The sequence below is a fragment of the Oenanthe melanoleuca genome, chromosome 2, assembly GCF_029582105.1.
Source record: "Oenanthe melanoleuca isolate GR-GAL-2019-014 chromosome 2, OMel1.0, whole genome shotgun sequence".
NCBI classification, from domain to species: domain Eukaryota; kingdom Metazoa; phylum Chordata; class Aves; order Passeriformes; family Muscicapidae; genus Oenanthe; species Oenanthe melanoleuca.
Genome location: NC_079335.1, coordinates 70,419,116 through 70,540,590, shown reverse-complemented (window position 1 = coordinate 70,540,590; position 121,475 = coordinate 70,419,116). Strand labels below are relative to the sequence as shown.

The window sequence follows — 121,475 nt, the reverse complement described above, 5'->3', positions numbered from 1 at the left end:
CCAACACCCGCAGGTCCTTTTCCGGGGACAGCTTTCCAGACACCCTTCTCCCAGCTGCCCGCGGTTGTTGTGACCCATGTCCAGCACCCGAGTAGCCGCACTTACACTTTTTTTTTTTCTTTTTTTTTTTTTTTTTTTTTTCTCAGTAAAGCACAAAATTCTCTCTTGGCTTAATCATTTATGTTTCCATGTCTTGCTGCCCTACATAGCCAGGCATTAAACTTTGTACTCTGCCACGTGCACTGAGAGCCATCGGTTGGGCTCTGCTGAGTTGGCAGGAATATTGTTAAGGAAGAAAACAATTTAATTTTATTCAGGGTAAAGCAGAATTCCATCCTGATGAAATGTATGCGTGCGTTGCTTTAGTGTTCCATTGTGGCAGCTGGTTCAACCCCTCTAGTTGATCAATGACTCGTAGCAACCCTGGGCTCTCTTTACCCCATGAGCCTTTGTGTCCAGCCAGTCATTAAATCCTTTGCATTCAGCCTTCGGGCTTCGTGTCAGCAGCACAGTGGTTGGTAGTTCAAGTCTGAATTTACAGTGCAGAGGCGACACATGCCCAATTTTCAATTTTAGAACTCTGTTTTCCTAAACTGAAACCACATTGGTTCCTTCGAAATTACATTTTTCAAGCTGGTGGAGTGTATGATACTGGCCTGTGCAAGCAAAAAAAAAAATTAAAAAAAAAGCGAAGGCCTCATATGGCTCTCCAATAACTGGATAAGTACAGTAAAGTTCTACAATAAAATACACTTGACCAAGACTACTCACCTCTTCTGTGTCCTTCTGCTCTGAAAGGCAAGGTAGAAAAACTCCCACTCATAACTTTTTAAAAATAAATCTGTTTCTTTTTAAAAAAAGTAATTTTTGAGCTTCACTTTGCTCAGTGTCAGCAAATTACCTTGGCTTATTAAAAATCTGCCAGCATAGTAGCGAGGATGTGGGAAATGCTGTAATACTAATTTTGTCAGAGCAAGGAAAAATTAATGAAAAAAAATAGGAGAAAAAGCCAAGAAATGGAGAATTTCAATTTCCAAGTATATTCCTAATTCCCACTCTTTATTTCCCAAACATGTAACCATTATTTGTTATATCATTGTTACTCTGCTGTGATAAATGTAAATTAAATGTCAATAAAGTCTCTAAATTATAATTCACATTCAAAGACCACGGCAAGATTAATGTATATAATTCTCCAATTTCAGTCTCTCTTGGTAGGTTTATTTAAATTCAATTAAAGCTTTAGAAAGGAGTCGCTGTATATTGCCAGTGAGCAATTTCATTTCTGTCTGTATCTTTTTAGCCATTTAAATAACCTAACAAGCATTACGTGTGCACCATCTTCTCATCATTTAGAGAGAATTTATCCTGAAATTTTGTTCATACCTAGTTTTTCAGTATGGGCTATGTAGTAGCTTACCAGTAAACATGAGTTGAAGCAGACCATTATAATTTAAACAGTTTAAAAAAACCCAAAAAACCCACCCTATAGTATGTTATTGTAAATTACATTAAATTAAGCATCTCTCAGCCTTCTTAGTGTTTTTGACAAACATGTTATTAATCCCTGTCTATTTAGTAATGTGTTTGGTGGTTTGTTTTTTTTTTTGCCTAAGAAATACCCAAGCCTTAAGTAGTTTTTAATTTTTGGTAAAGAAGGACCTTAAAAGGTTATTGTCAGCTTTTGACTCTCAAAAAGGTCAAAAATACTGCCAATAGGCAATGAACAAATATGTTGGGAAAAAAAAAGTCTCTGTTCCATATAAGTTATTATCTAGATAATGGAGGAAATATGGTAACTGTACAGGTGTAAACTGAAGACAGTAATAGATATAATGTCAAACGACAGAGGGATGTGGCAAAAGGAAAGGCATATTTGTAAGTGTGGAGAGAAAGAGTAGAAAAAAAGACAAGGTTCTTCTCAATATGGTTTTGCTTTGGTTTTACGTTACTTAAGTGCTTAGATAATGCATTTTTATTCAAGAGTTCTATTAAAAGAATACAAAATAATAATTGCAAAATGAAAACTACCCAGTACTGTGACATTTCCATCTTCCCTGACATTTTAAAATGGCTTCATAAAAATGATTTCCTTACATTTTTAGTTCTTGTGAAAGTTCAGAGCATTGAAAAAACCTAATGGCAAAAGCTACTAGTTTTTTTGTAGATGAACATTTCAAAATGCAATTTATGTTCTTAACCAGTTGTTTTGGAGGTTTTTTCAGTTCTGTCCTAGTTTTTTCCCTCAGCTACTCACCTGACTCTCACTGCAAAATTGGTTCAGTTAGTTATGAACAGCAAGTTGCAGAAATGTGGGAAACCTAGTGGATTATCTTAAGTAAAACCAAGTGGATGTCAGCTTATCTTAACAAACCAAGCAGTATTTGGAGTGAACATGTATCTGGTTCCTAAATGATGCACCACCACAAGGGAGGTCCAGAGCTTCCAGGCAGGAGAAAAAACCATCAGAACAGGCCCTTCGGTGTGTAGCATAAAGCATGGCCCACAGAAAATTGGCCTGACACAATCAGAAAGCACAGAGGTCTGCAGACTACAAAAACACGTGGTGACAAATGCTGCCAGCCTGGATCTTCCCTGTGCACTGCAGGGACTTTAGGGCAGTGCTTCCTGGCCAGTGGCTGTTCTGCAGTGACATCTCCTGAAGCATCCCTAACCAGCAGGGAGCTGCTGTGGCCATGGGTTCCTGGAGTGAAGATGGAGAGAAGTTCTCTCAGATGTACTGCAAATGCAGTGACATTTGCTACTGCACCAGGGGTTGGTCCAGGCTGCTGCCCTGGTGCTAAACCCTGACTTTGACACCTCAGTATATGAAGTACTGAACAATGTGTTTCCCTTCAACTGCTGCTTGCTTCTTGCTAAACCTGGGCTATGATTAGTAGCTAACAGAGGAGTCAAACTTCCTGAATGAATATGTGACTTGTGGTTCATGCTTTGTTCTATGAAATGTGTAGCAGCACTGCACCAAACAAATTAATGGATGGGCATCATCAGACACAGTCATGACAGGCTCCAGACCTGTTTGTTTTAGAAACTTGAGGAGATGCTTGGCTATGCACTGGGGTTTGTTCTATGCATTATTGACATTTCAACCAAGTAAAAAACTATTTCCAATAGCATTTTAAGTGAGAGGATACTACTATTTAATAAGTCTGACTGAAAATACAATCAAGGCTATTTATATATCTAGATTTCACGAACCCAGGTAATACTTGCATAATTAACATAAACCATTTCCATGGAGTAAAGAAGTATTTTCAGAACTTCATGGCTCTTTTCAAGATCTGCAGAATGTGCTTCACCAAATTATATTTCTTAAGCACAGCAGGGATCTTTCCACATGTGTTGCAGTGGATTTTCTATTTAAACCATAGGCCCTATCAGCTTGGTTGGGATCCTGCATCATGCTGAGAATGGAGACAGTGGCTGTGGTTACTTAGTGGAGGCCTATATAGGTCTTTCAGAATATCCCATTCTAATAACTGTCATATAATTTGAAGTATATAGTTCTTTCATCGTGTCAAATGATAGTTAGATATTTGCGTCATTAGATCAGAAAGATTTTTTTTCCCCTCCTTCTAGAACTTTGATCTCCTTGGTAATTGAGGATGTAGTGTGAAACAATGCCATCACCAAGTGACTGTGTATAATTGCTTCTGAGGACATCTTGGTTCTTGTGTCTTTAAAATTCTGTGAAAATAGACCTGCAGTTGACAGCAGTTAGGGATTATCCTCAGTACTTAGCAGAAACAATCTTATTTTGGCAGAAACCTTTATCTTGACCTTCCAGACATTCTTAAAGGTTATGACAGCCAACCAAATTAAATTGAACTCCTCAGGGCAAGGTTCAGTTCTACTTCATTTAAAACCATGAGTGTTGCCAAAAAGAAAATGTATCTGTTAGGGAGAATGATCCTCATAGTCACTATAGTTATGTTCTGTAACAACACCTATGTTACAGCCTGTGCTTCTGCAACACTGACTAGGAAAGAAGTACAGACGGGCTTTGATTTGTAATAACTTTGTCATTACTTTTACTCAAATGTTTGCAGCAACAGGAAAAAGTGTGTCCAGGGGAAAGTGAGCTATGATCCAAAGGTCAGAGTTATTACAGGCTAATCAGAGTCAATGACCTCTGTTTTGTCAGGTTGTCTGATTTCTGTGGTAACTTTCACTTTGCAGTAGCTCACACACTGAGAATGTGCATCATGGGGCACAACCCCCAGCTTTTGCTCTTTTCCCTATGGCAAGAATGTATTTGCTTTGTGTACTGCCTTCAATGCAGGGTCAAAGAATACAGTGAAGAAACCTCTTGATACTTTTGATGTCTAAGAAAAATGCTTGGCTCAGTGAAGTAGATTTTCACTTGGGTGACTTGGAATGTCAAACATGCTTACTACTCAAAAGGAACATTCTCTTCACTCTCCTTTGTGTATCAAATACACATTTTTTAGGCTCATTTTTTAATGTAGCCATGTAAGATGGGCCTCTGCCACGGCCTTAGCCTGGTTAGAGGTACCAAAGAAAGAGTAATCTCACAAAGACAACAACACACAAAGAAATGGCAGTGCATGGTATTTCATTCTGATGGCCTGGTCCTCAGAGGATCTGAAGACTATTTAAGCAGCTGCATCCAGCATTACCATTCAGCTTCTGAGAACAACCTTGTTTGGAATCTGTACTTTTCAATTGAGAACATCTGGGAAAATTCCTACTTCAAAAGTCAGTATTGAGTTTATCACTGTTTAAGATGGAAAAGTCTTCTGAGATCCTATATTTTCTGATTCATTATCACATGAACCCTGAGAGCAGAAACTGCTGTCAATAACTTGTACCAAAACTTCCAGTCAGGTCTTACATATTCAGGGTGACAAATTGGGTTCTCCTCTTCCATTTTTGTTTGGATCTCCAAGTTTGCTTGTACTCCTTTTTCCTCTTTTATTTATTTTTTTTTTTATTTTTTATTTTTTTACTGATCTTCTACAGGAAAGAAATCAGGGATCTTCAAATTATTTATGGATTCCTGAGGGGATTGATTTATCTCTGCTTTCCTTACACTCCTGGTCCTGTTGAGCCAAGTTCTTGATCCTGATTCTATGGAAAGGCAGGGGAGAATTTTATACAGTAAAGGACAGGGAGTTTTTAGGAAGGCCTCAACCTCTCAGTAGCTTCAATGAAAACAAAGGCTCATGGACAACTCCTTTTCTCCCTCAAACTCACTCCCAATGAGGGTAAATTGAAGCTGGGCAAACACAATTTCTTTGGTGGACAGAGATAATACCTTGCAAGAGTGCAGGAGGAGCAGCCAGGAGCTAGAGAGATGCATGGTGGAAAGGATCATGGTGAATAGCATGGCCAAGATGAGCAGGGCAAGATGGAATGAGTGGGGCTAAGAATTTGCCCAGAGTTGTGAATGCTCCATCCCTGGAAGAGTTGTTCAAGGCTAGGCAGGATGGGGGTCTGAGCAACCTGGTCTAGTGAAAGCTGTTCCTGCCCATTGGGTTGGAACTAGATGATCCTTGAAGTCCCTTCCAACCCAAAGCAATAAAATGGTAATAGGGAGAGATCCTTGGAAACAGTGAACAAGGAAGTGTCACAACGATCTTCAAGGGCAAATGAGAGAATTCAGGGAGCTACAGGTCAGTCAGCCTCATCTCAACCTACAGCAGGATTATGCAATGTGCATTGAGAGAATCTCATGGCAACCTGGGCACCAGGAGCAGGAGCGTGGGACTGACCCAGAGAGGTGACAGAGCTCCAAGGGTGCCACCAGAGGGCACCTCTACTCCAGGCCCAGGAGGAATTTGGGAACCCCGAGGAGAAGGTGCAGAGGAGATGGAGCATCTCTGGGGCCTGCAGTGGCCAGTCAGGGATCATGGAGGCTCGCTCCCAAGCTGGGGTCACCTGCCAGTTTGATGGGCCATGAAACAAGCAGCTGCTGATTTTGGGAAACTTATTGCCTTGAATGTGGCCACCTGATTAAGGAAGACTTCTATTTGTGGGGCCCTAGGACATTTCCAGGTATCTAAAGCCATCAACATCTGCACCAGCATCCTGCACATCTGCCCTGCACCTTGCTACTGGCACTGGTGGCAGCTGAATGACTGAGTCACTGGGGGCTGCCAATCTGGTGTCTTGTCTCAGGCTGCCACATAGTCCTGTATCATCACTAGAACAGTCCCCAGATCACATCCCATGAATGCCAGAGTCCCTTGAGCCGGCTCTGTCACTGCCTGTGCTCAGCTGGGGCTGGAGGTGGTTCAGGAGAAAGGTGTGGGGACTTAGGGTTTTCCCTGGGAGCACAGGGGTGATGTGACAGTGGCTGATGAACTTTGCCTCCACTCTCCTGCAGAAAGTGCTGCACTCCTCAAACCCCAGTGGTGACCAGTCCCATCTCCTACACCAAGGACTGGCCCTTATCCCTCTGTTCAGGGGGATGTGGGGAAGAACACATCAGAAATTTCTAACCTGGCCTTATTGATGAGGACACAGGTAGGGGTAACTGTCACCCCAATGACATTCAGTGAATTTTTAGTCTAAATCTGGGAAATTCTATGCAAAATGCTAACTGCTGAAATGTCCTGTCTGCAGAATCAAGCAGTCTGAAGCCAAGAGGAAGGAGATACACTTTAGCTCTCCAGCAGGAAGGGGGCAGGGGGCAGGAAGGGGTACAGGAGTGCTTCAGCACTGACACACCAAATGGTCTCATGCAGGGAGCCTGTTGGGTGAGCCTGGACATAAAGGATGGGAGCTGGTCCAGCAGCATGTCAGCCCAGCCCTACGGGGCAGCCTGCCTGTGTGAATCAATGTGTTCTCACCTTCAATAACAGGAGAAAGTCCAAGAGGCCAAGAGAGGTGACCCAGAACTCTCCCATTAATCTGAGCAACAAGAATCTGTGAATGTAGGTGAGTTGGAAATCTGTACATCAAGAAGTGCTTGTGCTTGATTTTCTACTACAGATTTTCTCACTGCAGTCCAAAACTTGATGTTGAAAGTGTGTACTTATGTTAAATACTTTGATTTAGCTATGTTAACACACCTTTAATGATTATATTTGAAATATTCTTAGTCCTGCAGCATGCTTCAGATTGGCTGGTAGATTTTGGATGTGGAATCAATTCCAGAGTAGCTATCACAACAAAAACAAGGTGTGAATTCAGATTGTCTCTTGAAGACACATGAGAAGGAAGACATTAACAATCTCTTTTTTTTTTTGAAAACCCGTTTTTATAACATGCAGAGCAATAATGTCGTATGCTTTAGTATTATATATAATCACAGATATTTAATAAGATTATTTGCTGACTCATTTTCAGTTATTTAATATGACCATATATTAATGAAAGTTGAAAGCTGAAAGTTATCAATTCTCACTCACAATGGATCCATTGTACTAAGAAATTTGCCACATATATTTAGTGCTGTGCTCATGAACAAATCAAAGCTCCCCCTGGAACCCAGGGAATAAAATCACTGGGACTTTGGGCAAGTGCTCTGTGTTGTAGGACTGAGACCTGTACTGACTTGGCTCTTCTGAGCTTGGCTTGAACATGGCTTCTTCTTCAGCATCTCAGTCATGTTTGTGTTTTTTTAAAATCTGGAGATAACAAGCTGGAAAACCCCATCTATTTCTTGTTTTCATAATAAAAATCAGAAACATGTATTTTCTTCTTCATAAAATTTGCATTTAAGATAAACAGAGAACCATTTAATGGAGAGTCAGTATAAGAGTAAAGAAAGTTACAAGTGTGATGAGGAGGTTATAGTTGTTGATTTTCAGCTGCTGTTGGGAAGGCACTGAAAGAAGAATTCCTTGCAAAGGTACCATACCTAAAGAATAAGAAGAATTCCTAACAACCTTTTAAAGAAGTTTGCAAATTCTCTGGGAGGTTTCCAGGGGTAATCAACACAACTGCCAGTAGTTCAGCTGCCTGAAAGATGAACACAAACACAGCAAAAATTACTTTGAAGTGTACCCAGGTGAAACATGCAAGATAGAGATTGCATTTAGGGAAACCAGCTGTTCCCCAGACTTCACAAAATCTTTTTATCCCATCAAAGCAGGAAACAATAATAGGCCTTTTAACAAACCTTCATTATAACAGCATATTGCATGGTAACCAAGGGCCTTAATTACCATGCCAAGAAAGAGCCTGTTGTTTAATTTCTGATTTTCTGTTTACATAATTCACTAGTTCATTGAGGACTGAGTAGTTTCATTGCTGCTCTTCTGAGTCAGGCCATGCTTACTGCTTGCTCTCAATTCACATATGTAATTGTCCTTGGAAATTAATTTAGTTCTCAGAGGTTTAAGTTTGAAAATATTGGTATATATGTCTTTTCTCACAGGAAAGAACTTATCATGGTTGTTGAATAACATTTAGCAATGGTTATGCTCAGCTAAATCATGGGATTTAAGTCTTAAGGAATTGAAATGACCTTGATGTGATTATATTAGGATAAATATGCATCATCAGAAAAATCAACATATTCAAAATTCAGTTTTGGTGATCCTTTCAAAGAAATTTCTGGGGAAGAGATCTTCAACAGGCAGCAATTTCTTCTTAAAACCAAAGAGATAATGTTGGAATAGGTGACAGTATACACTGGTATCTGATTGGAATGAGAGGGATCAGGTTTCTGGTTCTGGCTCACATAAAACCAGAAGTGGCTGTACCAAGGCAGAGTCTTCCAGAGAAGACAGAAGTGAAGAAACTGCCATATGGATATAGCAGTTTCTGCACAGATGGGCATGGTGGAGCAGTAGCTTGAGCACAGACCTTTGATCTGTGTTTGATGTTAAATCTTCAGGTCTTCACTGAGGGCATATGTCCTAGGTACTGAGTCCTGAGTCCTTCTTTCAGAACCAGCCTCCCCAAGACTTCCTCTCATAACATTATTCCCACCAGCTTTATGTCTGAGTTTTATCTTTTGTATGGACATCCAGACAACTGCTTCCCATGAATGTCAGTCTATCACTCATAAGAAAGAGCATGTGATGGTAGAGACACGCTGTGAATTCCTTCTGCAGAGAAAATGACTAATTTCCCTTTTTTCCTTCCCTCTCTATCCAGATAACAAGCCAGAAGGTGATCCACACCCTGGAAAACTTGTTCATTGTATATGGACTTGTGAAAAGGTTTACACACAAGGAAAAGAAACTCGCTGGGGTCTAGCTTGGTAGAAGCAAGTGTTGATTTCACTCAAAAAATTGATCTCACCTCCCCAGGCAAACCTACAAACAAGCCAGGAGTTCTGGGGAAGTTAATAAGTTTTATGCAGCCTGTTGGTCTCTTTGAAGAGGCAGGTGACTGGGGATTTGATTTCAGCTTGAGGCTTAGGGTTTGGATTGGTTTTTCCCCCTGAACCAGGAGAACAGGCTGTAGTGAACACCTGAGCTTGTCCTGAGGTCTGAGCTGCAGCTCAAGGCAGGTCTTTGGAAGGAATGTGCCTTATGGTACCTGCCATGTCAAGTAAAGCCAGGCTATCATCTCTGCAGCTTCCAGGGAACAAAGGAAAAATCAAAGCACCTTAGAGATGAACCTTGTAAAGAATTGAATAAGGTGTGCCTAAACTTTTTGTCTCATGGCCTACAACACCTCAGCTCTCTGTGATCTCGTTGTGGGTCTACCATGAAACTGAGATCCAATTTCAGACCAGAAAGTAGCATGCTGGAAATTGTGAAGTCTGGAAGTGCTAATATCAGCCCTTCAGAGCTAATCAGATCAGGCCTTGAATTTCCTGCTTAAGCTCATGTTTTCTACTTGCTCCAGCATCCAATTTGGAACTCTCTGGTTCACAACCAAGCTGTGGAGCAGCAAGCCTGAGAGTTCACTCTTGGCACACCTGCTTTGGCACACACAGCACTAGCAAATGTTTGAACTGTTCAGGTGAGAGAACCTCTTCCACACCATGATGTTTGATGCCACAAACATCAAACCAGGGAGGGTGGGCAGTACCTGCAGTCTGGTTGGCCCAAGTGCTCCCTTCCGCATGAGAAGCACATTGCCTGTGTGCCTTCCTGTACCTGCACTGGGCAGTGCAGGTCAGGATTCACTCAGGGGGGCTGGCCCCCTTCCTGCCTGGACCCCTTTTGTCTTCTGAGATGCTCCATCACGTGTTTACAGCAGCTCAGGGAGTCTTAGAAACTCATTTTGTTCACTTGGCACAGACTTAGAATAGTTCCAGCACAGTCTCAACCATTTGCAGGACTACACCAAAATGTAATTTTTTTTTCCTGCTAGGGCAAAGTTCATTATCTCATTTTAGAAAAAGGGTGAGACAGGTGCTTTCTGCAAACATATTTAATAAAGCCTCTTGATTGCTCTGAATTATGTATGGTAATTATCTTGTTATATAATTAGAAGCTCTTATATATACTTTCCTTAATCTTGTTGCTTTGATGTTACACTTGGGCGTCTGTATTACTTTGTGGGATGCAGTCCAAAGGTGTCTGGATACATTCCAAGATTACTAATGCAAAGACAAATTTGCAAAACAGGACTTTTAAAGTCAAGCAAACATGGGTAGAAGTCTTTTTCCTGGCACTATGTTTAAAGTTTTGGAGTTTAAAACTCTTATTAGTGCAGTTACTTTTGCCAGATTTGCTCAATATTTAGTGAGAGTGGCTATCACTGCTTGTTGAAATATCAGTGTTCCTGATTGTTTCCCTTTCTCCAGTTAGGAAAAAAAAAATGCCTAAAGTTTCATCTGAAAGATGTATAACCTATGGGGGATCATATGCAGGTGGAAATTTTGGGGTCCTTTTGGCTTTAGAAAGGATGTTTTGAAAAATCTTAGCCAAATGAAACTGTTCAAGTACACACTAGGAGTTTACAGATGAGAAACCAGATTTCTACACGTGAAAGTTTTCTCTTCTGAGAATTAAGGTAAATTCCTGGGCACAAGGTGCAGCATTTTATCCAGGACAGCTCATTTATACTGAAGACTGAAATAGTATTCACATCTCCATGCAAATATGGCCTCGATTGCAAGCAAAAAAGTCACTCCCTTCCATCTGATTAATCCCAGACAGTTCCTGAAACAAAATGAGCATTAGATGAGTTTCGTATGAGACAAAATATACAAAAAAAGGAACAGGAAAAAAAAAAGGTAAAAGGACACATGCTCTGGAATAAAACTGACCAAATATATACAATTTAAAAATCAACATTCCATGGGAAAAATTCTGCATACAAAATTCAGTTCCAATGACTAAACAAAAGGAATTAATTCATCATTGAAAGTAATACTCTGAGTGGTGGATAACAGAAAAAAAAGAAGTGATTTTTAGTAATTATTGGATTTAAAATTTTTGTCATTTTAGAGGAGACAAAACATTTGGTAAGAAAAAGACATTACATATTCTTAAATCATGTACATAATATATGTTTAGTTTTTTAGAGAAGGAAATCAGCCCCTGCAATTACCCATGTACTCTTAACTGTATTGCCTTGCTCATATATGCACTTGTAGTGTTCAGTGAAAAACAGATATCACCTTTGATATGGGGTACCTGATTTTGAGCCATTGCTCCAGAGCGTAGTATTTCCCCTATATACTGCTATTAATATTCATTATTATTTGGAATAATTTGCCTTGTACTGAAATTCCACTGAAAGTGTTTCTTAATAAAGTTAAAGAACTTAACTCCTTAATTAAATTTAATAAAGAAGAGCTACTGAATAACCTAGAAACACCTGGACAGTGGTAAGTAATTTTAATACCCCTCTTTGCATGTCACCCACAACATTAGAATAGATTTCCTGTTATTGCTTGGCATAATTAAAGTACTCCACCCAATTTCTATAAAGTTCACAAAGCACACCCTCTGAAATCCCATAAACTCTTTCAGGAAAAGTAGAAATTTTGAGAATAAACATTCATAATTTATCTTTAAGTAAAAATTAATCCAAGACAAGCATAAGAAACCCAGAAGCTGTTGGGTCAACCAGTTCTGCATTGCGAACTAGCAACATAGCTATGGAAAACAATAATTTGTAGATCATCCTTCTGCCCCTGTGGTGAAAGTTGCAATATTGATTTTAGGTAGATAAATAGATAAGGGATAACCAGAAACCAACTGAAACCAGTGTCTTCAAATAACTTACATAAAAGGAACAGAGTGGAACAGGAGGAAGAAGGGGTGGATGCAGTGGGGAGGTGGCCGAAGGGAGAGATGATGACAGATTGAGCCTATTATGTTTTAGCAACAAATAAAATCACAAGGGAGTGGAGAGATGGTGAGAGATGTGAAGATCTATGGTGAAGAAGCAGCAATCACCCTGGTCCTGGTGCCCTGTGAGGAGCAGCGGGTGCTCTGATCAGTGCAGGGAACATGGTCATGCTGCCAACCATGCCCCAGATGGAGCAGATAAGGTCACACACTCCCACAGAGGACAGACTTCGGAGCCTTTCTTCTTAGACACATGGGAAAGCATGGGAAAGAGTGGGGATATGGTTCACTACTAACCAAATCAAAGGATTCCTTGGAGAATTTTTGTAATGCTCCAGGCAAAAGCAGCTGCCAACTCCAGTTACCATGCTAGGTAAATGGTAAAGAACAAAATTGTAAGTGTAAGAGTAGTTCTCACTGATGATAAAGAAAATATCTGTATATGTAAATCTCCTGCCAAGCCTTGATTTGCAATAAGAAGAGCTGCCCTGATTTCCTTTATTCAAACACTGACTGGACATGGAAGACAGAAACCTGTAGTATTAAATCAGAATTGTTGAAATATATTTCTTTCCTCCCAAGTGATGACTCAGTAGATAACTTTAGATATGAACCATTTTACTGGATGGAGGGAAAGGATTCGGGTTAACACAGAAAAAAAAAAAAAACATCAAACCAAGCTCCAAATTTCAAGTTCCCTGGTAAGGCTGTCTTTTCAGTGAAGCTTTTTAAGAAGGAATAGCTATGTTCCCCTCTCGAAGAGACCCAAACCCCAAAGGATTCCTCTTGCTATGAAGGGAGATGTTGGGTACAGAGTCCCCTGTGGCATTACAGCTGGCTCAGCAGAGCTGCATTTTGACTCCATCCCACTGTGCCTCTGCCGTGGTCCTTCCCAGGAGCCTCCCCACCAGTTCCTCACAGGATACCTCAGCAATGGAAACCCCTGAACAAGGCTGCTCTTGCTGGCTGGCACTGTAACAGGAGAGGGGAGCCCTGCTGTCCCTCTTGCCTCGTCTGCAGCTTCTAGGCTGCAATCCTGTCACTCAACAGAGATGCTTTGAACAGGTTTGTTCACAACATAAATACAACATTTATGATTTCAACTTTCTGGCGAGTCTGTTGTTGCCAGCAGCACTCCACATACTGTATGGGCTGACTGTAGATTGGGCATGTTTAAGCCTGCTCATTGGTTTCTCCATCTGAGTGTTTCATTTCTACACTAGATGCCACCAGAGTACCTGCCTTTCTGGGTTTTGAGATATCAGTAGTCATCTGGGAGAGAATACCTTTCTATTTTGCCTCAGGGCAGCATGCTTGCATGCCCTAGGATCTTGTTTCTTTTATTGACATACAACTAAAATTGCAGCCAACAGCTGTGATGATTATCTTTTGGGCTTTACTCTATGCCCATTTCTATAAAACCAGGAGGAGCAGTTGGAGAAGTATTGGCACAAGCCTTAAGGAGCAAAAGAAGTCAAACCAGCTGAAAACCAGGTGTGTGTCTCAGGTGAATGAGAAATTCCACCACTGGGTGTTTGAACAAGTAAATCTATCATGCTCATTCCAACTCTTATCTGTCTTCTTCCTTTTTTTTTTTAACCCTAAAAATACAAATGTTCATAGCAGGCCTAAAAAATTAAATGTGTAATTTCCTTGAGACTGTAGCAAGTTCATGGATGCAATGATCTCCATAATCCTGAGTCCATTACAGAGGTGATTGTATCTTACAGGGAACAAGGCAGTCTCATCAAGTATGGGAGATCTGAATGATAGAGGGTTTGCAGGTCAAACATAAATACCATGTGTGAGCAAAGGCTTGCATTAGAGCAGAGTGACTCCTTTGCTCTCCTTTTACCCTTACCACCCCAAGTCTGGGCACCAAGATAGGGTTTACAGTAATGAGATGAATGTGGGATCAGATATATGCTTCTGCTGGCCCAGTCTGTTCCAGGAGACTGCAGCTTGGATGAATCCACATTCCATGGGGGCAAAGCAGGAGGACAATACTTCAGTCTTGTGGATCTGAGTACAGGAGACCCACCTGGGTGGGGTTACACAAGGTCAAGCAAGATGCCATTAATATCAAAGTACAAACCGGATCTTTTCAGTCAAGTCTCCACACCCCCTCCCTTGCAACACAAGCAATCTTTTTAATGGTTTCTTGTACAATCCTGATGTGCAAATCTACCGACAGGTGTAACAGGACAAACATCCTCTTTCTGGTCATGACAAACCTTAATTTTGAGTAGTGTGCAGCTCCCACAGCACAGAGGAATCATTTTGCCTGGGTTATTATGCACTCAGCACAGCAATCTTATTGCACTAGTTGGGTCATCTAGGGGACTACCTATTTTCATTCAAAAAAAGACTTCCTTGGAGTGCGAATCATGCTCCAAATATTGATGACACTGTGGGGGTGTGGACACCTTGCTGACATGAAGACATCATCATTGTAAATATCTGAAATTTGGTGAACTGAGTCCATCTATCACCTGTTTAACATAGAGATTATGGTCCCTACCTCACAGAGTACTCCTGAGCATCTGATGGGTGACTGGGGAACTTGTTTGTCATATACATCAAGAATAAAAATTTCTTTACTGATCTTTGTCTTGAAATTACATGATAATTTTCTTGAGCTCTTTTGTCTCTCTCATTTGCATACCCCCCCACCCTCCAACATGCACACACACCCAGACCATGTGTACATGCAGAGAAAATGAGTGTATGTCTGACTGAGGGCTAAGTTAATGTTCCTTGCATACAGTGCCATTGTGGAAATAGGAATGGAAAATTTCAATGAGCTACCACAGACTCAAGTCTTTCTTGCTTGTCAAATGCAAGTCTAATCACAAATAACCTGGAACACTTTTCAACTTGTTGAGAATAATTATGGGTGTGGTTGCAATGTGTTTAATGTATGTGCTAGGGGAGACTTGCTAAGTTTTTTAAGCTTCGAGTTTGCCAGGACAAATTCATCTCAATTTGCCTCAAATTTCATTAATGACATTTATTATAGCCAAGAAAGGATATGAATATTCTTCAAGAAAATGCATCAGCAAAGACACTACTGATGCTAAATCTCTGTTATATATACTGAAGTCTTAAGCCTCTGCAGGGTCTTAAATGTCTGCATCACACACACCATAGTGTAGTAGAGTGTTTGGGTGCATCTTTCCTTCTAAACTCCTTAGATGATAAGTAAATGAAAGGTGGAGTAAAGCAACAGATGTGGAGCCTGCTGCAGACTGCCTCTCTGCATGATCTGTCCCCACCCCTTCCGTTCGGGATGACTCTTGAGTGAAGCCTCTCCTCCTCATTTCCCAAAATCTGCAGAAGAGCTGAAGAGCACCTGAAAACTGGATGGGCAGCACCAGGAGTGAAACTGTCAGCGAGAACTCCTTTTCTTCTTTTTCAGTTTAGAGAAATCTAGCTGGTGCCTCACTGACAGAAGAAGTGAGCTGGGCTGAAACAGGATCCTGCACTCCAGGTATGTGAGGGCAAACTGGTCCATGCAGACTGAATTGACAGCAGAAAAGGATAACTACTTTTACCTGTGCTGGAAGGGAAAATCTGAAATTGCTAAGCAAGTAGATATAGCTCTTTGAAAAGGCATGAAAAAATCAGCAAAACCAAATCCTTTAAAGAGAGACTATAATTTGGTTTCAGTAAAAAATTGCACAAAGACAATTATCAAGGGGCAGATAAGGTGAAGATAAAGACTGTCAACTTTGGGAAAGGTTAAATTTCATTTTGAGTCTTTTCTACAAGCTGTGATAGAGCAATAGTTCTGAGGACACTGATAATTTATGTTCATCAAGTAACAAGTTCACATTAAAGGACCATAATAATTTTTTTTTACCCTTATGGCAGTGAATTTCCATTCTTTTTCTTGTTTGGTCCACTGAGCCCTTAGCATTGAAATTAAATGCTGCTGTAGCTTAAAGTGTTATCGCTCGACCCGGGAAAAGGGCAGAGATGTCACATCTTGGCATCAGCATTCCAAGGTCCTGCCAAACAGCACACAACTTTGAGATCACGTGCTCATACTCACTTTCTGAGAAGTGGAGATTGTCCTTACCAGGATCTTTGCCTCTGTTTAACCTGATTGTTTTTAAAGACATTTTTAACCTCACTTTCCAAGTAGAGATCTGTTTTTTCCTGATGAAAACTAAGACTCAGCAGAATATAACTATGTGATTTGTTGCTCCTAGAAATGCAGTAGTTTAGGTCTCTCCTACCACCTTTGGTGGAGCCCATCTTTGAATTGTGTAAATAACTTTCCTCAGTTTTTATGTTACTTGCATGAAAGCTGAATGATATCAAGACACTCCAGGGAGAGCAGGACCACTGGAGAGAAGGAGAAGCTCTAAGAAGGCTTTCTCTCAAGGAGCAGTAGGATGACACAAGATTTATCAATATCTGTGGTTTCCCCCATTAGCAGAAGTAACTTTTCCCCCGATCCCACCAAGCCCTGCATCTCCTCTGTGCTTCAGCACAGTGATGAGAAACAGGACATAAGGGCAAGATGCTGCCTGCTTGGAAATGTGCCATGGGGAAAGCAGGAAAAGGAAAAGTGTAAAGGCTGAAATTGGTGGGAAGGGGGAATGAGGTGAGACTGGAAAAGTAGGAAATATCCTGGCGTGCTGCTTTGCCACACCACATTGCGTAGGACAAAGCAGGCAGGAGCAAATGAAGCTTCTGACTGAACAGGCTCCCATCAAACTTCTAAGCAGCTCAGGTGTGGCTGACTATTTACTAACGTTCTCCACTGCCTGGTGCCTGGAAAGGAGCCAGCTGGCCGGGCCTCAGTCAGCACAGGCCAAAGAAATGGTTTCTGGGGAGCAACCAATAGATAGGGAGTAGGCTGGTTCACAAATATTGCACAGCTTAGTGCCTCCTAAACAACACTTCCTTGAAGGGGACACCAGAGGTTGTGCCCTTCTGAGCAAAATACCACAGAGGATAAGTGGCTGCCATCTCCAAAGCCATCTTTGGGAGTGCCTGTGGTTTCTCCAGGCAGCCTCCTGTACTTCAACAAGCTCATTCATCTTAGGTTATAAAAAAGAGAGGTAAGAAGCACTTTTGTAGGAACAGACCTCTCTCAAGCATTTTCAGGCATTTCAAGCATGTTTGGCTTAAATTAGAAGATAATCTCCTGTGTGGGTCACACCTTCCAAAAAAATGCCAAAAAAATGGGGGTCTTCATCCTGAAGATCAGGCTACTTCATGCTTCCTAGAACCAAGCCTGACAGATGTTGAGAAAGATGGGATGAAAACATGATTAACACATGTAATCAATTCTCAGTTATCAGCACAGGGGATTACTGATGATGAGAGATCATCCGTCTCGTGGATTTATCTGAATGAGCTTGATTAGAGCAGTAAAGACATGTCTGCCCAGTTCCTGTATGTCTGCACCAGCATCAGCCAGGGTTATGGTTGTATTCAAATGTATTTGCTCAAACTCAGTGCTGACCCTGCCAGATCTGGTGACAGCAACCCCAGGGTTGGGGGAGGATGAGGAAGAACAGTGTCTCTGCTCTGTGCACTGGGGAGGTTTACTTGTCTTGGGTATAAAATTTAAATGCACATAAAATATGGATTCTTTTATTGAGCCAGAGTGAATCATGCAAATTGGGAAGTGTTGTGTAGGGCATAAGCAAGCGGTGAGTCTCTGTGGCATCGACTCTCTGTTCTTCAGTCTGCTCGTACTGTGGTTCCAAATGTATCCGTATTGCCTGGGCAAAATTTCCCATTACTCTGTGAAATGCAGCCCTCTGCTGCTCTAGTTAATGGAATGCATGTATTTTTGTGGGAATTTGCTGCTCTTCCACAAAGATTAGATAGTTTTATGAAGTGCATGTTACAACGCAAACTAAAATAATAGGTTGGTGTAGAAATGATGGAGACAGTCATAGTGTGTGTGTGCCTGTGTACTGCACACCCAAGGACAGTTTCAAAGTCAGTACATGACTAGGAAATGCTACTAGTATCACTGCCCCTGCAGATTTAATTGGATGCCTTGTATAGATGCATTGTAACACCACTTTTAATTACAGGATCACAATCTACTTTTTGCACAGAGTCCATTCCAAGCTCCTGACACAGAGAGTCAGAACAACTTTTGACTTTAATCTGTCTAGCACATCTACTGGCTCATTGTCTCTAATTGCTACTTTTGGAGAAGGGATAAAACCATATACTCTCAAATATTCTGAGTGAGGCTTGCACATCAGCTTGTTTTCTTGCAATCCCTTTTGAGGGCATAGGGGCACATGGCATTGGAATCTAGTTTACAAATCCATACTGCAATTCTTCACTAAATGTGCCCAGTGCTTCTGCTCTCAGAAGAGCTGTGATGCTGCTGCAGAAAGCACAGATGACCACCAGGCACCAGCACCAAGAGAAGCACTGTACACTACACTTCAGTGCAGCAGCTGAGTGCAAAGAGTCCTTGCAAAGAGTTCAGAGAAAGCAGCCCAGGATTCTCCAGGAAGACACACATGATGGCCATGCCTCAGGAGAGAGTGACATCAGTGCTTCACACCACTGCTGACAGAGCCACATGGCCGCAAAACAAATGTGGCATGAGTTGTCTGTAATTTGAAAACTTTGAATTTGGTATTTCTCTTTATTCTCAGCTTAATAGCATAATAGGAGGAGAGGCATTCTGCACTGGAACATTGCTTTTGCTTTTTGCTACTTTCCCTTTTCATGCAAGGATGTCACTGTTATTCACAGAAGTGATTGAACTACTCTCATATTTGCCTTTTTGCTCTAAATAATTTCTGTTAACAAATTACTACAAATTCTTTTTTCATTCTTTCTATCTTATTTTTTTTTTTTTTTTTTTTTTAGGTTTTCAAATGGCCGATCCTTTCCTATATGATACTGGAGAAAGGTCTCACTATGGGTGCCTTGGACATGAAGTACAAATTGAGTACCTTAAGGCATATGTTTGTAGACCATCTTTTTCCACGGACAAAGCTGTGATTGTGGTTCATGATGTATTTGGCTGGAGGTTCCCAGATATTAGATACATAGTCGATTTGATAGCAAGTCATGGATATATGTAAGCAACTTTCTTTCCTATCTTCCCCTATAAATGCACTGATAGATCACCAGGCCCAAAGCTAGGCATGGCATATGATGTTTCCAATACACATAAGACAACCATACCATTTCAGTCTGAGCAAATAAAAAAGAAAATAGGCAAAATATTTCCGTGGAGCCACCAAAGCTACTGAAACTGACCTAGGAAAAATGTCTATGTGAGCACAAAGGCACAAGTAGTCTTGAAGTGCCTGTGTTTGTGCTTATGAAACAGCAGTGGTGATCCAAAGAGAAACAATGGTATCTATTTTAAGTTGTTTTAAGCTTTTCAGAATCAAACCTTTTGAATATTTGCTTTAGCTAGTAACAGCAAAGAGGTATATATGTGTTTACATAGAATCAGGAGGTTTGTTTAATCTCTTTATTTTTGTATTAAGTGTGTCTAAGGAAACAATGAGCATTTATTTGTGTCTTTTTTGCTTTGTTTTGTTTTTCAATACAAAGACATACTTTCTAGCTAGCTGATTACAAGAATGAGTAAAACATGATTCAGACAGTGATCATGTAAATGTGTACTCTGGACTAGAAGATATTTAGACATCCACAGATTCAATGAAAATTCACTGAATTCCATATCTCACACAGAACCATCTGCCCAGACTTCTTCAAGGGGACAGAACCCTGGAAATCTACTGATCACTGGCCTGACTTTCCTGACTGGATGAAAAATCATGATCCTATGAAAGTAGACAAGTAAGATTCATATTCGTACTTGAACTTTAAAAAGCATCCAGCAAACAAGGAGAATTTATATGAAATGTTAGAAGTGGCACCTCACAGCAGGGCAAGCTGGCTGCACAACCACAGTTTCTTATTCTGGGTGATTTTTCTGTGGTCCTGGGCATCACAAAAACCCCTGTCTTGGGATTTGAAAAGGATCATCTGCTCTGCCCATCATTCTGCTTATTGTCCCCATTTGGTTTTCCTGAGCCCTTTTCTGACTGTTATACTGGCCACACAGGCTCACAGTGTTTCACAGGCTGCAAAACACCCAGCACTCTCACCCACAAGTGCTGATTCTGTGCCCAGTTCCTCAAGATAGAGAGGAAAATTCTTCTACAGCTGCAGATGTTATCTGCCAGTTGTCACATGCCCATCTTGCTTTCTGCCTTCCAGATTATGGGATTCTCCTGAGCAGCACTACATAAAAATTTACTAGACTAACCAAAACCCAAGATACGTCTGATCAACTGTACTATTTTTTTTTAGTGTAAAATAGAGGGATCATTTTCTGTATAACCTAACAGTGCCTGTAATGAGTCTTCCCTGAATTATGGGAGGCATTGCTCTTTCTTCAGCATCAGCTCAAAACCTCAGATGATAGTGAGGCAATGACACCCTATTACTCAGCTACCATCCTGCAAGCCACAAGTATTCTGACCCTGGCCAGACGCAGCAGCCACAGTCTATCTTCAGTGTTTCTCAGCAAAGTTTTGGCCATATAATTCCAGAAGATGTAAACAAAAATTTTTAAAAGAGAAATGACACAACAATAAAAAATCCTGCTCCAAAGAGGAGCAGATATGTGGGCAATGTCTTAAAATATTAGGATCTCAGGACATGCCTTTGCTGTCTTCTGAGGGATCACTTGTAGGTGAACATTCAGTTCAGATCCACTGCTCTTTCAGAGACCATGGAACCCATGACTCTCAAACAAACCAGATCTGAAAGAGCATAGCCATAGGCCTAGGACACCATGTCCTCTTCATGTCAGTCTCATACTGGGTCATTTTTGGTCAGCCTAATGACTGTACAACCCTACCTAATGCTTGAAAATATAGGAAATAGTTTATGAATTCTGCATTTAAAATCAATGTAAAACTCTGTAAGTAATGAAGAAGAAAAAATTATTGAAAACTTAGAAGTCAACAATTTTTAAAAAATTACTTGCTCTCACCTACAATAAAAATATTTTTCATGGTTTTTTTTTTTTTTTTTTCATTGCCACCTCATGCAAAACTTATTTTTTTAAACATTGTAGTTACTGACAATGTAATATGAGTAATTGCTACTTTAGCATACCATTCTTGCATGTGGGCTTAGTAAGGTATTTTTATAGTAACTCATGGTACAGGAATGACAGAAAATCTTTATCCAAATAGGTAAACTCTGTAGAGATATACAGTGAAGCTTATCTATTCCTACAGTCCATAATACAAGATGTTGTTCTACTTGCAGATATGTCTTGTCTTTAGTTGTCCTGTCCTAGACAAAGTGATTCAAATAAAAATTTACTAATTTTGAAAACAAAGGAGCAGGTGACAATTCAGGTAAGTATTTAAGTGCCTACACCTGTACTTCCTTAAACTAGGACCAGAGATCTTAACTCTCATTTAATAATAGAAGCCACTGCTCTAGCCTGAAATGTGCTTTTTAAAGTAATCTTTGTTTTAAATGATTGAAGATGCAGACACAGCAAAAATACCATGTATGTCTTTTGATTTACTTCTTAAATTGTCAACTAATGGTTCTGCAATAGATTCCTTAGTTTACTTTTCTTTATATGTCTTAGGGAAGCTGATGTTGTCTTGAAGTATCTAAAGGAACAATGCGGTGCACAGAAGATTGGTATCGTTGGGTTTTCCTGGGGTGGAATGGCAGTACATCACTTGATGCTGAAAAATCCTCAATTAACCGCTGGGGTGTCCCTCTATGGTAGTGTAGAACACCTGAAAACTTACTTGGGTTCACATGGCTATGCAGAGTTTGTAATTCTACTTATTGCTTTGTAACAATTTTTATAAATACTCAAAGGTGAGTTGCAGATTTTAATTATGGTTATTTCAGGAACAGGCTGCATTGATATAAAAATATCAAGGATGCTGTAAACAACAAAAAATTCATTCCTTTTTTTAGGAAATATGCTTTCCAAATGCTTATTCTCCATCCAAATAGCCACTGTCCTGATCTAAGCAACGTACCTAATGAGTAAACTTAAATAGAAATGTTCTCTTTTAATTTGCCATTTATCTCACAAGAATGCTAACCTCACTAACTGACTGTTTCTCAAAACATTATAGGAATAATTAGAGACTCTGATGAAAGATACAGTTTACTAAATCCAACATTTTTCATTTTTGGTGAGAAAGACCACACTATTTCTTTGGATCAGGTAAGTTGTTGTTCTGGAAATACTTCTTTTCCCATTGTTCATTTATCCTATGCAGCAATCCTTGTTAGAAACCAGTTTCACATACAAAAAATTAGACAGGCTGAATGGCTCTGTTTATATGTCAACTTCCCCACTATCTCGTTTAGGTTATTCCAAGCTTCTTTTTTGAGGTAAGACATACAGTAAAGCAGAGTCATCAGTCTCTGAGTGGCTAGATAAGCAGTGTGAAATTGGGCAGGGATATCCAACTTGCTATAAATCAAGCATCCCAAAAACTTGTATACTACTATGGGTGAGAAATCAGGTTGCTAAACCACAGAATTTGGACACTGAATGGAGAAAAAATAGCAACTGAACTTTCTGATGATGAGGACCGATAACTATCTGCTTTTGCTACCAAAAGACAAAATCAACTGCTTCAAAAGAGTGGGCATGAATTTTAGCTGAGACTACAACAGCCTGCAGACTCAAATGTTTTGACTCCTGGCTGCCATCTAGGTTCTGATATAGCCCCTATGTAAGCATATGTGAGAGGCTGGATAAATATATGGGTAGGAAACTGGTGCCCTCTTCTGTGCATAGATTCTTTTCCTTCAAGGATGACATACCACCTTCAGCACAGCTTGTTTTTTAGGGTAGGGGCTGGCTGGAGAACTGGCAGTGTGCTCTGGGAATGCAGAAGTCATTCAGTGTTTACTTCTAACTGCATTAGTCAGCATGTTAATCTATACCTTATTCGTGTCTCCTCTGCAGAGGAAAACAAATCCTTCACTCCCTGTCCTCATTTTATGGCAAGTGTGTCTTTTTCCCAGGGGCAAAATTTTGGCAAATGCATTTTTTCTGTCATGTATTGACCACATTGGAACCACACCTTTTCCTCCTGAAGCTTTCTTTCTGTGCAGATTGTATTAGTAATAATTTCTGAATTAAAAACAAACAAACCCAAACCCTCAAATACATAGTTTTCTACTGAAAAAAAGGGCTCCATACAAAAAAAATCCCAATACAAAACAACAAAAAACCCATGACATTAATTACAATACTCTCTCATTTGCACAATGGGTAGAAGTAAGCTTATTGGGCAAAAAAAAGTGTTCATTCTTCTGCTTTTTGACTTTTAATGGAAATAAGCACAAACTGTGCCAGCAAATGTATATGGGTACATAAACACATTATTAGTACTTTGTATGCATACTAACCAACAAAACACTGTGCAAGAGCAATTTCTTTTTGTTGTTCAATAAACAAAAAAAAAAAAAAAAAAGCCCATATTTCCTTAAACTCTGTTACTAAGCCTATCAAAATGTTTTGCACTGATGGTCACTAAGGGTTATGGAACATATTCTCTCAAGATCAGAGATCATCTATACTTTAAAAAAAAAGCTTCAGTCTTACACTCGAAGATGCATTTTCTCTACGAGGAACAGCAAATTTGGTAAACTTTAAAAAAATCGTATTTAATGGAAAAAATGCTTTTCTTCCAACAGATCTTCTTATTGGAGGACAAGCTGAAACAGTATTGTAAAGTTCCATATAAAATTAAAGTTTATCCTGGGCAAGTTCATGGGTTTGCACAACTGAAGCCAGAAGATATGAAACCTGAGGATAAACCTTATATTGAAGAAGCTAGAAGGGATATGATTGATTGGATCAAAATGTTTGTTTGACAATAGCAGAAAGAAATGCTAGGCTTCAAGATGAGTGGTTGATTTAATTTGAGAGAAGAAAACAGTCAAGGGAAAAATATCTCATTTTGAAAGTTGTCATAAACTAAAATAGGAACATTTTAATTTATAACTTTAAATTATTTTGGACAATATTTACAGAAGATTGTGAAATAAAAGTCAGACTAAGGGATGATTAGGCATTAAAAAGTTTTTTGAAGTTTTCTTGTTTTTTATTTGCTTAATTATTTTACATTATGACCTTGATACTCATGAAAATGTTTATCCATTTTTCTTTGCTAGTAAGCATGACTTCATCATGACTTTACCCAAGTAATTTCAGGCTTCATTTTGGTATGATGATTGGTGGTCATAGGTGTTCACAAGGAAGTGCCCTGGGTTTGCATATAGACATTTTCTTTTATTATCTACAAAACATTTTGCTCAGCTGTAGTGGTCAGAGTTTCCCATGCATGAATCAAACTCTTGGCTATACTGAGGAGTTAGGAAGAAATGATGTTAAGTGGCACCCTCCAGGTATTCCCTTGGCAATTAAGAAGGGCATTTCTAGTATTCCTTCATCAACATCAAGGAAAAATATAACCAGTCCCTCCTGTGAAAGTAACCCAGACACAAAAACTGCAGTGGGTTTGATGTTGTGGTGAAATCACGGTGGTCAGGCACAGGGCTCATGCAATCCTGATTACATTTCTTGCTTCACATTATATCCTTGTTCCTCTCTCAAGTTCTTCCCCTTTATCACCCTTATATCCTCCCAACAACATAATGCATAAACAAAAATAAGCCTCCCCATGTACACTTTTTGTGTGTTTTTTGAATTTCATTGCCTTGGTAATGACTTTGCAATTAGTTTTTACTCATAGATTCTCTAAGGAACCCATCGCCCTTTGTATTTTCTACAGCTGTCAGTTTCTCACCCTGTCACCTTGTTAATGTTGCCATAAGTTAAGGCTAGCTAGCTACATTAATTTGACTTTCCCTTTGATACCAGGCAGTCTGGCAGTGTCACACATTGTTATCCTATCAGTGTAACTATATGCTTGCTGTCCACACACCTCAACAGACCGAGTATGTTAAACAATACTTGTTCAATGAGCCTCTTAAAAGGGCTTACACTTTTTTATGTGCACTGAGTTAGATGCATGGGAGAAATACCAACAAGATATTCTCAAGAGGCCCAAAAAAAAAATAAATAAAACAAACAAACAAAAAAAAACCCCAAAAAACAAACTTCACTGGCAACTATAGAAGATCAGTGAACTTTGGTAAAAGGTTTAGAGTAGGATTCTATCTACATAAAACATCTCACAAAGTGTTAACCTTGTCTATTCAACTTATCAAGCTCCAAACCCAAAGCTCCAAACTAATTTTAAATTATTCAAGCAACTCCAAGAAGAGGGAATTAGAAGAAGAAGGAGACAAAGACAAAAAAGATATAGAAAAGAACAAGTTCCTAGTTCCAGTAGTGTTCAGTCTCTCAAAATTGCACGCCCAGTTGTATTAATGTATTTAAATATTTTAGAGTCCTTTTTCAATATGTCAGTAGCTGGTCCTGTTTAATTACAGGAAAGGCATCATTTTTGCATGTGAGATCCTGACATGAGCAGGAGTTCCTCTAGCACTCTGTTGCTTGCAAAAGAGCTGACCTTTCAGTATCCTATTCCTTGCACTTTCTATTACTCAGACATAGCCTGGTCCATAAGCAATCACTTTGTGTGGGTGTATCAACAAATATCACCACTGTGCCATAAGAAATCTGGACAATTGCCTCTTTATGGAATACAACCCTGACAGTGAAAGCACAGATTTCGCAGCAGTTGCCTTGCCCTGCCTTGCCTTGCCAGGGAACTTAGGACTACTTGCTGCCATCCATCTCTGGGCAACTGTGAGCCACAGTCATAAAAATTATATTGTGAGATCATTTCAGATGGAAAACAGTTATTTCCATGAACTTTAACTAACAGGGGAATCTGAGCTGCTTATTTCCCAAGTGAGGTTCTGCTTTGTAGGTGGAAGAAGAAAGAAGGAATTTTTTTATGTGTGTGTAAATAAGGGCATTTTAAGGTATGTGAATAATTTTTCTTTTCAGATGTACCTTGAAATCCATGACACAAGTGGTTATCTCTTAAAATCAAGGACTGACAAAATTACACAACCAAGGTCACTGCTGTACATTAAAATGTGCACTGTAAGGTACAGTACAAAACATTTATCATCAGTGTGACTTGCTGCTATTTGCCAACCAAAAAATGCTGGAACTGAGACTCTTTTGTTCTTCCAGTACCAGTAAATAAGCCTGGTCTACTGGCTTGTTGTGCATGACAAAGAGTTAGGACTGAAGACATTAATAATTTATGCAATACTTGCATTTAGACAGTCCATAGTCATGCAGGGGATTGTTAGATTTCTCTTCTTTTAGAGTCACTAAGTACTTAAGCTTTTGCTTTTTAATTCTGAGGAACAGTGTAGAAAATGGAAGCACAAATTTTCCAGACAAGTAGGAACAGAATGTTTTCCAAAGGCAAAGAAGGAGATGAATGTACCCAAGTTGACTGAAAAATGGGTGCATGCAGACATGCCTAGATCATGGTCCCAGGACTAAGCAGGCTTAATTGGCTGCAAAAAGGACAAACATGTCCTGAAATGTTCCTGACTTGTCCTGGGAGGATGGTGGCTGGGAGCACCTTTCCTGTGGAGACAGGGTGAGAGAGTTGGGGTTCTTCAGTCTGGAGTTCAGCAGGAGTGGGACAAGGCTGGGACTGGGGCTGGCTGGACTGGGGGGCTGCCTCTGCTTCCCCCCCTCCATGGGTGCAGTGGAGAAGGTCATGTCAGGAGGGCACAGGGAAGGTGAGGAGACAGCAGGCATTAAGGGAACCGTGGAGATCTGACATGTTTCACAACTTCTCTGGGGCAACCTGCCCAGAGAAGTGACAGAATCTCCCTCTTTGGAGAGTTTCAAGAACTTCAGGATGAGTGAAACTTTGAGTGGTGTGGTCTCATCCTGGCCCATGGGAGATTGGACAAGGTGAGTTCCAAGGGCACATTCAACCTCCAACCTCCTTTGATCCCCAAAATCCCCATGATGACCTGACCTGGTGCTTTCAGTACACACCAAGCCTGTTTCTGCACAGGTTAAGTCTCTTACCCATGTACCCAGAGGGCTGTACCAGCTGTATCTTGTGTTGCCAAACACTGATGCCCCAGTCCCACAATGTTTCCATGTGTGCCAAGGAGAGCTCCAGGCCCTTGGCACCACTCCTGTGCCTACACAACCCCAGAAAAATTCCCCAGTGTCGTGGCTTTGTGAAGGCAGTGCCATACATTATGCTATTTTTGTAGGAGACAAGAGACAAGCATGATGAAGCTCTTGGAAATAAGAATTTGAGGGAGCTGTGAAAGCAGTGTCTGCTGTAGCTTGTCCTGAAGTGAAAAATGCTGGTTGAATTATTGGTGTTGAAACCTGTTTGAAGTGGGATAGAAACATGCACTGCATGGGCAACAGCTTTTTCCTGTTTGTTTTCCCAAATATTACACATCTTAAAAATAAGCTTTCAATGGGAAGCCTCTTTAGGTGACACTTGTCCCTATGATCCAGGTGCCGTGGGTGTGGGATAGCATGTGTGGGATGCAGCTGCACATTGTGTAAACAGATTTTATAGCAGAGACGTGAAGCCTGCTTGCACTCTTCTCCAAAGGCACCAAGACATGGCTCATCAGGGCTGGCACAGGTGTCCCCAGCTATTCTGGGCATCCAGGCTCTGCTGCTGCTCACAGCATGTGGCCACATGTGCCATGGCTCTGGAGTGCCTGAGAAATTGTTCCTTGGGTTGGTTAGTGGACCTCACTGGTGGTGGATGCCCTGCCCTCATCTTTGCTCACCCTTCTCTTTTCTAATTCCCTTTCTTCAGTGAGCAGATAAGGAGTTTGCAAGTATAGATAAAAGTGCCCTTCAGGTCTTTTTTTAAAAGCTGTATTGAGGCAGGATGCCTCATACCTACAGGAACGGGAGGATGGTTTGCTTTGAGAGAAGGAACGAGGGGGTTTTTGCACTTCCCAGCCATGGCATAGCTGCAGTTTAGATGAGATCTGCTGCAGCTGATTATCACAGCTTGTTTTCAGCACTGCATTGACAGCACCGTGGTTAACAGCTTCACAGCCAGACCACACTTGCTCCAGGAAATGTCCACAAGATGGGGCCCCTTTCCTTGACAGCCACAAAGAAGACTTTTAGAGACTTTGGCTCTAATTACAGTAACCAACACTCTGAATGGTCCCTGTCAAATCCTGCAGTAAAAGTACACCAGCGTCAGAGGAAACCTGGCTTCCTAGTAAGTGGAAGCTGCAGCAAGCAAAGCTGTTGAATGCTGTTGTCTGCATGCAGCAAGGCACCGGCCTGATGGGTTGTGATAAAAGGTGGAATGTCACCCTCTCATTAAGAGCCTGTATTTATTCAGAGAAAACATTGCTTGTCATACAGTATCATCAGACCTAGTGTTTTACTTTGCCCCACTGAATATTTATCAGTTTATCTCCTGTATGTAGCAAAATCAAATTACCTTGGGATATAATTAGAGCTTGATAAGTCAATAAGTTGGAAGAAGCGTGATTTGAATTTTAACCCAAGGGTTTTGCTTGCTCATCATGAGTCAGATCTTTCTTTTTCCAATACAAGCAAATGTAAACAGAGTTACACTAAGCTGCTTAAAGTAATTTTAACTGTGGCAAACAGTATTAGTTCCAAAATGCTGAGTTAATCTCCTTGCAATTCTCTGTCAAACTTGATTGGCCAAATCGTGCAAAATCACTTTAAAATTCCTCAGCAAACTAAAACTCAATTGAGAGGGGCAGCCCAAATATTTATCACTGGAGAAGTAGTATTCAAAGAATAGCAGCTAGTAAAACTGAATTTCTGCTATCCAAGCACCACCAGTGCTCACCAGACGTAGAGAAGCCTCTACTATAGAATGAAGTTTTGTGGAGAAAGATTTGTGTCTGGCACTCCTGTGCTGCATGAGAAAATGGGGAGTAGACAACTTGATGACATGCCATAGAAGAAACTGGACAAGGACTGATGAGCAATGGGAAGAATAAATAGATGGATGAAGGAGAGGCAGAGAAGCATTTCAAACTAGTGCTGTTTGGAGTCTTGTTACCTGTTTCTGTGTCGATGCTGCAGCCCCAGACTCATTGCTGTGGGTGAGAGAACAGCATAGATGCTGTTGTGCTGTGGCTGCAATGTTAGAAATTCACAGGTAAGACTCTGCCCAAACTGGGTCTTACCCAAACTGTTATGATACCTGGTTTTATTTTCTAGAGAGGGTTTATGTGATAAACTAAATCTTGAAACTGTTTTTAATATCATTTACTGCATTACAATTGTAGCAGAGAAATTGAAGAGGGGTTACTGGAGGTGTATTAAAGGTTGTATTTGGCATCTATTTTAATTAGTTAGAAAATCTAGAATGGGAAAAATAACTAAGATATATTCCAAACAAAAACCAGTTAAGCATTGAAGAGTGCATTTGATTTTTATTGCCAGCATGCTGCACTTCACTTTAGTAAGAGGACCAGCCAGACCAAGGAATATTGTTCCAGTACATACATTTACATGGGAATAAGCAAACAGTTGCATTTTGATCAGTTAAGAGTGACAGCAGGGCAAGATTAAACAGCTTCTCAGACTAGGATAGAATAAATGCTCTCTGTCTGACTACCTAGTGCCTGTGAAGGGGGAGAGTAGGGATCACCAAGTGTTAGTTTGGTTTAAAAAGATGCTACAGTGGCCTGTCTCCTGTTGAAAGATATAAGAAACTAAACTGAGCCTGAGGGTTTCTTCTGAGATGACCTCCTAGGTCATAAACTCTAAAGAAACCTTTCTTGACTTGAGGAGAAAGTTTCCAGCTTGTCCTTTAAAATGTACACCCCTGGAGAAGTTACATATCCATGCTCTATGAGGATGTGCTATATGCACAGCACTGGTGTCTGTCTCTATTCTCCTGACCACTCTCAGTTCAGTTATAACATTACAAAGAAACCCTCTGCTGATTTACCTTCTTCAAGATTTATTAGAACCTTTAGAAGTGCCAGTTAATGATAGGTTTCCTGGGAAAGGATTAGATGTGGCAGGGGACACAAGATACCAGCAAAGTGCATAGGAAGCAGCAGCTTTGGATTCCCTAAAAAGGAAGGGAAAGGGGGGACACAGAATGAAAGCTTCAAGGAAAGTAGTCAAAAACAGCATGATGACGGTGAGGTCCCACAGGAGTTAGCAAGAGGTTACCAGGGGCCAGTGTGAGGAGGAACTGTAAGACCACATGAGAGAGGGGTTATGAAGCACTGTATGTGAGGACATCACATGGAAATGTAGATATCACATGCTGAATTGCTCCAGGCACAAGCTAGGAGTGGTGGACTGATATAAACCCTTCTTCTGGCCTAACAACACTCATGGGTTATGCTGACTGACCTGAAATTCATGAATATTTATGGCATAAACATGTCAACAGCCTGTTTACAGTAAACACCTGGAATTTCCTTCCAACCTTGCCATATCAAGTGGGTGTTATTAGGTGTCTGGAGGGGGCTGGGGAGGACTGCATGAAGATTGACTCATAATCATAGTTGTTATTGCAGATAACAACTGGTTTTCATTTCTGCTTTCCTGCAGATTCCTAGATGGCTGATGAATGAGGCCCTGCCCGTGTGATGCTGGAGATTTGACTATGAGGGTTGTGGGGCAGGAACTGCAAGTTGAGCACATCAAATTGTATGTTTGCAAACCATCTGCCAGCACAGGCAAATCTGTGATTGTGATTCATGATATATTTGGATGGCAACTCCCAAACACCAGATACATGGTTGATATGCTAACAACTAATGGATACATGTAAGAAATCTTTTATTCTCCAAGAAATCCTACTCTATGATTTCTAGCCTTACATTAGAACTGTTATATGGGAAAGGAAACTATTACCAGGGCAGTTTGAGCAATATATTTCCATAATACAAACCCAAAGAGGAACACTGCTGTGGAGCATGGCAGAGTACAGCATGCTTCCTTCATTCTTTGCTGTTTACAGAAGTGACTGAACACATAGAATGTGTAGAATATTGAAAACACTGTGCAGTAAAAAGTGATTTTGCTTATTTTCCCAGCAAAGTGACGGCTTTTAAAAATAGTGTGTTCTGAAACACAAGTATATATTCTGTTCTTGCAAGCCTTTTAAAATAAAGTAATTCAATCTGAGTTATATGATGAGATTTTAAAAAATTTCTATCAGAAGTAATATGAATAAATGTAATATATTTTGAATATGATATTGAATATGTGCATGTGAATGGTTCATATGCACACATGGATATTAAATATGATCTCCTTCCCCCTTCAATGCTTTCACATTCATTTTCAATGTCCTGCAACACCTAAATTCCAAAAGGAAAAAATCTTACAGTAACTGGATATGGTGCATTGTACTCCATTTGCTTTATACATTACAGATACTCATATAGGGTTTGAACAGGCATGCAGTACCAAAAGGCAAATCTCCACATGAGTCTGTAGAAATCTAGTTTGGAGAGAGAGTGCCTTGAATGCCCTGAGCCTATGGGGCATGAGGGAAGCCAGATGTCAGCAGGCAGTTGTGGTGTGGCTGAGATCTGTCTGTGGAACTGAAAGGACAAACTGTCTCTGGAGAAAAAAACCTCTATCATTGCAAGCATTAGGGCTTTCTGACACACTGGAACAGTGCAAGGGTCTATTGTCTGCTCCCTGTCTTTCCTGAGGACTTGACATCCCCTATTCTGCTCCATGTTTGGAAGTATGTTTGTCCTGTGACCAAATGCAAAAGTTCTCTATGTGAGACTGGACACATGCCCTTCATGCTGTGCAGGATCCTGGTAAATCACTGCTATGACAATGTGCTGCTTTGTTACAGCCAGAGTCTGCTCTGTCCAAAGTGCCCAGTGTTTGATCAGTTGGTATTTTTCCATACTACCTTGCAAATTTTCCATATGATTCATGCTATGCCATACTTGTTTTTGGGATAGCTTCTTTCCCTCCATCCAAACTGTTAAGAATGCAGTGGTCAAGGAAGAAGGCTTCATGAGAACTGAGTGTTTTCAGGCAGCAGTGTCTGAATGAAGAGAAGTTGAAGTGTCTTCAAGGGGCTGCTGAATTGGTGCACCAATGTTTACTGAGAGGAAACTAGAGGGATTTTTCCTAGTGCAGTATGGGTTGAGGAGCTATGGAACTCCATTTCAGAGACCATATTAAGCCTGATGGCCAGTATTGCCTTACTAGATCAGTTTGAGTGATCTGTTCTTCTGCATGTGTTTCAAAGCACCTTCAAAGCACTGTGTTTCTGACAGATTCTTATCCAAAGGCTGCACGGTTTTGCCCATACATTTCCAAATACATTTATGCTCTGGATTGTGGACACTGCTGAAGGCTCTTGGAAAAATTCAGCCTGGATTTTTCCCAAGCTGTTGACTTTCTCAGCTTCAGCCCAGACTTTTCCTAGGCTGGGGACTTTTCTCAGAGACAAAACAAGAGAAGGAAGAAAGAACAAGTAACATAGATTAACACCTGGTGTTGACCACCAAGCCATGTGAGTGTCTCGTGATGTTTTACAGAAAGCATGTTTTCAAAGAGGTGTTGCCTTCTCAGACCAATGAGTCTTTTCTACTTTGTTTTTCACTATCTATCCTATATATCTGCCATGGCTTTTCAATAAATTGTCTCTTCTTTCTGCTTGGAACAGGTAGCATGCGTTGCTGCATTATTCGCTGTTCCTAATCAGATAGTGACACTGGAATAATAATAGAAATTACAGAAATGATCAAACAAGGTGAAGAAAAATAAAGGCTTGCTACATACTTCAGTCTGATTTAGGCCAAACGGATCCAGTCATTTCACCATGTTCAGTAACAGCCATGAGGTGTGTCTGAGGACAGAGAGAGCCAAAGATCTTTTAATAAGTGAACGATGATTGCTGTTTCCTAGGAATCCCATTGCTTCCAGCTGGGCTTGGAAGAACACACAGCAGCACTGGGTGGTGACCTAGTGATGGCAGCCTCCAGAGTCCCTTCTGCATGAGGAAACTCTGTCCTCCACTGGTGAGTGTGCTGTCACAACTCTGCTGCTGGTCATGAGACACATCTCAGCCAAGGTCATCCTGAGGCAGGGTTTGCACCCCGTGATGCAGGAACTCAGTACTGAGTGGGCTCTTATGCACTTCCCTTTTTCCAGCTACCAGATGAGTAAAACACTACTCTTCTTCTTCCCACACAGGTTCCCTCCACTTGTTCTTTGCTGACCTCAGTCCACAAGGCATCTGTTGTTTTGGTTTTTTCTATCTCATAAGTAAGCTTCTCCATGTGCTCTGTAGTAAACAACTATTTTATGCAATTGTCTTGGTTTACATGGAACCCATCAGTGATGAATTTATGTTAAATGCTATATGTTGTATGCAAAATGTAATTTTTTTTTGTAATCAGGGCATAGTTTTATCATCTTTTACAAGATCATGTGTTGTTTTACCTTGTGTAGTTTCAAATTATGAATTCAAACCCAGGTAAGATACAGATAAGAGATTAATATTTTGCAGATTTGTATCACAGAATGTATTTTGTGGTTTAGTCATAGAAAAAAAGCGTTTATAGATATATTTAAATGTTTTCTAATGCTCATAATTATTTCTGTGGAATAGATAACAATGTTATTTAAAAACATTACTTTCTTAGGAAAAAATATATCAAAATTTTGTCTGGGTAGAAACCTTCCATGCAATGAAGGGCCAAAAAAAGAAAAAATCTCAGTGTGCAACTAATTAATTCAACTTTGATTTTTGTATCTGTGTGTGCAGAGCCAGCTGCCCAGACTTTTTTCAGGAAGAGAAGTTTAGAAACTTTCTGATAAGTAGTCTGAATTTGAGGATTGTCTGAAAACTTGAGATGGCAGAAAAATATACCAGTAAAATGTCAGGGAGCTGGGTATCACATTGCCTGCTGCTGTCAGAAAGTGCCTTTTCACACTTTTTTTTGTTTGGTTTGTTTTTGTTTGGGGTTTCTTTTGTTCTTTTTTTGTTTGAGATTGGATGCAGCTGTTTTAGCTACACTAGCAAAAGTGGTCTTTTAAAATTACTTCCTAGAAGTGGAGGGAATCAATGATTTTGCTTTGAAGAGAATTTACAGCAAAATTCAATTCAACTTTCCTAGTAATGGCTTGGTGAAGAATTTTTGTCATTTGCTGTTGACAAAAGTTGCTTTCTCTGCTTCAAAAAGCCGAGTTTAAAAGTGCTCAGTGACTCAAATAATGAGAAATCATAACCCTGATGTAGCATCTCATGAGTCTAAGAGACTGATCCTTTATGATGTTGTATGGAAAGAAGAAAGGAGTTATTGATTGTGCCAGAGAAGTTTCCCGGCATGGTGTAATTGCCCCAGGGATGTGGTGGCTGCATCATCAGGCAGAGTGAGGGCCAGTGGCTCCCTAGGGAACATGGTGCTGGGAGCCAGGAGGAATATCACATCTTCCCCTCCTGTGTGCAACACTGCCTGCACATTTATCAGCAAAGACCTATCACCAGCAGGCTTTGCTCCCCTAATAGCACAGAGGGAAGCTGCTGGCAAGACAACACTCAGATAGGGTCAGACTAATTAGAGGCCAAACTAATTAACTCTCCTGGGAGAGCAAATATCTTGCATTATTGGGAGTAGCTGCATCGAACGCTGCTGAGAAGGTTATGTGAGACATAACTGGATCATTTCCAGAGTGCTCCTGTCCCAGAGCAGTCAGTTGGCTTGGAAACTTTTTAGCTTGGAATCTGTCCCCTGCCTGCTGCAATGGGAAGGCAGGGTTGGGTGCTGCCTGGCATTTCATACGGGCAATTCACACGTTTCGGGTGTCAGCTCCAGCCAGGAAAGAATTTCTTGGCACTTAATTTGCTTGTTGTGTGTGTTTGTGCGCTGGCAGATAATGTTGTGTTTGTGAGGCTGGTTTATTGGGGAATTTCACTGGTGCCCAAGGGGGTGAGGAACTGGGGCTGGGAACAGCCTGGAGGTGATGTGAAAGCCTGAACTGGCACCCTGCTCCCACCAGCACTTTCTCTTTCCTGTATCAGCACGGTGACACATGCTGCAGGGGTAAAAGGGTATTTTCAGAGCACAGCATCTCGGCAAGATGTATTTCAGGCTACCTTGTAAATTCTGAAAACATCTACCATGTTTGTTACATTGACTTCTCTGCAACAAATATCCCAGATGACAATTTACAGTTATTGTCAGCGTTTTCAGTGGCCAGTAAGTAGTGTTTTCTAGAGAGTTTTTACTAATTTTGTATTAAAATCTACAAAGCAAGAATTTGTCCAGCTTCTCATAGAAGGTAAGCTTTTTTAACTCTCAGGAAGGCGTGTAGTCAATATCCATCCTTTTCCATCTTTTAAGGTTTTCTTTGATGTTGTTATGTTGCTTTTTTATTTAATCCCATTGAGATATTTTTTTCTCTTTCTGATGATATCAGATTAGCAACCTCTAACATCTACCCAAAATAATTAACTATTTAAAGCATGCAAAATAAAATACAGTATTAGCATAATATTGTGACAGTCATAAGCAACTCTATATTTTCATATTTTCATATACTGGTTTTACTATGATTGCTTGATTTTCATTTTCTTACATGATCCAGAGAAGCTGATGCTGTCCTGAACTACCTAAGGGAGCAGTGTGGTGCAAAGAAATTAGGGGCCATTAGTTTGTGAGTGGGTGGTGTTGATGTAGGTCACCTGATGATCACACACTCGGAATTAAAGGCCGGTGCATCTCTCTGTGGTAAATCCAAGGATGTCCTACAAGCAGGTACACATGCATAAGTGTATTGTGCAGCCTAAGCACTTGATGTAGCATCAGTTTTTCAAATGAGGCTATCACCTGATGAAGAGAGATATTCTTAGCAGAGTTGGAAGGATACTGTGCAAAGAAGACGGTGGGGAGGATATTGGTTCCTAGTTTTGGAATGGGTCATAGCAGCCATGTCCTTTTTTTGGATCTGGACAGACAAGCATGTTGTCCTTGGGTCACTTTCCCAATTTAGCTTCCTTTTTCCTGTTTACTACTGCCCTGCATACTGCAAACCCAGAACTTCACCCAGGAGCAGAGAGTGTTATTTCTGTTGTAGCTGCTCTGTAAAGTTAGACTGCAGTTATTTTAACACCAGCTTTCCTTTATTTTAACACCAGCTTTCCTTTTGTGCTCTGCTCAAGAAGCTGGAATAGTTGAGCTGCCCTTTCCTGATGTTCTTAGACTGAACATTTTGGACTGACTGTTTTTCCCAGTTAGTTTGAAGGAACTCAAGTTTGAGTGCACAGGAGATATCTTTGAAGTCTTATTCAAATATTCAGTCTATAGTAAGAAACTTAAATAGAATTCTAATCTGGAAAGGTGTCATTTGAAGAGCCATGATACCAGAAGCTTCAAAGTAAAGCTATGGCTACATACTGAGTGGATATGAAAATTTCTCTCTATTTGAGTCTGGATTTCCCCTAAACGTCAATCAAAGATTTTGTTTCCATCTTTTCTAGGACTAATCAAAGTTTCTGATGATATATCCAATCTCATGAACCCTAAATTTTTCATTTTTGCTGAAAAAGATGACTTCATTCCTCTTCATCAAATATGCTAATAACTGCCATAATCTTTGATTTCTGCATGTGTTAATTTCCATCCTAAATTAGGAGTTAAAACTCAGCCTCCTAATAGTGCTTGAAGATCAAAAAAACAAGCAGAAAAATGGAACTAGACATAGAAGGGCTAAGGTAAACTAGGCAAAGATATGTATATATATATATATATTTAAGTCTCTCTCTTTTGTAAAAGTATGGTAACTAACCCATGTAAAAAAGTTCCATCAAAATCCCACTGCTGTTTTGGAGCAATCTACACAGGGACCTATCCTTTGCTGTATGACACTTTTTTCTATTGGTCCTAGGAACCCATAAATCCTATAGGATGTAACAAATTGCATCCATATGTGTCTGTTAGAGGCTTTTTGTTCAGTTATAGTGTATGTGGCACTGTCATATATTTCACATATAGGAAATACCTTTGTTATGTCCATGCCTTTGCAATTGGGAGGGCTCCTTTTAACAAATTTTCTAGAATCTGACTGCAAAAGTGGATGTCATACTTTTACATGCTTTAAAATATTCTCCAGTTCCCTGAGATTCATGTCAATGTTTGAAGTTAGACTAATGGTAAATTAATCTGTGTATTATGGCCCTTGTTCATCTATGTTCCAAAGAAATCACAAGCCCAAAATTTGTTTGGTGAAGCTCATTTAGAGAGATGAAGCTTTTTTAGACTTGTAGTCTGGTGGCAGATGTGTATTTAGCAGGTGATTTAAGGGAGCACATCAAACACTATAGATTCCTAAACTGAGTTTAGGAATTGAAGTGTGCAATGCAACGTGCAGACAGGACATTTTACTGTGAGGCTTACAACCATGGCTGCTGCCTGAAGAAGAAATCTCATGTTTCAAAAACAATCCATGTTTTTGCATGATGCATCTTGTTCCATAGTTTTTCTGTCAGTGATCCAAAATTCTCCATGTTGCACCAGCTCAAGACTGCATCCACCTCAGCACCCATCCTCCATTTGTGGCCAGCAGTAGGGAAAACCCCTCCTTGCTAAATATCTTGGCAACCTGTGCTTCAGGGCATTTCTGAGCTGGAAATTTCTAATGCCACTCCTGCAACTGTGTCAAATGGCTGCTGGTGGACGCAGAGTCTGTGGATTTGCCATACCCTCCTGGAACTTGCTTGAACTTCTGTGCTCTAGCACACCTTGTGACAGTGACTTCCATGGTTTAGTTATGCCTCAAAATTAAAGAGGGAGAAAGGCTCGTGATGGTTAGTTTGAAACCAGCTGCCTCCTATCTTCATCAGGTGCTGGTACTTCTAAAGCTGTAAGAAAACCAAACATGAGTCTATGTCCCTTCTCACCTTTTCAATACTACAGATGAAGACTGTATGCCATTTAAATGGGGAGAAAAATGTAATTTAGGGAGGTCTTAATTTTACTAATGACAGTCTCTCAAATTAAATATACTGTCAGAGAAATATTTTTTGTGGCGTCTCTTATGTAAAGACACTACTAATGACCTGTATTTCTCTTAATGGGATTGTTAAGGTTTTCCAACTTTACATGCTGCTAATGGCCCTCCATCTTTCTCATGGGGAGGTCTTCAGAGAGTTCTGACCTGAAATTGCTGGTTAACTGTTGATTTCCATGTGACACCACCTATATGTAATATCCAAATGCAGCTGTTTCCTGAGTGATACAGATGTCATAACACATATTTTGCAGGAGAAGAATGCAGAAGCCTGGAAGTGTATAGTGCCTTAATTGCCCCAAGTGTCAAACATGGATAACTTCACATTAATGGTGCTCCTTTAGTGTTAAAAGGTTTGTTATGTGGGAGAGGACGATCAGGACATCTATTTAGAGAACAGCAGTCATTCATAAATTCTGGAATGGCATGTGAACTGTAACACTAACGCTGTGACTAAGCAGAAAGGAAAAAAAACAAACTGACATGCAGTATTTTCTTGAAATGGAAGGGTAGATAGCTACCAAACCATATTATCATAGTTATTTTATAAATGTGTATTTTAAATATATATATATATATATAAAATATATATATTATTATAGTTACTACAAGTATAACCAAATATTCATGATAAAACTGTAAGTCTGAGTAAGAGCTGGAAATGTGAGATCTGAAAGAGGCACATGTTTACATTGTGAAGTGCAGCCAAACACATGTAGGGAGATCATGGATGCATTGAATTAAGTTTTGACTTCTAAGTGAAAAATCAGCATGGATTGCCTAGCAAGGAACATGAAACAGGAAATCAAATTAAGAGCAATTTAGTTTCCAAAGTTTTACCTTTATATTAAGGTAAAGTGGAATAGTCTTATGTATAAAGAGTTATTTCCAGGACCACATGACTTACAAAGTGGAAAAGTGGTTAAACAGCTCTAGTGGAGAGAAGGTTCTGTAAGCATTGCTGCCATTTTTGTTTTCTAGGAATGAGGAAAACTCACAATTGTTCTCCCATTTATTTGACTGCTGTTCTCTAAAGTTGATATGGAGTACCTAATGTCCTTGTGTGTTATAATTTGTGGCATACAAGTGGGAAGAGCCAAAAACATAAAACAAAAGAGCTGGGTTTTGAGCCTTATGACTTTTGAGACTTATGACTTTAATGGGCTTTTTTTCATTTGTTTAACTTCATTTTAGTGACTGCAAACAAAGAGCACTAATGAAGTTACTTAGAATAAGAGCAAACACCTAACATATGAGGACTAAACCTCTAAGACAAAAGTCTGGTAGACTAGTGTGCATTAAATCTACTTTATAGATGCACCCTTGAGGAAACAGGGAATTTTGGATTGCTAATATATTTAGCTAAAGGTCTTTAAAAAATAATCCTAATAATCCCATTTAAAAAAAAAATCAGGAGAATGGGAAGGATACAAGGGTCAGCCAGAGATTAAAAATGAAAATAAAAAAAAGTATAAAATATCCTGTGATAGGATAAAAATGTCTGAAAGCTATTACTTTCCTACATGCTATTTATTTATTTTCATTCTGAAAATATTTTTTCCTGTAGTGTGTAAGCTTTGTCTAGTACAGAGCTTTGAAAAGATGTCTTCACTACTTTACCCCACTGATGACTTTAAAAATGCCTTTTGCCCATGGATGAATAAACTAATGAACTAATTATGCCAATGCTGTGCTTCAAAGTGCTGCGACCCCAACATTTAAAAACAAATACCCTTTTAAAAAAAAAAAAAAAAAAAAAAAAAGAGGTTAGATGGATTGCTCAGCTAAATCAACATGTTTTCGAAACAGAAAGAAAAAGCCCTCCAGGGGTGAATAGCATTCCATGTGAGGTCAGGAGAAGGCTTGGTGCTCCCCATGGCACACACCCGCCTACGCTGGCAGCGAAAGGAACAGCTTTAAAAAGAGCGGCCCTCGCCACTCCTCCAGGCACAAAGATAAAGGCACAGCTTATGTAACTCTCTAAAAGGAACCTGGTCCTCGCTCACCCTCTGGTTTTGTGAGTTAGCGCTTTGTTTGGGGATCCGACTCCGCCGAGCCACCCAGGCTGAGCTCCTCATCCTGCTCCTGCTGCCCGCACACCTGCAGTGCCGCAGGTACGTGTAGGTCCGCTCGGGGGGTGTTTCAAACTCGGGGCTTTTTCCAGAAACTGCGACAAATGCTGGCGAGGTGTGACTCAGCACATTCGGGAGACTTTCATTTTATCTGCAGGCAGAGTGCAAGCTCATTTAAATGCACTTGGGGATTACTTTCTTCCCTTATCTATCTATCTATCTATCTATCTATCTATCTATCTATCTATCTATCTATCTATCTATCTATCTATTTTTGAGATGATATTTCAGAAACCTTTTATTTTCCCTCCAGAGGTGAGGAAGACCTCTGAGGAGGAAGACTCAGGAGAGTGTAGTGAAGGTGATGGTGCCACACAGCAATATCTTTGTATTTTTACTTGCTGTAGATCCAACTATCTGAAAAGTAATTCTTGCTTGGTCTTCCAAAAAATTCTCAAGTGCTTGCAGGTGGGAATGGTGGTACACCAAGGCTATGGGTTTTCAGATCCTCCTAAAATAATAGCTTTGATAAAAGTAAGAGGGGGAAATTAATTTTTACCTGGTGTTTCAACAGCATCTTAGAAATGGAAAAAGATGCTATTTGTATGTACTACAGCAGATGCAGAAACACTGAAATGTCTTGCCAATGCTACACATCTTGCAATTCTATATGGCTTATAAACCATACAAGCCTCACAGTCTTGTATTGGAGATGTTTTCATCAGTGAATATATCTACACCTTAAATATTTCATGTTCTACGTGTTGCTCTCCATTTTATCAGATAGTACAAAATGTTTTCAATTAAAGCCTTTGAGGATATATTGGTAAGGGCATTGTGTTTGTGTTTCTGGAGTTCTGAAATACGTTTCTTTAATATCTAATCCCTGTTTTTGTTATTTTTTTTTTATTTAGTCTAATCAAAAGGAAACAGTTTGTGAATGGAAAATTAGTTATGAGCTTCTTCCTATTATATTATTTGCACTGTATTTTGCCTTATATGCTCATTTATTCATTCATTTTTTCCTGGTAAGCTTATTTTAAATTAGAAGTCCTATATGTGAGACCACAACATGTAAGGAAAAAAAAGGACACTTATGGGATTTGCTTATTTAGAAAAGATAGAGTACTAGTGTAGATGTGTGCCCAGAGATAATACAGCTTTCAAACACAGCTTGTCTTGAACTGATCTGCAAAAGTGAAATCTCCTCATATCTGTAATCTAGCCCTGGTGATACTGATTGGGAAATTCTGGATTTTAAAGTCTGCAAATCCAGAATATATTGGCCTCTGGAATTCTCTCCAATTTTTCTGGCTCCCAAGTTGTTTGCTGGTTCTCCTGAAGCTGTCACTTTACTGCCACAAATCTTTAAGTCCCACTTATCCAGGAACAGTTCAGTAATCTGGTTTTTTTTCTATTTCTCTCTGTATTTTTGACATAGTCAAGTTTGAAGATCTTTGTTTCTTTACTAGCAAAGTTTCTATGGTAATAAAACATGATTTATCTGTAGAGAGCTTGGGCAAAGCCTTATCTAAATTATTTCCATGTTCTTGAATCATTTGTAGATGCTCTGTGAATATTCAAAGGAGCTATTCAGGTCTGTTCACTCAGTTGGTTAAACTAAGCTTGATGGCAGAAAATCATTAACTTGAGTCCAAGGAGCTACACACAGATGTGTTAGATTCTGCAGGTACTTTTTGACCTTTGTGATTTACTTGTTTTCATTTAAGCAATAGTTTGAAAAAAATTAACCATACCCTCGTCTTACCTTATTGATAAAAGATTTGGCTCAACTTTAAGCTTTTGGTTTTTTATGTTCAGTTTTCTTTTTTCCTGTCTTGGAGTTTTAATGCATTCTTTATTTAATATTAAAGAAATACAATTTTACTCTGATTTGTACTGGTACATTTTTTTGGCATCTTTCTTAAGTATCCTTTTACAAAAGTCTGCAACATCTGAGGCTAAGGCTGTTTAGAAAAAGGATTTATTGACACTGAAAATTTCAGTAATGTAATATTTTAAGTCCCTGGATGAAGATATAATGCTTAATCTATGTGTAATTATATCTTTCCACACAGTAGCTGTTGTTTTTTTTCTTTCAAAATGCTGAGTCTTGTACTAAGCCTTTACTGTCTACTAAAGACAGAAAATTCCTGACAGAAAATACACATGATGAAGAGTGGAAGGACTGGCTTCATCTCTGTGTAAATAGTTTGTGATGGTTGCTTTGCTGCTTGCTTATAACTTTATTTTTATTGTACTACTCACTGTAGGGCATGGAAATCCTAGCATGCACCAGGTCCCTGCTGAAGCCTTCATAACATGAGAAACTCTAACAAGAATCTTATTTATGTTAAATAACTCAATGGGCTTCTTGACTAATGCTTCATTTTAGATCAAGCAGTAATGAGCATGTTCATCCTATTACAATAGCGGGAGGTACTGCTGTCTTCTCACATTTTTCAGTGGGGCAGGGTTTGGTTTTCTCTACTGATTTTTTTTTGTTCTTTAGTGTCAGAGATGGCCAACGAAGCGAGGCCGTGCCCATGTGATATTGGAGACAGGTTTGACTATGGAGGCCGAGGGCAGGAGGTGCAAGTTGGGCACATCAAGGCGTACGTCTGCAAACCTTCTGCCAGCACCGACAGAGCCGTGATTGTCATTCACGACATTTTTGGGTGGCAGCTCCCAAACACCAGATACATAGCTGACATGCTAACAACCAATGGATACACGTAAGAAGCACTACTCCTTTTAAAGTGTCTTTTTCATAAGAAAGTTTGTTGAACTGTTTTCTCATAGAAATCATACAAACACATATAATTTCACAGTCTTTCTTTTCCCCTCTTTTCAAGGAGCATTCTGGTTAAAAAGTGAAAGAAGTCTAAAAAAATTGAGTAGTCTTACCATAATGAGGTCTTATAGTTAATAGTCTTAGTAGGTAAGCACATAAGAAGAGAGGGGAAACAGAAAGTTTTCTTATTCTGCATCTTTCATCCTTCATGAGCCTGAAGCAGCCTCCTTCCTCCTTTCCTCTGTGCAACTTGGCTGTCATAGTAAAAATTCCAAAGAAGCTGAATATCTTTCTATGAAGGGAAAGTGTACTAGCTTGTGCCAAATAGAGAAACAAATTCTTAAATATGTGAAAAACATACTGAATATCCTCTTTCCAGTATTACTGGAAACAGGCTGAACATACCTACCGTGTAAATTGTAGTTTCTTTGGTCTGCTTTTGGATTTCTTTTTTTAAGTTTGGTAGGAAGCCACCAAGGCTTTTCAGTTACAGTTAACTATTTAGCAAACCAAGTAATGAATTTTAACAGGGCAGAATGTAACTGGAAATTATACTTAGTTTTCTTATTAGATGCAGAATGTTGAGGATTGCTGGTATAATGCTTTGGTGTGGGTTAAGTACTATGTAATCAGCAAAATGAATTTGCTATGTAGTACATATGGTATTCCCTTTAATCCTTTTGCAGTATTATTTCATGGACATAAAATATTTTCATTTTTCTTGCAGAGCCATCTGCCCAGATTTTTTTGTGGGACAAGAAGCTTGGAAACCTTCTAATGACTGGGCAACTTTCAATGACTGGGTGAAAACACGGGATGCTGGCAAAATAGACAAGTACAGACATTGTTCCTTGTCCACCGAGGGGACATCCGTGTTTCATAGGAATTTTTGCCTCAGTAAAAATGTAAAATTAGATCCTAAATTATTAGTGGGCCAAGTATAGTTAGATGTCCACAAATAGAAATTTCATGCAGCTCATGGGACAAGTTCATGGTTATGTGAATGGTGCTTTAGGGGTAAAAGTAGATATTAGAAGAATAAAAGTGCCCAGTGTTTGTCTGTACAGGAAGTAGAAGCAAAGTGAATGACTTAAAAGAAAAGAACCATCAAGGGCTAGAAAATGCAGCTCACTTTGGCCATTTCAATCCCTCAGGAAGGCATAAATTCCATGGATTTTAGATAGTGTGCAAATGCATGCACTATGTAACAAGGGAACATTTCTTCTGCTCCCCATCAGATCACAGCTATTTCAAAGCATACTGCTTTCCCACTTTTCTGTAATTTTCCCATTTTTATCTGACACATAGCTTGATTGCATAAAGTAACTGCTGATTTAGAAAAACAATTTAAAATTTGCTTGCACAATTTTATAAAATATTTGTCATCCTTGTGAGAGATAATTTGCATATAAGTCACATTTGTGATAACAGGATGCTCTTGACTGGCAGTGTGTTCTCAAACTTTTATTTGTGTTAGCTTATACGATAACTATACTGCTATTTGTGAAGTTAATTGGACTGCTGTTCATAAAGTCACCACATGTCCTAGTAAGAGTGATCTAGGGAGATTGATTTTCTCCTTTGTCTTCTCACCTGGAGTTTGTCTTGTATTTTAGAAATTAATAATAGTAAAATATTATATAGTGTTATGGGTTGACCCCAGCCAGCAGCCAACAACCTGGGCCACTCACTCGCTCCCACAAGAGGAATGGGGGAGAGAATAAGAGAAACAAAGCAAAAAAACTCATGGGTTGAGATAAAGACAATTTGATAAGTAAGGGAAAGAGAAAAGCCAGGAGTGATGCAAAGACAGTCACTCCATCCCAGAAGCAGACTGATGCCCACCCAGTCTCTGAGTAGCAGCCCCCAAGGAGGACAGAGAAACAGGCTAGAGCCTTCATTCACTTTCATTTCCATGTCTCAGAGAAGTTGATGTCGTCCTCAAGTATCTAAAGGACCAATGTGGTGCAAAGAAGATTGGTGTCGTTGGGTTTTGCTGGGGTGGAGCAGCAGTGCAACATCTGATGCTGAAAAATCCTCATTTAAAGACTGGAGTGTCTGTCTATGGTAAGCCTGAAATACCTGCTGCATTCTGAGCAGAATACCAGCACAGGAAGCTGTTCTATAGGGCTATTGCTGCAACAAAATTCAGTGTGACATCTGGCAGAACAAGGTGATTTTATTATAAATTATCTATAAGTGATTGGATTTTGCACATACATTTTTACACTTAAGTGTGCCCAGCAAGATCTGGGCATTTAAAGAACAGCATGACCAAGACTACATCTGTGAACATAGTGCCAAATGCCACAGCCTCACTGTGGCTGAGGTTCCTCTTGGCTGGTGATGACAAAAGGGCATCTGGGCACATATTTTGCATCTTTCAGACAGTGGTCCCTCATTACTAATAGGAACCATTTTTAACTCTCTGCTTTAACCCTGTACTCTCACACATTAGTCAATGCATTTATGCTGCCTTTGATATTTTTCTTACTAATCTCTGTACTTCTACAGAACTCAGACCAATTTTATTAAGTAGAGGTGAAAGCAAACTGAAGGTATTACTCCAGAAAGATTATTTGGATTGTTTTGCTGCATTGATATGCTGATCAGTTGAGTCGATTCAACAGTGTTACTTGCTAAAATTTTACTTTTTCATTGTAATAATCTCAGGAATGAAAAGAGTAGCCAGGGTGGCAGCTGGTTAATTCTACTGTAACTTTCATTTAAATATATTTGAATAGTCAAAATTGCAATGTCAATTTGTTATGAAATCGTATCAGTGTAAATATATGTACACTGAAATTGTAACCATCTGTGTAGAATGATGAAAATTTACAATTATCTTAAAAATGGCCTTCCCAAGCCAGAGATGAGCAGTTCCAAAGTGTCCATCTCTCAAAATCCCATCTCTGAGAGTGGTCAGAAGAAGTTGCTCAAATCAACTCACAAAAATGGGGCAAGTGTAACCATTCTTCCCTGATTTTTGCCCATGGAACTGGTCTCTGGTCTCTCTTTCACACAACTTCTGTTATCTTTAATGCCACTGCAAACATTCTACAACAAAAGGGACTTTTAAGCAAAGTATGTTACATTTCATTACAAACTGATCAGCTGTAACTGATGAAAATGTTCTGAAGTTTCACTGTACAGATTTTGTAGTGTTTTAGCTACTTTAGGTAGCATAACTCATTGTATGTTTGTTTTCTTCTTCCTTAGGAGTGATCAGCCGTTTTGAGGACAAACACAGTTTGCTGCATCCTACCTTCTTCATTTTTGGTGAGAAGGATGACATTATTCCATTGGAGCAGGTGAGTTTCCCATCACAGATATTTGTCTTTTTAATGTTTTTCGTGCTTGTTTCGTAATTTGGATTTTAATGAAAACAAAGCAGAAAACTAATTTGCACTTTTCTTTCTCTTTCACTAACTCTTACAGTATTTCTACCCAAATTTAAGCTGTTTATTCCCAAACCTGATACTAAAAATATTTTCTGTCTCTGTTTGAAAATTTGGATGATTATCATCAGTTCCTATGAAAAGAGCAAGACCCAAAGAAAGCCTTTGGATAAGTTTAAGATAGGAGACCCATTTTAGTGATACAAATGGTCCATAAAATCTGCCTGTTTCAATAGAATCACTTGTTGCAGGAGAATTAAAAAGATCCTGTGGCTATCCTTTTCCTTTTTCCACTGTCCTACAGAGATTCTCCTTTCTGTCACTCTGTCAACAGCCTTTCTCTGGAGCCTGAGCGGGGAATGATTGGAGAAAGATTCTACAGAATCTTTATCTGCCAAGGGGATCAAAGGGAAACACGTTTTTATTGAGTGATGTTGGCTTTAACTTTCCTAGCAAAAATTCTGGTCACTTTGAACTGCTGGTTTTGTCCCTGCCCCTCCTCACTCAACTTCAAATTAATTCAAACTCTTGCCCCAACTTTTTTTTATGTGAGGTCTATCAGCAGCAACTCATACAGTATTCACTAGTTCTCATGATGCTGAGCAGTAGGGTTTTTTTACCTTTACAGGTATTAATAGTAAACCATATAATATTCTTTTGCATTTTGTACAGTCACATGCTGCTATTTTACTGGGAGATAAAAAAAGCCTAGTTAAATAAAACAAGTGCAGTAACAGAAATGCATTTAGGTATAAAATTAGTAGAAAACAGTGGCAAGGATAAATTATGTCTGTCTTTCAGAAAAGTAAAAAATGAGGACAGTTTTGGGACTGTAAATCTAGAACATCTTAGCTGTGTGCTTAGCCAACATAGAATGTTCTGTGTTACAGGTCACCTCGCTGGAACAGAAGCTTAAACAATACTGTAAAGTTGATTATGAAGTTAAAATTTATCCTGGACAGACACATGGGTTTGTACATCGCAAAAGAGAAGATATCAATCCTCAAGATAAACCTTATATTGAGGAAGGAAGAAAGGATATGATCAACTGGCTGAATAAATATCTTTAGGTTAAATTAATGCCAATACAAAAAACAAATTGTTGTAGGAAATCAGAAAATAATACAGGCTATATTGTTTAAGATGTTCTTACAACCATAAAAATATTTTGTAAAACTTTTCTGCAATAACACTACTTATTTGCACTTACCTTCTAAGTAGGGGCTTAGAAATGGCTTTTCAAATGCTAAAAGCTATAAATATAAGGAAGGTTTTTAACACTGGTCTTGTATAACTCAAAATTATTAGAATTACTTGTCACATATTTTCTAGCACCTGAAAGTTTAATTTTTTTATATCAATGTCAACATGATTAAAAATCATTGAAACTCTGCCCACACTTGATAAATTCTCTCCTTAAAGCTCTGTTTAGCATTGTTTAGCTGTGAGATTCTCAGCTCCAAGATTTTCAGCTTTTATGTAAACATAGTTCTGGGTTGGAAGGCTGGCAGATTTTCTTGGAAACAGAATAGCCTATTCAGAATTAATGGAAATAGAACTAGAAAAGGGAAAGGGAAAGACAATGGAAAGAAGTGTATGTGAACAGAAAGAGAACTGCAAAAAGTTGGGAACCATGACTGAAGTGAATAGAGGAAATCACATCACTTCATTCTTATCTTGTTGCAAATCCTTCCATCTCTCATGGTTTCAGGCAGTTGCCCTACCTACTGAACCTCATTCAGAGTTTAACCTAAACCAGCTTCCAATGTTACTTCCTCACCTCCACAAATCTTTCCTTTATCATCAGGTTTCTCTCTGCTGTGATTTAAATGGGTATTCGTAAGGCACAGCCCGTTCCTAGTTACTGGGGAACATCTCCCTGTTTCAGCTCCTTTGGACTCTCCCAGTCCAAAACCCAAAAACCACGTGGTGAGGTCCTGCCTGTATTTGTGATGCTGTAGGAATAGATGTGGCTAAGATATTGTACTGAACATGCCCTATTTAGGGAGCTTTCACAGAGTATTGCCTTTCAAGCTGCTGGCCCTCCATGGTTTCCATTGACCCACAACACTTTTTATTTTTGAGTTTGCTGCTGCCAGCTCCCTTGGGAAGTCACATTCCCTCTGGCTCTTTCCTAACTGGGGGCCTAAGTAGTCTGTGGTGGAGTTGTAGCTGCATGGTATAAGTCCAAGCTGTCTTTTTGGAGTCTCTCACCTGTGGGTCCCACCTCAGGTCCCAAATTCCCAGCAATGCTTCAACCATCCCTCCATTTCAACCCCATTCTTCACATCACTCCTTCCCTCCTGCAATGCACCCTCTATGTCCCATAAGAATATAGTTCTCTCTGCAGCACACTGGCTGATACTAAATAAAATCTCCTACCTTTCAAAAAGATTTCATGTGGACCTCTGAGGCAAAAATACAAAATCTTCCTTGGTTCATGCCCTTGGTCAGTGAACATTGCTGTTCTGTGGTTTGGACACTGCACATTGTGTTTCCCTCTTCCTGCTGAATGATTTCAGGAGAGATGAGCCTTCAGTTCTTACTGGGTCCAGCCAGTGCAGGGAAAGCCTCCCCATGTCTGCAGGGTGTGGTTGCCATGAGGATGCTGTGCTGGAAGCAATAGTCCCTCCACACTGGAGCTGAGAAGCTCCATGATGCCTCCCGGGATCCTACCCCAGTGCTCAATCTGTGCAGATTCCCAGTGACTTACAGACAGAGGGAAGGGCCAGACAGTGACTCCTGTGCTTCCTGCCAGCCCTGGAATGGTTCTCAGAAAGTGGAAAAGGAACAGTTTCCCAGGAGAGAACTGCAGATGCCTCCATGCACTGGTGTGGGCACAACAGATGTGTGTGCAGGAGATGGGAACAGAGCAATGCACAAACCTGCCTAGAAGGAAACAGTGTAGGCTTGTGCTCCAGGTAATCTGTAAAGTGTAAATTCAATTACCAGCTCTGGATTCATGCCCAGTTTATCAGGGTTGCTATGAGAACAGAGAGAGATGATGAAACCGAGCTCTCTACAGCTATTTTCTCATGTGGAATTTAAATAAAAGAGCCTTGGTTTCTTTGAAGGTACTGTCTTGGTTGGCAAACCTGTCCATCTTGGTTTTTATGTGAATGAACAGATGTCTTAGGAAATAGGGCTAAGTGTTGCCAAATTTTCCCTCAGACAGGGAAAGACTGTAAAACTAAAGAGTATTTTGCCAAAATTAATTTTTCTTGGAGAATTCAGAGTCTCTTGCTGTGGGACAGGTGTTTTGTTTTATTTTATTATATATGTTTTTATAGGAAAAAAGAAAAAGGTGCATTAGGAAAAGTTACTGCTAGCAGGTCAAAGGAGGTGATCCTGCTCCTCTACTCAGCTCTGGTGAGGCCACATCTGGAATGCTGCTCCAGTTCTGGTTTCCTCAGCACAAGAGAGATGGAGTTCCTGTAATGAGTCCAGTGGAGAGCAACAAAGATGATGAGGGGATTGGAACATCTCTCTTACAAGGAGAGGCTGGGACAGCTGGGTCTGTTCAGCCTCAAGGGGAGGTGGCTGAGAGGGGACTAATCAGTGTCTATAAAAATCTGAAGAGAAGGTGTCAAGAGGACAGAGCCAGGCTTTTCTTGGTGGTGCCAAGCAACAGCACAAGAGGCAATGGGCAGAAAGTGATGCATGGGAAGTTCCACCTGAACAAGAGGAAGAACTTCTTTACTGTGCAGGTGACCATGGACTGGTGCAGATTGCCCAGAGTAGCTGTGGAGTCTCCCCCACTGAAGGTATTCCAGGACTGTCTGGATGCAATCCTGTGCAATGAGCTCTAGGATGACCCTGCTTGAGCAAGGAGGTTGGACCAGATGACACTGTGGTCTCTTACAACCTTACAAGTGATTTTGTGATTCTGTAAAATACACTAAGATGAAAAAAACTCTTAGAAAAACCAATACTGGCTATTGCTACAAGCATTTTGGTAGCATCTGTTATCTTTTATCAGTTTAATATCACATGAGTTTAACTTCTTCTCCAATTTGCTTACCTTTTTTATATGCTGAATGGAAGCTTTCTTATGAGTTTCAGTTAAATCTTTATGACAACAGTTTTTAATCCACAAAATGCTTCTCCAACTCCGTTCCTTTTTCTGTATTGTTCTCTGTCAAGTTCACTTTTATTCTTGTTTGTTTGATTTTTTATTTCTGTGGTGTCTAAACCAGATAGCCACTGTTTTATCTTGTTAATTTTTCTCAGCTTCTTTGTCTCCTAAATTGGAATGAGCTTTTAGTGTAGAGGCCATAGTCAGCAAAGACAAAGAAATGCACTCCTGCTCCCCTCACAGTCCCCCAACATACAAACATAGCAGTGCCAATATTCCCATAAAAGAATGTGCACTCATTCAGTATAAAAAATGCCCTCCACCTTCTGGCCTGCAGGCAGGAGGCATCTTTGCTTCATGGTCCATTAAAAGAGACTGTGCACTTGCTTTAAAAATGTGTCCCTCTGCACAGCACCAACTGCACGGATGTGGGGAGCAGTTCTTCCTCAGCTGCAACCTCTGACTCCAAGGAACTCTGCTGCTAGGTCTTGAAAGGGCTTTTGTGTCTTATTTTTCTTCAAAGCAGGCCCTAGGGAAGGAGCTGAATGATTGCTATGCTGGATTAGTGAGGCTTCAAGGCCAGAAGCCTGACCAGAATCTGAACTTGATGGAATTTGGAGCATTGATGGAAGATGTGACAGAGATGACTACACCAACAGATTCAGGTCCAGCTCATCTGAATGCCTTGTTGTAACTCATTTTGGCCACATTCACAGGCATACTAAGCTTGCTTTGTAGGACTGTAGTTGCCTACATAGGTTGTGATCAAACTGGACTCTATACCTTTAACTAATGAGAATTCAATGTGTTTTGCCACAGACCCAGGAGTGGTAGCTTAGGTTCTAGAAAGGTGCACTGAGGACACAATTTTTGAGGTAGGTTGTTTTGTCACACAGACACAGAACAATCTAGTTTCATTTAATTTGAGATAAGAAAAAAATAAAGGTAGACCCACTGAAAGAACTTTAGTCAGAGCTCCCATGGGAAGAGCAATGGGAATTTGGTACCTACTTTCTCTTTACACCCTCAGAAGTCTCCAGCACACTTTGCTTATTTTCTGATATCTCACATTTGGCACTGAAGTTTATCAAAGCCCAGTGAATAACAGACTGCTAAATTTCAGAAAGTGAGGAGTGGAATTGGCTAATGAAGCTCCAAAACAAAGTTCCCCTTTCAGACCATCAGTGGAGCAGATGGTGACACCTGTGGCAATACATTTCCTTTCCTTCCCTTCCTGCCACTGCTGTATTAAGAGCTTATGAGGAAATTTCACATCTGGGCTGGTAGTTTGCCCAGAACTTCAGAAAAGCTATGCTAATGTTATTTGTTAGGGGGATTGCAAGTTATTCCAACTGCACTAATAAACTGTTCTTCAGTTTTACTTCCAGGTGTTGAGCTTATAGATTGTTGACGATTTCTTTAAACTTTTTTCTATTTTCCCCAGAATCCTTAGAAAATTAAGAAAGTTGCTAAGAAACTTTAGATGGGTGGCTAAGCCAAAGTAAAAACCCTATGTCTTTCAGTAAAGAAAAAACCTTTTTTCCCCCCTTTGACTCCTTTGAGCAAGAAGGTAATTTTTAGGCATGGGTGTTTGCAAGACAAAAGATATGCAGGGAGAAGGGGTAAGCTTCCATGTTGCTGTAGATATTTGCAAGAACTGCAGTTTGCAGTGCTCTGTTTGCACTGCTCTGGAGAGCAGTGAGCTGTGAAATCTCTCCCTGTCAGTAGGACAGAGTAGGGTTGCAGCTCAGGGTAGGTTAGCAGTGCACGGTAAGTTGATCCTGTTGGATAATTTGAATAGAATGAGAGCTTATTATTGTCCTGCCTTTACCCCATTTTCATCACCCAGCTGGTTTAGCTCCAAAATCACTCAGAATTTTTCTATCTGAGACACAGATACATCCTGGATGAAAATTAAAGAGACAGACTCATGTGTGTTATGTACTACAGATGAAACCAACTTCTGGCTCCAAAGACAAAGTAAGGTAGAGGTGGCCTCCTGCTCAGGGGTGTTCCTGATCTGTATGGGTTGTATATCACACCTGAGTTTTCAGATTTTATAACCAGAAGAATGTTCTCTCTTTATAGTGGCATATAACAAATAGTGTAAGAAAAATTAAATAAATAAAATGGTCTTTCTCTGGGACTTTCTTTGCTGATATAGCTGTGAAATCACATCATTAAAATCCCTCTAAGCTGGAAAAAGTGGGAGTAACAATGTCCTGCAGCAACATTATTAGTTGCTGCTCATTTCCAGCCCACCCTTTGCTGATGCCCCTTTGCTATATAACACCAAGGCAGAGGGTAGCACTGCTGTGCTTGCCCATCTCCAGGCTGCTGCAAGTAGCCATGAACTTATTCTGCTCACAGCCCAAGCTGGGCTAAAGCTGCACAGCCTTGTCTGATGGGTGCTTTGCTTAAACAATTTTAGCAGATTATATCAGCTTGAAATCATTATTCATAGCAAAGTGGGACTGGGCTTGTACTGCAGTGATTGGCAGCAGCAGAGCTAGAGGGCATAAAGTTCTGTCTTTTCTGCCTCTGCAAAACACTGCTGAGGCCCAGACCCTAATTACCTGTCTCACTCTTGCACTTTTGTCACTTTTTGCAGATTAAGTATCTGTGAGCAGCTGCCTATGGACACCTAAGTGACTTCAGCTACCTAAGTGACTCCATGTGGAGCAGCAGAGGCCACAGAACAGGAAGAGTTTTAGGATCTTTCCAGCAGGCCTGGGAAGAAGGAAGCAGGAGGATTCTGATAAAGCTGGAACAGACAAAAAGTGAAGAGTTACCTGGTGGGATGAAGAGGGAGTGCACACTTGGCTGTGAAGAGGAAAAGTGTGGGAGGTAGGCACTGAAGAGAGCAGACAGTGGTGGTGGTTGATGAAAATCAGAGTTGTGGCAAAAGTAGAGTGTTCCAGAACTTCAGCTTGAAGCAAAAGTGACACTGTGAACAGGAGAAAAGGAGACCTGAGACTGACCCTTGAAGATCATATTCACTAGTCCAGTTTAACCATTTATGGCTTTCTTTACTAATAATCTGTTGAATAAGTTTCTGTGGGGACAACCAGATGGAAAATCAAATAGGTAAATAAAAGGTAGTATAGAAAAGAAAATAGAAGAGAGAAAGGAAGAGGTTAGGCAGGAAATGCAGATGTGATGTGCTCAGGTGGGGAAAAACACTGGCAGTGATGGTGTCTCCTGAAGTCACGGGTATCCCATGCCTCTGCTCCACTTTCCTGGCTTAATGAGCCAGGAATCAGCCCTGAATGAACACCATATAATGTTAGCAGACATGTCTCCATTAAAGAGGAGCAAAAATTCAGCAGTACTAAGTGGAGGTAGAGCCTCTCTGTGGAGAGAGATAAAGTGAGATCTGCTTCAAAGGAGAGAGGAGAGGCAGTGAGTCAGCACTGGAGAGGCAAAGCAGGGGATATTTCCATTGCCAGGTGCCCAAGAGATCTGAGGAGATAAACACTTCTTGCTGTCACTAAGCCTTTCTCCATCACACTGTGAGCAATGGCACTGTAGGAGACAGGTGGCCTTCTGCTGCTTCATGGCTGTTGCTGGGTGGTTGGTAGATCGTATGCCAAAGTGCAAAGTTAAATTCCCAGGGATTGCTCAACACAAGATAATCCAGGAAGCAGTCAGAAAAATCGGTGAGGTGATAGAAGTTACTCCCCAGTAAGACAAAAGCTTCTTGGGGAAGAATTGTCACCTGGTATTTTTTTTACCCACCCTTTCCCTTGCTGAGCTGTAGTTTCATTGCCTCTCTAAATGCACTTTTTCTGCTGGGCTGATGCCAAGTGGTACATGCAGAGGGGGCTGAAGAGAAACATGTCAGGATGTTTTGGTAGAAAGTCAAGGTAAACAACTCAAAGCAAGAGGTGAATCAGGAATTAATGAAGATGAACAGTTAATTATTTCTTTCTCCCATATAAATTGGGGAATGGTGAGTCTGAAATCAGGAAAAGAGCTGGGAGAGAAAGGAAAAGAAAGATGTCTGTATTGGTTCATGCTATACCAGTAAGAGGGAGGTGGGGAGGGCTTGGCAGTTCCTTGCAGGCTGATGGGGTAGAGAGGGTACCATTCCAAGGCTTACTGCTTTCCAGCTGGCTCAGATTGATGGTGTTTGCTATTCCCATGATATCTCTGATAGCATCTGTTTAATGTACTAATGACAAGATGCTTCATTCACCACTCAAAAGAGGGATTAGGGCTCAAATCGCCATTCCAGCTTGTCACTCACCAAGGAATTAAAATCTTCTTTGAATGTGGAATTTACTGACCCTGTGGGAGAGCCTCAGACTAAGGAAATGATGCTTTAAACATGAGATCACTGAAATAAAATAACTCATTAGCTGGACAGTGTTCATCTTTCCAAGCTGTGGCAGAGAGCCACTGGACAACATGACAGGCACCACTCTCATGGTCCAGCCAGATCATCACAAATACCCCAGACATTTCTTCCTCTGAAGGAATAGCAGAGTATAGTGCAGGAACTCCAAGACATGGCTTTTTAGGAGTTTATGTGGTTCTTATGGAAGAAGCTTTGATCTGTGTCTTCCCTCATGGAGCAAATTATCTACTTTTTATAAGTCCTGACTTATCACTGGCAGCTGGCCATGGTCACAAATCTGAGTCAGGGGCTGTGAAGAAAATCACTTTGAATTTCATCTAAGCAGAAGACTGATTCTGATAGTGATGCCTTAAATGAAGTTACATAGAGGTGCCCCCATGGGAAGACAAGTGTCCTGTAGCATAAGCCTGTGATCTCTGCTAGCTCAGCTGTGCTATGAGGTCTTACAGTAGAAGTGAGCTGGTACTGAACTAAATGTGCACAATGGTGGAGAGCAGCAGTATCTCAGGAAACTAGATGGTTGGGCAATGATACACAGTCACTCTAGGTGCTCTGGGCTCCTCCAGGAATTACTGATATCTGTGGTTTTAGAAAGTCTGAGGACACTGCCCTCTTGCTCCCCTCCCTGCTCTCCACCCACCCTGGCCTCCTAGTTTTTGAAAACATGTCTTTAGAATTGTCCAGGAAATAAGAGCCTTTAAGAGCAATGAATTCCAGGTCTTACTATTTTGCATTAGTTGTGGGGTTTTTTTGGTTGGTTTGTTTTGTTTGGTTTTGCTTTTATGGGTTGGGATTTTTTTTGCTATGCTACGTATAGCTTCTCTTCATACTACACATAATTTTGTTGGAACCATTCTGAGCTTATCTCCTTTGGAAGATAAGTGCAATTTGAGCCAAAATATGTTGTAAGTTGAAGAAATTGTGTTGCAGTTGGTGGAGTTACCATGGATTGATGGACTCAAGGTCAAAAGACCTTCTTTTTTTGGGCTCCTTTCATCTCTGAAACAATCCATGCTAACATCTCACACCAGTGTCTCTCTCCAGCTCTCTTGATGAGGGAAGGCTCTCAGCCTCCCTTGAGAGAAGTCTGTTTCCATGTGATCAGAGAGGCTGATGAAATCTCTTTGGAGAGGTCACTTCTGTGGAACTGAATTTCAGACGGGATAAATTAATCTGTTCAATTAATGCACTTTTATTTAGTTTAATATCACCCCCTAGTGCCATTTGAGTCCAGTTTCCACTGCTATATTTTTTCCAAACCAGTCTTGACTTCTTACCTCTTCCTCCCAGTAACCCTGCAGATGTAGCAAGAGACACGCCAGCAGCCATGGTCCTGGGAAAGGGACAAAGATGTATTTAGCTCAAGATGTGAATTTGTCAAAATGTCAGACTTTAAATGTTTATCCCAAGCAGTTAAGGAATTTTTAAAACTTTCTTTCATGTCTGTCTGGAAGTCAGACATGGAGCTACGTACAGACAGTGATACAGTTGTTTTTCTACCTTCCAGCAGCGGAGTGCAATGTTTGGTGGGAACAATTTCACTCCTGATGCCATATTTGTAGTGGATTGGTCAGAGGGAACAACTTAGCTGGAAGTAAGACCAGACAGATACTTTGAATGTTAGTAAGTCACTTGGACTGCATGACATTTGCCTGAAAGTCCTGAAGGAATTCAAATGTGAAACTGCGAACTGCTGGCCGAGCTGTATAACCTGTCTGTCATTAGTGTCTCTGTGCCTGTGCACTGATGGATTGCTGGTGTGACCCATTCACTACAAAAATTCCTGGTGAATCTGGTGAGTCTGACTTCCATCAATAGTAAGAGACAGGTGTCTATTATAAAGGCTAAGACTGAAGAATAGTCTTGGTAATAGTCTTGTGATAAAGACTCAGTGTGGCTCCTGCAAAGGGAAACTCCACATCATACCCATGCTGGTTTCTATGAGGGTCTCAATAAGCACAGGAAACTACTTAAGGGTTGGAGGAAAGGTCCTTTTATGGAATGAAAGTTGAGCAAAGGACAGGAAGCAAAAAAGGAGCATGGTACACTTCTCAGGGTGGAGAAGGACGAGAGGAGAGGAGAGGAGAGGAGAGGAGAGGAGAGGAGAGGAGAGGAGAGGAGAGGAGAGGAGAGGAGAGGAGAGGAGAGGAGAGGAGAGGAGAGGAGAGGAGAGGAGAGGAGAGGAGAGGAGAGGAGAGGAGAGGAGAGGAGAGGAGAGGAGAGGAGAGGAGAGGAGAGGAGAGGAGAGGAGAGGAGAGGAGAGGAGAGGAGAGGAGAGGAGAGGAGAGGAGAGGAGAGGAGAGGAGAGGAGAGGAGAGGAGAGGAGAGGAGAGGATTATCCAGTCCAACTGCCTGACCACTTCAAAGTCAAAGTTAAAGCATGTTATTAAGGCCATTGTCCAAGTACCTCTTAAACACTGAGATGCTTGCTGGCATTGGCCACCTCTCTAGGAACCTGTTCCAGTGATTTATCACCTTCTTGGTAAAGAAATGCTTCTTCATGCCCAGTTTGAACCTACTTCAGACCTCTTTTTTTTGGGCTCCTTTCATCTCTGGAACAATCCCTGCTAACATCTCCACACAAGTGTCTCTCTCCAGCTCTCTGATGATGGAAGGCTCTCAGCCTCCCTTGAGAGAAGCCTGTTTCCATGAGATCAGTGAGGCTGATGAAATCTCTCTGGAAGACTTAAACTGTACCTGAGCTCCCCTAGGAGCAAAGCACAGCTGGGTAACCTAGCTTGTGTCAGGTCCACAGATCATCCCTCAGAAGGCAGTTCCCTGGATGGGCTATGGAACCTGAAAAATCTCCAGAGCCCACAGCAACTGACAGATTCTACAACTCCTAGAGGGTAGGATGGTAAGAAGGCAAGCCCAAGCTAGCAAAGATCCTACCTTGGTAAAAAAATGAACCTTCCTTGGTAAAGAAAAGCTACTTCATGCACAGCTTTGAATTATCCTGTCACTGGAACCAAGGAAGCAGAGATCAGCTCCTCCCTCTTCACTTAGGAACCTCGAGAGAGCAGTGAGTTTTTCCTCCAAACATAGCCCATGTATTACTCCTAGGAGTAGTTTTATTCAGCATCTTCATGGATGACGTAGGGGATGCCTCCCTTCCCCTCAATTTTTTGGACAGCCCCAGAAGAGACAAGTGCAGTGCCTGGACATTAGACAGACAGCAACACTGGGAACAGTGTCCCAGCAGCAGTGGTCCCTAGGAGCTGGCTGGTAGATGTTTTGCAGGGTGCTGGCCTTCTTCTCTATGCAGATGAAGCTGTAAGGATGAGGTAGGGTAGCACAGAAGGGGTCAGCCTTCCTCAGGGAATAGGAGTCTCTGCCTTCCAGACCATTGCTAGAGGCAGGCAAGAAGCTGCTGAAGAATTGAGAGATAGCCAGGAACCATCATTTTGCCTTGCTTCAAAGACAGAGAGATGGAAAATATTAAAAATACAGCTATTTTGGATCCCTGTGCCTGTGCTGGGTTGGAAGAGCACTGCCCCAGCATTGCTCTGAAGCACTGGGATCAGTGCTCATGGATTCCATTGCATTAGCACTGCCTCTTGCAATCATTCTGCACCCAATGCACCTAACAGCAAGTGAAGGGAGTAGGTTGAAGTGGGACTGAGCAGAATGTTTGAAGCAGGTTTAGTGGGTGACCAGAGGTTTCAGGTGTGAGGGTTTTTGACCAAGATGGGGAACATGGCTGGGAAGCACTTCTGGGGAGCAGGCTCAGCATGACTGTTGTGTTAGCTGGAAAGTGAGGTGGGACACTGTTTGGCATTGTCAGGAAGGCGGCCAGCAGATTCCTCAGTGATGGGGTAGCACTGAATGACCTCAGAGCACAAATGGTCCATGCAGCTGTGGACTCCTCTGAGTACCCTGTGTGCCAAGGAGAGCTCAGGGCCCCAGCTCTCCTGGGAGGCAGCCCACACCTTGTAGTACCCTGCAGATTGGCTTGCCTGCCTGTGTGCTGAGGCTGGGGGGAGGAAAGGGTTGGCAGCTCACAGAATTTTTAACAGAAGCAGAAGGGCAATGGGGAAAGTCAAAGAGTGATTCTCCAGCACAAAACTGGATCTGAAAAAGGCTGAGCAAAATTTAGTGCTGGAAATGAAGGGATTATGACTGCTCTGAAAAGCTGCTAACAGAGATGTTCTGAGTAAATGCTTGTGGTCAGTTTGAAAATATAGAAACAAACTAAGCATTGCCATGGACTACAGTATTAAAAGAGCAGTACCATTTTAGGCCCTTTAGGTAAAGGAACCTGACATTCATATTTCAGCAGCTTTGTCTCACACATACCCCTGCTGATAAGCCTACACACCTTCAAAGAGTGCTCTATTGGGTGCAAATGGCATCAAATCTTCCATCCCCTTAGATGCTTTTGGTGTCTCTGACAATATAAAATGGGAACTAAAGAGCTGTGTTGGGCTGGGTAATCCTGAAACAAGTATAGACCTCCTCACCCAGCTCCTGTGGAAATCATCAGAGCCATTAGCCAGGGAAAAAAAGGGACCAACACTTGGGAAACTGAGTGTCCTGCTGAAAGTGTGTTGGGAAAGCTAGTTCCCTCTATGGTCCTTAGGGTACTTGCTGGAAGATGGTGGATTTCTCCTTGGAGGGGCAGTGTTCCTTTGTAACCATACATCTGGCCTCATCTGACTACAGAGCACTCTCCGACCTGATCCTGTATGTGCCTTTACTTGAAGAACTGCTGCTGTTCTGATGTGAGTGAAACAGCTGCTGTGTGTATGCTGAGGATGAGCAATAATGGAAGAGAAAGGATGAAAAAAAGAGCCCTTCTTGACTATGCCCCTTTACTGTAGTTACTTCAGTCCAGCTGTCCCTCATGCAGTTGCCACTTCTATGGCTTTGTGACACTGGCTGCTATGTCTGGTCCTTGGAAATTTTCATATTCTGTTATTTTCCTGTGTACTGCCTATTCTGACCCAGACATGCAAGAGACAGGATATTCGTCATGTTAAACCAACCATAGTTCAGAGAAGGAAAATAAGGCATTTTCATACAGTGTTTGTTACATATCATAGGCCAACCCCAATGCTTGTGTGTGTCACACTAGTGGGCTGACCCTGGATGGATGTCAAACACCCACCAAAACCCCTCTCTATCACTCTCCCTCCATCGCTGGACAAAGAAAGAGAAAATATAACAAAGGCTTCATGGGTTGAAATAAGGACCAGGAGAGATCATTCACCAATATTTTCACTGGAAAGACATGCTTGAATGAGAGATATTAATTGAATTTATTGCTAACAAAATCAGAGCAGGATCATGAGAAGTAAAATAAGACCTCAAGAAACATCTTTCCCACACCCCTCTCTCCCTCCTAGCTCTACCTCCTCAACAGCCTGGGACCAAACTTTCCAAGAAACTATGGCAGTTTTGGTTACATCATATTTCCATATTCTGTCAGTATTGGCTTTGACCAACATCTTGGTTGCCAGCCGGACAAAATGTGTGTGCAGCATGGGTGAGAGAGGTGTAGGTGTTAAATTAACAAATTAAATTGCTGTTGAAATGCACTAGTGTGGACTTCATCAGTAGTGCAGCAGCTCTAGGGCCTCCAACAGCTGTGCTGTGCCCAGTGCCCAGGGAGTGGAGGTCAGGGATTCTCAAACACACATGTGATACACAGTACGTGACATATTCCCTGCCAATGAGGAATGCAGGACAAGCTCTGCAGATGTAGGGTCAGATGAATGGCAGATCAGGAGCAAGCTCTTAGTGAAATTGCTGCTTGTCAGTGCAGTCCAGGTAAGGCTGTGGAAGAGGTCTCTTCTCTAAACCAAACCCCTCAACAGGTGCCCATCTCAATAGGAAGGGATAATGTAATAATTCTGTCTCTCAAAAAATTAATTGGAAAATAAGGAACACTACTATATTTTGCTCCTATATCTGGAAGCATATTTAAGATAGTGATTGCAGAGAAGGAGAGAGGGACTGGGGGAGTCAGGGAACCTGGGCTGCTTTCCCAGCATTGTGTTGTTAATTATAACAACTTTGATGTAAATGATAGCAAGTCCCCAGGGACATTTTTCAGTTCTGACTTGTCTTTCAAGTAGAGGCCATAGTCTCACACTTTCCACCAGAAGACTAGATTATACAGGGTCCCTGTTCCTGGAGAGCAGTGGTTACACTACACCATTTATCCCAGTGCTGAGTTCTTGGATATTGGATAGGTTTCTTTGGTACATTCCCATCACCCCTCACTGTAATGTTCCTGCCTGTAGGGACTTTGCACACTGCAGGCTGTTCCCAATCACGCCTTTCAGAATGGGTGTGAAGGTGCAGCCTTGAATGGCACAAGACCTTTAGGTCATCAGCAAAACAATCCCACTCCCCACCTCTTATCCAGAAGCACAGGGACAGCTGGGAGCCTGACTGCTACTCCTCTTGCCCTCTGATCTGCACCATCTCGGAGTGGCAGCAGGCTGGCTCTTCACAGGGCTGTGGCAGCAGTCCAGTGCATCTCACCCCATTGCCCCTCTCTGAGGGCACAGCACTGAGTGACAAGCCCTTGGCAGAATTCTTCTTCCTTCTGAGATCAGGTGAGATGGTTCTCTCTGGAGACCCAGAGTATTAATGTTCATGGGGGCTGCTCTTTTCTCTTAGACTGTCTTTCACCTCTCCCAGCCTTTCTCCCAATTCTCTGACCCCTGGGAGTACTGAGGCTCATCACAAGTGCCCAGCATGGGCTCTAGGGAGCAGGGAGGCCAATGCTGTGACACACCCATGTCCTAGCTGCATGCACTACTGCTTCAGATACACAAACTGATCCACTTCCTTGAGAGAAAAAAAGCAGTGTTCTAGAGCTCAGATCCAGGGCCTGCATAGTGTCCATGCAGCCAGGAGCTGTTTTCATCTCCATGCTCAAGTGGAAGGAGGAAGACCTTGGCACCAAAGTATGCTCTGGGGGCAGGTACTAAGAATAGATGGGATGCTTGCAAGTCTTTGTGGCTGTCATTAATGGTTTCAGCTTCACCACAATGCTCTGCACACCGGTGTGTGTGAGGATCCTGACCCGCAGAGCCCCAAGAGAGTCCCCGAGCCAGCCATGGTCTGTGCCTGGCCTCTGGCTCACTGGCACAGAAACCTTTGGTAGCCAAGGCCAAGCACCGGCAGCCCATGGCCGTTCTGATCCTGCCCTCAGCAACCGAGTCCTCCTTGGCACAGCCCTGGAGCCAGGACCTTGTTCCAGCCCAGGGCGCTGCTTTGCTCCTTAGGCTGTAACGAGAGCCCGAGCTGGAGCAAAGGGCTGAACGAGGTGGGTCTGCCAGCGCGTCCCTGGGGGCTATAACGCTATGGCTAGAGCAGGAACAATCCCACCCCGACTCCTGGAAAGGAGGGCAGACGGACAGTGCTTTCCCCCTCCCGGAGGTCACCTTCAGGCGGAGGCAGTGCCCCCAGCCCGAGCCGTGGGACGGGGCGGAGCCGCGCCCCGCTCGCCGAGCCCCTCCGGCTGCCGGCGCAGGCTGCGCCCGGCTGCGGCGGGGAGGCGGCTGCGCTCGCTGCTGGACGAGGTGAGGGGCTTGGTGCTGCCCGAAAGCACCGGGGAAGGGCAGTGACAGCGCTGGCAGGATGGAAGGCACCGGGCAGGCGTGTGAAAGGGCACCCACCGCTGCCAAGCTGGTTTTGGGGACTCGAGCGTGGTGCGTGCACCCATTCCCCCCAGGGCTGATGGAGAGCTTGGCGGCTTTGCCCTGGAAGGTCGCTCTGTGTCCCCTCGTGTTGGGTGGGGTGGTGCTGGCAGCAAGGTGCGATGTGCTTGGTGCCAGTGGCGTTGCTGCGGCTTTGTGCCCGAGGAGGCTGTGGTGTGCTGGTGCTGCGGACAGGCGTGCGGGCTCTCCGGGAGCTGCTGGGTGTCTCTGCCCAGGACAGCAAAACACAGCTCTGCCGCCGGCACAGTCATGCCATCTGCAGAGAGATTAAGCCTAACTAGCCTGCTGACCAGTTTTAGAGAGAAGCTCGTAAATCTGCCAGCAGCAAGGCCACAAGCAAACATTGCGATGATCTGTTCTTATCCCGTGCTGTATTAAACGTGGTTTGCACCAGAGCGGACCTTTTAGGGAAAAAAAAAAAAAAAAAAAAAAAAAAAAAAGAGATGCCGTTCTCGAACCAAAAGTTACGAAGATGGAAGAATATTCTTCCATAATGTTTGATGAGATTTTTAGGGGCAAATATCCTTCTTCACGGAATCTGCACCACAACGGAGGTCTGAAATGGCCTCACTTCTGCTTCATGCATTGGTTTTATTATAAAGCTTTTACCTAACTAGAAGAGCCTTTTTAGTGAAATTCCAGTACTCAGAAAGGTTTATACAGATGACAGAGTAACTTCTTCACTATCTGTTCAATAAGCTATAAAGACAGCTCCCCTGGAAGTTTCCCCTGTAATTTTCAGCCCTCTTGCCATTGCCCTTTTTCTATCAAACTGGGGCACCAGTGGTTGCTTACTGAATTGTGGGCTCACTGATCATTAAAAAGGTAGAAAACATCCAGTAACTGGTTCTGTTGGTCTATCAGCCTCCAGAAGCGATCAGGAAGTTTACCCAGGTATTCCTCATATCAATATATTTTTAAAATTTCAAGAGACATCATAAAAAGGTAGATGAAAAAGAATACAAAGCAGAGCAAATGGAAAAATAAATTTATTATAAAAATACAAATTCCACTGGCGTGTGATATTCTCAATTGTAGTGCAGAAGCTGTTAACAGGTGGCCAGCTCTTCAGAAATACAGCTTTCCTAACTCAGCTGATTTTTGGAGATTGAATTTCAGACTGTCTCATGGCATCTGTATGTAGGAACCTCTGCAGAAACAGGAGTTCACTGTAAGAGGCACATCGCCTCTGAACAGATCTCTTCTTTTGTTACAATAATCTCAGCCTACGTGAAACTGAACAGCTGTCTCTATTTTTTTGTTGTTGTTGTTTTGTTTTGTTTTGTTTTGTTTATAGTGAAGCCTACTTTCTTAATTTAGCGTTTGGAAAATGTTAGTTTGACTCTCACTGCTGATGTTTCCTGCAACTGATTCTTTTAGGGCATTCTCTTTAGCAGAGTGAATGCAGAAGTGGAATCTGTAACATCAGTAACCCTTGTTCTGTTATGCTCTTAAACTTGTATCTGTAACATTAAGATGTGTATCTATATCACTGTAGATTATTTCTACTGCAGTTTTGTATCATCCAGTGTCTCAAGGCCTGTAAAAGTAGTGAGGCTATACCAAATCTACATTTCTGGATTTACATAGTGCCCATTAAGCAGCCTGAACCTAGACGTGTCAGACGTGTCTGATTAATATGAATTTTTTTTTCTTTTTTTTTTTCATTTTTGCTGTCACCCATGCAATGCCAGAGTAAAATCCTGACTTCTTTGGTCATTTGAAACCCTTTTGTTTGTGTGTATATGCATGCACTAGTTTTACCAAGCAATGCATTGTCTACCAAACCCTTTTTGTGCCTTTTGCAAACATTTTCTGGATGATTTCAGTGTTTTCTTCTAGATCATTGACAAAGGTAAAAGTATTGTAACAGAGTTAGGATTTAAAAAAATGGTGTAGGATGAGAACAATAAAATGTGGTCTTTTCCTGTACTATATACTATAGGATGAGCTTTTAAAAAATTAATTAAAAATGTGTCTTGATTTAGACCAATACCAGGATGAATTTGTACAGATAACTTTCAGGAAACAACCAGTGAATGGGATATTTCAGGCATGTGCTTTATGAACCAATACCAGGATGAGAACTGCTTCAAACCAACAATTTAGAGGATGGTGGGAAGTGCCTGCAGATCACTGATCCTTACACAGGCCCTAAGCAGAAGTGTGATAACAATTGAGTGATGTGATCTGAATTACTTGATACACTAAATCCATTTGAGCAAAATGTGCTCTACTAAACATGGTGCAAAAATATTCAGGTAGAAACCAGGTAGGCAGCACCCATAAAGGGTGTTAAAGAGGAAGTTAATTTTCCCCCCAACATTACCCAGTAATTTGAAAAAACTCTGGATTCATAATGGATGTATAAGGTAGTACAGCCTGTCATTCTTCTAGCTGAATGTGTGACAGGAGGCCAGAAACCTCCCAAGGCAGTCGGGGTTTTAACATGGGGGATGGGAGGAGAAAAATTATGAAGCTTTAGAAAAGAGCCATGAAACAAATCTGAGAGTTGGACAATCAGGCTGGACAATCTGAGAGCTTGGTTTGACAATTAAGCAGAAAGTTTTTTGAAGGCATTGGATCAATAAGAAGACTGAGGGGTGTCTTAATCAAGGAGCATAGGGATGCTTATTCTCAGTTCAAAATGTAACCACATTTTGTGGCAGCATCACATCTGTTTTTCAGCTAACTGCTGCAGGCACTACAGAAGCACAGTGTGACAGATGCTTTGTGAAGCCTAAATATGCATTGGTTAAATGCATAGCCTGAGCTTCAGTCTAATAGTTTTACACAATGTAATTAATTGAAAATATGTTCTCATAGCCTGTGGTCATACCTCTGACCACAGTGCATATAAACCCTGCAAGAGTCTGGAGAAATTTAACAGGTATTAGAAACCTCTTTCCTCTATCTGAGAAACTTCAGCAGCAGGTTAGGTAAATTCAGATTAGGTTATCATACAAATGCCTAGCAGCAAGAATGTTCACACTGGCATTTATAATTGACCAATTGTCTTTGGATCAAGCCTGAATGACTTTTTGAAAGAGATGCCCCAGATGCTATCTGTTATTTGGTTTGTGTTAAAGCCCTGTAGAAGGTCAGACAAGAAAGTGGACCCCACATGCCATATGCTCAAGGCCATTTTTAATAAAGTATCTTTGATATGAGAAGAGGCTGAAACAGCTGAAACTCTTCAGCTTGAAAAAGAGAAGGCTCAGAGGGGATCTTATTGGTGTGTATAAATATCTGATGAGGGGTAATGAGGAAAAGGGAGACAGACTCTTCCAAGCAATGATCATTGATGGGAATCTCCATCTATGGAGATATTCAAGACCTGGCTGAACACCTTCCTTAACAACCTGCTTCAGTTGCTGCAGCTTGAGCAGGGGAATTGGATTAGATGATCTCAAGAGGTCCCTTCCAACCTAAACACCTCTGTGATTCTGTCATCATAGCACTGTCTCTGTTATACAGAGATCACACTGTCTTTGGTTTTTGACATGCATGAAGTGCTTTTCTGCATGAAATATATTAATCATTTTGATTGAAGAACCAGAATAACTGGACTAAGACATTGTATCTCCATAGGCTAGATCCCCCTTAGCTTTTCAGCTTGTTCAGAAGTATCTCTTGATGGTGTAAAGGATGTGAGCTTTTTGCTGCTGTAATTAAAGATTCTTTTGAGGAACAGTTTCTCACAATCAGCAGCCTGGAAACAAGACCTCTATAGCAGGGATGAAGCACAGAAAGGATAGTGGTGGAAAGAACAGTTTTGAGTAGGACTCTGCCTGCTGCCTTCAATACAGCTCAGCCTAATGCTGAACGCATCCTGGCCAGGGCCCTGGTGACCTCCTCTTCAGTGCTTGTCAATCTGCAAAGGGAAAATGACACTTTGGAAGGTATCAGAAGTAGGTGCAGAGCACTCAGGCACACTCTACTCAGCAGTGACCCAAATTTGATCTTCACTTATCTTCCTAGCTAATCACAATGGCATCTCAAAGAAAGACCTGACAAAGTCAGCTGTTTTCTCAAGTATGGACTTTGTCTTGTAATTAATGACTCCAAGAGCAGCAATGGCCAAAGTCTGCAAACTGTTCTGGAGTGACTACAGCTGGGGCTTCCTTCATAAGGAGCCCTGATCTGACCCACAGGTCACAGCCCCTCAAGAAACTCTACCCATATCCTCTGGATGATCAGTTCTTCCAAGCTGGCTCTTTCACTTTATTGCTCTACTCTGAACCTGGACCATTTGCCCTCCCATGCCAGTGAGGCCATGGATGGAAGTATGGATGTATTCCACCTATGTTGGAGTTGAATTGAGGAGTGTAAGGATACAAGGATTTTTGGGATTTGGGTTGTTCTGGGTTTTTTTATTTGCAAAATCTTATGGACTGAAATTTAATTCCCTGAAGTGATTTGAGAACCAAGAATATACAGAAAAGCATATCCTCCCACTCACAAAAGCAAGTTTTAGAATACTAAATAGGAGAGAAATAATGAATCATACCAGAGGGATGAACCGTGTTGAAAATAATTCAGTGCAAATAAAACATATTAATTACTAGATATTTGAAGAGTATATAACTTTTGAATAATAATTAAAGTTGATGCAGTCAGAAGATTCTAACCTTTAGGCTAAATTGCAGTAACAAGTGGCCAGCATACAAGGGATGAAATTTTACCTAACTCAGGTTTGAGAATTTCAGTTATCTAAGAAAATTGTGAACAATTATTTGTCAAGAACTTGTATGTGACCATTAATTTGATATAGGAGAAACACTGTCTTGCAGAAAATATTTTGATACCTTTTTCACAAATATTGATATAACATGTTCTTCAAATGACAAGCAGACATCTCTCCTGTAGCTCTACTCCACTATTTAATGTGGCTTTAGCTTATCTAATATCAAAGGGAGGTCTATGCCTTTTCCATGTCTATTACATTTTAGGTTTTTTCTCTATATTCCACCTAATTTTTTCTCTCTATAACACTTAAATGAGGAAGCACCAGTTGGAAATATTGTTGGCAGGGTGGATCCATTTGTGAGTTCTGAGATGTCCTTGCTGTCTGGAATTTCACAAGCCTCATTGGCTGTGTAGCAAACAGGAGAACTTCAAAGAAATATCTGGAAAAGGCTTTCCAGACCCTTTTTCCATGTGATTTCTCTCCAGCCTCCCATTTGTTCCCTCCCTTGCAAACACTTGCTCATTGTTGCACTCTATGGAATGTACTTAATTTGACTGCTGTTGACTCTTGCACCAAGCCAAAACCTTTGCAGAAAACTAGAGCAAATTACTTGGCACTTCTGAATTGGATAAGATTTAGAAATGCGGTCTAGGAGAGAGGGAAGGGAAGATAAGGGGAATGTTCCCACAAATAGTCCCAGGCTGCTGTAGAAATCCAGCCTTGTTGTAGATTTTCCAGGTTTAAATAATTATTTTTTTCCAAATGTCTTTATTTTGAAGAATGACTGGATTTAGCAGCAGTGGGGTTCCTTTGCAGAAGAGGGGTGTGGACATACTGGAACAAATCCAGACTGTGAAGACAGTTTAGAGATGGGAGTCTCTCTCATAGCAGAGCTGGGACTGGATCAGCCTCAAGAAGAGAAGGCTTGAAGGGAATCATCTGATTGATGCATATAAATGCCTGCAAAAATACACAACCATTCATATCACAGTATCAGATGATACTGAGTGACAGAACAAGAGGCAGTGGGCCTGAAACAGAATTTCAGTAAAAATCTTTTTTACCACAAAGGTGATTGAACACTGGAACAGGTCACCCGCAGCAGCTGTGGAGTCTTCAGCCTTGTAGATATTTAAAACTGGTTTGGGCATAGGACAACCTGCTCCAGTTAACCCTCCTCTGAGCAGGTTGTTGCAGTAAGTGGTCTCCAGAAATTCTTTCTGCCATTTACCGTGCTGTGACTCTGGTTCTGTGACCTTGCTCCAAGGCCAGGAGGAACTCCCAGGCCCAAAGTTCAGAGCACAAGGAGGTAGAAGGGAGAGAACACTGCCACAGAGGCCTTAAAATGCTGCCTTGTAGCTGGCTGGGGAAAGTGAAAATACACTTCTCTGAAATGAAGCAGCTGGCTGTAGCTCAAAATGCCACTGATGTCCTAGGTTACTTCCTGTGTAAGCTACTTGGCTGCACAGATGCATGACTTTTGGTTAGAAAAGTCATCAGGCATTTGAGGTACTGAGCTCCCTTTGGCTTCCTCAGGGCACTCTGCCTTTTGTCACGTGCTAGCTGTGCCTCAGCCTAAGGGACAGGTCTGTCTCATCCTCAGGACTTTCTCCAGTGAGCAGCAGAGGTGGAATTCTGAGTAGAGAGATGAGGTCTTGCTGCAGTAGGCTAAGGAGAACAAGGTAGGGTGACTGGGTCACACTTGAAAATCTGGGACTCTGCTAATGTTTTGCCTGTTGTCTAATACTAGGCAAAAGGATTAAGGGGCTGAAGGAAGCTCCCTTCAATACAGAGACTTTTTCTACAATGAGAGGCTTTTCTCAGAAATGTGCTGTAAAATATGTGTGTAAAAGTGTAAATTCAACTCTAGCACAGCAGCAAGAGTGCTCAGGCTCCAAGTGGCAGAAATATGCCCTGCCATGGCACGGTTTGTGCTGCATGTCTGACCTGGCTTTCCCTGTGAGTGCTGTGATATTCCTGACTCTGGCTGTTTGTGCAGTGCTCAGGGATGGCCGAGAGCTCAGCTGTGACTGCAGCAGTGTCAGGGAGAGCAGCACCAACCAAGCTGGAGGAGCTCCTGGAGATCACCGCTCAGAGCCTGGTGCGCGCCGAGGTGGCGGAGCACTACGAGGTTATCCGGGAGCTGGGCAGGGGCAAGTATGGCCACGTGATGCTGGTGACCCACAGGCAGAGAGGTGAGGAACTGACTGTGCTCTGTGAACCACTGTGTGTGTCCCCTCTCTGCTCACCAGGGCACGGGGTGTGGGGTGGCCTGGTGGTACCTCAGGGCCAGGCACCAGGCATGGCAGGGAGGATTCCCAGGGAGACCAGCAGGATGGGGACCTCCCCAGCCAGGAGCCATTCCATTACATCCAGCCGGGGACCAGGTGATGCCAGGGGGCAGCCCAGAACATCTGGCAAGGTTATAGTGATGAGACAGGTCCAAGGTCAAGCTGGGAAATAAATCCACGAGTCAGGATCAAGAGAGTTCGCAGATAGGCCAGATAGAAACCAGCATGGATGTGGTATAAATGGAAAGCAGTCCCACCACAAGGTTCAGTCAGGAGTCCCAAGCCTGAGCTGGCACCCTAAGGCCCAAGGACAGAGGGTGTGAGTGAAGGTCCTGGGTTGGCCATATCAGTGCTCTAGACTGCTGTTTCCCAGCTCAAGACTGATGGGCCCATGTATCCTGAATGTCCGCACTCTGCCCAAACTGGACTCTTGCGCAGCTCTTTGCAAGCCCCAGGCTCAAAACTCACACCCCTGGCAGTGCCTGTTTCCAGACCTGGTGTCCACAGGGTATATCCATACAAACTTTCCACTAGAGACCTCCCCGTGGTTGTGGCTGCTCTGTCCTGCCGTGGTGTGTGACTTCCAGAGGAGTCCAACTCTCTTTTCCCATCCCCAGGGACTCCTATGGCTCTCAAGCTGCTGCCCAAAGCCAGTACCAAGCTGCACACCTTCCTGTATGAGTATTGTGTAGCACTGTCCCTCGCCACGCACCCTGCCATCATCGGGATGTTTGGAATTGCCATCGAGTCCAGCCAGTACTATGGTTTCCTCTACGAGCCAGCGCTGCACAAAGACCTCATCTCGATCATCAAACCCCGCGTGAGTGCTGCTGCAGGGCCATGGGGACTGGCTGTAGCTGAAGGGCGGCTGGGTCAGAGGGAGGGAGATAAAGGCGGTGGCTGTGGGCCTGTCTGGGGCCTGCAGCACTGCAGCAGCTGCGGGCTGGCGAGGCGGGGAATGCGAAGGTCTTTGCCAGAGCAGAGCCGGTGAGAGCTGGCAGGGCTGAGGTGCCCTGTGTGTGCCACCCCCTGTCCCCGTGCAGGATGGGATCCCCGAGCCGGCCGCCAAGCAGTGTGCCCAGCAGCTGGTGAGCGCGCTGGAGTTCATCCACAGCCGGGGGCTGGTGTACCGCGACATCAAGCCCGAGAACGTGCTGCTCTTCGACCCGCACTGCCGCCGCGTCAAGCTCACCGACTTCGGCCTCACGCGGCCCAAGGGCACCAAGCTCAGGCTGGTGGCCGGGGTGATCCCCTACACTGCCCCCGAGCTGAGCAGCACCGCCGACGCCCAGGGCGTGCCCATCGACGCCAGCATGGACGCCTGGGCCTTCGGGGTGCTGCTCTTCTGCCTGCTGACCGGCTACTTCCCCTGGGAGCAGAGCCTGCCGGAGGACCCTTTCTTCGAGGACTTCGTGCAGTGGCAGCAGACAGGCCTGGAGAAGGACGTGCCCCGGCACTGGAAGCGCCTGACGGCCGAGGCTGCGGCCATGCTGCGGAGCCTGCTGGCTCTCGACCCCGCCGAGCGCGGCCCTGTCGGCGGCGTGCTGCGCTACGTGCACTGCCCGTGGCGGCTGGAGGGCGAGGAGGCTGCCCTGGGCTCCTAGAGCCTGCTCCCCGCCCTGGAGGGTCTCAGCCTGCCAGGGGCTTCAGGGTTGGGGACCATGGTGGCCTGGGCCTGAGAGGCCATGCTGACCCAGAGAGCAGCTTCTCTGCAGCGCTGTCCCTGCAGCCACACAGTCAAGCTCTGATGGTCCTCACCCCATGGCTCAGTGCTGCCCAGTGCCACCTCCTCCTGGCTTGGAAACATCTTTCTCTTGGAAATGACTGTGTGTGAAGCACCCACTTGTTTCCTAGCCACAGGAACTCCAGGGATTTATTTAGGCTGCAGCAAATGCCGTGTCTCAAAATAGATCAAAATATGTACTTTTGTCTTTCTGTATGTGGCTTGTTTTCCCTCATAATAAATGCCTATCAGGACCCACTGTTGGGTTGGAAAACAGAGAGCATATCAGAACTTGCAGCTATCTCAGACAAGCTGTCCAAGGCAGGGGCCATTCCTGAATGCTACCTGTGCCTGCACCAGGACCCTGGAGGGTGGCTTCAGGATGCCGGGGTGGAGGGGCTGGGCACGTGGCCATGGATGATGGCTGGGGAATGGTTGTGGTGTTAAGGTTTCCTCAAACATATCTCTTCCCTTGTGCTGCCTTCAGGTCCTAAGACAATGTCCTCATGCTCTTCTACATGCCTGGTTACCCCTCTAGAAGACCTTCCTTCTCTCCTTTCCTATCAGACACCTTTAACTCTTCCCTAGACACACACCTCTCCTAATGCCCCATATCCTCCTACACATTTTAATCCTGAAACGGAGTAGCAAAGAGGGAATTAGGGATTAGTAGCCCTTTTTACTTTTCTATGTTTTTTCAATCCCCAGGATTTTGTTGTTGGTAATAATCCCTTCCTGCATTTAACCTGGTCTTTTGCTGGAAACTCACAGCTTGTTTTCCACTCTCAGAGGCTTCATAACTTCTAAAAATGCAATGTCCCAGCATTATACTTCCTAATATTTCAGTTCAGTTTTCATGTCAGACCCTTTCCTGCACACACTCTTTCTGCTTTTCCAACCTCCAGCTCTTTTTTCCCAGCTTCTTCTCACGCACTGGCATTTTAGCATTACTTAACTTCTCTACTAACACTACCCATCACTTTTACTCACTCCTCTCTCAGCAACATCACCTCTGTACCACTATTTTGTGCTATTCCTGCTCCCTGCATCACTTATGTTTTGAGTCTTCCTTCCAACTCCCCAACTTACCTTACCAAACAGCATTATGCTCACACTGTCGAATACATAGTTTTCTTCTGCTTACTTCCATCTCTTAGAATCTTTCTTGACTTGAAATCATAATAAATGCTGTTCAACTCCAGCCAGCTGAGATTTGGCTTTAATCACTCTTTAATTACTGTAGGAATAGCAGAGGAACGTTAAAGTGCCACCACAGTTCCTGTATTTAAAATGGAGAAGCCTTAAGACCAATGGACCTGGTAGCTGGCAACTATTTAGTGAAAAACAGCGGAAAATTTGTTACAGGTTCTTGCTAATGGAGAATTACAGAACAGGAATGTGGCTTTTTGGAATGAGACATTCAATTTTATAATGAAGTCGTGTTTGATACCATGAATCCATAGTGTTATGGTACAGAGTTTTGTAAGGCATGACCTATGGATAAAAAGAGAATTGTGGTATGTTGTATTGATTCAGAAGATGCACTATGAAAAGTGCATAAAATATAGATTAAGTGGATTAAGAACTTTCAATAGGCAGAGGAAATAATTGTCTGGTTGGAATGCTGTATTTTGTTTGCTTTCTGCAAGAATCAGTTGTTAAATGGAAACTAGTTAACATTTCTGATCATGATTTTAAGGAAAATAGGAAGCAGGTAAAACCCTACAGATGACACAAGTATAAATAGGGTGGTAGCAAGAGGCTACTCAAAGAGATCTGAATAACTTGATAGATTATGTATATTCAAACAAAATACATTTTCTTACAGGCAGGAGAAACATAATTAGGTAGGAACACATAAGACTAAGAGCCATCATTTCAAAAGGACCCCTAAAAACTTGCCAAGAGGGTACACAAGATTGCATGAGTTCTTACTGTGTTGTCTTGTTAAAAAAGGCAAATGGGCTCCTTGCATGGCTAAAGAGGGGCAGAGTAGGGATGGTCAAATCTTCAGCAAAACAGCTAACAAGATCCCTGCTGGCCTAAATGTGAGTGTGGGAAGAAGGAGTGAGTGATCAGGATTTGATACCTCATGGGGAAATCCTGGGTATGGTGCCACAATTACAGGCAGGCTGGAAAACTGGAGACAGCTCAGAAAAAAACCATGGTGGGACTGTGGTTTAAGGCTGTAAGGAGAAATTAACAAGCTAAACTATCTAAAATAGAAAGACTGGGTGGTGAATTGATTATTGTATAGAGTAGTGAGAAGAAAATACCACCTACTAATGGCCTGTTTAATCTGAGAACAATCCAAGAGCAACCATGAGAGGTTGAAGCCAGTACTCCAGTGGTGAGCATGATACCATCATATGAGCAGAGGCTGAGAGAATGGGCAATATTCAGCCTGGAGAGGAGAAGAGTCAGGGTGGATCTTATATCTCTTTGTACTTCCAGGTACAAGTACAGATTGTGAGCAGGGAGACATTTAAACAAAAGAATGATGGCTTTATGGTGATGTTGGCCAAACTTTGTAACATTGGTTGTGTGTCTGTGGCTTTGGAGATACTCAAAAGATGATTGGACAAGGCTCTGTAAAATTTCTCTAGCTGTCTCTCGTTTGAGAAGGAGATTGGTGTAGGCAATCTTCATATGTTCTGTCTGGTATCAACCATTCTGTAATTCCACAACATTTTTTATTTTGAAGACACTCTGTGTTGTAACTAAGGATGTTTAAGGCTCCCAAACATCTCTCCTTTGGAACTGGTCACCATGTTCTCAGCAAAACTGTGTGCCAAATGTAAAAGCAGCTTGACAAGAAAGGGTTAGCAAGATTTTAGGATTTATTCCAAATTAAAATAAACCTGAACTGATGGAACACTGACACCTTTGGGGAAATAGATCAAGCTGCCCCATGCAATCAGGGCCTAGGCTGGTTTTTTGCAGGAGCCAGTTATGCCAGTGAGGATCAGGGATTCAGTGCTGCCTGACAAAGTCAATGTGACAGGCTAATGGCAGTGAGAAGTGAAAAATGACCAGGATTGTTTCTGTCTCCTTTCTCACAGAGTCTTGAGACTTTGGTAGAAGGGTTTTCTGCTACCAGAAAGTTGTGTGATGCATAGTGAAGTGATGAAATCAGCACTGTGACTGCATCATGCATGTGATGGTGGTGGGGACAATGAAGCAAGCACAGATTTGAGCACAGTGGCAAAAGGCCCTGCCCTGAGCCAAGTCCCCAGCTCAGCCTTCTTCTCTCAATAGCTTGTTTATAATTGCAGCTGGATTTCTCAAATCAATGAATAAACAGACCTGGCCAAGACTGTCCCCAGGGGGTCAGGAAGAGGATCTGGCTCCCCCATCACCCCCGGAGCAGCTGTTGGGAGAGGCTGAATGGAGTGGGGCTGTGCAAACACGCCGGCCCTTTGCACACACAGCCTCTGGCTGCAGGAGGGCTGGCCAGGAGCCCAGCACTGTAAAGGGCAACATTTCTGCTCAGGCAGGCACGAGGGATGGGCTGGATCTGGTGTCATCCCCAAAGGGGCATCAGGTGCCTCTGAAGAGGAGGGAAAAACGCGGTACTTCACTCCTCTCTGGGATGGAATGAAGAGATAAATCAGGTAATTGCTGAGCTCAGCACACAATGTGAGTTCTGGCTGCAGGTCCAAGAAGTGTGAATCCAGGCCCTGGTGCCCTGATGCCTGCAGCACACTGCATGCATGGGCTGGGAGCATGGATCCCATGGCTTTTGGTGGGATGTATGCTCCATATTTCTGGATGCCCTTGTGCACCTCACCATGGATTCTGTTTCCACTTTTGCACTGTACACTCCATGTCTCCTCAATAGTTACACTCAGCAGCAGCCTGGGGAATGTGGTGCAGATCAGAGACTGCAGGGTGTAGGGAAAGCATGGGCCAGCATTGCAGGTGGAAGAGTGATGGGATGAGCCTGGGTCTGTTAACTGAACAGATAGTTTGATTGTAACTCTTCTTCCAGTTAGAAGTGTTGTTAGGAGGAAGTGAGAGTGAAAGCTGTTTAATAGAGACAGAGATGTGAAAATTCAGGCAGATTTGAAAGTGATGACCCAAGTTGTGATAATGGCTAAACAGTGCCCCAGATGAGTTATATGAGAATTAAAATACTGAATGTTAAAGACAGTTTTTAGGCAAATTATTTGGGCTAACCACAGGTCAGCAGTGTCCCCAACATAGAGGTGTTTTGTGACACTGGCTGGACTCAGGACATAAAAGGCATAGTGGAGTCAATGTCATCTTCTCTTTCTACAGGTAGAATATTGAAAATCACTCTATTGGAAGCTAGAGTAGTGATTAAAGACAGGTTAGAGACCCAGCCTTCAGTGATTTAGCAGTTACTCTTCTGGAGTACTTCCTAGAAGCCTGCATTTAACTTTTCTTCTGCCTCAACTCCAGCACTATGTTACTTCCATTCCTTCCCACTTAAACCTCCATAAAGTATTTTTACTGTGACTGAATCAGTTTCTTGGAAGGGTGGTATTCCCCAGCTTTCCCTGAACAAGACCACATGCTGACCACCCTGTATGACCCTTCCCACTCTGCACACAAATGTCAGGGCTTGAGACTGCAAAAGGACTGAGCACCAGTTACCAAAAATGAGTGAGGGAACAGATCTCAGGCCAGGGAATATGATAGGTCACATGAAGGTTTGCATGATGTTTGAGCCTAACTCTTCCCACACTGCTTCTTCTCAAGTTTGGACTTTCACTTCAAAGACAAAGCAGGCCAGAGCTTTGTTCAAAGCAATAAAATATGGCCCTGTTCTGAGCAACTCTCCTTCGGAGCACAGGGATGGGAAGAAGAAGTAACTAAGGAATAAAAATGGTGTAATTTGTTACCTTTCATTCTTACTCATGTGGGGGCATGTTGGTGACAACAGCAACCCAGCTGATTTCTTCTAGAGCAGCTGAAAAGCCATGAGAAATCATAAAATGCCGTTGTCATGCCAAAGAGTTGCAGGATTGAAAGCGACTGGAGCACAAGATACCTAAGGCCCTGACACAGAGTTTCAGCTTTTAGCCTTTTTTTACCTCTATCCTGCATCCCTGGGTGGAGATGCAGAAACCATAGCTTAGACAGGAAGATCAAAGGAACTGCCTTGCTGTGTTTCACATCCTGTAGGTTGCACAGTACCTTTCTACCCATATATTTTAGTTCCCCCTGTGCTGTGCTGTGTTGCTGCTGACCACAAGAAGAAAGTGACCACTACTAAATCCCCTAATGGCTAGTATCAGCCAGCATCCTAAACTTCCCTACTTAGGATGCACCGAGGTCTGACAGGCACACCAGCCAATAATCTGGGCTTGCCCATATACAGGTCTGCCTGTTGCTGTGGTGCATTTGTTTTCTTTCCCCTGGGCTGACAGGCAGCTGGGCATGTTTATAAGCCCTGTGCCTTGGCTCAGCTTTGTGCAAGAGAGGGAGGAAAGGGGATTTGGCCTGGCCCAGGGTGGTGACAGAAGGCAGTCACGGCTGTCACACTGACTAATTGCACTTCTAACCCTCTCTGCTGTTTACAAGCTGCCCCCCACCAAGGACTCGTGTCTCTGGCTGGCACCTGTGTCTCAGGGTAGGCTCTCACAAGGGCTCCTGTTCTCTGGTAGGCACCTTCTTTGTGCTAACTCAGATTGCAACTTCCACCTGTACTTTGCTGATATTAGGGGATATTAATTTCTTAGGGGATAACAGGAAAAATTATTCATGACTGAACAGATTTATTTAAGTGAGGTGCTCAGGAGAAAATTTATCTTAAGTGGTAAAACACTAGTTTTTTTTTTTTTTAGTGTGTATCTGATATCTAGATATAGAGAGCTGGCTTCAAGCAAAGCAGTCATGTTACCATGATTAGAGGTGGTGCAGATGTCTTCAAACCACTGCTTGAACAGTCCTGTGTCCTTGACCCCAGTGTTACCCTGTGCTTGGCACAGCTGGTTGTCTTCCCTTCCACTGGTGGAGTAGGCAATGGAAGCAGAGCAAGGACAGAAATGTCCTGGCATTGGTTGACATCTGCTGAATCTGCTCTTTCCAAATTCAGGTAGAGAAAAGTCAGCTTTCACATCCCCTTGCTCTGTCACTAACAGTTGTTGCAGCTGACATTTGCTTTGGGATATTATTTTATCTTCCTCTTCAGGACAGTAAATCTCACACAGATTGCCAAATGCAGAGCTAACTCACAATTGTCTTCCCCAGGGGCATCCTGGACAGGCTTAACTCCTGATAACTCCTTCAGCAGAGCCTCTCTCTGCTTTACCCTGCACTCCTTTCTGCAGCTGCTTTATGACTTTTGGCTGCTGAGTCCTTTTGGAAGAAACCAAAACACATTTAATTGTTCACACCTTTATGATTGATAAGCCCTTTGTGGCCTACAGGTCAATTCCCTGAGGTGGTGATTTGTTTACCTGTCCAAAGCCCTGGAAGTGAACAAGATGAGTAAATGGTAGACCTCCATGCCTTTGAACTGGACAATATGGATTAAGTGCAGGAATTTTACAATACACCAGATTTACATGATGGATCAAACTACAAACAGACACGTCTGTCCTATTCCGTTATGGAATACAGCCACAGATGTATCATGGAGGCATGACAGGAATAGATGTGCTATCCTCAGAGGTACAGATTATCCCAGGTGGGTGGTGAGAGCTGCTCCATGGATATGAGGCTTCGGTAAAATTACAGTGCTCACACTGCTGTGGACTAACTTCTCCTTCAGCTTTGAGCATTTAAGGGATTTTCCTTCTGTGGTACAGTTTATTTTCTCCCCCTTTCTTGCATTGTTTTCAATCTTTCTCACTCTTTCAGCCCTGTTTCTGTATCACTAGTCCATCCACATTTTCCCCTTGCTTTCCCCATCGTACTTCAGAGAGGGCTGCAGTGCCTTTATCCCATCAGGACTGTTTATCCCTCAGCTGGAAACGTTAAAGGACACTTGCACAAAGAGCAGCTGCTGTTTGGGTACTGCTGGTAGAGGGTAGGAGGGGACATCAGCAGGCAAGCTGGGTGGCTTCTATTCCCAGCACCAGAGGAGGTGAGGGCAGAGGGAAGCTGGACCTCCTGGTGATTCTCTGCATGTCTTTGAAGGTATCCATTGCCAAGCTCTGTTTGAGTTTGCTGTTGCTGGGCTGCCCCAGGAGCTGCTGAACTGATTGGTCTCTTCTATACTGCTCCATAATGGAAATTTGGGGATGAAGTGGGAGCCATTCTGCCCTACCCCTGAGCAGCCTGCCACCCTCCCACTGGTTCCTGGCTACACAAGGGCATGTCAGGAATTGGATTGGGCTGGCAGGACCTGGCTGTAACAGGATGCCCCTGTCCTTTCCTTTCTTTCTGTGACAGGAGACAGATGAGTTTATGGCATGTGGTGTGTGGGGGCTGCCAAGTGGCACTGGTGGAAGGAATGGTGGCACCTCAAGAGATAGCTTGTGACCACCACCACAAATCTGTTTGGTTCAATGAGTGAAAACCTCCCTGATAAGCAGTTTGAATTCAAAGCAAAGTCTTGAGCTGCAGCATAGGTTACCCAGCAGGCTGGAAGTAATATTTTAGTAATCCTGACTTCAGGTCTTATTAATCATTAGACATACCACTGTTCTTCCAGAGTTAGGCAGAGAATTGCGAGTCCTGACCCTGACTGCTTGTTTTCCTTTCCACTCATACCCCTCTTACTTCATTTTAGGGAAAATAAGGGCAATAGAGTCTGTATGGAGCCAGGTCTTGTTTCCTGTGTTTCCAGTTTTTGGCATGGCTATTCATTTTGCCAAACTCTGATACAGATTTTGTTGTTGTTGTTGTTGTTGTTTAGTGGCTCTTGGGACTGTTTTCATCTTGCTAGCAAGGAGAGGATGGCTGGGTATCATCCTTACATTAGAATTAGGCAGGGGAGAGTAACAGGTCAGGACCAATGCTCAGGTTGAATTAGGCTGGAATTCACATCCCTGCTTCTAAGTTTTCAGCTTCTTCTTAAGAAAGGCATGGAGAAACTGCTATTTTCCCATAGGTAATCCTAATCAGATTGGTAGAGGAGAGGAACCTTTCCTTACCAAGAGCAAAATGAGAGCATTTGCAAGGCTGGCTCACTTTAGGTTGGATACTGCTTCACTCTTTTTTCTGGCTCTTCCTTTTATTCTGGGGTCTCAAGGGATATTGGAAGAAATTTCCATGCTGTCCACAGAGCTGTTGCTTTGCAAATCTCCCTCGTTAGCCCAGCTTCATTGTCTTTGTGATTTGAACATGTATTTACTTCTGAGAAAAATCTGGTCACCATTTCATTGACAGACAATTTTCCTGCAATTAGGAGGCAAGGGCTATTACCTGGCAGGCTTCAGACAAGGGAAGAGCTTATGTAGACACATATTGTTTAGATTAGAGGAGTAAATCTCACCCTTTTGTATAGCTTGTCAGGCAAAAATCTGCACACCTGTCATATCTGGGCAGCCACTAAAGCAGGCAATTTCTTGCCTGTGTCATGGGGCTGAAAAGAAGCATTTAAAAACAGAAAATTAGGCAATACATGTCTTGAGACAGACTTCACAGCCTCAGAGAAGAAGAATTTATTGGATTTTCTTCACAATCACACATTTTATTTCCTTATAGTGATGTCACTAAGCTAGTGATAAGAGAATAACTGAGAATAGTTGCTGAAAGAGAGTTTTATAGCTTTCTCAAACCTTCTCGATATTCAGGCCTACAGTTTTGCTCCAAGACTTAGTTATGTTAGTATGCAGAGAGGACAAATGTACATGTTTACTGTAGGTGGGTAAATTGAAGACTAGATAAATTCAGCATTAGATTAGGAGCTGGTAAACTGTGATAGCATGTAAATTGGGGTATGTGTAAATGATTTCCTGCACACCCTTTCTGTATCCCTCTTCCCTGATGGAGCACAGCCTGAGTATGCACTGTTGCTGGTCACTCAGGTCCTGACTTCCACAGAGATCCTGGCACACAGAGCAGAAGCCAACAGGACCAGGTCTCTGATGTGGACAATCTGGACACCAGATCCACTGAATTACTCTCTGTGTGCTTGACAAACCTCTGCTATGTCATCTGTGGCACTAGTTCAACACTCATAGGAGCTGACCCGACTTCCTTTAATGACCTGGAGCAGAGACTGCAGCTCAGACCTGGAAGAAAGGATTCTACTCCCACACTAACTACCAATGGTGTGGTCCTGTCCCCATTCTGCCTTATCTGCAGAGTAATTTCTTGGAGCAAGGTATGATCTGCTTCTTGCATTACCTTAAAGGGACTGTTTCACTACAGGAATTCTCACTGCCACATCTCAGTCCCTTGGATGCTCACACTGCTGCATTGCAGTAGCTGAAGCTTCCAGTGCTGGGAGCGTGCCAAGGATTCAAGCACCCATACCCACTATAACTCCTGCCTCAGGAATCCAGATTTGCCTGGGACTTAGTAACATGACCTGTTTTCCACCAGCTCTAAAGTGTCCCCTCCAGAACTGAGTTTCATCTTCTCTCATACTTAGTTTAAGCCAAGGAATTAAATCACTGCGACAGCCCCTGAACTTTGCTGTCCCTTTTAGCTTCTGCACTTCTGTTCAAAAGCATTAATATTCACTGCTCTGTTTTGGAACAGGTACATCCTCTGTTCTCTGCTCTTCCTAAACAATCAAGAGCTGGAGGTTACATACTGCCTATGTAAAAAGAGAAGAAATTTCTGTAAATTTTCTTTGTCAAAGAAAAGAAGGCAAGGCTGTGATGATGTGTCCATCTCCTGGGCACCTGCATGATCCCTGCATGAAATAGTAAGAGAGGGGGCTTGACCCAGATCCAGGGGAGTCAGAAATGGAGCTCCCATGGGATTTGTAGCAGTAGCTTTTCTTAGGAGGGAGTCAGTGTAGCTGAAAAGCAAGGCAGTATAGTAAATGTTAAGAGGATGTACCATTGCAACCTTGTGCTGAAGTTACTCAGCTAAGGGTGTTTCCTAAGTGAATTTTCAGTCATTTCAGTCACTCCTTCTTCCCCACTGCTCACCATACATCACCTTCTGTTCCCCTGTGCCCACTCCCAATCACTACCACTTGCACTCACTTAACCTTAACTCTTAGTGCTGCCCTGAAATCAAAGGCAGTGCTGGATAGTTGCCTTTCCCAGCCTTTGGCCTTCTTCCAATGACGGCGGACGCGTTAATGAGAAGACCTCATATCTAACTGTCTAGTCGAGGCACTTGCAAAATGCCAGCCAGCACAGTAGCTGGATGTGGAAAACAGAAACCAGCTAACGTCAGCTCAGAGCAAGACTCAAATTCAAAGAGCAGCAGAGAGCAGGGAGAATCCATGACCACCGGGGGTGAGCACATCAAGACATGGTTCAAGGGTCCTTGGAGAAGTGTTATTTTCATTGGAAAACCCAGCTGAGGGTGGGAACTATCAGCTCCTGCCAGTGGGTTTTGGGTACACACACCTGGCAGCAGGCAGCTGGGGAGTCAGTGGTGCACACGTGGGGCAATGGGCAGGAGATTGCAGAGGACTTCTCACTTGTGAGCTGGGTGATGAGAACGGTCAGTGAGTGATGGGTACAAGCAGCTGGTAGTGAATTTCACCACGAGACAGTCCAGTTTAGAGAGTGGGAACTCAGCAATTTTTATGTTAGGCAGTTTTTTTATGATACTCTCAGAACTAGGTGCCATAAGGCACATAAATCACATCTTGAAACTGAGACAGTGTGAGACCCTGATGCCCTGAGATCAGAGCAGCTGAGGTGATACTAGATAGTTCCCTGTGTGCATGGGCTCTGCTTGTGCCAGCAGGGAAACCACTCTCTCATGATCTGGAATGAAAAGATAAATGACATTTTGTAAGAATCAGCTTGGTTACTTATGAGTTTTGGAGAAACAGACAATTTTCTTCACATGGTATAAAAAGGCACCATACTGCATCAGTAATCACAAAATATTTAAATTCAAATCAGATTTTAAAATATATAAATATATAAAATAAATATAAATAATAAATAAATATAAAAATAAATAAAATAATATAAATATAAAAAATAAAATATAGATTTATTTTTCTTTTAAAACCAAATAATTTCAAATTAAATGTGAATTCAAGGAAATCTTTTCAAGACTGTTCATTTAACATCCAACTAATAAAAATATTTCAAGAGGGAAAGCAATGCTGCTTCAGTGGCATTTCTGTAAATTTTAATCAGTTAAAGTTTTTTGTTACTGAACTTGAACAAGATTGAGCCAAATAAAAAAATCTTTTTTTTTTTTCTCACAGAAATTAGGCTATGGGCAGAATGTACTCTTCCTGTAACTTTGGACTGTGTTCCAGGAAAAAAGTACATCTAAAAGTCTTAGATACACCTCTTTGAAATTCTTAGAGAGCTTCATAGTTTTGGCAATTGCCTTGTGAGAATCAGAAACAATCTGCCAGCTCACCAGTGTTAGCAAGTTATTCCTCGTTCTTTACATCAGCTAGTTTTACATATAGCACAAAGTTTGAAAAGCTTGTCTCAACATAGTTATACTTCCACATTAGACCAATGGTTTAACCTAATCCAGTATCTTGTCTCTTAAAAAAATAGTTGTAAGAACAGGACAAGCATACAGTCACAATTCCTTAAAGACACCTTCCAGCTTTCAGCAGATTTTGACTTGGGAGGAGTCAATCCTTGGCAGCACAGCTGGTAAATGCAGAGGAGGAAGATCCTTCTTGCTGCTCCCTCTTTAGCCACTGCATTAGCATACTTTGAAGATAATACTGAAGAAGTAATTATCTTTCCTTATTGTCAGAAACCACTGTGTCCCATTATGGGCCCTACTTCAAACAGAAGAAGTTAGAATACACACCAAGTATATAAAATCCTGTGTTATTCAGCTGCTTGACTTTTCTGGTAGGGAGAAGGCACTTCTGCTAGTACCCATCCCTCAGAGCTGATGTCTTTAGCAGTCCATGATAGCATTACTCATACTGAATCTATTTTCCCAATTCTAATATATTTTTTTACATCCTGACTTAAGTACCAAGTGCCCACCATTCCCTGTAATCAAGTTATCAGACTGTGCTGATTTCCTTGAGGTTTCCCATCTTTTCTTTGCTCTCTCTACTTTTGCTTGAACAGACCTTCTTGTTTATACATTCCAGGAGAGCTGCTCATGCCAAAGAGTGAGGAGTCCTTCAGTTGCCCTCTGAAATTCTCTTTCAACTTGTGGCCACTGTTCTCTTCCAGAGCTCCTTGGCTTCAACGTACCCAAACAAAAAACAAAGCAGAGCAGATTCAGCCACAGTGACCAGGGTCAGTGAAAAGTCAAGATCACCAAGCAAGACTAAGGACAAGTCAGAAAGTCAAATCAGCATCAGTATCATGAAGGCACAGGCATAGCTGAGGCGTAGCATAGTTTGGGCAATGAGCAAGGGCATGGGCTGAGCATAAGTGCAGCTCTGAAGCAGAAGAGGGAGAGCTTCTCCCCAGCTCTCTCTCACCCCCAGCATTTTCCCATGTTCAGTGAGCACCCAGGCACCAGAGAGCTGGCAGAGACCTCTTTCTCTCAGTGCCTGTGCTGCTGTGAGCCAGGAGCCTCATCACAACACAACTACTGGTCCCAAATAGGTCAGGGAGGAGTTTCACAAGGAACACAGATTCTTGTGCGTGTACACCAGGCAGGTGTCACAGAGCCCATGTCTTACAGAGAATGTACTACAACTTTACTCCGTAGTTATTTAAGTTTAGCAAAGTGCATCTCTCTTGTGTCACAGAGATGATTTGCTTATAAAGCAAACACTGTCATCCATTTAATTAGCTCTTTAACATAGTGAGAAATGTTCCCTGGCAGAGAGCTCCTGGGAAACCCTCCAAGACGTGACATGGAGAGGTACTTCTGCCCAGAGAGGACAAACAAGGCTAGTCTCCAGACCCAAACCTCATGACTGAATCACTGCTCCTCAGATGATGATGTGTCCAGAGGGTGTAACAACCATCTCCACGCCCTAGGTAACAGCAATTTTTAATGCTCTGAGGGACAGTCCTGCCATCCTGCCACAGAGGAGAGCAGCTACCATGGTGCCCTCTTTTCTGTGCAGACTTAGCATAAGGACATACAGCCCAGGTAGGTTCTGAAGCCAGATTAGATTTGATAAGCAGGTATCTTTATTTCTAAATGTCTTGATATTAGAGGGAGAGCAAATAGACCTGCAGATGAACAAGACCTGCTTGACTCATATTTATACTGGTCACATTGGATCATCATTCGGAAGGGAACTGTTCCCATTATAAGGCATCTTTCCCCATGCAGTATGCAGAAATGATCAAAAAGTGAGTTTTTCCCTCAACAGAGGAAGAATGCATTTGTATTAAAAGGTGTCTGTAGAGAAACAAGAAAGTTGCTTCACAGCTCTGCTTAACTCTATTCCTGAAAAAAATCCACTCAGACCGTGGTGCATCTGAAGACAAAAGCTCAGCCCTGAATGCACGGGCCCCCAGCAGCTGCAGTCTGAGTGTGAGCGTGAGGGAGCAAGAGGAGTCTGTGTGCTGTGCCCCTGGCAGCCTTGCCTCGTGCCCCTGCAAAGACAAGTGCATCAGCACAGAGGTGCGAGATCAGGAAAGGAGCCCAGGCTTGAGAATACAGCAGGAGAGAGCAACAGATGAGGTTGGGAAGAGGCAGCTGGTAACAGGGGAACTAGAAGTAGCAGGACATACAGGCAGGGCCAACTTAAGGGTCCTAGGAAGATGTGAAAACTTGGATCTAAGAGGACACATGGAAATTAAGTCATGAAATTAGCACAAGTAACTGAACCCTTGAGGGGAAGTTGTAGATTCATGTCTTGCTGATGACAAATGTGTGCCATGTCAATGATGCTGGGAAAGACCTGCTGGCTGCCTCAGCTTGCTTTTAAAAAATCCAGATGCAGTCAGCTACAGCAGTGATGGGTGGATGTTGCCCTCCCGTGGTGAACCCTGCATTTTCCCAGCAGTCACAGAGCAGTACATCAACTGTAGGGCTCATGGCCCTCATTTCCAAACACACCACCAGGCCAGGCTTTTATTTCCCAGTGGTTACAAATGCACCATAATTTGAACATCAATGTTTGCCCCCCCACAACCTTGTCATTATTCAGATGTTTCCTGTTTTGTTTGACCAGAGCCCGACAGCACACAAATTACCAATATGGGTATTCCCACTGTTCTGTCAAGAACAAATGTAATTACTCATGCTGTGAAAGTGTTACCAGTTTGAACGGCAGTTGTTTCATTAATTTGGTTTAATAGCTCCAGTTGCATGTTGCAATGAAAGCAATTTGTCCTCCAGCTGCCTCTATGTGGCACTGACAGTGCTAATGCCACAAATTTGTTATGTTGAAGTAGAAATCCTTGAAAAAAATTAACAACTTCTATTTCTTACAATTTTATCAAAGTTCCATTACCAAGCTTCAGACTTCCATACTAGGATCTAGTTGAACATTAACAAATATATAGAGAGCATGAAATTTTTATTTCCTCAAGCCAGATCAGTAAAGACATAATTTTCAATTTTCAAAGTAATTTATCCTGTGTTCCTAGGAGCTTCTGCATTAAGTAGCAGTTTACAGCCAAAACCTGTAACTAGGTGGGGCTCACTACACCAGGGGACAGAAGGTGAAAAAACAGCAAAATTGAAATAGCTGTTTTCTCACTTCCTATCACTCGCACAACTTCACTAGGAGATGAAAGGGATACATTAGTACAAGCACACTGCTCCCTTTAAAGTTCTAGCTACAGCTGTTTTCCTTTTGAATTAGCAAACAAAGTAAGAGATAGCTCTACATGAACCCAGGTATTTATGGGTTTTTAAAATCACAACCCTGAACAGATTCAGAAAACCAGAGCTTGGCAGCAGTAAAAACTGATAAACTGTTGTTGTCCACTGAACTGTATCTAAATGAAACTAATCTGGGGAAAGGCAAAAGAGTAATGATGAAACATTACTAATTTTTTATCAATGACAGTAAATCTTTGCACATTTATCCTCCAACAGTTCCAGAAATAAAACCAGTCCTGTAATTAGTAAACTTGTTTCTACCCTTCTTCCTCTATCAACACTCTCTGAAGGTTTTTGTTTGACTCAAGTGAGGTAGTCACAGCAAAAACCAATCAGAACATGACCTGCTAGCAAACCGTGGCTAGTAAAGAGCTTCCTCTGCCCTACGTGACTCAAGTAATGCCAAGTTGGTATTTGTAACACTTCCCTCCCTTTTGAAATCTAAGAAATTGTGCATTAGTTCTGGTCTACCACTTGTTTCTTGCTTATAGTTTCTCAGGCAAGGCACCTTACTAATCAGTTTTACTCTACCACTCTAAGATCGTACTGGGGACCTTTTGAATAAGTGCACTCAACTGTGGCACTACAAAGTTCTGGGAAAAACCCTCACTTGGCTGATACCCCTGGGAAAAAATCCCTCCCTAATGCTCAAAAATCAGGAAGAGGACAACAAGAAAAGAAAAAAATTGAAGCAACTGGAAGCATGGAATACAGTTCCTTTAAATCTTCAGATTGAAACTTCATACTTAATATATTAAACATATGAGAATTACTGGAGGCTAAAATCATTAGCTAATATTTGATTAACTAATTAAAATAGTGACAGACCTCTTAAAATGAGAATCCTGGGCTTTCCCCATTAGAAACAATGATAAATGATCTATTAAATTTCAACCTGTTTAAGAAAAGATGCAACAATACTTCTGAAACAAGTCTTGAAACCACCAGTGCTAAATTGTTTTATTTCCAACAACTAGCCATTACAGTATGTGAAACAAAAAGTGTCCAGAATAAATAGCTGAAGATGAAGCATCAGAATACTACCGTCTTCGCTACTGCTGTGGCCCCTTAATGTTTCCTGCTTTTCAACCTTCACTCTTCAGATTCTCCAGGTCTACGGATATCATCAATCTTCAGGATCATTCTAACAACCTGAGTGGCCAGAGAAATCTGCTGTTTCTTGCCAATCAAGGTTTCTATAACATGCTGCTGCTTCATATCTGCCAAAAGAAAGCAGATGAATTAGATACCCTTGTGAAATCATAAATACTTAACCTGTAAGTGTTAGTAATTAGTAATAGTAAATTCCATATCATTTCAAAGAATATTTTGAAATCACTACTCCTGGCCACTGTGGTTTACAAACACAGTTTGTACAAACTAGAGTTTTAATCTGGGTTCTTACCAAAGATCTCAGGACATTAAGATACAACTTTTTTTCCCACTAGGTTATGCTTTTCAAAAAGTAATGCAGAATGGTGAAAAACAAAATTTCCATACACATACGTTAAAAGCACTCTAAAGGCTGAGAAAATGCTAAAGAAATGAAAGGTCAAATGCCATCAAACAGGAATACCTAATCAAAGAAAGGTTATGAATGTACAAATTACAGTTTACCACATTCTTTTCTGAAAAAACCAACAGAGTAAGTAAAAAGGTGAAACGTGTAGATCCAGTTGAAGATTTTATACACTGGCTTCTTAGTTTTCTGTATTTGCTCCAGGTTTACATATGCAGACATACTGATGTGAACATCATTGTCTACAAAGATTTCCAGCCTTTACTTCTTCACAAGCCGTTTCTCAAAACGACTGTTTTTAGGACTGCAGCGTAACCTGGATCACTAAACCTGCAGTATTTAAAGCACAGCCTGCTTGCCTCATCCTAAGAGCAGCCTTCTTTCCTTTACTACAGTATCAGTCAACATCTTCAACTAATCTTGCCACCAAACAGAGGCTTTCAGACAATTACACATTTTCTTCCTAGCAGACATACATATATTCTCCAAGCACATTCCCATTTATTATGGCGAGGCACAAGAGTTAGAATAACTCAAGTGATGCACAGGTTTAAAACAAAGCACAGTGAACATTCTGAGCTTTTGAGAAAGAAAACCTCTATCTCCATGTTGCAGTTCTTACCATTTGTTCCTTTCTGCAAACAGTCAATGCCCAGGGCAGGATTATTTTCTTTCACCTGCCTTGCCCGCACTTCGGTCATTGTCTGTATTGGATTCATACCACTGTTCTCTGAGAGGGCCATGGGAATTACCTCCAGGGCATCTGCAAAAGCTCTCACAGCATACTGTTCCAAAGATGGGCACTAGAGGAGAAGAAATTCAAATTCATAAGCTAATAAACTCCAATGTTAATAAAAGCAGATTTTCATACTAAATAAAAATATATCCACACAATAAGCAGATTTTATTTGGAGTATAGTAATGAAATAAATAACTCTGAATCATAACTACTTGAAAATTAGAAAAAAAAAATATTAAACTGCTCCTAGCACAGAAATAAAAAAAATACTGGTAGTGAGAGACAGGAAGGGTAACTATTAACATTGGTTATCAGGGAACATCAGAAAGCACATGTTACAGAACTTTCTGGAAAATCTTTGAAGTTCTTCTGGAATCTCTTAAAGCAGGCTCAGTCCTTCACGCATTGAATAAAATTTTAACTGTCCTTTCTTACCTTATCTGCTGCCTCACTGACTGCCAAGGCACAAGATATTTCAGCTGCACCACCACCATACACAATGCGATTGTCACGAACGAGATTCCGGATTACGCACAAGGCATCGTGAAGAGAGCGCTTTGCTTCTTCGATGATCTGGAATTACACAACAGCATGTGTTTGACAAGACACACATCTGGAGGCTGTGAAGATATAATTCCTAATACAGACATGCAAATTGCACATAAACTCTTAAGATTTTTTTCATGGCTCCAATGCAGCTGTACTATTGCTACATTATCCTACTTAAAAATAGAGAATGTTAGACATCCAGTGGCAAAGAATAAAAATATGCTCAAAAATATACTGTTATTTGTTAAACCTCTAATTCAGAGATAACAAAAACTTACATGAAAAGGTTTTTAATCTTGCATATTCATAAGACACAAAACACTGAACTTTAAACGCAAACATTACTGTCAGACTGCAATATCTGTCCACTTCTCACTTGAACCAATGTAGAAGATTTAACGAAAACACTAACCTTTAAAGCAGTATTTCTGCTTCTTTAAAAGAAAATTTAAGACTAGAGTATGCTCTTTTTTACCAAAGGTTTTTAATTTAAAGTAGAACTTGACCTATAGCAAATACAATTTAACAACAATAGTGCAACTGAAACCCAGTTTAAGTACATAAGCACTTAAAGTGGTCTCAATTCAGGGGAAATGGGGGATATAGGGTGTGGGGATATATAGTTTGCAGTAGTTTGGGGGTTTTATTTGAAATTATTTTGACTGGACTAAATCACAAGTGATACAACTAGGTCTACAATAAAATCAAATCTTTCAAAGATGCTAATGTCTTTACTCATAAAAGTGACCCACTCATGAGAAAAAAAAATTAAGAGCATCCACAGGTAGAATTATGTTTGTATTTATGAACTATATGGTCTAATAGAGAGAAAATTAAAGTTGTTGTTTGAAAACATAAGATGTCAATCTAACAACCTACTTCTGACACATAGTCCTGACTGCCTACAAGCCTTACCCTTCCTATTTGCCCACACTTCAAGGAAAACATAGAGAAGTAGAGAAGAGTGTATTGATATGTATTACAAAGAATCTACACATTCTGCAACTGTGTATCAAAGGCAGCATCTCACCATTTTATTTCCTCCTCTAATGAAAATGGTCACGGCTCTGGAGTTCTGGCACTGCTCGATGAGGAGCATCCTGTCCTTGGTTGTTCCGAAGGAGATCTCCCGCACGACTCCCGCAAAGCCCAGTTTCTCTGCCGTGAGCTCGCAGAAGCGCGGCACGATGCGCCCTCCCGTCGCAATGGCGATTAACTGAAGTGAACAGCCAGCACTTATTGTAACAGCATTTTTCCATGGTGTTTTTCAGGACATAACACCAGTGGAAAAGCATCTGTCAAATGCTGACTCCAAAGGTTATTTTGCCATCACTTCAAACTACTTCAGCCAATGTTTTGCTTCTGCAAACAGGAGAACTGAAGAAAAAACTTTCCTAGACACCTAAAACTATTAAGTAATATACACATGCTCCAATAATAAACCATGATACCCTTCATGGAAGTTTCTTTTCACAAATTCCCAATGATTTTTCTCCAATACCCACCCACATACACAATTATGCAGTGATAGCCAGAAAGCCTGAACTTTTAGCTGGTACAGCCTATTACTTCATAAAAGTTTTAACAACTGGTACAAAGCCCAGTTTCACTTACTTCTATTTCAGGTCCACCAACCCAACGCACAGCAGGCAGCTCATTCTGCAGCAGCAGGTGATTTGCCTCATCATCAAAACCCCACTGGCAAATGGCAAGGTTTGCACCAGTGTCTTTTATCTAAAAGCAACACAAATCATCAACCTTCTGATCAGAACTAACAACGGAATGAAAAACACTCCTCATGGTTTTAATTGTCCCGATTTTCTCAAAAGACAACTCTCAACAAGAACCCTCTGGCACACACAGAGATCAAAATATATCTTAAACAAGCTGGTATCTCTTGCTTACATTAAATTAACTTTGATTCATAGCATTACAACAGCTTGAATGTTGCTTCCCACAAGGATTAGCAACTCATTTACAGGAATAAATCAATGCACTATGCTGTTTGTTTCTAAAGGCTATGAAAGACAAAGAAAACAGAAATAATCCTAAAGGATACCTGCTTCACCATCTCTTCAAACTTCTCCTTTTCATATTTCTGCAGTGCCTTGTAATCATCCACAGATGTGACATCAAGCTTATGTTTGGTTTTAGGCTTAGGTGGTTCAAATGGACAAGTCAGGATTGCAATTTTAGCATCTTTTAGCTCCTGGGCAATTAAAAAAAAAAATAAATTATTTTTGACCTCATTAACATCTCTTTCTTGTATTTGCAAAACATACAGATGTATCTTTATAAACACAACCACACAAGGAAATGTGAAGATCATTTAACTTATTCTAAAGTTAAGTAAGTGCAACTAAATAATTCTGTCAATAGTTTCAATAAACCACTTAGAATCACTTAGACAGCTCCAAGACCTGTCCAAGGCTGTTTAAGCCCTTAACAATCTTTACCAGCCATGCCTTTTTATGATTTAAATGGCCAATGTTTAAAAAACCAAACTATTCCTATCCACTGAGAATACCACTTGTCTTTGTAACAACTTTTCAACCATTAGATGACTGTTATTTTTCATTAGTCTTCCTTTTTAGAGGATAAATATTGTTACTTGCTAGATTAATATTTTAGAACAGTGGAAGTTTTCTGAAAGTACACTGCTCAAAGACTTGGAAACCTTATCTATACCAAATATTAAACAAGGACAGCTTCTGGGGTGTTCCAAACAGAACAACATGGCAATTCATAAAGGTTAAGAATCTTGACACTGCATTGCACTAAGCATATTAAGCATATCACACCCCAGGAATAATTATTTCTATGTAACACAGCCCTGCACCTGTCCTCACTTAGCAGTATAGTAACTCCTCCCTTTCACTACAATTTCTGAAAAATTTCATGCTTCTTGCCCCTTCCTCTGTTGATACATGGGTGAAAAGCCAAACCTAACCACAACACTGTGTAAATACTTAAAAAATGGTAGGGCAACATTTGAGGTGGGCTAGAAATTCTTATTTAAGCCATTACACACAAGTGACACATGCAAGGACATCACTTACTTTAGGCATCTGTGGATGACTGAAATCTTTATCCACAATCACTCCTTTAACCAACTGTGTATCTTCCAGTCTACCACCCACTTTGCCTTGCACTTTGATCAGCTCAAAATCAACATCTTTACGCTCCATGTCTGCTACAGTCAGTACAGCATTCACAGCAATCTCTGCCATTTGCCTGTGGCAGCGGTTAACTCTAGGTTGGAAAAAAATACAATCACGTTATACTCCATTTCCACAATTTGGAAGAAAAATCTGATTCTATCAATCAATATTAAACAGCAAGAAGTACCACTATAGCAACCAACTTCTGCACATTACATTAAAAGAGGGGGTCCTGCTTGTTTGTACACAGAAATAGAAGGTGCTGGCTACAGCAGAAAACAGAGCACACAATACAGCTGGTGTGAGGAACCTTTGTCAATGGAGTCTCAACACAGATTTGGAACAAGTCAGGAGAACTAAACTACTAAAGACTATTCATGAAACAGAAACCACTTAAAGACAACTCTTCAAAGAGCTCTTGAAAAGGTTGAACTCTTTAAAGAGTAAGACCTCTGCAAAGGAAGCCCTTCCAATGCCTGAATTTATGAACTACATAAAACCATAAAGGAAAATGAACTTATGGAACCAGCCTAAGTTAAAATTTCTTTAGCGGGAAAAAAAACAACCCCACCAAAATATGACATTATTTTTAACAGATTTACATTACTTTTGGAACCTGCTATGATGCAGAAACCTGGAACTAATAGGTTAGAATTAAATTGATGCTGCAGCTGTTTAATTTCATGGAACTGACCCTTTGGAGACAAAGGATTCACAATTTCTTATCCTGAGACAGGAGTCCAATGAGGAATTACCCAAAACATAGAACAGCCTTCAGGAGCACTCCAATAACACAAGTAATTTAATAATCCACCAAAACACCAGGATTTCTCCTTTCCACGCAGAGGATTTTCAATGGAAGGGTAAATATTCATCCAATATTCAGTTTTTGGGACTTACACTTTAGAGCCCAGAGTTGTCTTTGCTGTCTGGATCAGAGGCTCAATGTTCTGTGGATCAACTGGGAAACTGTCACTGATTTTGTCGAGATGCTCAATGGCAATGCGTGCTGCCTGCTCATAACCGTCTGCTATTCTGATGGGGTGAATGCCTCGGTCCAGCAACTGCTCAGCCTGCTCCAGTAATGCTCCAGCCAGAACTATTAAAAAAAAAAAAAAGGAAAATGAAGTTTTACTCTTGATTAGAACATATATTTAAGCACATAATCAACAGATTTAAAAAGCACACTTTTTGATTTTTCTGCAATATTTCAAGAGTTCAAGGTTTCCTAAATAACAAAAAAAACCATTAAAAACCACTACTTGCTTTGCTTAGCAAGAAAACCATATTATGTTAAGAACAAAATGAAGCACAGGCATCAAGGCAAGACAAGGAGATTACAGAAGAAAATTATGCAGAAATTTTTTGAAAGTACCAAGGGGGCTCTCAGCACTACCTTAAAATGTAACCAAACTTCAAAAAGACACAAGACTTCTTCCAGATTAGAAAACTTCTAATACAAGAACTGACAAGAATACTGCAACAATAAATACTCCAAACAAGCGCTACAGAAAAGCTACTGTTATTTCTCACAATTTTAATAGCTGAAGCAGCTTTTAAACCTGAAAAGGGAAGCTAAACTTAAAATACTTTCTTACCAACAACTCCAGTAGTTCCATCCCCAATCTCATCATCTTGAGATTTAGCCAGCTCCACCATAAGTTTGGCTATCTGGTGATCCACATCCATCATATTCAGGATGGTAGCACCATCATTTGTCACAGTCACCTCGCCATCCTTGTCCACCATCATTTTATCCAAGCCTGAAAAATGTATATTCAAAGGATGAAGGAAAATTTTGAAAATCTGCCCCAAATAATTACTGGGAGAGAACCACTACAAGATTTTCACTGTTACCATTAGGCCCAAGGGATGTTCTCAGAGTACTTGCTACAGCCTTCGCTGCCATTATGTGAGACTGTAAAACAAAGGATAATAAAGACAGAAGTTAAGTCATTATCATGTATTCCGAAATCACAATATTAAGCTAAGGAAAACACAGCGAGTAGTGCAAATGCTGTAATTTAACTGACAACGACTACGACTGAAAAAGAATCAGTATGTGTGTATCGGTTTTATGACAGAAACATTTCCTGTGCCTTTTCTTCTATAGATTGCACTGGCTCTGCTAAAGCATGCAAAAGCAGAGCAGCCAAATGACAGCCCTAATGCTCAAAGGAGGGAGCAACAGAAGCCGGCAAAGATAAAAAGAGAAGGCAGTGCAATTTTACCCATCCCAGAATCATCACAGGATGGTTTGGCTTGGAAAGGACCTTGAAGATCATCCAGGTCCCACGCCCTGTCAGGGGCAGAACACCTTCCACTAGACCAGGTTGCTCAGTGCCCCATTCAACCTTCCCCTGAACACTGCCAGGAATGGGGCATCCACATTGTCTCTGTTCCAGTAGGGATTCGTACCACCCGCACTCAGCCCCAGCCTTCCTTCGCGGCCGAGCCCCAGGCGGGGTCTGAGGGCCGGGGCAGCGGGGAGCTGGGCAGGAGCCGCGGGGAGGGGAGCGCCGGCGGTGACGGCCCCAAAGCCCCGCAGCTCCGGGGCGGATCCAGGCACGGAGATCGCACAGACGCCGTGCCGCGGATTCCCAGCCCCGGGGCTATCCCTTCTCTCTTCCTCCATCTGGGCCTAGTCCGGGCTCCATCCGCCCAGCGCCGCGCCCCAAGGGCTCCATGCTCCCGCCCCCCGCGGCAGCATGGCACGGCACAGCACAGCATGGCGCGGCGCGGCCCAGCCAGCGCGGGCCCGCGCACCGCCCCGGCGGCCGCCCCGCCCGCTCACCTTGAGCGCCTCCAGCCCCATGAGGCGCGTCTTGCGCTCCTGGTCCTTCAGGATGAGGAAAGGCCGCCCATACTCGTCAAACGCCAGAGTCCCCATGGCCGACATGGCTGCGCCGCCTGCTCCCACCGCCGCCGTCCGCGCGCACCGCCCGGAAGCCGCCGCGCCCGCCGCGCCACCGCGCACCGCCCCGCGCCTGCGCAGCAGCCACACCCGCGCCCTATTTCGCGGGCGGGACCTTTGTGGCGCCCCCAGCGGAGCCTTCTGGAAGCCGCCCGGCGCTGGCGGCCGCACCCCCGCCTCCCGGGGGCGGGGAGGGAAGGAGGGAGGACGGACTGAACGAGGCGGAATACGGGCGGCGGGCGAGGTGACAGCGGGCTGCGAGGGGTGACGTGAGGGCAGAGGAAGGAGGACACGCGGTGAAAAAAGTGTGCGCGGCGCTTCTCTCCGGAGCGCCTTCGGAAAGGTTTCAGTCCCCTACCTCTTCACAGTGAAGTGGTACGGCCCTTCCCTATAAATGCTGCAGGCCGAGCGTGACCCTGGGCTGGTTATGTGCGGGTTGGGGTGTGCAATGGAGTGTCGCTGTGTCCCGGGGAAAGGTTCCTCGCAGGGAAGGAGCAGTAACTCCCGGACTGTCCCGTCGCGGCTCCCGGGCGGTCCGTGGCGGGGAGGTTCCTGCCTGCGCCGCCCTGGAGCTGATCTGGGGCGCGCTGCTGCGCGCCCGCGTGTGGAGGGCCGGGGCTTTCAATGGCATTCCTGCTCCCTCAGCTTTTCAGCAGCCGTAGCTCGGCTGGAGCGGTATACGGTGGTTTTCCCCTCTCTTACACCCTAGCTCTTTGCTACAAGATACTGCTTTGTGCCAAGTGAGCGAAAGCACTCTGTCGGTCCGCAGGCGCGATGTCGCGGGCGCTGGCGGAGGAGGGAGCGGGCGGCTCCCGGAGCGGCGGCTGGGGGCTGCTGGTCACGGCCGGCCTGGGAGGGACCCTGGCGGCCCTCTATGCCGTGGCCACCCCCTTCGTCACCCCGGCCCTGAGGAAGGTGTGCCTGCCCTTCGTTCCTGCTACCGCCGCTCAGATCCAGAATGTGCTGAAAATGCTGGAAAACAGAAGTGGCTCCCTAGTTGACATTGGTAGCGGGGATGGCCGCATTGTAAGTTTTGGATGTTGCCTTCCTTTTAGATCACCTCTTAAAATGTGCCAAGGTGCCGGGGCTGCGTTTTCTCACACTTGAAAATGTATTGTCTCTTGCATCCGGTGGTTGTGTCCGAGTCTCAGTTTTGATGAGTAATAAATATTTTTTGCTGCAGTCTTACCTGTAGCTTGACCAAGGTAATGGACAAAATGTCACTGTGGTGACTGGAGGGAATCACAGTGCATTCACTTGAAAAGATGCAATCTTTTGAGTCTTGGTACTGGTTGATGAAGAGCTGTGATTCCACAAAATGTGTAGTTGCAGCAAGGCTGTGAGATGCTTAATGTATAAGTGTGATAGAAATGCAAAAAGAAGCGAGCAATGAGCGTTGGATTATAAAAAGAAAAATCCGGGTGTGATTAGAACTGTAGTATTCACACCTTTGTGCTTCCCCACTTTCAAATCCATGTGGTGAAACTAGGATAAACACCAAGAGAAATGGTGAGAATCATGAAAGAAGAAGTGGTACTGTGTTTCCAGGGTATTGCTTGAGCCCCAGTTTGTGAAATGTGGTGAGGATACAGTGGAGAATGGTGTGGTTTGGTTTTTCTTCTGTTGCTGTGACATTTTGTGTGTTTTTTCATAACTATCTGCTTCAAGTCAGATTTAGCTACAGGGTGGTAGTTTTTGATGGAAACACATAACTTCTTGTATGCTACCTTTATCCATGTTTTATGTGAATGAATCAACTATTTGTCCATGTAAAAAAACCAAACAAAGAAATATTTGAAACCCCAACTCTGTGGAGATGACTTGAATTGTGCCTGGGTAAGAAAAAGACCAAAAAACTTAAGCATGAGATAACTGCAGTTTCTGATGCCCTCTCTGATCATCATTCTGACTCTCATCAGAGGTATCTAATTTCAATAGGTAACGTGTCATTAATTCTGATATAATATAATGGAGACTGAAGACTATTTGGAAAGCCAGGTGCCTAAAAGTGAATGCTTGGTGCTTCCTTGATGCATCTGTCCTGAAAAAGTCTGTTCAGATGCTTTTAATTATTGAGCACTTACTCAGGTGTAATTGGTGGATAAATATGAAGATATTTACCACATCTCCAAGTGTTGTAAAAATATCAGATTCTTTTGGTGAATTTGCAATTACTCTGTGTGTGATGGAAGATGTATTATTTTAACAGTGTGAAATACACAGTCCAGGTAAAGCTATTTGAGAAGTTCTGTTAAGAAATATGTACTTCCTGATTTCACCTTGCTTGTTTTGTAATTGATAGATCATCAGGTGATTCCTGATTAGAAGTTAGCAGTAACCTTTTAAATTATGTCGGAAACCTTTATTATAGAAATCAGTGCATTTTTTGATTTTTTAAAAAAATGTAGATCAACAGATTACTTTTAGGCTCTTTCTGTTGGTGTGTCATTTTGGTTCTTATTCAGGGTCTGCTCAAGTACCTATCTCTCAATGCTTTTCAAACAAGTGGTCTAACTTTGAGTGTTTGACCACTGTTCTCTCTCCATAAAGAATGTTGCTACTCTTTAATTCCAAGACAGTGTCATGAATGTGTTAAATTAAAATTTATGTAAATCACAGATGTACTGCAAGCTCCCAGCTTTGCCCTGTGAATGTTTGTTTTCATTTTGTATGCTTGGCTATATTTCAGTTAGACTAGTAATAATAGTAAAATGTAGTTTTGAGTTTTTGTTCTCTATACAGCTGATCTGTTGGGCATTAAAACTACTGTGACTTAGAAAAGTGCTTTCCTTTGGTTTATATTTTAAATATAACTGTGTGCTCCTGTTTAGTTGAATAGACTTTTATGTTTCTAAGTGCAGATTTATTTTCTTCCTTGTAGGTGATAGCAGCTGCAAAAAAGGGATTCCAGGCTGTCGGTTATGAATTGAATCCCTGGCTAGTCTGGTACTCCAGATATCGTGCCTGGAGAGATGGGGTACATCAGAACACCAAATTTTATATTTCAGACTTATGGAAGGTATGTAGTGAATTATGTAAGAATGGATCTGGGATGATTGAGAGATTTTATAAGTTTGGAAATACTTTCCTGAAAGAGCTAAATACTGTCTGACCAAGGTGCTATATTGGGCTTTGAGAAAAGTACTTGTGCTGGGAATCTGGTTTCTATGGGCTCACTATACTCAGGTCTGCTGCTTTTGTGATTTATTCAAGTGCTTCCTTTATCAGTAGAGGCTCCTTGAGCAAGCCTGGGCCTGATGAATGTGGGAGGGTTTTTTTGTCTGTAGAGGTGTTTGTGTTTTCAGAGGAGCATAGGAGAACTTCATGGTGCTGAGTGGAAGAGCTCAGTCATTATAATGCCTAGAAAGTTTTTATAGCTAGCTAACATTTAACAAAAGAAGGGGCAAACTTAAAGTATACATGATTTTATTATATACAGGAGTTGTGAAAATAACCCTTTAGTTATTAGTAAAGTCATGTAGGTATTTTCTGAATTAATACTTTCTGTGCTTCTAGAATTGCTGTTCCATATTCTTGGCCAGACAGGAGAAGTTTTTTTGCTGTTCAGCAGTATAAAGTTTTCTTTATGTGGAAGCTTTTGTGATGAAAAATTGGTAAGGGATCTCCTTACATTTTTGTGGTCTAAATCCTTGTTGAAAGAAGTGCAGCTAGAGGAATTACGAGAAAAGAATGGTGAGAATTTCTCCAACTGTAAATGCCATGTTCAATAAGATTTGTTCTCAAATTTTATTTTAGGTTTCTTTTTCCCATTATAGAAATGTTGTTGTTTTTGGAGTACCTCAGATGGTAAGCTTGCTACTGATTTTTTATTTTTATTATATTATTGTATTTTATTATACTGTCTAATTACTTGTTACAATGTTTAGTTATTTTAATGCCAAGGTGTTCACTGTTAATACAGTAATCTACAAAATGAATCAACCTGAAGATGGTCAAAGGTAGTCAGTAATAATTATAGAATCATAGAATATTAAGGATATTAAGGATTGGAAGGGACCTTAAGTATCATCAAGTCTCACCCCCGCTGTGCATGGGGTACTTCCCATTAGACCAGTTGCTCAAGGCCTAATCCAGCCTAGCTTTGAACAGTGCCAGGGTTGGGCCATCCAGAACCTCCCTGGGCAACATGTTCCAGTGTCTCACCACCCTCACAGTAAAGAATTTCTTCCTAATGTCCAATCTAAATTTCCCTTTCAGTTTTTATCTGTTCTCCCTTGTCATATCTCTACAGTTCCTGGTGGAACTGTACAGCTTCTCTGTATGCTCCTTTCTGATATTGGAAGGTTTGTATGAGGTCTCCACCCAACCTTCTCTTCTCTAGTTCCAATGCCCCTGCCATAAGCAGGGACACTTTTGACTAGACTAGGTTCCTCTAAGCCCCATTCAACCTGGTTTCAACAATTCCATGGCTGGGGCATCCACAACTTCTCTGGGCAACCTGTTCCAGTGCCTCACCAACCTCATGTGAAAAATCTCTTCCTTATACCAAATCTAAACCTACTCTGTTTGAAGCCCTTCCCCCTTGTCCTGTCACTACATATGCTTGTAGAAGGTTCCTCTCCATGTTGTAGGCTCCCTTCAGGTACTGGGAGGCTGCAGTTAGGTCCCTTGGAAGCCTTCTCTTTTCCAGGCTGGACAAACCCAATTCTGTCAGCCTGTGCTTCTGTATTGCTTGTTCCTTTGCTAAGGCAGGTGCGAGATGAAGTGAAGGAAGAGCTTTATGGGATGCTACACCATACAGCATACACTGAAAACATTTCTGCAGCAGTAAACCTTCATATTCTGTGTGGTTTTATTTGCTGGTTTGTTTTTTTCAACAGCACCAGAAGTAAATCTCTACTTCAGATTGCAATTGTAACCCGTATTGGAATCTGAAGTGGATATGTGTGGGATATTAGTGAGTGCTGTGATGTTCCTCGTGCTGCCAGCCCTGGGTGTTATGTGCTCCCTTGCCTGGGTTCCAGCAGGGGGCACTGGAAACGTTTGGATTTGCAGTCAGGAATTCTGCCATTGCACCGAGAGGAAAAGTGCTGGTGAGGAAAGCTGGCTCAGTAAACTAGGAATAAACAAATACCCTGGGGTAATTGTGAGTAAACCCAGCAGAAATACTGAATCAACTTTTAGGTGTAATAAAGCAGGATACATTAGTTACAGCTGTGATAGAAAGGGTAGCTATAGGGCTCAGAATAACTTTTGTAGATGCAGTAAATACTAGGTTAAATTCTTTCAGCAAAAGTACTGGCATAAATGCAACAGATGCAAACATACGAACCTCTGTGTTTCCTGAACATTCATTTGCTTATGATCCCCTTTAAATTTACTTTAGAAGTTCTTAATGCTCAGCTTCCTGAATGACTAAATTAATTTTCTAGAAACCGTAATGCATTTCTTGTTTTTTACTGAGGAACAACAGATCTCTTTTGCTTTTTTAATAATGCTGGCTTGATTTGATGCTTTCACACAGTGCTTTTATTTCATAGCCGAGATTAGCTTTAAAAACTTCAATTTATTGATCTTCAGGGAAGACTAAGACCTCTCTTGTTCTTGCAAGCATCTGGGGTGAAGGTATGTTTGAGTTATGGCAGAGAGAGACTTACTTGTTCAGGGTAGGATGATGGTGTTCATGTTTGCATCTCCTGTGTGTTTTAACTGATTATATACTGTACAAAAGGTTTACTAAGCTATGTATCTGTGTTGACACACCAAAAAATTCCCCCAATCCCTGGCTTGACATAAAATACAATACGATTGTAACACCTAGTGTAACTGATATATTTAGATTAAAAACTTGTTTGACTGGTTCAAGGATATAATTATTTTTGACTAAACTTGGCTGAGCTATTAATGATACTTTCTAATTTCTGCTAATATGGACATGCAGTGTCACTAATTTTCATAATTACTCCTAAAAAATTGGTCCATGTCTATATTTATATTTTCTGTAGCAAAAATTTTTCTGGTGTCTCAACTCAGTTTTGGATAACAAAGTGGGCTTATTTTTCTAGTTTGTTTAAGGTGCTAGTAGGCTTATTTTTATAGGTGTTTAAGGCAGGAAAAATGTTTCAAAGCATTTAGAGTGCAGGTGAAGTCAGAGCCTTAAAAATATTTGGAGGTAACTCTTTGGTATATTAGATCTATGACTGTAATTTTCCTAAAGTATTCCATTGTTAGCTTAAATGTAGCTATAATAGGATGTTAACATCAAAGACACACCCTGCATGTATGTGATAATGGAAGCTCTTTGTAACCTTTGGAAATACTTTTTCTTTAGTCAGTCTTATTTTCTAATGTTCTTTTGGGTTTTGTTTATTTTATAGTTTTTGGTGAAATTCTATGTATTTTTGTCTCTGTGACTTAAGTTATATTTGTAAATAACTACTGTTCTTGAAATTTTTTAATGTTTAAACATTGCATCATAATAACCAAAGTAATTAGCTTTTTACATGTAGCAGAAGTAGCCTGTAGAGTTTGCCATTAAAATTGCTCATTCAGATAGATACAATATATAGGAATAAAAGAAATTCCAAATGGATGTGCACTGCTGATCTGCTTAAATATACCATCAAACTTTTCCAAAGGACAAAAGTGTCTAAATCTTTTAGGTTTCTTTTTTTTTTTTTTTTTTTTCTCTAGAACATAATCACTATCTGGGATGGAAAAGAAATTTATTTTAAGTCTATATATGTTATTTCTCACTTAATCCGTGGCAGAATTTGCAAAACACTTATTAGAAAACGAGTATGTGACTAGCAGGGTGTTGCTCTGTTCTAGGAAAGTAGTGATATTTCCCCTGACTTTCATATCCTCTCAGTTTTTGTGAATGGAGGAAAGCTGGACTGTAGGTGTTCAACCAAGGAGAGTTGCATAGAAGTGTGTGACATGGTTCCCCTCAGCATCCTACTCTCTAAATTGGGGAGAGATGGATTTGGTGGATGGGCTGTTCAGTGGATAAGGAATTGTCTGGATAGCTGCATTCAGAGGGTCAGTGTCTCCATGTCCAGATGAAGATCAGTTACAATTGGTGTCCATCAAGGGTCTGTATTAGGAGCAGTCCTGCTTAATATCTTCATCAATAGCATAAAACAGTGGGATTGAGTGAATGCTCAGAAAAATTTGCAGATGACACCAAGCTGTGTGATGCAGTTGAAGTGCCTGAAGGACAGGATGCCATCCAGAGGGAGTTGACAAGAATTGGGCCCATGGGAATCTCATGAGGTTTAACAAGACCAAGTGCAAGGTGCTGCACCTGGGTCAGGGTAACCCCAAGTACCAACCCAGGCGGGGATGAACAGATCCGGAGCAGCTCTGACCAGAAGGACCTGGGGGTGCCTGGTGGACATGACCCAGCAGTGTGCATTCACACCCCAGAAACCAAAAGTATCCTGGGCTGCATCCAAAGCAGAGTGGCCAGCAGGGGAGGGAGGAGATTCTGCCCCCCTGTTCTGCTCTGGTGGTACCCCACTTGGAGTGCTGCATCCATCTCTGGGCACCCCAGCACAAGACAGGTGTGAACCTGTTGGAGTGGGTTCAGGGGAACTCCTTTCCTATGAAGGCAGGCTGAGAGACTTGGGTTATTCAGCCTGGAGAGGACTTGACTTTGGGGAGACCATATTGTGACGTTCTAGTACTTAAAGGGGGCTTGTAAGAAGGTGGGGACAGACTTTTTAGTAGGGCCTGTAGGGACAGGACAAGGAGTAATAGTTTTAAACTAAAAGATGGCAGATTCATATTATATACAAGTAAGAAAAATTTTGTGACTAGGATGGTAGAATACTGGAACAGGTTGCCCAGAGTGGCAGTAGATGGGGACTGGATGGGGCTCTGAGCAACCTGATCTGGTTGAAGAGTCCCAGTCCATGGCGGGTGTTCAACTGGATTACTTCTAAAAGTCCCTTACAATCCAAACTATTCCATGATTCTACATTCTGTTTCATGGAATGCTGCTGAAGGGATTCACGTGCTTGTATTAACAGGGTGTGGATTCAACTAAGCTCAATTTCAGTATTATTTAACATAACAGTATTTTACCATAGAGTGACAGCAGAATGTTTGCTTTGGGTTGTTGCCTGTGTGATGTTTGGAGTGTCCCAGGATTGGTCTTGGGATTGGACTGTAAATTGTGAGCAGTGATGACCTTTGAGTATCACACAATAGCTTGTGTACTGTAGTGTGTCATAAATAGCATAAATTCAGGGGGCTGAACTTTCATTCTCTCAGAGAAGAACCCCACTGAATAGAATCATGAATTAGAACATGCAAAGTCTTTGCCTGAAGTTTTAGTTGTTGTTTTTTATTTTTAATTTTAATTAAGGAATATTTTACAAGTTTTGATTTAATTTGTATATATTAAAGTAATGATTTCCTTGATCCCACCAGCTCGGGCTGTGGGACAATAACAATTTTCTTGTTTTATATATTCTTTGTGAAGGCATCAAAGCCAAAATATATATCATTAATACTTTCCTAAGATTTAAAAAAAAAAATTACTCAAATCTTGGATTTCACTTGACCACCTGAATTAGATTCTAAAGAGAATGCTCTTGTTTTTTACTGTTTCTGAGAGGTTTTTCTTGTAACTCAACAGATGCCACAGCTGGAGAAGAAGCTGGAAGAAGAACTTGAATGCAATGCCAGAATCATTGCCTGTCGCTTTCCTTTCCCTTGCTGGATTCCAGATCATACTACTGGAGAGGGAATAGACACTGTGTGGGCCTATGATTTGAAACATTCTAGAGGATGTGAAACAAAAAGCTTGGAAATCACACCAGAGACAGAATCTTAAACATCTAATTTGGTTTCTTACAGAAATTTTTAGCTTTGACTGGACCTGTCAAAGATAAGATTAATGTGGAGATAGCCCTGGCATATGAAGATGTGTATTCACTGTAAGAGCTGAAGTACAGTGATTGTCTGAAACCACACAAAGATTCTTGAAAGGTGGAGTTAAATGGCTTAATGTGGTGTTCTGGTTTAACCCCATCTAAAAGTGAAGTACCACACAGATATTCACTCACCCCAGTCCCCAGATTCCCCAGTAAGATGGGAAAGAAAGCTAAAATAAAGGTCATACCCATGTCCATGGATTGAGATAGGAATAGTTTAATAATTGAAATGAATTTTTGGATAATAATAACAAGAGAGGAGTAAAACCCAAGAAAGATGATTGATGCACAATACCCTTGCACACCACCCAGTGATGGATGCCCACCCAATCCCAGAGCAGTGACTGGTCCCTCCTTGCCAACTCTCCCCAGTTTATGTACTGGACATGATGTTCTATGGTGTGGAATATTCCTTTGGCCAGTTCAGCCATGCTTTCTCCTGGTTTCTTGCAGACCTCCTTGTTGGCAGAGCCTGAGAAACTAAAAAGTCCTTGGCTTGGAGTAAGCACTGCTCAGCATCAACTAAAACCATTAGTGTGTTATCAGCATTAGTCTTTTCTAAATCCAAACCACAGTGCTGTACCATCTAATAGGAAGGAAATTAACTCCCAGCTGAAAGCAGAATATGTAGTTAGTCAAAATTATGAGAGTTTTTATAGAAGTGAAAAAACTTCAATATGAAAAAGGGGTTAGAACATAATTCACTACAGTTAAGGGGAATATATGTATAAGTTTAAATGCTCAAATTTGTGAACTTAATGTATACATTCTTTCTGATGCTACAGAGCATTTGGTACTGGTGTTGGAATGGTGTGCAAGTGGCTGCTCAAATGAACTGTATTTCCAAAATGTCTGAATTATGAGTGCCAAGTACATAATGCTGCATCCACAAAACTGGTCCAGATGGAGTATGATGATGACACCAATGTTTCACACCGCAGCCTTCAATGTGTACTTTTAAAAGTTGAGTATGACAAATATAACAAGTTGTTTGTTCATTAATACAAGTACTGCCTCTCATTATATTAATGTATTTTTATTTAACTTGTGTTCTATTTTAGCATCAGCTGGAAAATAAACTTGAAGTAAGCTGCTGCCCTTCTCGTTTGCCTCTTTCAGTGAGGGAGGGGCTAAAGCAGAAATTATGGTTTGAGGTAGCAATTTACTAAAAGCACAAAGCAAGAGTAAGACATGGCACAGTAACGACAGCAATATTAATGGCAAAAGGATACAAAAAGAAGGTATTTTACTGGCATAAACAGGTGTTCACCACTGGGAACAAGAATAATGGTGGATGCTTCCCATAGATTGTGTCTATGTGGCTTCCTCAGACATAGGCAGCGTGGTGGCTGGCCAGCTCCCAGTGGAGCAGCAGGGTTTTCCTTTGGAAACCAATGGCATGCATGATGCAGAATAACAACCTAAGCTCTGACCCCCTCTCTGCAACCAGGACAACTTGTTAGGTGAACGCAAAACTGCAGAAGGATGCTCTTACTGAACTCTTTATTGGTGTAGGCTGTTGCAGATGACCATAATCTTTCTGATTTAGGGAAAGTTTCAAAAGTAATTTATTTCTCAATGAAGTGCCACCATATCTGTGTGCTCAAGCTTTCGATAAAGATACAGGTGAGAGTTGCTCACTTGAATACTCAAAGGCTGTCTGATTCCAGAGCTAGTTGTTCTGGCTAGTTTGGCTAAGTCTGATTTAACTTCATTTAATTTATAGTGAGATGAGAAGGAAGGTTTTCTATCAGACTTCTTTTCCTCTCTATTTTTCCATACCATCTGATGAGACCTCAGAAACTCATGGTATCGCTGTGTGGCTTTTCCTTTTAAGCGAAGAAAGTTCTCCCTGTCCTTTTGCTGATACCAATGCTTTTTATTTTTGATGTGAGGGGACAGGAAGAAGTTAAAATACAAACCTACATTGAGGATTTGAAATGGAGCATGGTTTTATCCTGAAAATGTACACAAAGCAGGAGAAGAAAGGGGCAAATGTGTTGGTAGTGTGCAAAGGAAAGATGATTTCAGCCTTGCATGGCAAGCCATCACTGTGAACATGGAGACTGTGTACTGTAAACACCAATGTCTGGTAAGCAGTCTGACAGCCTTTCACTGCAAGAATGCATAAAGCATCTTGTAAAACTGCACTCAATTCTTTCTGCAATGATTTAAGTGTTATGATCATTACACAGAAATAGAGTGACGGGACAGGGATAGAGTGGCTTATCAAAACTGCCTGAATTTAATATCCCAAGGCCATAAAACTGGAACCTCAGACAAAGTAAATCTGAAATTATTTCTAACATAAAGAGACTATCAAAGGGGAAATTAACTAATTAAGCAAAGTTCTTCCCTGAATGATCATAAAGGTAGAGAGGAGGCAAAATATTTTGATCCATTGAATTCTGTGTGATTTGTCTACAGTGCAGCGCTTTGACCCAGGTTTCTATAATCTGCTTTCACTAAACTTAGTTTGCAGGGAATGAAGCAGTTATTTCGTTTTCCCTTGTGTTTCACTATATATTTTTCTATTGCATTAACCTTTGCCTGTTAAAAGGTAAAACTGAATTTCTCAATTTTGCCAGTGGTAAAGGTTTTGGGATATGCAGTTCCTAGTTACCATCTATTGCTCCAGGTACACTTTTTGAGGAGGGCAAAATAGAATTAATGATATGATGACCTGAGCTTTAGGAGTACTAAGTGCTGTCCTTCAGGCAAGGAGAGATTTATGATTGTTTTAAAGTAAAGCAGAGGGCTCTTTCTTGCTCTGGCTGTTTACTTTTGGGGGCCTACACTGAATTAGGCAGTAGTCTGAAGGTTTGGGATTTCTTATACAAGGGAATGTGCTGTATTTCCTGTTTCCATGGCTTAAGTGTGAAATGGAAAGCAAAGTGTTCTAATTTGCACAGGAGGATTGGGAAATAATTTTGTTGACTTGTTGTCCTTTTCTATCTCTTACTATGTTAATTTGATAGTTTTTAAGATTAAATACTTAGCTGTGACTTTAGTTATCACTGTATGGATTATTATGTTGAGGTACTTCTAGTTGCTAAGGTAATGTATTATGATTTTGTTGATATGGTGCTTCAGAATAAAAAATTGTTTATTCTGAAAAGCAGGAAAGAGAATTAGCATAATCAAATTATAGTGTAGGTCTGAAGCCAAAAGGAGGAAACATTCAAGCTACACATGCTGTTCAATACCAAAGTAATTTAGATACACAGAAAAACCTATAGTTTATATCTGTATCTTCTAGTAGAATCACTTCTGAAAAAGAAACACTTTTGGGAGTTGTGTTGTTTTTTCCTTGTCCTGACAGGTTTTAGGAAAATAAAAGGTGTTACATTACTGAATGAGTAATGCTTTTCTAAATGTAGAATTTAATTTGCTTGTGAGTAGTAAAGGTCAGGGTCATACTTAGAAATGTTTTCTTTGTTCTTTTCCCTCTCCTTTTTGTTTTTTACTGAGACACATTATGTCTATACAGGTTTTGTGATGCAAGATGAATTGAACAAAAGCAGCATCTTAGTGCTGCAATTCTCATTTTGTAGTTTTCCATTTCCATTTTGCAGAAATTGGCTTTGTAGAGAGAAGGGGGTAGGTATTGCTGTGAGACAGCCATGTGGCAGGCAGCTTGCTCAGTAAACTGCACAGTCACTACAGCCACACAGCAGTGCCAACCAAACTTGACCAGATTTGTTTGGGAAATGTACACATTTTTTGTGGGTTTTAGGCATTTCTGTATTACTGGGCATATTGAAGTTCTTGGTTTATCATCTGGTCTGATTGTATGTTGTTACTTAATCTAGTACTGCTCCAAGGAAGTTAATCCTCTGTCTCTGAGCTGCTGTTTGTTTATGACTCATGAGTTGGAGCCAAGTAAGAAGATACAGAATCCAATTTCAAATGAAGCACCACACAAACCAGTTGAGTGAGCATGGTTTATGGAAAAAGAGTTCCAAAGCCCCGGCTTTGGGAAAGTCTTTCACATTTCATGCAGGGTGCAGCTCAAAAAGAGCAGAGATCTCCTGAATTCTGCATAATTTAACAATGACTTGAGCGTTGCTTTTCACTACTTAGCCTTCTTTAAGAAGTTTCACCACCGTAATACCGTTTTAAGATCTGTAGGAGAAGTAAGCAAAGGCAGCATTTTGGTTACCATTTATATTTGGAGCTAAGGGAGGAAAGGAGGAAGGGAATCTTACAGCCTAAGTAGGGCAATAGATTTTGATCTATTTCACAATTTCAATTGCATCATCTGTGTGTGCTTCTCACTGCATCAGAGAATCCATGCCACGACTGGACTGTGATGAGCATTCACTCAGAAATGGGTTCATGTCTGATGCCATTGCTCTCAGATGAACACTGTTGATATATTGCCTCATACTTCTACAGTTTCCCTTTTTGTAGTTTACAGTTACTGAAACATTTATTCAAAAAAGGACGTGAGTCCTTCAAATTCGTAGTTGAATTTTGGATTGTCTTGTACAAGGCCAGAAGTTGGACTTCAATGACCTTTGTGGATCTCTTCCAGCTTAGGATATTCAATGATTCTGTGGTTGAAGAGGGCAGCCTAACATCAGATTTAATGCCAGTAAATTCTGCTGTGAGTAAATTATTTTTCGTTTTACATTTGCCAGGATTGCAGTTCTGTAGTTTTAAAATGTAGCCCCAACTTGCTTTTCAGAAATAATATACACTTCTTCTAGAAGATTTTTTGAGTTCTAGGTAAGACAGTGTGGCATCTGTGTTTAACTTAAAAATGACCCTTGAGCAAGATTACTGAAAGTACTCATTCTGCAGCATTTTTCTTTGCATGGTAATCTTTCTGTTGATCTTTGTATGTTTTACTGAGGGGGACATACATGGATAACTACCATTTTTCCCCATCCTTTTTCATGAGTTTTCCCTTGTATTTAAGTGTTTGCTTTGATATTTCATGTTGTCTTTTTACATTTTTACTCACTTCGTAAATGAATCAGTCTTCAAATTTCCTTTACAGTTTTTTTTTCCTGTAAATTAGTTTCCTTTCATTTTTTTTCTAGCCACTTTGCAGAAAGACTAAATATGTTAAGGAATGTTCTTTTTCTCTCTAACATTTTAAAATGTATTGAACTAACCTTGATTCATTTCTCAGTCTATGCTGACATAGCATGGCTTTTGTTTCCACTATATGAAAGAAAAACACATCCACACCAATGGTATTTAAGCTGAAAAATAGCCTTGGTCTACAACAATTCTGGCTATTTAGTAGTTTTAAGTACCTAATTTCACATTTTTATTATATTTCATCACATGGCAAATGAATACAGGCCTTTTATCCCTTTGGTAGTTCTTGGGCTTTGGGTTATTTATTCAGGTGTGACTTTTGCTGATTTCTTTTTCTTAGTATAATGTTGGTATTTCTATTAGAGGCTTTGGTTGAAATGTCAGATGAAAGTTTTTTCTGCAAGTTGGTGTGTAGAGCTGGAACAATCACAGTGATATACTCCTATGAAATGCTGGCATTGGTAAAAATTATGTGAAGCCTGCTTACCAGTAAATGCACAGGGATATTTTTCAGCTTACTGTGTATGTTGTGGTTTTTAAAAGTGAAGGAGGTTCTTGAAGGTCATATAAAACTTGTGGCACAAAGAGGTCTTTGCAAGGTCAGAAGCAGTAAATTACAGGCTTTCGACCTGGGGTTTGTGGCTACCTTCTGAGGAATCCACAAGAAGTAATTTAGAAAGTAGATCTACTATCAGCAGGTTTATATTTGCTACCCGTCGTTGTTCTTCCATTGGAAAATTTTTATGTGTCTGAATGATCATTTGAGAATCCCCAAACTAAAAATATGGGTTTATGTAAGATATCAGCTAAGTGGAAATGAGCTTATCAAAGTGAGGAAGGTTTCTTTTTTTCCCCTTCTTTCTGTTGTTGGTTGCCTGGATTGTTGAGCTTTGAACCTCTGCAGTGTATGAGTCTCTCTGTCTCTTCTGATGAGCGTGTAATTTCCTGTTCTGCTGTGTGAGAGCAGCCTTGTGGTTTTGCACATTCCAATTGCATTTTAATAATTCTGGCTTTTCAGGTAATTATATTTTTTGGTTTAGGATCTGCTTAAACATTAAAATTACATCTTCAAAACACCTGATGAGCTGCCACTGAAGCCTGTCTAAAAAGCCAACAGAGCCTGTGAAACTCCTTAACGCTGCAATGTCAGCAGTTGTCCATGCCAAAGCTTTGATTCAGAGAGTCAGAAACATGTGTCTCTTGCATATGCTCTCTTGATTCTTCACATTTTTTTGAAAATGTTGGTGTGAGGAGAAGACACAAAAGGAATTATCAGGAGGAGGATCAGGGTGACCTCTGTGAGACAAAAATGTGAGTGGTGAGTGATATAGCCAAAATCTGAGCTTTCTCTGTCGTTCCAGCCCTTAAAGTTTGATGCTGTCTTTTTTTTTTTTTTTTTTTTTATTTCCCCTGAATTTTGTGTAGGTCTTCTTGAGAGTATACTTTTTCTTTCCTATTTTTTTTCCAAGTTTTTCAGAGTGTACACAAATCAAAGTAATTTATATCTCCAAATGTGCCATTCTCTAAATTGTGCACAGGAACCCTCATCATCTGAGTTCATGTATATTTTATTGCTGCTTCCTTCTTTTCAGTACACAGAAACCAGACTTATACTCTGAATGCCTTTATATCAATAAGTAAATAAGCTTTGTGGGAGCAATCAATACCAATTAAGGTTATTTGCAAGCACAGGTCTCACACTGAAGCAATTCTAGAAAGAGTTTGACCAGGAATGGGACAAATAGTGGTCATCATGGGAAAATACTAACATTACTTAGACAGTGATGGTAGAGTCTTCTTCCACTGAGGTACTTTTAATTTCAGTGGGCAGTCTGATGTGTCAGGCCATGTAAAGTAGCAAAACAGCAAAACTGTGATGGAGTGCTTTAAAAGAAATTTATTTTTAAAGCTGTTTTCAGAGGCTGCCTTCTGTCTTCACCTAAGTTGTTAAGTACAGTTGTTGTTCTGATAGAGAGTATGTTGATAGGAGAGTATTATTGGCTGAGCTAATATAGCTAGTGAGCATCTTAAAGTGTTTATTCTGTAAATAAATAGATAGATAAGCACCTACCACCCTGCAAATGAAAAAAACCCAAAAAACAACAGACTTTTAGAATGACAACTTTGCTGAATTAAAATGGAAACTACCTTTATCGTCTTTAGAAATTAAATATGAGGAAACAGATTTTCATATGAAGGAAAGTTATCAGCTTCAGCAACTGGCTCTTATTTACAAGAGAGCACTAAATATAGCATAGGTCAGATCCAGAATGACTTAACAAATGGTTTAAGTTACTTAGAAAAAGTTACTGCTTCTTGTGAGTCTCCTGGACATACACTCTGAATTAGGTTGTTTGCTTATTCTAATAAAAACACTGATCGATCAAATAACACTCTTCTCAGGATTATTTGTCTACTGCAGAAATATTAAGTAGTTTAAGCACTTTCCATGCACAGGAAACCTGCATACCGGATCTGTAATGAAGTTTTATCTAGAGCCATTTTCCTCATGCTCGTCTGTACTTTGGGAGACTGTGAACATGAGATGATTGGAGTGGGGGCATTTTTCCACTTGGGTCATACTTGCGTTTGTAAGGACAAATTAGATGTTGAAGCATGCCTTTAATCTCTTTCAGAATATGGGATCAATAGTGATCCATTTTCTAGTATTGTTTTAGTCGGAATGGTAAAATTTTAATTTCCACAGGCATAAAACCAGATGTTGCTTATCATTGATCTTTCTATTCTGTCATATGCCTGAAGAATCTATGTTGGCAGTACAAGAATATTCCCATTTCTGTGCAAAATACCCAGGAGATGTTTTATTGTCCTCGAGCACTTTTATTACTGTGGTGAGACAGTGTTTCTGTCCTAGTGTTGGATATGCAGGTCATTCAGTGTCTGAGCTTCCAAGTACCAGTGTTGTGAATGCTGCTGCTTTCTTGTTGGAGTGCTCCAAGCAGCACTGGAGCTCAAGCTCCACAGCAGATAATTCAGTAAAAGTATTGAACTTTGCTTTGTATTTTTCGTTGTTAGGTCCTCCCTGATCACTACACCCCATCCCTCCTCCCACCCGAATAAACAGCTCCCCACCCTAACCTCATCCATCAGAATGTGTTTATTTGCTGTTTAGCTGCTGGTGCAAATGACCTCTTTCCTTTCCAGTTTTGTCTAGGCCATGGGTCTACTGAGACCTGCTCAGTTTATGTTTTGATGTAAGTAGGCTCAGTTTTAGCTTCAGCTGTCTCAGTCAAGGAGAAAGAAATGCCTAAGAAATCCTCAAAGTCTTTGAAGACACTGAAATGAGCAAGCTCAGGGTGCTGAAGATTTCCTGAAGCTTGCTTTCTTAGCATGATGGAACACAGTACCAATGTTTTTCATAGGCTATTATAAAGACTGCTCTAGTCCTGCTGAATTTTCTCTCTCCCCCAGTTTAGGAACCCTGCTAAGCAAAGGATAAATTCACTCCACTTTACTCTCTGACTAATAGTGGTAAAATGTTGGTCTTTAATTTTACACTGCTCTTAGTTTCTGGTATAGTCTGTTTATAAACTTTCCTTCACTGGAAAGAAAGACTGGAATCCTTCCTCTTCAGCATAAACTTAAGAGCAAGTCTCTTGGAGTGAGGGACTTTTCTTTCTCTTTGGAAAATCTCTCAGCAGCACAAAGATCCTGTACCAATAGAGATGGGAAGGCTTTCTCTTAAATTACTGTTGATGATATAGGTGCTTTTTGTCAGGACTGCAATTAGGAACATCTTGATTTTCCATCAAGACTTTGTATAATTATCTATGGCTTAAGGTTAGTCCAAGGGAGTTGATACTGGGTCTGGTATGGAGTCTTGGGAATAGCAGAACTTCATCTATTTGCCTTTTGGGGAAATGTTGAAAACAAAGTTTTGGTCCTCACAATAGCATAATTTATTTTCATAGTTCAGTAAAAATATCATAGTGTATTGATATAATAAAAATATAAGAATAACCTTTTGATACTAATACTCGGGAGTAAACCAAGCTAAATGCTACTGAATGGGAATTTCTAGGTTGGAGAAAAAAGAATTCTAGGTTTCCCTTCAGTAAGTATGTGTTAAGCCTTTTGTCTTTAGGGAATTTGTTTGCATGTATTTAAAAGAAATAAATGTAGAAGATAGCAGTTGGAATGCTAGTTTTTTGCATTCAGCCCTGAAGTAAATGCAATGTTTATACAGCATTCATTTTCAAACTGCTACTGAATAATGAATCTGGAAACACTTTTTTAGGGGGGATTGGATCATATTATCTTCACCCTTTACAACTGCAAAACTTGTAGCAAAGAGTTAATTTGTTCAAGACCACAAAAGTAATTGGTGGCAATGCTGTGATTCAAATGAAGCAGGCAACTGCATGCCCATGTCTGCATCTGGAAGAACGTGTATTTTAAATTGCTGCTCCTGAGGGTGGCAGTACCTGTGTGCTTTCACAACTGATGGAGCCAGGGATGGAAGGGGCAGATGCTCACTTCTTACTGCTTACAACTATAAAACAGCACCTGCAGTGGTTGTCTCTGTCAGATTCATGATCATGGTTTTGTTTCTTTGGTCTTACCTTTTTATTAGCTCTTACTAGATTTGATGTCTTATAGTTACTGTTTTTAACTGCATTTGGATCCTTCTGTCATTGTTTAGACACGCTACTTCATAGCTAAACATATTATTTGTATTGAAGTGTACAGCTTCATGTTTTATACTACATCCTGGTCTATTTTTGTGTGAAATTTAATCTGATTATCTCTTGTGATGATTTCTATCTTTTGTGACAGAAAAGTTCCAGACTTAAATCCGTTGTTAATCGGAGTATTAAACATAAATTGTCTCCAATCCAGCATAGGTGTTGTGGCTTTTGTATATTACTGTTTTATTTGCATTATAAAAATTTTTTTTTTTACCTTTGTGCATTGGCTGTGTCTTAACTCCCTGAGGACACTTTGCTGTATCTAGGCTACAACAACTGTACATAAATGAAACTTGATTTTTATGGAGTCCTTTTATCTGTCATGGCCTATGTTAGTAAGCCTACATGTTCTTACTACTCATTTTTGTTTCTATATTTTTCCATGGGAACAAATGAGATGATCTGAGTGAAGAACTATTTTCCTTAGGCCTTTAAATACTTTATCCTTTGTCAAAATGGCTTGTGAAATAGAATGAAAATTTTTTTCATCAATGCTGTAACTTTCTATCATGACAATCCCAAACTCATTTTTACCTGACATAAGCATCACTTTTAAGTATAGTTACTATCTTGATCTTCTTGTTCAGAAGTCATCAGCTTAACCATTGCAAAACCTGTACCTGAAAAGCAGGCTGCTGACATCTTGCGTGGAATCTGGCTGGATTATTTGCTTTGTCTGATTTTTTCTAAAATAAGAGACAACAATTTGACACAATTTGTAAATACGAACAAACTCAAGACAAAATACCTTCTTTACCATTCCCAGGAAAATGCATAGTGAGCAATTAACAAATACACTACCTCTATCATGGCAATCAAATACCTTGTCTATTAGTTAAGCAAACATAATCAGAGTTTGTTAGTGCAGAAACAATGCAATAAACAGCATTGCTGGTTTCAGCATCTGATCACTGAATCACAAAAGCAATCGCAAAATCAGATCAGTCATGCCAAATAAAAAAGCAGTTCAGAATTGGTATATAAAAAAGCTGCTTGAGACTGTTTTCTACACAGTAACATGAATTATTTGGTTGGGATTTCTTTCCCCCTAATTGAAAGATTAGTGACAAGTCTTCCCCAGCACTGAGACTGAAAGACTTTCCTCTGCATCACCTTATACAGAATACTACTTTTGTTCAATATGTTAATAAATGTAATTAATACCACTAGAATGACATTAAATAGGAAAAATTGCTGGGAAGAACAGTAGTTACTGGCAAGTAGGTGGTGTTATCCAGCCATAGTAACACTCGAGTGCTCAGCCTGTACTTCTGTCATGCTACATCGGTAAGCCAGAGCCCTAAGATCGAATAAAAATCAATATTCTCTTTTAGCCAGGGCCAAGAGTGGAATGGGCAATGCAAAAAGCCAACTGAACTGAGAACAATAAGTCTTCCCTGAAGAGCAAGAACCTTCTATGGAAGCTGCTTTCAAAATGTTTATTGAAAAGTGATAGAGAAGAAATGTGTATCTCTTTAAATAAAGTGTTTTCCTTATTACAGAGTTGTTACACCATCTATTATATCTATATGCTTTAGTATATAGTTTAGGAGTATCTTTTCTGAAGACTGCTTTAATAGTAAGTGATTATGCTGATAAAAATAATTTAGAAAAAAAAAGTCCTATAATTTGCATTAAGAAAATGCTAGAGCAGCTGAAAGCCTCAGTCTAGTGCATATCCAAAAACTGAGGAGAGCCCACTTGCTCACACAGGGGTTTTCACGTGGTTATCTGCCTCTTCTGGAAGGATCACATTCTTTTAACTGCTGTCTGCTGCTATTTTCTGAAACAAGCTGGGTGTGTGTTTCAGCAGGCCAAATCCAAACAGGAGATGTGGTTACAAATACTACAAGATATGATGAGAAGGCTCAGCCTTCTCTCAAGTCCATGCAGCAGAATTGTCTAGCAATGTCACATTGGGTTCAGAGTCTTTTACTTGCTATTGGCAAGACACTTGTAGTTGGCAATGTTCTTGTGACTTATGAAGGAGGATTAGCTTTCTGTCTCCGGAAGAAAGAGTGGAGGGACTCAAGGTATTAATTAGCCTTTCCTAGTGATAAATGCCCCTGAAGTGTCATTGGTATGGACCTCATATTCTTTGATATTTTCTGGCTTTTAGCTGATTAAACAGTTCTTTGTCCTTTGGCTTATTGAAATTGAAGCTGATCTCAGTACCAAGGTTGAAGACAACTGCTGTGTGTAGGATTTACATGATCACACAGAGCTGTGCTTGATCCTACTGAGCTATAGTGGAGTCCTCAAATTACTCTGTCTGGATTCAATGAAACTAACAAATTGGGAATCCCTCATCTCAGTAACCAGTACTGAAGGACATCTTTGGCAGAAAGATCCTAACCAATGATGAAGCAATTCCTCTGCCACCAGAGGAGTATCTTTCACTCCTTGTGCCCGTTATGTTCCCCATATTTCCAGCAGCTCAGGGCTGTCCATGCATTATCATGGTATAGAAGGGATATGGAAACTTCTCCATCCTAGAGCAGCTTTGCTCCAGCATTGCCCAACAGAGGAACTGCTGTCTGCTCACTGTCCTCCATCATGTTAAAGAAACTTCCCTGTCTGATCATCCAGGATTCACACTCTCAGTCACTCTCACACCTGACTGGGACTGAGGTTTCTTCTCCACTACACACCCCACACCCTCAGTCAGACCAGGTTTCCTTATCTGCTCAACACCAGATTTCCCTCAGCAGAGTCTCAGATGTCCAGATCCTTCAAATAGTTTAATCCAAAGAGGGACCCAGAACACAGAGCTGCCTGCACTGCACTTATTCCTCAAAACTTCACTCCCATGGTGGGTGAGGAATGAAGGAAAAGGTCACTGCCAACATTGGGCTTGGTTGTCCTTGCTTTGTCCAGGCCTCAGGTTTTGATGATGCCACTGGTGATGAGGACAAACCTCTTCCTGAGGCTATGCACAGAGCTGCACAAGCTGCTTGTTCAGGCTGTGTGAGGAGAGTCACAGAATCACAGAACATCCTGAGCTGGAAGGGACTGAAGATCATCAAGTCCAGCTCCCAACTGAATGGTCCACACAAGGATCAAACCCACAACCATGGCATTATTAGTACCATGCTCTAAACAAGCCAATTCATTTTCTACCTGTAAATACTTTAGGCAGCACTAAGCACGAAGGCTTTTTTTCTGTCATAGTAAATCTTTCCTTTTGGATTTAAGTGACAAACGAGACAAATAAAGGTGCTGCTGTCCAGTGAAGTGTCACTTTGGATCATGCCCTAAATCCATGTAGCTCTGACTACCAATTATGTGGTATGTTTAAACTGGAAAAGTTATCTCCATCTCCTGATCCTATGGTATGAATAAAATAGTCAATATAAAAACTTAAATATGTAGCATTATTAAAAGCTTCTTAATATGCAGTCCTTTATGATGTGTTTTATTTTACAGTCTCCTGCAATGCATAACTCAGTAATGCATTCTAATGTAGCACAGTGAAAACTTGCAATACCCAGTTCACATGCTTATTGAAGTCCATGATATTTTAAATACATGAGATTTCTTCTTTGCCTCTGAAATATTTAATTTTTTAATGTGCCTTGGGATGACAAAGACTAAAACCTGAAAAAACTTTACTACAGTGTTACAACTGAAAATACTGTAATTTGTGGTAATTAACTGAAAAATCTGTTCATCCTCAAAATTATTTGCAATGTTATCAAATATCTAACTAGTCTTTTCTAAGGCAAGAGAGTGATGAATTTTAAGTATGCTTGGTCAATAGGTGGAACTAGCATGCCAGTTTGTTATTTACACAAGTTTGCATCTTACATTCATACCAAGAAGGTGAATGAAGTATTTAATATTTCATGTAATTTATTTGAAAACTTTCAACAGCTAGTCATCAATTCCTTTCCACAAATTGAATTCAAAATTTGTGATTGAATGACACTCAAAGCCATGATGTTGTTTTGTGAAGATGGATGTTGCTTGAAAAGTAATAAACCCTGATGCTAAAGAGAAAAGAGTTTGAGGTAAAAATTGAAAGAATGAGAAGTATGTGAAGATTTCAAATTGCTGTTATTGTAGCAATGAAGTGACTCTGTGAAGCAAACAGAATTCCAGAGTGCAGTAAATATGCTAGTCATATCAATGTAAATGATAAGAAAACAAAACCAGAATAATATCAAGAAGGTTATAATTTGAAAATAAATCTTGCACCTCAGTTCCTGTGTTCTGTAGTGTTTGCTTTTTCTTATGAAGTGTTCCTATGTAAATCCATTTGTTGCATAACTATTTTCACTTAATTTGCCCATCCTGAAAAAGACTTTCTCGTTGAGCATTTGCACATCATGAAAAAGCAATGAAGATTTATTTACAGAATCATATTTTTTGCTGTAATTATTGATAAAAGTCTGCATTTGCAAGATTTTCAAGCAGTTACACTTTTTGGATTGTTTTTCTTTAAATGGAAAGTCAGTAACTGTAAATGTATTTCTAAAATAGAACTATTCATGCAGTCTATCACTTCATGTTTTAGTCTTCTGGTAAATAACTTTTTCCAAAATGAAATGTTGAGGAAACCTTTGCCTTAACAGCAGTGATCTGAGGTTATGTATACATATACTTGCAAAAAGTTGATTTCAACCATTGCCTGCTATGTTGCATTTTTTGTAGTTTCTTTTCCATGAAATTGTGAAATCACATTGACATCAAACAATTTACTGCATTCAAATCTGATACATTAGAAAAGATCTCTGTTTTGATATTGGTGCAGGGGAACAAAGGGTTGTTATTCCTGAAGAGCAATCTCGGCAAGGTGATTTTTTGTCTAAGTTGCACTGTAAGCACAACAATTGGAGAGAATTGTTGATTTTTCTCTCTGCAGAAAAATCAGAGTTTCCTTTAAATTTTTGTCAAGTTAATTTTTGCACTTTTTCAAAAAGTATGTTCAATTTTAAAAAGTGAATGGGCAATAACCATAAAAAATAAGGATGACATTATAATAAGGACAAAAATAAGAACTTTAAGGCTTTCTTCCTGGAATGATGGAAGCTTATCACAATATCTTCTAAATAATGCAAATTTTACAACAGCAGCTGTTGTTTTCTTAGTATACTGGAGGATAATCTTTGATATAACCAGAAATTAAAGTTTTTAGTTGTATCTTGGAGATATGAGCTTAGCCAGTGAGAGATATCACCTGTGTTTAACAAAATGGATGTCTGTCAGAAGGCAATTGTGTTTGTGTTAATGCTCTATACTTTCATGCAATCATCAGAAAATTTAAAGCATGTTTAGTCTTTGAGGAAAAATGCTTATACAGAAATAAAGAGATAACTCTGTGAGGTTATTGGAAAAGTGAATGGAGGTCATAATCTGAACTCAGTATACTGCCAACAAGGTGTATGAATATTGAATTTGTCTTTATTTTATTAGTTTAGTTTATTAGATGAAGATGGAAGATTATATTACTGCAGGCAGGTGAATGCACTTCAAATAAACCATTAATAGTATTCAGATGATTACTGAGATAGTGCTATGTCTGGCAATTTTTTGTCTGAGAGGATAGTAATTAGTAATTAATTAAAAAAATATAATACTATTCATATGTCTTGAATTTAATTATGTAAGTATGGATAAAATTATGCTGAAGTTCTTAGGTTCATTATTTTTTAAAGGCCTAAATATCAGCTGTGGCCAAATATCTCAAAAAAACAGAACTGCAAATACTTAACTACTTGCATAAGTTTTTATCTTTCATTTTTTAAAAACTTATCTTTTAAATAGTTCTATAAAAGTCCAATGTTTTTCTTATGCACTCATGAATTTATTTTACTTGGACCTTAGGACTAGGACCATTAGGATAGTTGGCACTTCTTTGGACACTGTAAACTGTAGTGGTACTTGCAGAAGAGAGGGAAGAAAGGTTATCGAAGGTTAAGCATCCTCTTCAGGAGCCATAAGCATTAAAGGAGATTTTACAGTAGCTGTAAACTCTCCACAGTACCTCCTGACTGCTGTAAAAAATCTGGATAGCTCACATCCAACATGAATTACAGGTATTTCTGTGGCAACCTTTGGTTTGTGGTGTGAGCTCTGTCAGTCTCCTCTGTGAAAGCCCCTTGCCTTGGTCACTTAACAATCTGCTCCAAAGTTTCTGCTGCCCATTCTTTGATACTGTTGTGTTACCGTGGGGTATGTGGGGGGCACACAGCCTATGACACACAGACTTGAAAACAGGAAAATTTTGGGACACTGGGCTTGAGTGTAGGACTAAATGGTCTGGCAATTATATTTAGACAAATGTCCTCCTGTGTTAATTATGATATATGCTAACAGTTGTACTTGGCTTAATCTCACATGCCAGAGGAGCTTTATGTTTTGTCAAGCACTTAGAGAGGCTGGAGGTAATCCTCACCTTCTATTGAGAGCTATGTATGAACCACTTTGAAGGGATGAGAGTGCCCCAGCTCCCACTGACATCCACTGAAACTGTGGACACCAGTACTCAGTCTTAAATATAGCATATTTTACAAATTTTATATGCCAAATGGAACTAGGTCTAGGATTAATTTGAATAGTCATGGAGAAGCACTACCTCACAGAACAGATCTTCAATTAAAACATGGGTATCTAGAAAAAAAAGTCATTTGGAAAAGCAAAACCCAATATAAGATTGTTTCCTTAAATGTACAGAAGGTAAATTCTGACCTGTTACCCCCAAAATCTAATTGTAGACATCTTTACATAGTTCATGTATGTACAGTTTTTGTTTAATTACTTCAATTTTTTTCTTATGATGGATTTTCTAACACAATTTCACTGATGTTTTCCATCAAATTCCCAGTAACAGGAGTTTAACTGCAAATGTTCTGCCTTTCTCTTCTTATATGATTGTTCATTATTTTCCTCCTTTACTGGGTTTGCCTTTTATTAAGGAGCCTCCAGCCCTTCCAGTCAGTAACCAAGTGTCTTGTGGCATTGCTGTGCATCTTGAGACAGTGGGACAGCTACAACATTGCCAGACCATGGCCATTTGCCAGGTCTTGAAGGCAGTGGTAAGATTGTGTGCAGTGTCCAGCAGGGAATTAGAGTGAGCCAACACCAAAGATTGCCAAATGCATATATATCTATATCATCTATCTATATATATATCTAATCTATATCTATCTATCTATCTATATCTATATCTATATCTATATCTATATCTATATCTATATCTATATCTATATCATCTATATCATCTATATCTATATAATTTAATCTATATCTATATCTATATATATATCTATATATGTATGTATATATAAGTGTATGTTTGTTTTTTTGTGGATTTATTAGTCTGTTGTATGTAGTCTTCTGTTAAGAGAAATGGTTCAGATTTTAGCAGGAGTTTTAGCCCAGCTCAGCTCTTGTTTTTCCTTCTGAAGATTGTCATGGGAAGGGGAAAAGTTCTTGTTCTTGAAATTCTTTGCAGCTGACAGTTGTGCTGTTGAAATGTGAAGTTTTCCTCTTAAACCTAGAATGTTCTAGCTGAGTTTTCCTTTTGAAGGTCTCTAGAAAGATTTACTAGTGGTGGTTAGCCTGGGACAGAGCAGATGCACTCAGCTCTTTGAACCACAATTAACTGCCCAGGACCAGAGAATGACAGGATCTTGCTGGCATCGTTGCCTCCCATAGACTGTCTATTTCATGGTAATTAATACAACACTTTCCATTTAGTTTTCTGTCAGTGCAATGCTGTTCCCTGAGGCTTCATTTGCCTTGCTGCTCAATGTTAACTATAGCCCAGCCTGCAGCTTTCTTGCTGCATTTTTCTGATCATTGTTTATGGGACAGGAATAGGATTGCAGAAACCTCAGTATTCCTG

At 41.2% G+C, this 121,475-nt stretch overlaps 5 protein-coding genes and 1 long non-coding RNA gene across 7 annotated transcripts; 4 read left to right on the top strand and 2 right to left on the bottom strand.

The window, feature by feature from the left end:
• The first annotated feature begins 19,063 nt into the window (after positions 1 to 19,063).
• LOC130249803 (carboxymethylenebutenolidase homolog) lies at positions 19,064 to 24,141 on the top strand. Its single transcript, XM_056484879.1, has 5 exons — positions 19,064 to 19,269; positions 19,896 to 20,003; positions 21,823 to 21,965; positions 22,331 to 22,422; positions 23,910 to 24,141. Exons 1-5 carry the CDS (start codon positions 19,064 to 19,066, stop codon positions 24,087 to 24,089), a joined length of 729 nt encoding a protein of 242 aa, XP_056340854.1. The 3' UTR covers positions 24,090 to 24,141.
• A 15,864-nt stretch (positions 24,142 to 40,005) lies between these two features.
• Positions 40,006 to 47,871, top strand: LOC130249107 (carboxymethylenebutenolidase homolog). 2 transcript variants are annotated; one of them, XM_056483530.1, is made up of 6 exons: positions 40,006 to 40,328; positions 42,799 to 43,021; positions 43,808 to 43,915; positions 45,005 to 45,147; positions 46,300 to 46,391; positions 47,369 to 47,871. In XM_056483530.1, the coding sequence occupies exons 2-6, from the start codon at positions 42,807 to 42,809 to the stop codon at positions 47,546 to 47,548; spliced, it is 738 nt and encodes a 245-aa protein (XP_056339505.1). In that variant the 5' UTR covers positions 40,006 to 40,328; positions 42,799 to 42,806; the 3' UTR covers positions 47,549 to 47,871. The 2 variants fall into 2 exon arrangements, with proteins under 2 accessions (XP_056339505.1, XP_056339506.1); XM_056483531.1 differs by lacking the exon at positions 40,006 to 40,328 and adding an exon at positions 41,857 to 41,976.
• A 14,358-nt stretch (positions 47,872 to 62,229) lies between these two features.
• Positions 62,230 to 72,491, top strand: LOC130248795 (serine/threonine-protein kinase SBK2-like). Its single transcript, XM_056482813.1, has 4 exons — positions 62,230 to 62,448; positions 69,276 to 69,471; positions 70,185 to 70,387; positions 70,611 to 72,491. Exons 1-4 carry the CDS (start codon positions 62,230 to 62,232, stop codon positions 71,169 to 71,171), a joined length of 1,179 nt encoding a protein of 392 aa, XP_056338788.1. The 3' UTR covers positions 71,172 to 72,491.
• Positions 72,492 to 87,015: 14,524 nt separating this feature from the next.
• Positions 87,016 to 95,075, bottom strand: CCT5 (chaperonin containing TCP1 subunit 5). The gene is made up of 11 exons (XM_056485665.1): positions 94,843 to 95,075; positions 93,906 to 93,966; positions 93,647 to 93,811; positions 92,949 to 93,147; positions 91,947 to 92,139; positions 90,947 to 91,096; positions 90,502 to 90,621; positions 89,918 to 90,103; positions 88,774 to 88,911; positions 88,222 to 88,402; positions 87,016 to 87,300 (listed from the first exon to the last, which is right to left on the bottom strand). Exons 1-11 carry the CDS (start codon positions 94,945 to 94,947, stop codon positions 87,173 to 87,175), a joined length of 1,626 nt encoding a protein of 541 aa, XP_056341640.1. The 5' UTR covers positions 94,948 to 95,075; the 3' UTR covers positions 87,016 to 87,172.
• Positions 95,076 to 95,137: 62 nt separating this feature from the next.
• ATPSCKMT (ATP synthase c subunit lysine N-methyltransferase) lies at positions 95,138 to 105,065 on the top strand. Its single transcript, XM_056485666.1, has 5 exons — positions 95,138 to 95,337; positions 95,732 to 95,988; positions 97,844 to 97,981; positions 98,719 to 98,769; positions 103,568 to 105,065. The coding sequence occupies exons 2-5, from the start codon at positions 95,737 to 95,739 to the stop codon at positions 103,763 to 103,765; spliced, it is 639 nt and encodes a 212-aa protein (XP_056341641.1). The 5' UTR covers positions 95,138 to 95,337; positions 95,732 to 95,736; the 3' UTR covers positions 103,766 to 105,065.
• Positions 101,587 to 103,269, bottom strand: LOC130250216 (uncharacterized). The gene is made up of 2 exons (XR_008839938.1): positions 102,497 to 103,269; positions 101,587 to 102,430 (listed from the first exon to the last, which is right to left on the bottom strand). It is a non-coding gene; the product is annotated as an uncharacterized LOC130250216 (long non-coding RNA).
• Positions 105,066 to 121,475: the final 16,410 nt, after the last annotated feature.

What these genes read in the sequence shown, in the direction of transcription:
- ATPSCKMT (XM_056485666.1), top strand. Translation starts at nt 95,737, where the DNA reads ATGTCGCGGGCGCTGGCGGAGGAGGGAGCGGGCGGCTCCCGGAGCGGC. An exon ending in ATATTTCAGACTTATGGAAG is followed by an intron (nt 97,982 to 98,718) that starts GTATGTAGTGAA and finishes ATTTTATTTTAG; the next exon opens with GTTTCTTTTTCCCATTATAG. An exon ending in TTTTTGGAGTACCTCAGATG is followed by an intron (nt 98,770 to 103,567) that starts GTAAGCTTGCTA and finishes GTAACTCAACAG; the next exon opens with ATGCCACAGCTGGAGAAGAA.
- LOC130249803 (XM_056484879.1), top strand. Translation starts at nt 19,064, where the DNA reads ATGGCCGATCCTTTCCTATATGATACTGGAGAAAGGTCTCACTATGGG. An exon ending in GATCCTATGAAAGTAGACAA is followed by an intron (nt 20,004 to 21,822) that starts GTAAGATTCATA and finishes TATATGTCTTAG; the next exon opens with GGAAGCTGATGTTGTCTTGA. An exon ending in ACACTATTTCTTTGGATCAG is followed by an intron (nt 22,423 to 23,909) that starts GTAAGTTGTTGT and finishes TTCTTCCAACAG; the next exon opens with ATCTTCTTATTGGAGGACAA.
- LOC130248795 (XM_056482813.1), top strand. Translation starts at nt 62,230, where the DNA reads ATGGCTAGAGCAGGAACAATCCCACCCCGACTCCTGGAAAGGAGGGCA. An exon ending in GGTGACCCACAGGCAGAGAG is followed by an intron (nt 69,472 to 70,184) that starts GTGAGGAACTGA and finishes TCCCATCCCCAG; the next exon opens with GGACTCCTATGGCTCTCAAG. An exon ending in TCTCGATCATCAAACCCCGC is followed by an intron (nt 70,388 to 70,610) that starts GTGAGTGCTGCT and finishes GTCCCCGTGCAG; the next exon opens with GATGGGATCCCCGAGCCGGC.
- CCT5 (XM_056485665.1), bottom strand. Translation starts at nt 94,947, where the DNA reads ATGTCGGCCATGGGGACTCTGGCGTTTGACGAGTATGGGCGGCCTTTC. An exon ending in ACAACTCTGGGCTCTAAAGT is followed by an intron (nt 92,140 to 92,948) that starts GTAAGTCCCAAA and finishes TTTCCAACCTAG; the next exon opens with AGTTAACCGCTGCCACAGGC. An exon ending in TTAGAGGAGGAAATAAAATG is followed by an intron (nt 88,912 to 89,917) that starts GTGAGATGCTGC and finishes GTGTAATTCCAG; the next exon opens with ATCATCGAAGAAGCAAAGCG.
- LOC130249107 (XM_056483530.1), top strand. Translation starts at nt 42,807, where the DNA reads ATGGCCAACGAAGCGAGGCCGTGCCCATGTGATATTGGAGACAGGTTT. An exon ending in GATGCTGGCAAAATAGACAA is followed by an intron (nt 43,916 to 45,004) that starts GTACAGACATTG and finishes TCCATGTCTCAG; the next exon opens with AGAAGTTGATGTCGTCCTCA. An exon ending in GACTGGAGTGTCTGTCTATG is followed by an intron (nt 45,148 to 46,299) that starts GTAAGCCTGAAA and finishes CTTCTTCCTTAG; the next exon opens with GAGTGATCAGCCGTTTTGAG.